Consider the following 144,179-nt stretch of genomic DNA (forward strand, 5'->3'; position numbering starts at 1 on the left):
TGTTTAAATGCAGGATTTCGAGGAGGTGTAAAACCCGGCATCTTAGAAGAGAACATTTTAGAGGTTGTATGTTTATTTTGGTGTTTCTTTTAATCAACAAAGGGGTTGACATTGAACAAACAAAGTGCAAAAGGGAAAGGAAAAAAAATTATAAAAATGGTATTTTTCAGCTTTTTTTCATGAAAAATTACAAAAGGTTTTTGTGAAAAACATGTTATTTTATAGATTTTTTCCCCTTGTTGATTTTATCAATATGTACTCTCGTTCTCCCTATAATTTAATCCTTTAAATATCATTTATCAAAAGGTTTTTTGTAGTGATGGGACAAACTCAAAAAAAAAGAAAAACAAATCCAAATGCCAATTCGATTCGAGTAAAAATTATGGTTGGCGATGACGATTCTTTCATACTTCAGATAAAAAATACAATTTTGCTAGTAGAGCGTCCAGAGGATTATAATTTAGGTTGGGTTTTGGTTTTTGTATTATTTTGTTGTAAAAAATCCTAAAATTGAAATTTTTTAGAAAAAATTTTAAAAATTAAATTCCAAATATTAAATTTTTTGAAAAAAAGTATTAATTTAAATTTTTTTTTCAAAAATCTACAAATATTGAAAAAAGATTATATTTTTTCCAAAACCCATGATTATTCTCAAAAGATTAAATTTTTGTGGAAAATTTCCAAAATCCGATTACGAAAAAAATTTCAAAAATCCCCAGCTGTTCCGAAAAAAAAATGGAAAAATTTAATAATTACAATATTGAATTTTGTTTTAATATTACATTTTTCGGAAAATTTTTTTATTAAATTTTCCTAAATTTTGGAAATCTTATTATAACCTAAAAAAGTAATTAATAGTTAAATGCTATTAATAAATAAGATTTGGAAACGCAAATTAAACATTATTTTTCCATTACCCATCCCCATTCAAGAAAAAAACCCGATGTTCTTATTCCCGATTCCGATTAATTGTCCCAGTACTAGTTTTTGTTCATGTTGATTTAAAAAGTACACATTTGAATTATTAAGTATTTTTAAGGATCGACATGATTATATGTTTTTCAGATTAAATATGTGCTACAAATCTGCCAAAAATGTGGATCTCTAACCAAGACTTTTAGTTCCGGTAAAATTCCGGAAATTTGAGTACCTTTTGTATCTAAAACTAGTCATGGAATTATAGTTACATAAAAATGAATCTTTCACGATACAATTATAATCACATATCGTAACCAAGAAGAAAAAAAAAGACTAATGAAGATACAAAACCATACAAGAAGACGGGCAAGGAAATAAGTGAGAAACGACAGCTGCGTTGTTATTAGGGCAAGAAGATAATTGGGATTAATTATACTAAAGAGTAACTACTTTTTCGTATAATGAAAAGGTCAATACATAATATTCAAGCCTTAATAAACCAATTTTTAGGCTTTTATTTACATTTTCTCTCACTTTAATCTCTTTTAACAGCTCTTTTGACTACATAGTTATTGGCCCTTATAACACATCAGACTCAATTTCCACTAAACCCAAGGTTCTATAGTTTTAAAATCAATTGGCGTGCTATTTTGAATTTTACTTCGTGACGTCATTTATCCATGCTCTGAAGTTTTTTTTAAAATAAGTTCTCATAAATGAAGAATAATGAAGGCATTTAAAAATATCTATTAACTACAGATTCAACATTAAAAGGACTTGTTTTGAGGCCCTTATTACCATTGTGGTTATAAATAAAATATTTTCAAATGTTTTGATTTGTTGATGATTAAGAAATGTAATGTGTTGCTCACACTAATTTTATAAGAGTTGTATGCATGCAAACATAATGGTTCATAAAGTGTGGTGGACTCAACCTATGGTGCAGGAATTTTTGGTAGAGTCTGATATTTTGAAACCTTTTACATTGATTATTTAAATCATATGTCTATTTGTGGTTAATTAAAGAACTACGGGTATTAACAAATTAATTAGTTAGTGAAATATTAATATTGGAAGTTAAAGTGAAGCTCCAAGTTGACACACGCCAGTTGACCCAATTTGAAACATACAACAATTTTGTTAAAATTATGTACATACAATCAATAAAGATTACAGAGTGGGGCAGTAAGACTTGCAGTAGCATTTTATGACGATTTTATCGACATTGTTTTGAATTAAGAAGTTTGACTAGGACAGCTGAAACAAAAATAAACCAGGTTTGTTTTAATCCCATGTCTCTAATTGTAGAAATGTCGAAGCAAACAATAAAAAATGCAAAGAGTATGCAATCTCCTCTGTACCGGTGTCGTGGTCAAGAAGGCTCCAGAGACCGTTGGAATCCCCATCCAGACGCCCTACAATATCAAGAAGTCCATTACAGTACCATACATATAAAAAGATCAAAAACTTTTGCAGTAATAATATGGCTGACTTCTTGTCTGCCTCTATAGGGCCTTCTCCGGCCCTAACATCAACCCCCTGGACTTTGCAGTTTGGGGTGTCTTGGAGTAGAACGTCTACCGCACCACTCCTCCAAATTTGAAGAGCTACAAATCTGTTCACCGGCCTGTACAGCCTGTTATTGCTTATGAAGGAAAGGATATTAAAACAAAAAAAAACATGGCTAAATATAGTACATATTTAAACATATCACAAATTGATTTTGAGTAGTCTTTTCTTGATTCTAGATTTTGTAATTCGGTCAAACTATTTCAGGTTCCCTTCTCTGCATTATTAGTCATCCATAATGCTACTGTTTCAAGGTGACTCTAAGCCATAAAACGTACCCGTTAATGGAGCAACTTGATTTTTTTTTAAATATTAAAATTGAGATATTATCCCCGACTCAATATCCCTTCTAGACAAAGTACTATGACAAAAAGTAAATTTCGTATCAACTATCCCTCCCTACATATGATTTAAGTTGATATTGGTTATAACTGGTCTCAATCCAACACTTTATCATTCAACATGATTGAGTGATAGTTTTTAATGGATGTAAAAATATGTATGTACAAGATAATGATTAGTGTTGGTTTTCGGTCAATAAATTCTGGACCGGTCTGAGACCGTTACCATTTTTGTAAGACCGAATTAATTCCATAAAAGTCTCGTCTACATAAATAAACAGATTCTGCATAAATAAATTAAAATGGGGCATTAAGAATATTTATTTAAGGTACTTACAAGTACTTGAAATGTATTTAAATAGAAGTGCAATTACTAGAAAGAATAAACTGATAGTTTTGTCTCAATCTCATTATATAAGTTAGTAATTTACTCAAAGTTAGCTTCGAAAACTCTTCCAAAGAAGACAATTTATCATCCAAAATGTACAGGAAAGATCTAATCATCTGATTAGAATTCTGATTAAAACATTTTTAAACGAAATTAGTGAAATCTCTTTCATAATTGTCTTTTAAATGTACTTAGGAGTACTCAAGTATTCATTAGTACTACTTTTTAAACCAAGTATCATTACTTTTTTTTCATGAATACTTAAGTATAAGTAGTCAATTATAGGACTAATGTAGACTTAAGTGCAATTAATGATGTACTTCACCAGGGCATTACTAGATTTGATCATTAGGGGAGGGGGGATCAGGGAGTAGCCCAAAAAATTATCAACAGCCTTATATAATTACATATATGAATTCGTTTATTTTATATAAATAGGGTCGATCTTATCTAATGGTACAAATGGCAAAATCACGGAAGAGGAACAGAGCAACATGTGACGGTTGGAAAGAGCAACGAAGATTCAGTGTCTGTGAAATATGTCTTCAGAACAACAAATCAAGCCAGAACCATGGTTTAGGGTGTAGTGGAGTCTTCATTTCCATTTTTGTGGGCATGAAGGAACAGCTCAATGCAGATGCTTACGTCGAATTCCGGATAAATAAGTTCTATCTAGGATGAAAGAGTAGGTCAGGGGACAACTTGTTTCCACTCAAGACGGAGCTTCGTGTCATGGCGCTGCTAAGACCCAGTCCTTCCTGAGAGACAACTTTCCAGTTTTTTGAGAACTCAAAATATGGCCGCCTCCTCTCCAAACGCGAAACCATTGGGCTAATCTATCTAGACACTTCGGGAGGAGAAGGTGTGTGTTACTCCTCACAGGAGTGTCTTGAAGCTATTATCAAGAAGGAGTGGACCAACCACAAGTCTGACAACATAGTCAAGGTATGCAAGGGAGTTAGGCCTTGTATTGAGGCAATCGTTAGAGCTGTGGGATCACATATTGTATGAAAGTTGTACCGAGACCTATTTTCAGATGACTTTCCTCTATAAATGTCCTCACAAAACTTCTCGTTTAAATTTTACTCTTGAAAACATCAAATGTGTACCACTAGATAATATCAATCCTGACTAATAGCAGAGGGTCTATTAAATGGTTTTTAAAGTGAATCGATATCCTCAAAGATATACAAAATAGAGTGATTTAAAAATAGGGCAGGTGGCGTCGAGGCAAAAACCTTAGAAGCCTCTAAATCTCGAACAAAACAGGCTAAAATTGGGATTTTTGAGTTCTTAATTACTATTAAAATATTTATCAAATGTCATTTTTTTTTTATTTCACATAGAATGCCCCTATTATTATTAGCAAAAATTGTATATTCTTCAACACTTAATAATTACGGAAATGTCGGATACTACCACTATAAGAAATATATGATATGTACTGAAATTAAAATGGGAAAGTGTCTAAATTTCCACGCATCACACGATAGCTAGTGAAATAAAGGATGGGAGTCATGTGAAATAATATATATTTATCTGAATGCACACGAGAAGAAGATATTAAATTATAAGAAAAACTGTCTTATTCAAAAAATATATAAATTTCATAATTCAAAGATAATAGTAGGTAATTGATCATTATAATTATATAATAGTGGTAATTCATAATCGTACAGATAATAGTAGTATTAACTCTCATATAAATATTAGAACTAACAAAAAATAATTTTTTTTTACATAGAAAATGAGCAAAACTAATTCAAATAAATTTGTTTAATGAGAAAATTACAAATATCACGATTTTTTAATGAATTAAAAAATTAAGATTTATTTGTTTGAATATTGAGGAGTTTTTCATCCCATTGCTCCAAATATAAATGACTCTAATTAATTAGTCATTGATTAATCAGTGTACTTGGTGTCTGATTCTCACCATCATTTTGCGACACTTGAGAATATGTTTAATAATTCATCTTGAATGGTTTCATATCTATATCCAACTCGAATATCAGGAATATTTGTTCGAGTCACATCATTTCCATCAACTCCAGGCTTTGTATAATTAGGTCCCAGCCAATGTTGTTTCATCTGTTGGGAAATAAATGAAATTAAAGAATGATCTACTTAATGTTAGTGTTGTGTCAGTCCTTATTTATTCATTCTAGTCCAGTCTTAGGACCGGTCACAGGGTTGGGCTGGAGGGACAATAGCCCCTCCAAATAAAGGATTTTTTTCTTTTTAATAGAATTTTTTTGGTCTGTATAAAAAAGTTTTACGCCCAAAAAAATTATGCAGCAGAGCAAAAATAATTCTTTTTTTATGAATAGCTATATTTTTATTTGTTTTTTTAATGTTACCTTAATTGGTTAGATGGAGTTGCGCTGATTAAGTATAAATAAACATTATAGTATTACAATTACTCCAACTAACCAAGGACTCTTTTGTGAAGTCCATATACATAAAGTATATTTCTTTTGCAAGAAATCACCTGCGTGCAAACCTACACACATTTAGTTAAAGAGAATAATTTATCTTTAGCGCGTTGTCCATGAGCTACGGCGACTCAATAGAATGTTTGGAATTTTTTTTTAAACCAAGCCCCTGACCCCCCCCCCCCAGACACAAAAAAAATTATCTATATATATTATAATCCTGCAGACATTTTTAAGGGCTTAAGACCGTCGGTTCATAAGACTGTCAGTAGTAGAACTGATTAAATAAATTAGAGCAACGTCATCAAGGACCGAACTTTATAAGTTTTTAGGACTGAACTCGGAGACTGCAGTCTTAAGCCCTAAATAAGGACCGACGCAGCAATATTATGTACTATTAACAACATAGTAAGAAATGGGTATGAGTAAATGAAAAAAAAATAGTTATTCGCAAGATGGCACCACTGTAACTAGCTTCAGTTAAAAGCCTATAGGGAAAGAGTGGAAATATAAGAGTCAGTATGACATTTTAAAAAAAATATATGAAAGTTTGAAAAAGTTCCCAACCTCGCGTGATAAAATGGAAGAATGTATGACTAAATTGATGGATTTTAAGCCAATCAGAGAGGAGAAAAAATGATGTCCACTCTTTCCTCAGAGTCCTTAAGCTATAGTCATAGTCATAAATAATAGTTGATTAGGTAGAGTGACTTAGGGGAATGAAGCTCTCATTTTTCAGCCAGCTGATACTAATTCTCTATGGCTTTAGCCAAATCAGTATAAACTATTTAGTCAAAAATAATGTAATGTAAACAAACAACTATTGATTAAACAACGCTCATGACCTATTCTATTTATAAAATGCGAATATAAATCCTTACTGTGTGAGCAAATCCACTCGTAATAACAGAATTTCTAGCCAATTCGCACATGTCGCATGAAGACATTTTCCAAACCTGAGTTGCAATACTATACTCTTCCATCAATGGCTCTTTCGTAAAGTGAAATTGAAGTGGATCATCAGTTGAGAGTGAGACACAGAGTCCACGAGCCAAATATTCGGGAAGTGGGGATCTGAATAGGTGATAAGAAGCATTAAATATATGTGAGTACATTTATTTAAAATCAAACCTGTTATAGTTCAAAAACAAGGAGTTATTGCTGAGTGGAGACATGGCAATTCCAATTTGGCATAAGTAGTAAAGATATTGAAGAACTGGAACTTTCCGCAAAAGGAGTCCATGAGCAATACTTTCACACATCATGAAACCAGCGACTAAATGTTGGACTGGCCCTGCTTCACCACAATGAGGTCGAAGTACAAATGTGTTTAATTTCCTCTCACTTCGAAAATGGTTCAGTATGGTTATGTTGGCATACATGTAATAGAGATAATATGCATAGGGAGGATTTTCATCATCACACCATTGATCCGGAGTAGGAACATCCCGATCAAACAAGGGATTTTCAGGCTTGCTTTCATCATCCACAGAGTCAAAGCCAATAATGTGCCTTTAATAAAAAAGAACGTTAAAATGATTATTTTTATTTCATTTGATGAAAAAAAAATCCCCACTCACTGGCAAAATCGATGTAGTTCAGGATGACTACTGGGATCCTTGGTCACTTCAAATAAAGGTCTAAACAAATTGTCAAGGATTTCCTCAAAGTTCTTGACAAGTTTGTTACATTTGTAAATATCAAACAAGCGAGGAACTTGAATGATCCAGCGTACATTATCAGAGTATACCCTATTTTCTATGGCCCATTTAGCAAGATTGTCCCACTCATTGGAACACCGTCCATAGATGGATAATCTTAGTTCCAAGTTTTGATATTTACTCTCTTCCAAGTCTTGCATTACTTCCTATAAATAGGCATATATTATGTACAAAATTCATAATGAGTGTTGAACGGATTTAACCTTATAACGCCCGATATGTTCATATGTGGTCAGAACTTTCTTACTTTAAAAAATATCAGAATCTTGTCAAAATCCACAAATTTTAAATTTTTTATATATCGAAATTTGTGAGTTTTTCCTTAGAACTTGAGATTTTTTTTAAATTCAAAGTAATTGATGACTGTTTTTGCTAATGTTTGTATAAAGAAATGAATGATTTACTCCAAATTAGACATCTAAAATTCGATTTGTAATTTTTCAAAAAGCAACTGGTTTTAGCACTTTTTGATGAGGCAATACGTTTGCAACAATGGAAGATCATCAGTAAGAAATTAGTATTTTTTTTGTTAAATGATGCATTGATTATAAATCTGCAATTGCAGCCTTAAAGTTTGAGTGAAAAAATTATCAAACTCTTCAAATCAAGGACTCCAAAACTCAAGTATGACGACATAAGGTTAAGAAACTCCCCCAAAAACATGCAATAAATTAGCCGTACCTTGATAATTGTCCCAAAAAATCTTCCTCCAATATGATTATCCGTCTTCATAAAGACTTCACGAAGACGTGACTCTCCGATAGGATTATATTTCGCATTGAATTTATCAAAACGATGAAAGGTATTCCGATCCTAAATAAAACATATGCAATGAATGAGTGGCAGTAAGTCTTTAGGATTTAGATGTTTGTAGAAACAGACAAACATTTGTAGTAAGTGTACAAAGTACAAAATTATTGATGGGTACAAAAAGGGGCGTGTTCACTAGTGTTGCTCCGTATCCTGGTACTACATAGAGCGTTACTGATACATATTAAATCGATACTAAACTAAATAGTATTGAAAACGGTATTTGGAGTGCCACTAGGCCATAAAAAAGTTAAATTAACGATAACGTAGAAACAAAATTTTACTTTATAAAATATTTATCAAAAAAGTTATCCAATTTCTGAGCCCCAACCCCAAAGAAGCCAATTACAGTGGGGTTCAAATGGCTCTAGATAAAATAAATATATATATTTGAATATATATTTTTTGCCAGATACATCTTTTAAAGTTTTTCCCACAAAACGATAATAACGGGCACCTCCATCCCACTCTCCCGTGTCACCCCTGAATATTGATATCATCGTGGTAACAACACTATTGCACACTGAACAATAAACATAGATAAATATGGACAAATAACAATAAATAATGAACTCAAGAATATTTAAGAGTATAATGAGAATCTATACATACAATAAGATGACTGAATTACAAAAAAGACTAACGAATAATAATGAATAGAGTGTGTGATAGAATGCCCAAAAGGTGAGAAGATGATACAGGTCTGAGCAGGGATTCAATACCAGAGGATGCATTTACAGCCATTGAAATTTACGTGTAAACGCAATTCTGATACGCATCCCTGAACTCAGCATCACAAAAAAATAACAAAGAGAGAATATTTTTATTGTGAAATTCTTCTCATCTTTATACCAAAGAAAGATAGAATGAATGAATGATAGATCCCAGAGAGACTAATTAAGAAGAGATACACAAAATAGCAACGACAACTAAGGAAGGAACAGTGCTGCAGCAAAGGGTTAATTATAATCATTGTTGAAGCACTGTTCGCATAGATATTATGTTATAAATTAAGACAATTTAGCAGTTGTATACCTAGAGTAACTGGGGCGTCCAAGGGGGTGGGCTAGAGGGGATGTAGGACCCCTCCCAAATTAAATAATTTTTACTTTGACTAAATTTTTTTTAGGTGATAATAAAAAAAATTTACCCAAAAATAGGGGTAAACATTTTTTTTTTTTTTTTAAATTTATTTTCTTAAAAAAAGGTCATTCGGGCAAATTATGGAGCAGAGCAAATAATTTAATTTTTCAAATTTAATTTTTGTGAAAAGCATTGGATTTTTGGATTTTTTTTTCAAATAAACTTAATATCCCAAATTTTTTTGTGAATACCTATGGAGTTTGAATTTTATTTCGTGAATAGCTTTTGATTTTTCAAAAAAAATGAATATTAGAAATTTTTGTGAATAGCTATTGATTTTTGAAATTTTTTTACAAAACAACTTAATATTTGAATTTTTTTTACAAAAAATTAAGTATTTGAAAGTTTTTTCATAAAATTTTAGTTTTGGTGTTTTTTTTTTTTTTACAAAACAAAAATCCCCACTCTCTTCCCCCCCCCCAAAAAAAAACAATCATAATAATATATATAATTCTACAGACGCCCCTGAGTAAGTAACTGATACAACAACTTCATTGTAATAATAATAACATGCAGAAATTATAAATAATAATGGAAGAATGACAATAATATAATATATAGAGGGGTTAAAATGTGCGCATTTTTAAGCGTACCAGAATACAATTTGCTTGAACAAGATTACAACTTGATCAAGCAGATTGTAGAATTGTATCCTCAAATGCTTAAAAATGAACATATTTTCAATTCTCTATTAATATGTAATAAGAAAAGTGGCGGTAAGGCAGGGATTCATACTCAATTTCCCCTGATGAAGATTTTTATAAGGTGGGAAGAGGGGTATAAAAAATTTGCGGAAAAATTAAGAAAATGAACAAAATGTCGAAAGGTTTTTTTTTTAATTTGAAACCATAAAAGTGAACTTTTTCTAAAAAAAAGAACATTTTAAAAAAAGTAAAGAAATATTGTTTTCAAAAAAAAAGAGAGGGAAATTTCAGACAATTTCACCTTTAAAAAGGGTTATAAAAAATGCCCAATTTTTTTATCTTTCAAAAACATATTTAAATAAAGGAAAGAGAGTCGAAATTTCTCTTGAAAAGGGACAAAATCGAAAGAAGATCGAAAATTTCCCTAACATCTTTTATATATATTTTAAATATATTTTTGTAAATCTAAAGAATAGGGTCGATAAAATTTACAAATGACCTCCCTTGTGGAAATCGTCCACCTTCACCACTGATAAGAAGGGTAATTATATAATTAATTATGTATACATAAATGTACATAGAAACAAATATGTAATTATTTACTTTAAGGACAATAAGCTAACGAAAAAATGCAGAAAAAATAAAAAAATAAAAAAAGAACTTGGAAGGAAATCAAAATAATCTTTCTAGATAAAAAAAAATAGGAAAGTCTGCAAATATTTTTCATTTAGGTGTTTAGCATGGACCAAATAATTGAATGAATGCAAACTAAACGTGTAGCGTCTAGGAGGAAAGAATGAAGTGATTTAAAAATAAAACTTATTTATAAGTGCAAAAATGATCAAAGAAAGGAAGCATGGCTTTTACTTTAAAACAACTACGTACTTATTATTTTAAAGTGTCTAGGGAATTAGGCTAAGCAAGCTAAGTGACATTAAGTAGTATATAAATGCAATAATAATAATAATTAATGAAGTAACTGACTAAAAGAAGAAGAAGCAGGAAGCAACAAAGATGAAGCAATAGATTTGCATGAAATAATAAATTAGTTAGAATGAACTTACTGCATGAACGTCCAACATATCCACTGTCAACTCATAGGCCGTTAAACTCATGGACTCAAAGACATCTCGAAGAGCCATAGGCTGTTTATCTTTTCCGAGACAAACCACAGTGTCAGACTCTGTTTTTAAGCATTTCTTGATGAAACGTAATAGGTGTTTTTGGTTCATGCATGAGGCTGCATGGATGTGAGTATCCACCTGTGTTTAGAGAAGAAATACATCATTTCTAAGTAATGAATACGATTTTTACGACAAATACTACGATCATAAACTAGAGATGTGAAAAAGAATGAATTATTAAGGAGTGAAAAAAGTTCTACGTGTTGGTGACCCCCAATAAAATATTGCTCTGATAAACCATTTCTTACAAAAGAGACTCGAAAGAAACCTTGAATACTAATAGGTTTAAAATTGTTTACTGTACTTAGTTCAATTTTGGTCTCACGACATTGCTAGGGACAGGATTTCTGTTTCTATTTATCTATGGCTGTATTCTTCTTGCGTTTCACAAAATTCCCAGCCCTAGTTATTTTTTGATCGAAGTTGCGTGAATTTTGTCATACGTATTATTTCAAATATCTTTTCACCTCTTTCCATAGAGTCTCTTTATTCCTTTCTATTTGGACAATTCAAACGTATTAACAGGGAAAATAAGATCTTTAATGATCTTTGTCAGCAAATATACTGTTTCTCAGAGTCGCCATATTTGTGTTACATTCTCTTAGGTGTGGGTTTTAGCTTATTTCCACATCTCTAAACATAGATATGTACAATCCAAGGTCCTTACCTTTCTAACGTTGTAGAAATCACGATGAGCAACGGCCTTTTGAGCAGCCAGTTCTCGGAGTTCGTTCAACAGGACATGAAGTTGAAACTTTGCAGAGAGATAGCAGAGCCTCCTGTAGCAAAAAGACTTGAGAGGTCCATCGGCTATCAATGCACACATTAAATGCATATCCGTGACAAATGTATCCAAATCAAAGTATTCATAGTTGATGTGTTTGTCATTTTGAAGATCTTCTTGGTTGGCATAAACGTGGAAAATCCCTTTTTTAATTCCGATTTCGTAGCCATTATTGGGTTGGAATTCAACCTCGTAGGGATCTCCATCGAATTTTGGAGGATGAATGGGATGATCTATGTACATACATGGAAATAAAGAAAACACAAAGTTAGCCAGTTAAAAAATAATCCAGAATTTGATGTGCAAATGATGTTTTTTTTTTGTTTTTTTTGGGAAGCGTGTCAATCCATCATTCAAGATTTTAACTGTACAATGAAAATTACTTATAAATATATTTGTACATCTCCAGATAGACAGACATATATACCAGCGTTATTGCCACTTTGTTACATGAAAATGTACAATGTATTGCGTCATAAGCTGTCTATTTTTCTACTTCCTTTCCCCTAATCAGAGTAATCTGAACGTTGATATGTTTAATTTGAATTAGCTCTTGTTGTTGTTGGATTTTTGACACTCTTTCGGACCCAAGAACTCACTTATATTAAATCCACACCCATAAACGAGTATATTTATTTAAGTAAGTTTTACTATACTTAATTTTGATCCAACTTAATATAATTTATGTCTTTAATGAAGAAATTTGCCTTTGTTGTCAAGCTCTGTGAACAATTATCCCCAATGTGAATTAATTAAATGATAATGAACCCATAGTTGGGAAAAATAATTGACTAATTAATACCAACTGATTTTCGGTCTTTTAACCTTGTTTCTTATTGGAAAAGTAAAGGTTGCGATCTTACCTTTATTGGGTTTCACAACCTCTTCTCCAAAATGGAACATGCTGGAAGAAAGACTCAAAATCAGTTTGTAGTTATTAGACTATTCATATTCCCAATTATGGAGTTAGTATTCAATCATCATTGTTTGGAATTATGAACAATTAACTTCCTAACTTTACAACAAAAGCTAATTCAAATTCAACCTATCAACTTCCAGATCACAGATGAGGTGTAAAATAGTAAAAAAATCAACAACTCACAATAAATACTCTGTATATTCTGTATAAATGTGGGTGATTACATCTATTATGTATTTATATAGATTTGACTCATTATAATGTCTAAACCTCAACAATGCTCCCTCTCCAAAATAAATAGGTTCGGTGATTTAAAATCTTTGTCATTTGTAGAAGTAAAAATGTTATGATAAAGGAAATTTGGGATCTCCCAAAATTACTAACGTAGGATTTTTTCTACCTCAAACAAGAAACATTTTAAATCATAGAACCTCTTCATATTGAAAGGGATAATTGTTGATGTTTGAATATTATACACTGCAAAGTTCTAAGAAATAAATTGTATGTACGAGCATGATAGATGTGCTAACCCACAACTAGTGAGGTAATGTCGTGATATATGTATATAAATTTGCAAATGTATAAATAGAAAAGTTAGTTGTCGTTGTGATAATGAAATAACCAGGCTGTTAATAATGGCACACACTAAATTCTATTTTATATTTAAGTGATATTGATGATAATGTTTTATAATTTGATTCCTTTGTTTTAAATTAATATACTTTTGTTGCATAGTACGTATTTATATATTATAGCGTTTGCTTTTAAATATGTAAAGTGAAGGGCTATCATGAAAAGAGTGAGGAATGTCCTTTTTTTCTCTTGAAATATTAGATTAAGAAGAAGATTCAGAAAGAAGAAGAAAATCGATCATTTAGTGGAGAATATGCTTATATCTATTAATATAATTAATAGATATAAGCATATTTGTATATGGCCTTATTTTTAGGGAGTATTGGTGTATATACTACTCTTGTAAAAAAGAAACCGTTATTTTCTCATTTTGAATTCATTTCTGATTCGATTTTCAAATACATTTTCTTTATTAGGTTGATACAACGTGTACATTGATCGATGTTATTATAAAATGTATTTTGACAATATCAGCCATTTCTTATTGATCAGATCTCGTAAATATATTAAGGTAAAGGCCCATGAATGAATTTCAAAAAGATTGCCATTATGAAAGGGAGAAAAGGGCCCTCAAGAGAGACCTATAAATATACATTTGTGTTGAGTTACTTCAAAAAAAGTCTTGAAAAAAAATCAAGAATATGAGTATATATTTTCACATCCTATATATGTACATATTGTAGACCAATACTTCATAGACGTATTTTGTTCAATTATAGACTTTGTATCTAAATTTCTGGGATGGTTTGAGATTCACAAAAATATGAACTATAGAAAAAAATCCTTCATTTGACTTATACCGATCCGATATGGCCTTTCAAATAAAATCTTTGAATCTTTAATTAGATTATATTGTGGGATATGCATTTTTACTACGGCTATAAGTGTAATTTCCTGCATCTCCAAAGGATTAATCAGAATAATTTGTTGATAGAAATTCGTAAAGAAATACAACATATGCAAATCCAGGCTCAATTTAGAGGAAAATCATTCTATCTTGCTTTAATGTTGACGGGTAAATTCTAATGTAAATCAAATCTATTTTTTTTTTTTTTTTGTCACACAGTCCGGCTCTCAAACAATCAAAAAACGTATGTATTAAAATCCAAAAAGTTATAACAACACAATCAAATAAAATCAAATAAAAAGAACGAAAGATAAAAGTTCTAGCAATTCTGATTAAGAGTCCAATCAAGAAAATCAAGAAGAGTATTAATTGAATACAATTAATTAAGATTAAGATTATTATTGTACTCTTAGTAGTAAAATAATTACTAGTATTAACCTGAATGTGGTGAGCTTTCCTTGGTCGAACCCCCTTTAACATAAAAAATAATGAAACAGTTTATTTTATTGAACAAACAGAAATGTAATTCTTTTTTATCTAGTATAAGAATTACACACTATGAACTAAATAATGGGATCCGGCTGATTTGGCATCTTGAGATATGCCAATCAAGAACCCATAGAGAAATAAATATATAAACATGATTGATTTAGTATCAGCATAGTTAGGCTGTAGTAGATTAAAATCTTCAGTCAGCAGGAATGAATATCAGCTATGACCAGATTAAATGATTTTGTAATGGAAAAAAGAGCGCGAGAAAAAGGCAGGTGCAAGACATCTTTTTGTCAGCTGATACCTTTGCTCAATCATTCTCAAATCTTGTCAAATCTATGTATTTCTTTCTCTATGGATATACTTATTATGCCAATGGGTTCCAGAGAAGAAATGAGTCTCAATTATTGTAATGCTGACTCATTCCTGGAGGGCACACTTCTGGAATGGGGCAACAAAGTTCTACACACCTTTGAGAGAGGCTTTTTCATCGTGCTGTACATCATCGTCTGTTTTTCCTTCCCGATTCCTAAGAAATGTCTCAGCTGCAATGTGGAAGGACTGTTTCGAGAGCTTCATATATCTTTGACGAATTTGTAGAGCCTTGATAAGGAGTTTGGAAGCATTTTGCAAGTCTTCCATAGGAACCTGAAATATCAAAAGATAACATAATATATATTTATTATCCTCACCAAAAACAAAGCCTAACTTACCCCACTATTATCATCACCGGAAATAAAGACTCTTTGAAAATGGGGATAGTCCTCAACTCCCATTCCATTAAGACAAAAGCTTCGTTGATCCAAGAGATTGGGGACTGAGTTATTTTTTGAGGGTAAAATAGGCTGGACTCCATCAGGCCTATCGTTTCGGATAAGGGCCTCAGCCTTGGGATCAGCTTTCTCTTCAAACTTCTTTTGAACTCTATAAATATGAATATATACATGAAATTAAAATCAGTGTCATAATGACGAGAAGTAAATTATATATATGTTCTGTACAAGTTTTAAATTGTATTAGCAAATTGTACAGGTTGCAACTCAAAAATGAGATAAATAACCAGGACAATACAGTAATTGAGTATCCCATGAATGGTAGATAGATGATGAAATGATGTAATTTTGGACTTTTTTATAAGTGAAAATTGCAAATTCATAAGGGGTGTTCTTTGGCTCATTATAGAGTTCAAAGGGCTAGAGTTATTATATTACTCGTTAATACTAGTGTGGAAAACTAGGTCCGAGATATGATTTTTTTTGTCCCTTTGGTCTTAAGTAATTTTTGGAACTGATCTGGAGAAATTAAAACCATGAACAAACTTCCTGTTATATATAAAATGTCCTACCCCCAACACCAACCCAACGTCAAACATGAGGGTAGAAAAATTATGTTTTGGGGGAGCTTTTCTGCTAAGGGGAAGGACGACTTCACTGAATCGAAGAGAGGATAGACAGGCTATGTACCCTGAGAATCTTAAATAATTTTTAATAAAGGATGAGAATCATCCAATAATTGAATACTCCATGGCTAATCGTTATATTTATGGTGTTATTTTTGACTATTTTAATACAAATAGTATAAGGATTCAAGAGAAGATTATAAATTCTTGGCCACATTTATATTACTCCTCATTGTGGGCCAAACGTTATTATTTACTCATTTATATTATGCAAATTTTAAGAGGTTAAGAGTCTTTTTCTTTTTTTTTACAATTTTCCTAGCCAATGTTGTAGAAAACATAATTAGCTGTCGATTTCTAAGAAAAAAAATGTCGTAGTTCCCACACCATGAGCATACAATATGAGAAGGGGATTGAGATAACAGCACATCTCCAAGCGGGATTGTCCCAGAAGGGTATTGGGGAGCAGACTGGGCCTCTCAAAAATTGAATAATAGAGATGGGTAAATAATAATGTTGGTTTAATAGATCAAAATAAAATGATATTACCCATGTATCGTTGGTAATTAGTAATGTCCTTATTTTAGACTGAAGACTGGAGGTCTGTTAAGTTCAGTCCGGGTCCAGCTTAGTCCTGGATATCAGTCCAAGAACTTATTAAGTGCAGTCCTTGGAAATGTCACTCAATTATATTTCTTCTTTTTTTATCCGTTAGAGTACTGACAGTCCGAAAGACTGGACTGTACCAAATAATTAAAGACTGACACAACATTGGCAGTTAGAATAAGTAATTTTTCCATTAAATATATGGATTTTGATACGAAATTGCAACTTGCACAATTTGTTTATACAAGTTGCAACTTGTACACGACATTTACACATATTTACATAGGCACATACACACTGCATAAAGGATACCCGCTTGTACCCAAGGGAAAAGTTGTGCCTGCACACGTACATACATAGAAGGCACATCGAATCATCGTGATTTTTTTAAATAATTATTTTAATATTCAAGTCAGGGCGCGTAGCCAATGCATAATAGTTGCAGATACTTATAAACACACACTTTTAGAAAGCAGGCAATTAAAAATAAAGCTGATGAGGAGAGAAAGTTAATGCGCGCATAGAACAACAGAGTAGGTATTAATAGTTATGTATTTTTGTACCGTGAATGAGGCTGGACCCAAGAGAGTCCAATTGGGAAAAAAGTATCCCTGGCCTATTGTTGTGCACTAAATTAAAGTAAACAAAATAGTAATTGTGAAAACTCTGATATAATCGTAATCAAAGTAAAAATTAATTGCGTAGATTATAATTATTATATATGTATGTAAATTAAATGACGTCACTTCATTGAATCTTCAGAATCCTCGTAAAACAATAGTACAAAGTTGGACATTAAACAACTGGTTTCTCTAAGGAGTTGACAATGCTCTCATTTACATAGATGTAAATCTATGTACTGGCTTAAATGGTATTTATTTCAGGAGCGTAACGTGTTCACAATATTCAATATGTTCAACAACTAACTAACAACGATCTTAAGTATTATAAGTCAAAAAATTGATAGAGAATTTTTTTAAGATCATATTCTAATCATACTAAATACTTTTAATCTATCAATTAAGCACGCGATCTCACAGCATATGATTATCTCATCAAGAAACTAATATTTTCTTTATACATTCTTCCCCAGTAGATATTGATATACATGTATTCTACAAGTTGCGACCAAAAAATGAGATGAATCATTTTAAATGAAGGATTCAGAGTCCTTAGGATGAGGATAATGCCATAATTGATGTATTATTGGCGTCATTTTTGACTATTTTAATACAAATGAGTAAAATATAAGTATTCTGTGACACATTATAAATATTAAATGCCCACATTTACATTCTCATTAATACATAATGACCACGTCACTATATCAAAATCAGAGGGTAGCATCCATTCATAGTGTGTAATTATTAGAATGACCAATGTTGTAGTTAAATAATACATTTTAAGATGAAGAAATTGCCACATGTAAACCTTTTTTATACAATACACAACTTGTACATAACAAATATAGATATAATAATTGTACTCACCTGATCATTTTGGTTTCAATCTGCTCAATGGGATATTGTGGGACTTCATAAGGAGCAGAGATCTCATTGGACAAGTGTTTGTCTTCCTTATTATTGATGAGCATTTTAGCTATTTGACGGAATCTTTCACCCTCAGTATTTTGATAGGAATGAGACAATCCCGACGGTTCTTGCTCTAAAAGAAAAAGAACCTGTTATTAAATCAAATAGGAACAAGGTATTTATATTTTTAAGAAGAAATAAGCACGCAAAAAACACCTGGAGAAATTTTGACATACGATATATATAAGGGATATCAATTTAATACATATTCATAAATACAAATCAAGGGATAAATATTAAATATATTATCATGTATGTACAATTCAAACATTGTATATGTCTTTAAATATGTAAGAAACACTCAAAATAGGAACAGTCCAAGACAGTCCAGGCTTTTTTTTTTTTTTTTTTTTTTAAATGATGGGGGTTCACACATTTAGAAAATTAGAAGTGAAGGGTACCTGTGACAATCTTAGCCATTTCTTTACGCAGATGTTCCAAATCAGAGAGGGAGCTTCGTCTCCGAGGAACACTGGGCACTAGCCCAGCCCCCAGATTTCCCATGACGGAGTCTTCCTTTGGAGTTTCCGTACCTGGAAATCACTTCTCCATATAGATTATTCATGATTATGTATAATATGTATGTAGTATTAGGAATGACCTCTAGACCTCTGTAGAAGGAACAAAGTCGAGGATTCAACTGAGAGATAGACCTCAGCCTCTTAAGACATTTCAGCTCTCTTTTTTTTTTTTTTTTTTTTTTTTTTTTTTGTTTTTTAAAGCAAAGGAGAAATTACTACACACTTAACTTTCATTTTTATTTTTAGAAACACGTTGAATTGAATTGGGGCCAGCCAGGAGTAGTAGCAGCAGCAGCAGCGTCTTTCTTTATTTTCCGTCCGAGCTATATAAAAATTTTGGCTCATGGAGGGTAGTAATAGTTAATTGTGGGGGCTATTTTGTACTCCTTCTAATAGAATTTGTTCATATTGAAGAAATCAAAAGGAAAAGGGGAATGAGTGGCTTACACACTTTTATTTGTGAGCATATATATATATATATATAGATATTATTTAAGAAAGTATGTACAATATACATACTCGACGAACATTATACAGGGTGCGACATCAATTTCGCTAAAAAATAAGGTAGAATGATACAGGGTGCAACAATAGAACTTATTTTTTCCAAAAAGCAATAAAACAACATATATTTTTGTTTCATATGCAGGGTCTTCCGCAGGATTAAATTTTGCCAGGGGCTTGGTTTTTGATATATTTTTTTTTAAATCCAAAGATTTTTTTTTTTTTGAAAATTTTTTATATAATTTTTTTTTAATCAAAATCCACAACTGTTTACATAAATTATTATTTTTGGGAAAACCAAAATCAATATTCTATTTTTTAAAAAAAATCAAAAACTTTTAACATATTCCTTTTTTTGGAATAAAAAATTCATAAAATCTATAGCTATTCACAAAATATTCAATTTAAAAAAAAATCAAAAATCCACAGCTGTGGACATACAATTAAATTTTTTGGAAAAAAATCGCAAAAATTTCATTTCTAATATTTTATTTTTTTGAATAAAGCCACTCAGCCACTGTGGACGCCCTCTAATGATAGGTTAAAGTTTTGTTTTACACAGTTTTGAGAATCATATCAGATACACTGAATAAATCGAACTTCGGTATTTTAATACCCAAATTATGTTTTGTTTTTTTTTGGTTTCTTTTCCTTTAAATATCTTTTCATAGACAGGTTTTATTTTACACAAAAAGATGTAAAATTTTATTGGCAACATATCCTTATTTTATAGTTGTGGATATTCAGTTGATAAAGATTTTAATTATTGGGGATTCCCCAAATATCTAAAAAACGTTGGTCTTTCCAGAATAAATCCGGTTTCAACTACATGATTTGGACAAACTGTACCAATTTAAAAGTACATATATAACACTAAATTTAATAAGATCAATTTAAGCTCTCTAATATAATTATTTGTGGAGTTATTTGCATCCAAAGAATTTTGCAAATCTCAGATTATAAAAATCGTATTTTTTTTTTACCTATATTGGAAATTGAAGAAATTAACTGATTTTTATAAATTGCACAAATAAAAGCTTAGGAGCTAAATTGCCATTGGTTTAATATTATAAAATATTGTTTTAAACCCTTTTTTGCCAATATTTATCTTCGATGGCAAACACTTGTTCCTCATTACTCCAATGCATGATAACAAATGACTGTATAACCAAAAAAGCTTTAAAATCTTGCCTCTTTAATGAAACCCCGCCCAATCCGCTATCCTTCTACACATGATAAAAAGGAAGTTATCTTGCCCCACACTGTACATACTAGTCTCGTTCATGAAATATAATTAAAGTTTTACTTAACTCCTTCAATAGGTAAATTATTGTACTTTACAATAATACCAGGTTTCATAAAAATCATGAAATTGGCGTGAGTTACAAACATTTCCAATCAATCTCACGCCACACATTGGTTCATCAATCAAAAAAGCTCAAAACAACTGATTTGATTAAGAATGTTTGCTATCCCAACCCGTCATAAAGGCCTCAAAACAAGCCACAAGTAGATTTTAATATAAAATGAATAAATATTTTTCGGTACATGCATAGGTCTTGGTTTATCAAACCTTATTTGAAAACTTGAAAGCATCCATTGAATAATACGGATGATGTCACGAAATAAGATGAATAAATCTCAGGTAGAACTGTTTTAAAAACTTTGTAGCCCTTCTATATTAGTGAAAATGCATTTTAAGTAATTTTGGCGTGAAATTTTTTGCCGCTCTCAATTTCGCTGCACGACATATTCCCCATCTTTTTATGTTTTTATATTATAAGTTCGAACTTTACCTGTAGTCTTTACTGTTCATCATGGTTCAGTTTAGTCCAGTCTTAGGACGTACCCTCTCAGTCCTTGCAACCGTTCCTTAAGACCATCAGTACTAGAACTGATGGTCTTAATAGAAATATAGTTGAGTGAAGTTATCAAGGACCAAACTTTACTAGTTTTAGGACTGATATGGGTGACTGAACTGAAGACTGAACCAGACATCCGGTCTGGTTCAGTCTTCAGCCTTAAATAAGGATTCACACAACACTAATTGATAGTCCTTTCAATCAATGGTGTTTCATTCATTTCTACTAGGATCAACTAAGATCATGACTATGAGTAAGGTGGTACTAGGGAATGAGTTTTTTTCAAAATAGAATCATGATCCCGGATAAGTGAGTCCTTATAAACACTATGCCTTATTTATTTCTTCTCTAAACCCCTTCTTTTTTCCCTGATCTACAGCAATAGTAAAGACTAAAGGGTCATTTCAATCCAAATCAATAACTCAAAAACAGCACCATCTTGGACTTTTTTTCAAATTTGGCACATATTTTAATATCTGTTACAAACTCAAAAATCCAAAATTTCCGTCTTTTTAGTCAGGATTTAGAGGCTTCTGAATTTTTGGCCTTGGCGCTACCATCCTATTTTTAAATCGCTGTATTTTGAATATTTTTGAAGATATCGATCTACTTTTAAAAACCATTTAATGGATAGTTATTTTAGCCTTTTGTTGTATTTTATCGTATAAGCCAACAGAATGAGTTTTTAACCACAAGGTAACGGGGTCAAAATTTTGACCTAAAAAAATCAAACATGTCCATTTTTAATATCACTCAAATGTTTACATGTTAATTTGTAAAATACCATAAACATATGGAATAAGTTTGAGGAATGCATTCGATTCTACTAAATTATAAATTTGCTCTACCTACTCACACATTTTTATCTGTAGTATTTAAGTAGAATCGAATGCATTTCTAAAAACTGAGTTTATACTTTTATCTTATATTACACATTTAAACTCGTTACCTCATGGGTAAAAACTCATTTTGTTGGCTTATACAATTAAATACCACAAATGAATAAGACAAGTATCTAAATTGTTATTAAATTAGGTCGATACCTTCAAAAACATTCAAATACAGCAATTTAAAAATAGGGTTGGATGGGTCAATGCCAAAACTTTAGAAGCCTCTAAATCCTGAACTGGAGGACAAAAAGGCTGAAATTTTGAATTTATAACTAATATTAAAATATGTTCCAAATTTGAAAAAAAAACTGAAATGGTGCTATGAAAAATGTCCTTTTTTTATTGATTTCACTTGGAATGACCCTATAGCTAAAGTTCGAACATATATTATAAAAACAGAAAAAGTGTGCAAATATGTCATGCAGGAAATCTCCAAGAGGTGAAAATGAATGCGGAAAAATTGACTGTCACAGTGAATTGATGAGACGTTTTTTAAGGACCAATAATAGGGACGGGACTGAGTTTAAGTCTCTTATAAAAACCAATACAGCCTTATTTGTTACTTTTTACTATATAGAGTAATTTTAGTGAGACACTCCTAGTGGAGAAAAAAGTAATTAATGTCAGGGAGAGGAAGGTAACGGAAGGGGAAAAAAGGGAAGGAAATAAAGAAAGGGAGCAGGAATTGTCAATGCGTATAAATTATATTCTAGATACTAGTGTTGTGTTTCGGTCCGAAAATCCTAGACCGAACTCCAACAAAGAAGTTCGGCCTGAACAGGTCTAAACAACCCACTCTAAATCAGTTTCATTTAAAATTAAGTCTAGACCGATTCTATAAATGAATTCTTGATGAGGTCAGTTCTGTTTCAACCAATCAACGTTCAGAACCAAAAGCCCAAAAGTTTCAACACCGTGAAACAAGTACTAATATAAATTGGTTTATTATATATATATACGATGGTGGTCCGAAAAATTCTAAGCCACAACGTGAAGATGGCAGCACTCAACCATTTTTGCAAAACGATTGAGGCATTTTGGACGCGCAGCTGTAAGTTAAAAGTCGTTTGAGTGAGTTAATGTTAGTGTTTTTGTGAAAATGAAAAAAGTCAAGTTTGGAGCTGTCATCTAATAATTGTTTTTGGAAGTGTAACCTTTAAATAGATTCATGCAATAGCAGATATATAAAGGCTTTTTGTGTTAAAATTTGACGCGTCTAAGACAATCCAACTCGGAGTAATGAAGCCAAAAACCAAAAGTGTCTCGTAAACAATTATTTTGCAGAGAAAAACGCAGAGTAATATATGGCCGGGTTACAGAGATGGGAACATCGCTGGGAGTAGTTTGCAGAGTTACAAGGAGACTATGTTGAAAAAATTAATAAAAATTCAGTAAAAATCTCTGTATCTTTGTTATGTCGGGAACTTTTCAGACCATCTTCGTATAGGTACTTTCGAGAGAACGTCATAAAAAAAGATTTCACTTTTTTCGTTTAAAAATATTTTAGATACAATAAATAGTTCTTTAATTGCCATATATTCTTGTTAGTAATAAATGCTGACTACAAGAATGGCCACTGTATCGCCCCCTATCCATTCAATGAGACTTATGTTTAAAAATAAAATAATAAATCAGAAAAATGTCTTGTATCTTTAGTTAGGTCGGAAAATTTTCAAACCAGCCTCGTATATATGATAAAAACTTTTAGGGGGCCTAAGCCCATAAGTAAATTAATCAGGGGCGTCCGCAGGGTGTGGGCTGGAGGGGCTGCACTCCTACCCACAAATTAAAGGTACTTTTGCTTCTTGCTAGAAAATATTTTTGAATTTTATTTACCAAAATAATTAAATTTAAAAAAAAATTCAAAAAATGTTAATTTTTTTCACCAAAAAATTTACATTTTTAAATCTTTTTATTCAAAAAAATTAATTTCCTGTGATTAACTATGATTTATTTAATTTTTTTTTGCAAATAATTTATTTTTTTTGTAAACAGCTGTGGAGTTTTGAAATTATTTGTGAACAGCTGTGGATTTTGAAATTTTTTTTCCAAAAAAATTAATATTTTAAGTTTAATTTCTCGATTTTTATTTCTAAAATTTTAATTTCTAAAATTGTTTTAATAAAAAAATATATATATACATATATATAATCCTGCAGACGCCCCTGCTAAGACCGAAACTGATAAAAATGGGTCTTGGGCCGAGTTGAGTTTCAACTCTAATATATATTTCAAGTATTTAAGTATACAGTGAGCCGTTGTTTTTATTCTAAAAACTAAGCACAGCTCTCAATTGCAAAAAAAAAAAGGAAGAAGGGGGAAGAAGAAGACGCGTAGAGGGGTGTAGAGAGTAAAGGAACTCCTCGAGAGTATTTTTACCTTCTCCTCCAATAATCCCCAGGTCAGTGACGTTAACATTCTTATTGCTGCCGCTGTCACCGTTTCCATCACTCCTACTGATCTTGATGTTGGAAATCATGCTGAAGTTAATAACATCCTCATCATCATAGTCTTCAAAACCATTCACATTTCGACTTGCCATAATGATGATCTACAAATTCATGCTTATTTGAATAGTGTCTTAGTTATACATAATACAAAAAAAACACTCAAACAAAAACAAACAAATCAAGAACTCTCTACCGACTTATAAATAAGAATAATCTATGTATCTATTAATTAAAAAGACTTTCCCCACATTCTATTTTAGTCCCACTAAATGTGTGATGTTGTCGTCGTTGTTGTTATTGATATTGCTCCTCCTGTTACTTTAACTTGACCCAATAGGTTATACACACACGAGTGACATAACAATCATGTTAATAAAACATAATGCGCCTTTTTCTCTGTGTTGTATATTAAGACTTTCGTCGCTTAATCGATAGCATTTGATTAAATCATATTCATACTTTTGATATGTATAAATATATACTACACTATATTGTATATTAGTAGTAGTGTTGGATTCGAGTCAAAATGTTCGAGCTCGGTCGAGTTTAAGTTTTGAAATTTGAACACTTACTAATTCACAAATTTATGTAGCTTAAGTGATTGAAATTAATTCTTACTCCGACATATTTAAGCATAAACAATTAGTTACAAAACAAAACAAACTTGAGCTCTGTAGCTTACGTACAAGTCCAGAAAATGACACTTGAACGTGATCTACAACTCAGTTGGACGTCTTTTGCTGTGCTCTGCATTATTCTACTATTAGAAAAAAGGGTTGCAAAATAAATTTAGCAGGAAAGTTCTTTAATAACTCTAGAAAGATTGTTTATTCTACAAAGTTTAGCACTTTGTAATAAAATATCTATTTTTGTAGAATAAATTATTTTTAAACTTTTTTTAAAGAACCGTAACCTAAATTATTTTTGTATTTCCATTTATTCCCAATAATATAAAATTCAAGATATATTGGTGATGAAGTCACTGACTGATATCTAAGACGACGTCATTTAACACAGTCAAATTCAATGGTACGTGTTTTTTGCATTGAATTAGTTCATGTCCATCAGATTTAGGATGTGGTGTAAATATTTTTGGACGGACACATCCCTAGTTTTGTCTTTTATGGTACTAGAAATTTGACTCATCACAACATGAATGTTTCGAGTTTTTATACTAATTCGAGTTCAAGGAAGGTGGAATTTTTGATTTAAAAAAATCAATATTTCGGCCGAGGTTGAGTAATTTTCAAAACAATTGTGAGTTGTATTGCGAGTAAAGTCGAGTTTCTTTCTTCGATTTGAGTACTACTCGAATCCAACAATACACTTATACATAGGGCATGTCTTAAATACGGATCCAAAGTACTAGAGGACGGTATCAGTAACTTATATGATACGAAAAGATCCGAGACCCAACCCAGCTTCGGATACACGAACTTATTCAAGATTCAAGAGATTATCCAGTTCTTAAAAAGCATATAGCATAACTTAATTCAGAGCCACATCTATATAAACAGTTTCATCGCGTGGTTATTCCAGACTGCGTTTTTGTGCTAACACAAAATGTAGGCTGCATTTGGTTGTCAGGTGTTGATGTTTATTCTTCTTTTACTCTAATCAGTGTTCTTAACATTGATTGGTTGAATACGAATTAGTTCTTTTTAAGCTGTGAACAATTATCATCCATTATAAAATACTAAATCCATAGTTGTAAGAATTGGCCAACTAATAACTGATTTTAGTACCTTTTTTTTTGTTATGAGAATAATAATTCTAATAATAAATAATAGTTAAGCTATAATAGTAATAACACTGGGTAATTCATTGTTTTGGAATCAGTTATCAGAAAAATATAACCGTAATCCGGATCCTATTTTATTCATGTCGGAACTTTGGGTAAAATATTCACAAAATTTGAGCCAAGTATCCGTCTAATTTTGAATGATTATCAAGAATGATTAAATAATAATAATCATTTTATAGTTGGAAGAATTGTCTTACTACCTACTAAATCTAGGCCTTTTTTCTGTTTCTTTTAGGAGGATAAGTAGCACGATACAGTATAAGTAACGACATGTCTAATTTTATTATAAAAATAATTCTAAAAATAACCAATAAGTATATTTTATTCATTGTTATCAGTAATCAGTAAAAATGTAAACTTCATCCGAATCATATTAATTAAGATCCTAACTTTCTGTCAAATGATGAAAAAAATTTAGACAAATATCTGTTTAATTTTGGTTCAAGATCTGAAAGTTCGGGTACCCAAAATTACCTCGAACATTTACTTCTAAAGATCCGGACCGACGCAGATCCGTCTTATCTTTAACTACAACATACCAACATGCTCATAACATAGACCCCCCTGAACTATTATTCTATTTTTGTTCTTCCAAGAAGAAGAAGAAGATAAGTCAACCCATTCATGTATTATTTCTATACTTATGGAATTTAAGAATTCCTTTGCATTGCCTTTCATTACTGTTCTCTCTCATATTTATCATTGCTCACTTAGTTCGTTTGAAAAATAGTTATAAATAGGTACAAGAAAATGTGGAGAAAAAACTCTTCCACGTGAGACGAGACATTCATTCTTGGACGGACAGGCTATGCCCTTATTATTATTGATGTTGTAAATAGACTACATATATTGTTTCACTGTATTCAGGAACAACACACATTCCCCGGAAGCGAACGTGTAAATATTAGGGTTGTGTTTCGGTCTGAAAATCTTATGATTTTTAAGGGACCGAACTAATTCGTTCAAGAATGGTCTAGATCGATCCCAAAGAAAAAATCTGTGTACATCAGTCACATTTAAGATTATCTCCATACGAGATTTTTGAGATAAATTGTTGATGACGTGAGTTGTATTTCAAAATAGTAAACATCCACCTACAATAACGTCATATGAAGCTAAATGTGTTAAATAAATCATACTTCTACAACACATAAATCAGGATAGGTGAAAAAATTGGTCTATAGATTGAGACCAAAAAGTAGGTACATGGTTTGAAAACAATTATATTTCAGTTTACTGTCTAGGATGACGGCCTTGACCCAAATAACGGTCCAAATCGGTCTAGAAAAAATTTCTTTTTTCGATGATTTAAGAGCTCAAATAAGATTTATGAGATTTACAGGGTTGATTTTTTGTAGTGGGACAATTAATTTAAATTTTAATGAATCAGAAATTTATACGTCGATTGTTATCAAATTCCGTGAAAGATATGTTTTGTAACTCAAAATTCATCATGTATAGTTCCGTTTAGTTGACGAAAAAACAAAAAACGAGGACGAATAAAATGGAGGAACAAAGAAGTGAAATTTGGAAGCTTCTCTCACGCGGTATGTCACCCATGGCAATATCCAAGGAGCTCAGATGCAGCCATATCACTGATTATCGTGCTAGATATATCTTCAGAACAAAAAAATCCAACTAGAACCATGGTCTTGGGGTGTTGGCTACCAAATTTTTGTAGATAGGAAGGACCAGTTCAATGCAGATGTTGACATATAAATTCTTGATAAGAAAGTGCTACCTTGGGACAGAGAAAAGTTTGGGGACAACTATTGTTTCACTCAAGACGGAGCTTCGTATCATCGCGCCGCTAAGACCTAGGCCTGCCTGAGAGACAACTTTCCAGTTTTTTGAGAACTCAAAATATTGCCGCCTCCTCTCCAAACGCGAACCCATTGGGCTAATCTATCTAGACGCTTCGGGAGGAGAAGGTGTGTGTTACTCCTCACAGGAGTGTCTTGAAGCTATTATCAAGAAGGAGTGGACCAACCACAAGTCTGACAACATAGTCAAGGTATGCAAGGGATTTAGGCCAATTATTGAGGCAATCGTTAGAGCTGTGGGATCACATATTGTATGAAAGTTGTACTGAGTATTACAGATGACTTTCCTAAATAAATGTCCTCACAAAACTTCTCGTTTAAATTTTACTCTTGAAAAATTGAAAATAATTATATATGTACCACTAGATAAGATCAACCCTGTATATTAAAACATTGCAAATATCTCGCAAAAATATTCATGTTTTCATAATAATGGAATATAAAACGAACATATAATATTATGAATTAGTTATATAATTTATTTTATTATAAAACAGAGTAATTAAAAAAAGGAAAATCAACCTCAATGACGTCAAAAGGGAACGATTTTACACTCTTTAAGGACCGACAGTGGGACGGGCCTAAACTGGACTGTTGTTCTTAGTCCTAAATATGGACCGATAGCAGGTTTGGTTTTTTTTATTTATTTTTAAATAATATCCAAAAATTATAATTTTTTGAAAAAAATATCAAAAATACATAGCCATACCAAAAAAAAATCAAAAATTATATTTCAAATATTAATTTTTCGGAAAAAAATTTCAAAAATCCACAGCTATTCTCAAAAAATTTCAAAAATCAACAGCTGTTCACAAAAAATTTCAAATATTATATGTTTTGGAAATTAATTTCAAAAGTTCATAACTATTGACAGAATTTTTTTAATTATTATTTATTGGAATTTGGGTGGGTATACAGCCCCTCCAGCCCAAACCCTGCAAACTTCCCTGGATAGGTGACATGACACTACCTTGAATTCAAACATCAAATATTTAATAATGAAATTGACAATTTTAGAGGAGGGGACAATTTGATTAGGATTTTGTATTACACTACTGCGTAGAAAATCGAAACAATAAAAGTGAATATATGTACACTTATTTATCAGAAATGTTTAAGCAAAGGACAGCCTTTAAGTATCCTGTGTACTACTTCAAAAAATCCACCGACTGTTTGACTAAATCTCTTTGCAATTGTAAACAAATAATAATTGATAAAGCTCTGTGGGAATCGGGAATTTAAAGTACTGTAATTAATATTTACTATTAATTAATATAGAGATTAGATAAAGATTTTGAGTCATTACAGAAAAATGCCAATAATTGCAAATTGACATAATATTTGCATTTTCAGGAAGAGTAAAGTAAATAAAATATTTCTTCTTAGACTCCTGAGATGGATAAATAGCTGTGGGTTTTTGAAATTTTTTCCAAAAAAGAATATATTTGAATTTTTTTTTTCCAAAAAATTAAGATTTGAAATTTAATTTTTCAAATATTTTTCCAAAAACTTTTTTAATTTAGTGGATTTTTTTAAATACAAAAACTAAGCCTCCTTCCGCTCCAAAAAAGTAAATACATACAATACTGATAAAAAAGAAACCGTTATTTTCTAATTCCGGATGCAATTTTAATTCAAAACTCAAATTATGTTTTTACTATGTTAGTACACATGTCTACAAGGTTTGTTGACAATATCAGCCATTTGTATTGTCAGTTTGTTTTTGAGAGATCAAAGGATAGACATATTTAGTGTGTTCCACAGTTTTCTGGAAAGAAAAAATCAATTTAGATGATAATTCTTTAAAAACTTTTGGAATAATATTTATTCTGAAAAAATAGTTATTTATTACAAAATGCTAAACTTTTTGAAGAATAAACAATCATTCAATAGTTTTAATAGAATTTTCCCACAAATTGATTATGTCTTTCCAATTTTGTTCAATACGGGCGGGCCAACCGTTATAATTTACCCATTTTAACAAACAGAGCATTGACTACTCTGATTTTGATCCTCAATTATACTTTGAGTCCATCAAGGACTTACACTTATAACTCCACATCAAATCTTCAGTGTTAATCTCCGTCATTTATAAGCACACGGATTAGTTATTTATTTATACTTAGATGTTCACTTTTCAATAAATAAGCAGCACCCCCTTTCTAAGATATATTTCATACCTCTTATATTTTTTGAAATTTTTGTAAAAAAAAATTAACATTTTGTGCACATTAGTAGATTTTTGAAATTATTTTCTAAAAAAATTAATCTTTTGAGAATGGCTATTGATTTTTAAATCTTTTTTTACGGAAGATTTTGTATTTGATTTTTTTTTCCAAAAAACTTAATATTTAAAATTTAATTTCTGAATTTTTTATTAACAACTGTGGATTTTTGAAATTGTTTTCTACAAAAATTAGTTTTTGCAGAATTAGTACTGATTTTTGAAAAAAAAAAAGAAAAAAAATTGAGATTTTTTTTAGATAAATTTAATTTTTCAAATCTTTTCCTAAAAATTCCCAAACTCCCCCTCCCCCAAGATATGGATAACTCTAAATTTTGTACAAATAGCAACCAAAAAATGAGATAAAATACTTTAAATGAATATTTTAGAATCCTGTTGATGATTCAAATTTCATTTGATGGTCGATATAAATATGAAGGATGTAATAATGAATTCTTCTTTTTTAATGAAACCTACTAATTCATATGTATTCTGTGGCAAATTAGATAGTTCAAGGTCCCACTTTTCTTTCACCAGTATAAAAATTATAATGATAGCATCAATTCATAGTCATTTTATTTACCAATATGGTAAATAAAATGCCCGATGTTGTAATTGAATGATTAATTAGAAGTTATGAAAAGAACAAATTTCTTGACTGTTTTTTTATTGTTTTCCACGTCCAGCTTTATTTAAATACGCACAACCTCAACTGATACCAGGAAAAGGAAAAAAAAACAGGGTCTTCCGTATTTTTTCGTATTGCCAACTGTTTATTATTTAGATATTATCATATATATAAATGTTGGATATTATATGCAATATACATACAGCGTGGGGCCGTTGTTTAACATTGAAATTAGAGCACCAACAACACCTGCTAATTTATTATATAATTGGAAATTGTTCACAGCTTCAAAAAAATGTGAATTCAAATTCAACCAATCAACGTTCAAAACACTGATTTGGAGGGGGGGGGAAGCAAAGAATCGACAGCTAACAACAAAATACACAGCATTAGTGTATTAGTGAGTTGACACCGGGATAAATATTAAAAAATAAGTTATTACTTTGTGTCCTCAGACAACGACATAGAGATACATTATATAATCACTTATCTTCGAGTATATATAGGAGCAACTTTATTGTTTTAACTGAGCACACATTTCAAGACGTAGATAATTCTATAAAGAGATATATTTTTAAATAGTCATTTAGTCGGAACATGACTCAAAAACATGGCGCATATCTTAATTAATCATCCTTAAATAAACATCAATTTTCCACGGTACAAGTATACGTACATTATTAAATAACTAAAAAGAATGTACTACCATGTGGTCCTTATAGCTTATAGGTAAGGAGGAGAAGGGAAGCAGATTGATTGAATTAATCATAATTAGATTCAAACCCTTAAGTCATACTTATGTATAAACATGAGACACTTTAATCCCATGCCCCGAAACTCAAGGAGCCCACTGATAAGCTATAAAGCTGCATTTTTTGCTATTTATCAATAAGCTGATAAGGCCAACAAATATTTTCAGCCTGGGGATCTATCATTGGGTTAAGACGGGCCGGTGAATATAATATCAGGGGTGTGCAAAAGGGGGCCATTACTCCTCCCCATTTTTGAGAATTTATAATTATCCCATAGCCGCAAAAATAATGTCATTTCGTTTCATTATAGTTATTGTTAGTATCGTGTCGGCCCAATTTTTTGAAGCTCATTCTAGGTCAGTCTCAGTCAAGGACTGGTCCTTAAATATAACTGAATAACATTAATTAATAAGGAAAAACACATCAATGACGTATAAAAGGATCGAGTTTTCCATTTATTTTTAAAGGACTACAGTGTGGAACTCGCCCATAAATAAGGTCCACTTTCAAAAACAGTTTGGAAAGCTTGCTGTTGCATTGAATAAAACTAGCAGAGTTAGATCAGAGTATACAAAAATGTATTTGTGCATGAAGAAAAAAAAGTAGGTATTTGATGACGGAGTCAATTTGGCATATTTTATACAACTCCACAAGATATAGAGTTGAATAAAAGAAGAATTAATAATAATTTTTATCAACGTAGTGAATTTGTGTTGGATGACAACTCATGAAGACGCGACGCGACACGATACTTCTCCTTACGTCGTATTACAAAATGTAATCCCCACCTTAAATACTACGACTCTGATACAATTCAATCAGTTCCTAATAACTGTCCTAAGTGATTGGTTATAGCTTCTACCATCAATATTCATGAGTCGATTACGCCGTTACCTTCATTCTATATCCCAAACTTTCCTCCAAAAAGAAACAGAAAAAAGGCCCAAAATCCGTTGGTCGTAGTTAGCCAATACTTTCCAACTATATAATTCTTATTCAATAAATGCTGGGAATTACAGTAATACCTTGAAATACGAAGCTCGTAAGTAAAAGCAAGTTGTCACATAAGGAATAACTTTTAAAAAGTCGTGCTTAAACCAGCTCAAGCTTTCCGTCGTCAATTCTTAGCCAGCTCATATCCATATAAAAAAAAACTTGTGTGTCACGTTGTTACCTTTATTGTATCACGCAACCTTTTCTCGGACAGAAAAAATGACCAAAATCAGTTGGTAGTTAGCCAATTTTTTACGACTATGAAACTTTTATTTAATTATTGTTGGAAATTGTTTTTGCTTATAAAGGACTTAATTCTACTTCAACCAACTGACGTTTAGAACACTGATTAGAAGAACATAAGTACAAACATCGACAACTAACAACAAAAAAAAGAGTATATTTATGCTCATTTTTGCTTAGAATCCAGCTAGTTTGTCAAAAATCGTATGTTGAGGGACTGGCATCTCAAAGTATTACTGTAATCTAAATAAGGGCTCATTTAAATTCAACCAATCAACCTTTAAAACACTCCTAAGGGGGAAGAAGTAGAATCATCGACAGCTGACAGCGAAATAAAATGTAAATGGGTATGTTAGTAAGATAACGCTGTGTATACAGGGTGGTCTAGATAAATTAGGGGGGTATTTAAGGTTTATAAAAGAGCAAACCTGGTGCGGATCCAGCTTTACCATTGTACTGGTAATGAAATTCTTCAAGGGTTTCACAAACAAATGATACATGGCACAAGCCTCATGCTCGACCCTCCCCCAGAGGTCTGAGCTGTTTGCAGGCCAAAAATCGGGGCTCCGAAAGTGAGGACATTTTGTGACCAAGACATCCTGCACTTTTTTTTTGCCTTGTGGGCCGGTGAACTGTCTTGTTGGAAGGTGTAATTTCTTCCTGGGACTTCTCCATCCATCCATGGAATGTAAATTAAAAGTCCAGAACCAGTACAATGACAAACCTGGATCCCCACGAGGTCACCCAGCCTGCAAAAGCTTTTGGTACCGTGTGGCCGAGGTTATCAAGAAAGGCGGATCTCACTATCAATGATTGAAGGTCTTAAGTGTAGCTTTTAAATAACAAAAAAAAAAAAAGTATGGTTTTACACCATCTAGTTCTTTCGATATAAGCCTTTAAAGAGTATCCTTATTGACCTGGACCACCCTGTATAGAAGCAAACAATATTAACATCTACTCAGAAAATGAATTTATTTGTTTTATAAGTTATTCGATATTTCCGCCAGGTGGGATCGGGAATGAGGTATCATGTCATACCTATAACTTATAACATCCCTACATAAAAAAATATATTAATCTAATGCTTATTAAGATGTAGTTATCCTTGTTTGTTTCTTTAAAATATACATAGGACATAATATTTATACATAAAAGGCTTTTGTTATTAAGACCACATAAAATACCTGGGTAACTCAAACGAATATGTACCTAATTATATACCTAAATAAATGTTGATTAGGACATCTATCTTCCCTAAGTAGTACGAGTGTCATTAATCAACACATACTACAAATAGTTTCATAAAAATACACAATAACAACAACATCATCAAAAGTCTATGTTCGTCACGTATTTAATACTTATGTTTAAAATATGTATGCTAATTTCAAAACACATTATAATAGTGTTGTATCGACTCAAGTCGAGTCGAGTCGTTCAGGATCGACACAGATCGTTCAATTGAAAAAGGAAAAAAGAAAGATAGAACATTAAGTAGCAACACATATTGCCCCTGACAACTGTCCACTTATTAATTTTCTAATAATTCTCAGCTATTGTACCTACATTGACTGTTTTTATTCCTTCAATATTGTTTTAGTTATGTCTTGATTGAAACGAAAAATTAGATCAGTAATAGGCTAAGGAAGTGCCGCTGGAACATAGGGGTAATTGCCCCCTTACTGTTGGGGAATTTTTATAGTTGTTACAAGGGGGAAAAAATTGTATTTTCTAAAAAAAATCAAACGTCATAATTTTGGGGAAAAAAAAAATTAAGTTCCTATTCAAATTTGCCATTTACAAAAAAACAAAAAGATTACATAAAATTGTCAAAAAAGCAAAGCCCCCAACACAGAAACGTTAGTAGAAATACAAGGTTATACCGTAACGCGTTTATGAATTATGTTTGACTTACACCACGCTTTTTAATAGTGACGTCATAGAATAAGATTGGTTGTGTGTTTTGCCAAGATCTGTCAGTCTTGCCAGCAGTCGGTACGATACATCAAATTGAAAAAATCTATCAAGACCGATTAGATGATGGTCTAACCTTGTATTTCTATTAACCTGACTATAAATAAATATTTTTGTTAGTGTCCTGCCCCCCCCCTAAAAAAAAAAAAAAAAAACTGATCACGTCACCGTGATAAATTTGACATCCCCATTTGCAAACCCATTCTGGCACCTGTTGGCTGAGGTAAGATATTTACAAAGAGGTTTCTAGAGGTGTATTCTTAAAGGTTGAAGAGGAAGCATAAAAGGAATGAAGTTGGTATCCTGGATGGGAGATAAGTCGCAGAATCTCAATATATTCATCATATATCTTGAAATTACAATTCTATGTCGACGTGAGGGAACCATATTGACGAACATTTTTACCAACATCTCCTAGTAATTAGTGTGTAATCAGTCTAAAAAAACTAAAAAGATTGTAGTCCTATCCAGTCCATTTAAAATTTGCCAGGCCTAGATCCGCTCCTTATCGGTCTTTAATGGTAACTGTAACATCTAAAACTACGTAATTACTACTCTACGTTATTTGAGTCGCTATAGTTATATCATTATTCATTATCTCTTTCAATGAGACAAGATACCTGTAGGAGATGTTTGACTAGAACGTATTATTACATATTCTAGCTATCATTTATTATTTTCTTATATTCTTCCATCCTAGCTAGGAGTGAAGAAAATAAAAGATAGTTAGGATCGTAGGACCGACTAATCGGTTCTTACGACCGTTGAATGGTAAAAAAGATCAGACCGATATAAAAAAAAGACTGAAAAGGGGGAGGCTGATTAGGAAATCAGTCCTAAGACCGATCCAACGCTAATAGCTTACCAGTAGCGTCGTTATCCCATTGGGGGAAGGGACTTGAACACCATCCCCAAAAGAAAAGAAAATATCGTATTTTACTATATATACAATAAACCTATTTATAAAAGTAATTATATTACAGTGTTGATTATTTTTGGGGCTAAGCCCCCCCACAAATGATGAAAGCTGACAACGCCCCTCATAACTACCATACTTGTATTAATTGGAATCCTTAAAATTAGTATAAAATCTCTAATAACTCATGGATGAAAATCTATCAAATCTCATTTGAGGTCTATAAATTGGTTAAATTGTGATTTGACTATAAAATCATTTAGGGACATCGTGCCACGAAACTTAAAACATCATTTGAGGACGTTTAGTGATTAAAAAATCTGACTTATTTGAATTTGAAAATCGACTCACCTTTTGAGTCGATACAACACTAGCACATTATAATTAATTATTATTATAAAAAATATCCAGTGACATGGATTTGCTATCAAACAGGGATTAAAATACGTTGTTATGCATGTTTAAATATCCTCGAAGCATTCATCAAATATATAGGACCTATTAATAATATATGTATGTAATAGGAAGGATCTCTACTCCGATTGGAAAAACAAGGTATAGGTATGTTAAAAACAGGGGTAGGATGTCACGGATATGTAAGTATAATTAAAACACATGAGACTTACATCAATCTAACTTTATTATTATTATGTATTGAGTTGTTAAAATAAATTGAGACTCACACTCTTGTAATATCCTCGTCGGCTTTTCTAAAACTGAAATTTCATTTCAAGACAAGGATGATGGAATTTTCCCCCCTTACCCTTACTCTTCTCTCTCTTTCTAGCTTTGCTTCGTATTACATACTTACTTACTTTCAAAAACGTATATTATGTTTATGTAGTGTTCTTAGAACACTGTTCTATATTGTATCTACTTCAATCTTTCTCTACTCTGATTTTGCTGGCACAGGTGAAATTGTGTGCGATTACTTGAGTTAGTAACTTGACTACTGCTTGACACAGTAATGTATTTACTATATCGTACATATTTCATTGGCAAAACATAAGGGGTTAAAAAAGACTTTTGTTCCTTCACAAGGATTGCTTCAAGGAAAAATATGTAGGTACCTAAGTATGACATGAGTCATAGAAGCAAATAACATGACCTTATGAGGTATGTATATTGTTTTACATACAGGGTCCGACCTTTACTTAACAGCCTACACGATTTTTTTCAATAAATGGATTGGTTCCTAAACTAATCATCCGACTTTAATAAAAAACCAACGCCAAATGAAAGCTGAATTTTGTATTATTATTCAATATAACCACCTTTGGCGCGAATAACTGGCTCGGCTCGACCTCAGAAACGGAAGCAGTTCTTGATGACAGTCTTCTTTGGTAGATTCCGAAATTCCTCACGAATCCTGGACATCAGCTAGGATTTTGTGTTGCAGGAAGATCCATTAGTGTAACGTTTAACTGTGATTAACAGAAAGAAGGAGTTTGCAGTTGAGGTCCGGTGAGTTAGGAGGCAAAATCATGGGTCTAACAAAATATTGCTAATCCTTTACCACACACTTCCTAGTCAGCTTCAGCTTTTGTCAGAACAGTTGAAATCCTTAGCAATGGCCATCATCAATGATTTTTTTTTTTTTTTTTCAAATTTGATGAAATCCTGATCCCTCTGGCAGTCTGACCCCATATTGTGATCAACACGCATTGCTTTTGATTAATAATCTCCTCCAGACTATTCCAGTTAGATCCTAACTTTCCAGACAAAGTACCTGTTTAGATTTAACAAGTATTCAATCTCAACATCGTCTCGTCCGACGTGGTCGAAGCAAGGACACTCAACGATTGTTGCACGATTGTGGAACATATACTTCGTTGATCTATGCCATTATTTTATTTGACGCCAATACTTCTGGCAAACCGCCAAAACGACAAACAACGTTCAATCTTTGTATGCGCATGTGTCAAAGGTGCTCAAAGTTCGTTGTTAAGCTACGGCCGTACGCTGTACTATGTATTAGGTTTTATCATTTCTCAGAAAATACATTTTTAAATTACGAGACCCCATTAGCAAATAATAAAAAAATACAGTGAAATTTATATATGTTAAAGCATGGATTTCTCAACCCATAGTTAAAGAGATAATACAATTTAAGCAAGTATTTCCCAAACATTCTCATTTCCTTCATTTTTATCATTATCAGACATAGTAAATGGATAGTTAAATAGTATGCGATTAACAAGCTAATTTTTAGTGGCACGGAATGTTGTATAATTATGAAATACACAACTTGACCCACGGCCCAAAAGTCAACTTGTGCATCACTAGAATCCTTGTAATTATTTTAATAAAAATATGATACATCTGATGTCACAAATCATACTACCTCTAGACATATTATATTCAAAATATGGAGCTTTTGTCCGGATATGGAACAGTTTATTAATCATTTACCTAATACATCAATAATGTGTGAGCGTTTAGGGTTGATTTATATATATTTTATATGAAGCTTATACTATGAAATAATTAAATAGAGAAGATAACAGTAGGAGTAAAATCCCGGAAAACGAGATCCCGAAAGAGAAACCCAACTATGCATCTATACTATATCCTTTTAGGTTCACAAATTACATAATTATTACAAACACGTTTAATTATAATCAATTATTATATATACAAAATGTAAATATCCAAGAAGTCAGGAATGCAAAGAATCGAAGAAATTTCAGGTTTCTATTAACAAGAATTCTCTGAAGAACTCAAGTACTATTTATTTTATTCAAATACTAAAACTTTGTACATCGTAGAAGCCTATACAATTAAGAAATAAAATCATATAGTAATAAAGAAATTTTTGTAATAATATATATCTAGGTTTTCTGCCATGGAACTTTCGGTGGTGCTTTTTTTTTTTTTTTTTTTTTTTTTTTTTTACATTTTTTCATAAGTATTTACATATCCACAGTCCGTACACGTTTCTGAGTATTCATCCTTGTCCTCATCATACACTTCTTCACCAAAGGTATGAGTGTGAATGCCTTCGTCAATTTTTCTCGTAAAGAGAGAACCCCTGACCTTCATTCTTAATTCTTTTATCTTTTTATCAAACTTCCTTTTCTTCATTATATTTTTACGCCCCTCCATTTTTGCAATCTCTTCTTCAAGGGCTTCCTCACTGCCCCATACGTCTATTGCTCTACTTTCAACTTGATATCTCAGGTATAGCTTCATTTCTCCCCATCGGGGATTGTGAGGATTCTTCTTTATGATGAATTTTAAGGGAGGTTCTCGACGATCCAGGTCACAGTCTTTTAGAAGGAATATCTTTTTGGCTTCCGTTTTCGTTATCAATCGATTGTGATCTGATTAATGACCAAAGAAAATGGGTATCTCACTCATCCCCAACATATTCTGAATCCCTGACTTTTAGAGCCACTTTAAATTTACCCCAGTACAACAACAAGATGAAATTTATATCATATAAACCGTAACGCTTATGAAAAAACAGTGTGCATCATTTGAACTCATGATCATTAATTAGGACATAATATGAATAATCATTCTTATCCAACACATGTACAAGAAACATTATTCATTATGCATTTTCGTCAAGTGAAGCAGTTATAATTTAACTTTTTACTCCACATACAAAAGTGTATGTAATGTTTATTAAATTAAGCAAATAACTCTGAACATATATAGAATACTTTGAATTGTGAATTAACATTGACAGAGTTGTTTAAATAATTATCACAACTTTTTATGCTGAACCTCTATAAAAGAAAAGAAGACTGATTATATCGAATTAGTTGATGAATCCATACAAAAAGTATTTCCTAATGCAAGATATATCCCTTGTTTTTTGTAGGCTACTAGTAATAAAATAGTGATAAACAATATGGATCTTAGAAGAATTACACACCAATTCAAAAATGCTCAAATACATGTAGTTGTACTATGAAAATTGAACCTTCATGAGCTTTGAAAAAAGAGAGGCTAATAATTTTGTAAAAAATCATAGCGAAAATAAAGCTAGCTCAAATGAATACCAATTTAATTTAAAGTTATAAAATAAACATTTATACTGTTTGATAATAGTGATATGCTTTAAGAAAGAAGTTTGTAAGACATGAATAGGCAAATGTATTGCAAAATTTAAACTAATTATGATTTAAATTATTATTTCAAATATTTTTTGTACTAAGAAAAGACAACCTAAAGGCTTCTCTTTTATTTAATTAAAAAATATTTAAATTAGTACAATTTTATAGATGGATTTTTTCCATTATTTCTGATAATAAATCAGTTTATTTGTAATGTATCCACTCATTGGGCAAATATTGTCTCTAAAATATATAATAACTATAATTAACATTTTAGTAAATAACTACTTATCAGTTAATTTTGTATTAAGAGAATAATAATAAATAAATAAAGTTCTTGTTATTTTATAAGACATTTAAACAAGATTTTTTTTCATTTAGTTTATCTACCAATTTTATAGCGATTCTACTAATAGGGTATTCACTCAATTACTGTTAACTATAATTAGAATGCTTATATTACTACATTTAAATCGAAACAGATATATCATCGTAATAAGAGTCCCTGAGCACTCCCTAAAGACTCGAGCGTAATTCACTTCCACATAAGTTTATTTTGTTAATAAAAATTATATTTTTAATTAACGATACTACGATAGCTAACGGTAATTGTGTAAATAGTCTAAACTTAAAAATTACAAACATTATATAATGTCTTTTGTAAGTAAAACTGCACAATTTGAGTGGATTTCTTTATGTTGCATGCATACAAAAAAGGGTACAAACAAGACGTCAACTGAGCTCATTTTCTATGGCTATAAATCATTACTGATAAATGGTGCGTCAAAATAGATCCATTTGAAACAAAAATCAAGAAAAGAAGAAAATCCCAACTTATTCTTTTACTTCATATTTCTAAATACTGGGCAATATATTTGAGCCAATTATAGGCTTTGTATTCAAACTTGTGGGATGAGTTAAGTTACCAAATAAGTTTCGCTATAGCTTAAAACCTTTATTTGATTTAAGAGGCTGAAAGAAATCCTGATGTACCTCTTTCAAATAATATAAATAATTTTCTCATTTTTTTTTTTTATGTGAGGATCAATTTTCGCTACTCTACGTTGATTTATAGGTCCTCCCAAAAAGTTAATAGGAATAATTGATAATTCGTCAAAGAAAACATTTTTAAGAGACGTAATTTTAACTTGCTTTTGTGTTGACATGCCATATATAGTGAACTGAGAGCCAAATTATTGTAACTCAAATATTTACTTTTACATAATTAAGCTTGGAAACTCCGTTTTTTCAGTATGAATAATTGTTTTCCAATTTTGAGAATAAAATAGAACTGATAAATTTATTAAAACAGTCTATTTCTTTGTTCCGACATTCAATCTCCTATAATTTAATATTAAATATTTCTAGGATGTCATATAGACAATAACACAAATATTTTTAATTTTCGAGTTACAACAATAGAGCCCTCAAACATCAATATTTAAAATACTTAAAAATCAGTAATGGATAAAACTAAAAGGCTCTAAATGATTAGATCAATATAAGAGGGATAGCAGAATATGGAGATTCTAAAGATGATGGAGGGAATACCATTTTCTTTGCATCCATCACACACATAATGTCCAAAAGTGGTAAAGAGATAAGATTCGGAAAAGTTCTCTTCGCAGTCAATACATTCCGGCATTCCGTCTCCTATAAATGGAGCCGGTCTTCCCTCAACTTCTATTGAGTCATGCACCTTCGCATCGGAATCCTCTTCAGGAGGAATGAAAAATCCTGCACCGGAATCATTTTCCTTCGTCCTCTCATCCTTGATCTTTTCTCGTGCCAATTTAAGAGCAAGGGCCTTGCGGCGATTCCGTTCAATTTTATCCTTTTGAACCAAAGAGAGGGAAGATGATGCTGATACAGAGGACTGGGACTCCTCCTGGGATGCTACTATAGCCTCAAAGTCCTCGTCGTCCGCATCCTCAAACATGGTAAGTCCGTCAAAGTTATAAAAAGTCGCGTCTATTGACTATTTGAGGTTTGTTATTGTTGATATGATACAGAGAAAAAAAAAGAGAGAAGAAACAAAAATGACGTCATTGGTGATACTTATTCAATGTAATACAGCTAATACTAAAGGACACTAGGGAGTCCTTTATATAATACTTATTCTATGAACTTATGAAATGTCTTGTACTTATATAATATATGTTATTACATTAGGGAAGACTGAGGGTACTTATTCAAAAATATATTTTCTTAAAAATACATTAAATATAATTTATTTGTATTCAACAGCATTAAATTTAGTAGGATCTCATTTCGTCCGACGTGATAAACAATACAAAAAAACTTGTACGAAATGTAAATAATATATTCTGAATCTAAACTATTCCATTAACCTACTCCTCCATACAAATTAATGATTAACACAATTAAAACATTGGATTTGAACAAAGTAGTAGTAAGATTGTATATCCAATTGGGTGTTTTTAAAGAGCAGATAAAGGTACACATTAGGATTTTTTCTACCAGAGTCTTGTTATTCCGGTATTTATCAAGGTTTTACATTGTTTAAGATTCACTTGAGAGAAAGTTTATAATTTATGCTATAGTGCAAATTATGTGAATCGACAAAAAATGATGCCCAAAGTAGAAAACATTCATAAGAGATGAATATTCAATTATAAATTCATCTTCTAACGTACGGAAAACATGGATAGGTTTAGAATATTTTACGAATGTAAGGCAAGACTAGTTCAAAATTTATTTTTTCTTCATAAAACATAAAGCAAATATCCTAAATTTCACAGTACTTATTAATTATTAATAACTAGATATCTCATTCCGAAATTGATAAATTTTTTTGTCATGAAATGAGAAGCCCTAATAATAAGTAACAAATCTGAGCTAAATTGATAGTTTGACGACAAACAAATTGACATTTTGTTTCACTTTCATAAGTAAGGAAGAAGTGTGAAACCTATTTTGATCTCTACTACGATACTTTACAATATTTGAAAACTAAATAGTTTTTTTTTTCTGAAGAATCTGAAGTGGATAGAGAAAAACTAGTGCTATGAGGCACAAAAAAAATTTTATAATGTTATTTTGTACAATGTCAAACAAACAAAAATCAAATCAAATATCATTAAAAATGAAGTAAAATAGTAAATATATTAATACAACGGTAGTTTTGAGGTAATAGCGGATTGAATTTGTAATACCATCAATCAATTTCCGTTATTGACGGTATTTGTAATGTATATATGTAAACTTAATTAATAATGGCGCATATTACCGTTATTTGAATAGTAGTAAAAAATATTACCTATAAGGTATCACTCTTTAAATGAATAGAATCACTTCATTATAGAAGGTTAATGCTACACATAGAAAGGTTAATTATTAGTAATGTAAATCCTGTGATTCTTTTAGCTGCCCCATCTTTTTGGAATTAGTAATCTGAAGAATGAATTTTCCATTCCTTGGCAGTTGTCATTATTATTCAATTCTTTAGTAGAAAACATCCTTTCCTAAATATATTCAAACCCTGATTGAACCTTTGTGTGTGCTAATAAAATACCCTAAGGATTTATTGTGAGTTATAATTGTAAATTCTTGTAAGACTAAGAGTAGAATCGAGGATCGATATAAGAGTAATTCTATAAAATATCCTTGTTTATTTCCTTCCTCCCTTGTCACAGCTAATTGTAGCTGATAAAATGAAACGTGATGAGCATTATTAATGAGTTTTAATACAATCTGGAGGGGCACAAGATCCAATCAAGCAAATTGGTGAAAACATCATTTTTTATGACAAATTCCTGTTGGTAAACTCATATGGTCTTTGGTCAATTATAAAACAGTAATAGTTTGTCGGCGTTGTAGTTTTATACCAATATCACGTGGTATTTTATTTAACTCTTACCTTTTGGGCTATCATTTCAAACCCCCAAAAATGGTTTTTGTGGCGAAAATGATGGATTCCCTTCACGTTCACTGCTCAAAATCAAAGTAGATATTGTTAAAAGATTTTATAAATTTAATCGTCAAAAAATAATATAAATAATTATCTAAACTGATGAATTTGCCATTCAAAATTAATGTATCAACTTCAAATCGGATTTGTACAAGATTATATAGTATGTTTCATTCAAATAATATTATATCCTCCATTGAACTTTGAATAACAATGTAATTAATTCATGACGATGATAATGTAAATACTTATATGTTATTTGCCGAACAGAAAGGGATATAAATCTTCATACAGACTGTATCGATTATTCATATCTACAATTCAGAAGTTTAGAAAGATCAAAATATTGTTATTTTAAGTAATTGCATATAATTGAGCAGATAGTTAGTAAAGTCTAATGTATTTATGCACGGAGTTGAATGGATTGGGAATTAGAATAAGTATTATAAAAATAATATGAAATATTCCTCCATTAATGTTGCATAAATATATGTAACTAATTTATTGGGATAAACAAGATTCTTATACTTGGTGGCGAAATAGAACAGCCTGAAATCATCAGGCAGACTGTATCGATTTCCAATATCCCCATTCCTGTGCTTAAAAGGATAAATATAATGTAACTAGGTACATTCAGTTCCAATGAAGTAATAATTATGACTTATGTGTGCTGGGAGTCAGTAGAGTCACACGGATTTACTCACAAAGTCTGTTTGTAGTACAGAAAATATCTATATTTATCTATAATTTGGAGTCGCAAATTTTAGATTAGCTGTAAATTCGGAGCCGAGATCTTAATTTAAGAGTTTGGAATGATATTTTATGATCTTGGTTCTGAATCCAAACATTTGAAATATGCAACTCCAAATCCATTTGACTAATTGTGCAAATACACTCGGCTATACCGACCTTATGAATTAATCACATGAGTATTGAAAGATCAATCGAATAATAATACTTCATATTAATTAATTATTTGAATGAAACCTACTACATAATGATCTTGTACAAACACGAACTGAAGTTGATATTTATTTTTGAAAAACAAATATATCAGCTTAAATGATTAATTTAATAATTTTTTAAACACTTACCTTAGAAAACCCTTGAGCATAAAATCTACTTTGATTTTGAGTTGTAAACCTTAAATCAATCCATCATTTTTTGCTCAAAAACAATTTTTCAGGATTTCAAATATTACCCCAAAAATGGAAGAGTTTCTTTATAATTGTTAAAGCTCATATGAGTTTACCAAGTCGAATTTCTCCAAAAAAAAAGTAATGTTTTTTACCACAACAGGTTGTGCTCCTCCAGATAGTATTATAACTCATTGGAATTATTCTTCCTCTTCTCCAAAACATTCCTTGAATTGTCACAGTTACCATGTTGATTTTAGGTTTCTTTTTTTATTAAATGTACATTGTACACAGGATTTTTATCAATATTAATTATATCAAAAGTTATTTTTTCCACTACAGAGTATTTAGAGGATTACATGTGGATATCAATGTAGACCACATTTGGTACACATGTAGTTTTAGATAAACTTTTTCAAAGGATCATGATGAAATAGGTATTATTAACATCATGTTCAATATTTGAATTAAAAATACTTTTTTGGATATGAATTGTAGTATAAAGTTAACTTTAAAGGCCTAAGAGATCAAATTAAGTTCGAAGTTAGACACAGATTAACATGTCCACCAGTTAGGAGTGTGATATAAAAAGATCCTCCGAGATCAACGTGGTATAAAAAAAAAAAATTTGATGTTTAATAATTATGAGTAAAAGTATGCTAGATCTATTTATGTAGGCGAATATTTATGAAGCATTTTCGTTAATGGTATTATGAATAATGAGTGATACCTGATAGGCAGTGCTCGAGTTATGGGGGGATGCCATCCCCCATTCAATAAAAATGGTTTAAAATCATCACTATTGATATATGTTCATTTATAGCTATATATATTCACATAATGCGTTAAAATTGCAGTTTAATCAAAATTTTCTCGGGGGATAGGTAGCGGTAATTGCGTACTTACATACGTGATTAATTAGAGAAAGGGAATGAATGCCATTATATTACAATTAAAGTTAAGATAAATTCACTTACGTTTATATATGAGAGACTATGTCAGCGACGTGTTCAAAACACATATAATCTTATAATAAATATATTACATATAACTAAGTGTACACTGTGTGGAAGTGAAAACAATTATTTTATGAAGAAAATACAGAGGGAACAATGAATGTACATTGTTCATAATATATATATAACAGGTTTTTTGATAAAATAAAATTTAGTTCAAACTTTGAGATAATTAAAATAAATATGACTCTATCATATTTGTATAGATATTTTTTACTCTATTAGCCTTGAAGTTCTCAGATTAAGCCAAAGATAACTAAGATTATTTATGTCCACACAAAATCAATTGAACCTACAAACATCCCCTTAATACACCGTTTTTGAAAGTGAAGGGGCCCATGAACCAATAGTTGAAGTTTATAAAGAACTTTTTTTGCTGTTATATCAATTATAATTGCATATTTTAGAAATATGGGAGAACCCTGTTGTGAGGGCCAACCCCTCTTTTAACAATGAAGTAAGATTGTCATTCAGATATTTTGATATAGTAGATTAAATTATATAACTAAGTAAATATTTTAATTGTTCGTTTTAAATTGCATTATAATGAAAACATGAATACTTTTTGCTAGATAACTAATACTTTCATAATACATAGGTATATTTTATTTGGGTTAATAAACCATCAACATTTTTAGGAAGAATTCCAAAGACCGACAGTTAAGGACCGGCCCTGAGGCTGTACTGGACTAGACTAAATAAATAAGGACCGACACATTTTAAACTCTATAACTAGACTGCCTCCACAAATTCCCCTTTTTATCGCTGAATTAACACGGTGAATTATGAGAAGAGAAGAAAAAGTATCTTTTCCCAGAATATACTGTATACATGAATTATTAATATATCTCCTCAAGCCATCGGGCACGTTTTCTACTTTGTTTTAAAGCTTTAGTTCTACCAAGCTGGGATATATATATATATAAATCTTTTTTGTTTTAATCAGTAGGATCCTGGGCTTTAGCCCAGGGAACCCTAGTATTGAAGCGAACCTGGTTGCTATCTAAAAGTGGGTTCTAGGATGTTACACCCCGGCAGTTTCGCCCTGGGGAAGTTTCGCCCTCATACATATATATTATAGCATAAATGTATCTTCTGCATATAATTTAAGATTTAAAATTAGTCTCCCCCCAATTAAAGTAATTTGCAATGCATTTTTGCACTCAGTTTTGTAACATGAGTGCATTTAATTCAATTTTAATATATTTTAAAATAGAACAAATCAAACAGTTCGAATTCATTATAATAAGAAACAACAATTATTTCATATTAATTACTCAAATGCTATAATTTCATAATTAATTACGAAGGACTTCAAGTTGAAGCAAAGGAAGACCTTAAAGTATATATGGAAAATATATTTATGATATAATATATGTATGAGGGCGAAACTTCCCAGGGTGAAACTTTCGGTCACGCTAAAAATGATATGGATAATTTAGAGAACTACTTGTCATTGCCATAACTAGTATTGTGTCAGTCCAAATTTATTCGATCCAGTTCATTCTAGGGTTACCAACTTTTTGAAAAATAAATAAGGGACACCTCATGTTGGGTAGGGGCAGGACAGGTTCATTTTTTCTAAATACGGGACGATTCCGTATTACAAGTGACGGTTGGCAACCCTAGCTCAGTCTTAGAACCGGTCCTATCAGTCCTTGGGAGTGGTGCTTAGGATTGTCAGTAATGAAATTGATTTTTTAAAAATAAATAAAGTTGAGTGACGTCATCTAGAACCGAAGTTTATAAGTTTTAGGACTAAATGAGACGTAACTAATTAGGTCCTGAATAAGGACCGACACAACACTGGTCATAACTACACAGGAGCATTAGAGAACCGTGTATGACCAAAACGAGATTTGCTTCCTCTCTCCAACTGAAATATAAATCTAATTTTCATTTTATGCTACTAAAATTGCAGAATTGACTGTACAATATGTGCTTAATAGTCATTTATTTGTATATGTGCCTCCAGACTACAGAGAGGGGGGTCATAACTCATAACATAAATAATTATGTTAAATAATTTTAAAAAAAAAGATATTAATTTCAAATTTTGGGCTTTTATACAAAAAAAGTTATCAAATAATATAAAGAATATAAAAATAAAAATATCATCGCAAGCTAGTGAAACCACGAATAGAAATCTTAGTCTCGGCCCTGGGTCATTCTAGAATTATTGTATATAGGCCTGATTACGGGAATTTTACTTGTGATGAGGATAATGCAATGATTGAATACTTTTGAATGGTATACAATTTTATAATTTTTTGATAAAAATTGTATTCTATGACAGATTATTAACAAGGTTGTGCCCTGATCGGTCTAGTAGTTCAAGTGGGTCCGTATCTTGAACCGCTAGAACTGGAACCGACAAAGTCGAACCGAGCCCGCAATATATTACTTATGGGTCTCGGTTCTTGTGCTTTTGTTCCTATATAGAATATATAAAGAAAATGCAATATATATTATAAAAAATAAATTAGCTTTAATCAATAAATCAATTTCCTTAGTTTTTTTTTTCTGCAATTGCAGCGTTTTGCAATGATTTTTTTACGTCGCTAGGGTGATACAGTTGTATCTGAGTTCCAAATTGATAAGGGCTTCTTATGGATCTGAAAAAGAAGTTTTAAGCGACAGACGGTGTAAATAAAAGGGGAAAGGAGAGGGGTAAATTATGGATGTAGGTTCAGCTTCTAAGCATGTCGCCCGATAATATTTCTTAAGACAGGGTTTCCCAAACTTTACTATGCCAAGGCCCCCCTACACTAATACATTTTTAGTTGAGGCCCCTTTATACAAAACATTTGTGCTATATATGTGTAGACTTAAAGCAATTCTCAATTTTCCATCTTCCTGCGCCTCCCTAGCCTTCCCTTACGTCCCCCATTGTCTTAAGCAACCTTAGTTTTCAGGGGCCCTGCTGAAACTTGAGAGAACTACGCACCCAGCGTGTAAGGTAGCTATATCCCTGTTTGTATCTAATATAATTTCCTGTCCGGAATTTTCCAGCAACGCCCCTTGTTTTAAGTGCCTCTTACCAAACTAAGCATGTATAAAAAAGAACCGAGACCGAAGACAGGATCAGAGACTGTTAAAGCTGAACCTATATGGCAACCGTTGAAATGAAAGAATCGGGACCGATAGAATCGCTGAACCTGAACCGTGCACAACCTTAAGTTTTAAGTTAAGTTCAAATGCCCACAGTTACATTACTCTTAAATAACATTAATAGTTCAAAATGAAATGTGATCCTTTGTTAATAGATGGTAATGATTAAAATGATGGATGTATTAATTAAATAAAGCGTAATGCGAAGTAAAAATTGTAACTTGTACAATCTGTTTATACAAGTTACAACTTGTACAGAGATTGTATACAGGTTGTATATAACATACTACTCTTTTAAAGAAAGCAAGCATGATTTAGATAATTATTTTACAAGTTGTATCGTATACTATCATATAAGTATCATTCATAAAGCGAGTGTCGAGTAATATGATATTATTGACGCAGACACAAAGCGGGTAACTCCTCAAAAATAATGCTAATAAAATTTCTATGAATGACGTATTTTCCCCTTTAGGGCATAATCAATTAACCTTGGTATATATTTAATATGTATCTATATATAAAACCAGTACCAATTTAAAATATGTGTATATAGTCCACATATTTCTTTATAAGGAATACAAAACATGGCAAGCCAAAAATTAGTAAATTGATGTCGGAAAACAAAATATTTATCAAATCTCAACCCAAGTCGAGAATATTAAAAATCTACGTATAAAAATCTATGAAATTTAATCAAAATGTAGATAGTAAATATTAGTGTTGGATTCAATTAAAAAATTTAGGGTTCCACCGAGTTCGAGTTTTTGAAAAATTTTAAATACTTGGTGTTTCATTGAAATCTGAACACTTACTAATTCAATAATTAATTAAGGTTGAGTGATAGAAATTAATCAAAATTTCGATATGTAAAAGCATAAATAATTATTTACAAAACAAAAAAAACCTGAGCTATAAATTTAAAATTAATTTGCTTATATACAAGTCGAGAAAATGAAACTTGAACGTGAACACGAATTTCCATTCGCGTCTCCAGGACCACTGTTACACCGTCAGCAAGTCGAAAACGTTAGAGGAAGAAGGGGCTCTGTCAAAAAGACCAAACTGGATCCGGAGGTGTTAAAGAAAACAGACCAGGCTTATCCTCTCAAGTCCATAAGGGCCCATGCAAGAGATCTCGGGGTTCAAACCAGACTGTCCAGAGAGCTATCAAAAAAGTGAGCGGAAAGAGCCTTGTGAAGGTAGAGAGGCCACTTTTGACACCAGGAATGAAAGAAACCTATCTCCTCCGTTGCAAGACTATTTTGAATAAGTCATTTGATTTCTTGCGAACTCTTTTTTTGGTACTTTTGGGCTCCCAACAGCCCTGATACCAACCCCTTGACTATATATTGTATCTTGTTGAAGTCTAAAATTCAAAGAGTTTGGATTTTAATGGACCACTTGGTACATATTATGTAATGTAGTTTCTCTTTTTTAATCCTATATATGAATATATTATATCAACTCTCCTTTTAATAAGAAAGGAGCGTCTAGGTCAGGGATTCTCAATAGGCAACCTGCGGGCCAAGTTCAGTCCGTTAAAATTATTTAATAACAATAATAAAATGAAAATGAAGAAGCTAAAAAAAGGACCAAATCATGCATTGTAGATCAGAGAATTTTATCAAAGATTTCAAAACTTCGATAACTGTGATTGTGTATTTCAACTGCTTAAGAACCCATTTTCATACCTGCCAAATAATGGTGACTGGAATGGGCAGGTTCATCAATTTGTGGTAAATTTAAATGTTGTTGGATTGCAATTCGAGTTGATTGACTTGCAATCAAATGATGAATTGAAGAATGTGTTCAAATCATCATCTTCTACTGAGAAATTCTAGATTAGATTGCCACGAGGATTTGAGCTTCTTATACCATGGGGTCTTCATTTTTGTGGAATGTTTGGATCATCATGGTTGTGCGAGTCTGTTTTCTCTGAGATGAATGTGATGAAAAACAAATATTGCACTAAACTCAATTTATGAAGATTGCCACAACCAGTCAGGATGTGTACTTTAAAAAGATAGCGCAGAATTCACGATCAAATTACAGTCATTGGAGTTATAATATATATAAATAAAAATATTTGAACGTCATTGACTTTTATCATGTTAATATTATTTACTGTCTAATTAAAATTAAATTCAATGTTTCATTAGGGTGGTGTGTTCCAGATGATCTCTTCATCTCATTTTGAGTAACATCCAAAAACTGTTGAGAATCCCCGGCCTAGGTCTATGTGGTTATTACTGTCCTTTTCAGTGTGATACTAGAAATTTGACTTCTCATTACTTGAAGGTTCCGAGTTCTGATTAGAATTTGAATTCAAAGCAAGTTGAATTCTCTAAAAAATATTTCGGACAAGTTCGAGTAATTTTAAGAAACTAGTAAAATTAGAAAATAATGTTTACAAAATTTTCCTTGAGTAAAAATCAACAAAATATAACAAATTCCAATTTTTACTTTATAAATATTAGAGTAATAATTAGTCGGTCCAATATTTCATAGAAATACTTCGCTGGGTATATAATTATGGATCATTTCTGTGACGGGATTAGGACTGTTAGCTATAGAGCTTCATTTGCCTAAGATATGGCCTTTTAAACAGGGAAATCTTTCATTCGAAAAATTAGGACCGGGAATTTTGTTTCTTATCAATGCAATTTCCGGCGTTTGCGAAAGAAGAATCAAAATATTTTATTAATAGAATTTGTACATATCTATTTGAAGAATACAAAACATGCAATCCAGACTCAATTGTGATGATACAAATTATGATCCTTGTTTGTTTTTGTGCTAACAGATCATATATTTAGGGTTAGCAAATTCATTTGTGATGTACATATAAATTGAAATTAGGACATACGACACTCGTTACTAGTAATTAATAAATATCCCTCGATCAATTAAAACATATAATTTATAAATAGACTGACCTTTCGATATTAATTCCTTATTAAAAAATTTCAAACTAGTTGGCTGGTTGGAATCACTCTCTTCATTTGCCAGATAATGCGTACCATGTGTAAAAGATGTTGCTCTAATTAGCGTTCCAGGTTTGTTAGCATCAAAGGAAATCCCTCTACTTTGTTGTCCTTCCTCCTCTTCCTCTACTTCTTGAAATATATCTCCATGAACGGATTGAGATGCCATGTCCTCTCCACACGAAATAAAGAGTAAAAAAAGAAAGCTTTTGATAATATAATAATTGATAGAGAAAGGGTCCTCTACTCTGAGAGATTTAACATAAACTGAAGCAATTTGCTATTTGGAAATACTGCTTTTGTATGTGGTGTAGTGTTAGTATTTATTATTAATAATATTTTTATTTCTTTCCAGAGCAGGGACGAAGGAATTGCGCAATTCTTGGCGCATGCACTCCACGAAGGAGTTGTATCGCGGAAAATAATGTTCAACAGCTAGTAAAACAGCTTATCCCAAAATATTTTTAAAGATTTCTCTCTACATAAATAACAGGGTCGTAATCCATAGTTGTAATACTCGACATATTAATCATGTTCCATCCATATAATACTAGAAATTTCTAGTATTATACGTGTTATCCATGGTGCCTCCAGCCAACCCCTCCCCCCTCCTCAATAACAAAGTAGGGATTACGGTACTGAATATACTATAAATTAGTTCTAATAAATTGCAAATAATGAATTCTTACCATCAATATTTTAGAATCACTCTTATATTTTAATAATTTATGCCTGAAGATTTTGCAATTTGTAACTTGACTAATAAATACGTTTATTAATTTACAATTAATCAATTTAATTTCCAATAGTAATATTGTTCAGATGCATAACTTATAAACATGTATACAAATAGTTCTACTCATTGACTTATATTTGGTGTGTCAGCGTAAAATAAAGCTTATACCTAAGGAGAAAATCCCAATATATGTTTTTACATCCTGAATACATAAAGGTCAATATTTCATAGACATATTTGAGTAGATTATATGCCTTATATTCAAATTTGTGGGATGAGTTAAGATAGCCTAGAGTTTTGGCTATTGTTTTTGAACCATCATTTGTTTAAGAGACCTATATAGGCACCAAGAATCCCCTTTTTAACTATAATTTATCAATTCTGATTCTTTTATTGTGACAATGGATTAATTTTGGCTACTTTAAGTGCAATTTTCGGCAACTGTAAAAGGTTAATAAGAATATTTTGTTCCATAGAAATCGAGGATAACTCGTCGAATGGTGCAAATGATATTCATACTCAAGTTTTAGAATAATCATTCCAGCTTGCTTTTGTGTTAATGGAGCACATATATAATCAATTATATTTATATGTAATAATTTATGCCCATCAGTCCCTGTTATTGTAATTATATATTCTCATTTCACTCATATAACAAAATATAATTCAACTAGAATTTAATATAATATTCGTGAATGTCGCACACTTGACAATAGAAATGTGCATCGGTGCTTAATTTGAGTTATAAATAATGATATTTCTCATAGTGTGGAAATATAAATAAATAATTTTAGGTATTAAATATGTAGTTCACTGTACTCAAATATATAATAATAATCAAATATAGTAAGATATCGGTTTCAAGTCTTAACATTTAAAACAATCTGCTCATATACAATTAGGTAAAGAGACTCTTGTGTATGAAATATAAGAAAATATTTCAAGGACATTTCGGTCAAGGTGACTATATAGTACCATATAGTCACCTTGATTTCGGTAATAAGATACTATTTATAATATCACGAAAACTTAATAAGGTTTATTATGTATTTTCAAACAAGTGTCGTCACTGGCCTGATCCTCTTTTATAAATATTTATTATCAGCAGTCAGGCAAAATGTGAATCCAGGATTAAAGTAATATTACAGATCAATTGAGGGATTTTTAATTACTTAAAACGAAAATAGTAATCGTTTTCATACCTACAATTTCAATAGGTACGTCTTGATGTGATTATTTAAGGTAGATTATCAAAGTCATATAAATAAATATATCACGAAACCTCATGTTATTTAATAACAATGTGATGTCATTGGCCATATTTGCTGCATAGGACATTTTTATCTCTTCTCGAGCCGACGAAATGAAGACTCAAGACACGGATAAAAAACGAATTGATCGGGATCAAATATGGTGTATTTTAAGTTTCGCTGGAGTGATGATACTAATAGGAGTTCCGACATGGTGGAAATGTACTAAAGTGTATCGTGTGGATCTCCCTTATGATCAAATTCAAACAGAGTTATTTCCTCCTGAGGAACTCCCTGCCAAAGTGATTTTTATCTCCGAAGATGTCTCTGCGGATCGACATCAGTTCCCAATCGCTCTAAGAGATGCATTAATAAGATCAGAAGGGATTTAGTCATAATGAAAACTCAAACAATCAATGGATTGTTCATTTTGAGGGCCAAATTTGTGGATCTTTTCACGAGGTATTTTAAGGGGTTCTAAGAAAATTACCCAAGGCGGAATATTGTACGAATAATAGCACAGAGTTACTTATTACCAGCCCTATGAAACTCTTTTGAAATTGCCTTAAATCAACAAAGTTTTGTCATAAAGATGATTTTGCTTTATTGACTGGTATCATTATTAAAAAGGATTTGTCACCAATATTAAGCTCTTAATTGTAATAATTGTTTTGCCCTTTTGAGTAGTGTTTGATTGAAAATAAAAGGAGGATGGTTAAAATTCGCATTATCGCTAACCTTTGACAAAAATAATCTGATATCTGCTTTCATTCACAAATTCAAGAAGGAGTCCATTGTATTTTGGATTCTTAAATATAAAATGCGTCGAATGAAAGTATAAGCTGAATTTTTTGTGTTTCAAAAAATTTGTAAAAGTATTTTTATTTTTCTTCCAAAAATATAGATTGTAACAAATAAATGTGGGCTTTGAAAAAATAATCCGTCCCTGTGGGATGATTTTGAGGCTATCTAGGAACTAAGTATGTTTAGGAAGCTTCTTGAAAAATCAAAGCAATGTTATAAAAAAAGAGACTTTGAATATTAATAATATATAGTTGAAATTGCCCTATATTTGTTTTTTCGAACAGTTTCCCCATGTTCAACGGAACTGTTTCAAATTGGTAGAATTGACTCTCAATGGTTGATACAGATTCCAAATACTGTACTATGGATAAATAAATTTTTATGTAACGCAGAAAATTTTATCCAATTAGAAGCTTAATATTGGTGATTAAGCCATTTAATTACAAAAGTGAAGGAATCAAGCTCGTTTTTTTAAATAAGACAAAACTTCATTGATTTTTTGGCAATTACAAGAGTTTATAGTTTTAGTTATAAGTAATTTCTTATGTTTAAAAATAACTAAAAATTAAGGGGTTTTTTTTCGAAAATATTTAGCCTCTGACAAATCTCCTCGTAACATTTTACCAACTGACAAAAAAATAAATATTATTTGATGATTCATACTGCAAAACCATGTAATTATGATTCCCAATCATGTTACACTAGTCTTAAAAGATAAAATGTTTATTTATTGTCGACGAATTTCAATGATTAAGGGCTGATTGATTCATTTAATATTGAGGATGCTGTAATTTAACATTTTAATCAATGTTCGAGATTCAATGGACAATGCGAATGAATCAATCGTTGGGATCGATTGTGTTGGAGCTCCTATGTGCCTGGTATAGTTTTGATCGCCACTTTTCTATCCCAAGGTCATTCCTGAATCTACAAGGGGGTCTACAGGGGTTGAACTGGATGGGTTGTATCCCCCAAATGAAGAATTTTTTGCATTTTAAAGAAATTCGAATATTTAAAAAAAATTTAAACAATATAATATTTGAAATTTAATTTAATTTTACAAATTTTTTACCAAAAAAATTAATTTTCTGTGAATACCTTTGAATTTTTATAATTTTTCTCCGATAAATTTAATTTTATGCAAACTGCTTTGGATTTTTAAAACTTTTTTCATACAAATTTAATCATTTGTAAACAGCTGTGGATTTTTGAAATTGTTTTCGAAAAAATTTAATTTAAAATTTTTTTCCCCGAAAAATTTTAATTTTTAAATCTTTTTGCAAAAAATTTAAAAATTAAAAATCTCAATCATCAAGATTTCTGTGTCATTGGAGTAGTTTAGTAAATAATTACATAGTATTGCAGTACGAATCATCATCAAATATATTATTATTTTTTGGGGGAAAGTGGCTTTCGACAAGTGTCCTGGAACCATTGCGCAGCGTTCCTTGGATGTTTGAATTTTCATATATTATTTGTTTGCTCAGAAAGTTTATCCCTATATAAAATCGGATTCTCTGCTCGAGGTCCAAATGCATTTGAGTCTGACTTAATACAAAACTTTGATATCAAGTTATCCGACTCATCCTTCATATCAAGGCAACACAATGTCAACGAAGGCACTCTCCTGATATATTATGTTCCCAAAATTAATGGTGTTCTAATTGGGAATGGTCGAAGTGTTTATATTGGTTCAGATGTGAAAGCTTCTGATGTTGCCTCCGTTGTTAAGAAAAGTATTCTTGGTGAATCCGTATTAGTATCTTCCGTCATTTCAATACAGAGCGATAAAAAACTTTTGGAAAACAAGTTAAATCTAAGACGGGTTCCTGCCTCTGCTGATGGATATGACATTCTTTTTACCCTATTGAATCCTGAACCGGATCGTCTTAATGCAGAATGGGATATTAAGAAGGCTGTGGATTTGTATGTTGATCCTTTTACAAGCCATTTATCCAATTTGTCTTCTTTTAGTGTCAAGTCTCAAGTGAGTTGTACATAATTGACCATCATTGAGGAATAATTCAATATCTTAACTTCTTTTTTACTTATAGATGTTGTACATGACGGATTTAACATTTCCTTCGAGGTATTTAATACAAATGTGGTTACTTAACACAAAAACAATCTTAAACAAAAGTCTAGACTAGGAAAAATGCCTAAATATATATATTTTTAAAACATGGGTACATACATCCCAATAATTCATAGACATATTTGAGACAATTAAGGCATTGTGTTGAGATACTAAAGAAGCTTATCCATAGTTTAAAACCTTCATTAAATTTAAGACTTATATTGGCCTGATATGGCCCTTTTCAAATAAAACGTATCAATTTTGCATACTGTCATTGTGACAATGAATTTTTGCTACTTTAAGTGGTGTTTGCAGTAACTAAATGATTAATCAGAATATGTTGATGTAAATGAGTGATAATTTGTCGAAGAGTAGAAAATAAGTAGTTCAGACTCAATTTGATAAAAAAAAGAAATATATATATATATATTTTTTTTTTTTTTGTGTTGACATATGTATTATATTAAATAAATTATACATTTTCAAAGATATTTTTGTAATTGTTATGAAAAAATACATCTTTACAGAAGTTCTTTAGAAGATATGGACGGAAACAAGCTTTTATCGCAACAAGACCTTGGATTAGCTATTAATTCTGTAGAGTCCCGTCTTACATCACACGTCTCTTCAAATCCAACACTTAACTTCATAACTTATATACCTAAAAGGTCCATGTCCCCTTTGTACATCGAGTCCCCTTCCTCATCTCCATCCTTTATGTTGCCAAAGTGGGGAGGTGTTTATATTTACAACGTGGAGAGAAATGATAGCAAGCCCTCAATTCACATTGAGACTTCCAAAGTCATGGAAGTATTTTTATCCCAATTAAAATTACTTTTGGGTATTCAAGAAGAGTCTAAATTGGATTATATCAAGTACGTGGAGCACAGTGGTATCCGTCTATGGGAAAAGGAGTTTCTTTTTAGACTTCGTGGAATGGAAAATTTACTTTTATCCAGATTAACTCTTCAATCCTTGGCACATTTATTATACAAGGTACCAGGATTCACTCTTATTTTTTCAATTAAGTTAACTTTTCATTACTCCTCTGATTAGATATCAAACATTGTCATAACAGATGAAATTGGAGAAGAAGTTCTTAAATCTGTTGCTTGTTTTAAAGAAGGATCAAGTAAATTTTCATCCGGTTTGATCGAAGACGGATTTCGAGATTCTAAATGTGCGTTCAAGTCATCTGAAAAGGCATTCTTTGATCCTTCTCTCCTCGCACTCCTATATTTCCCTGAAGATCAAAAATATGCCATTTACATTCCTCTATTCTTGCCAGTTGGATTTCCAGTATTACTCTCTCTATTAACTATTCTAAAGTTCTGGAAATCCTCAAATAGCGAGACTACATGATACTCACTATAAAAAGAAACTTGTCATACGATTGATAATAAATTTGAGTCATTCATATTTTAATTGTTGTGTTTATTTAATGATCATAAATGAGCTTAATTACGCACTATGTGATGCTATAAGCATTGTACTGAAGTGAAATGTTTTATCTTATAAGGAAATATCCGTTCTTTTCTTTTTGTTTATTTTCACTCTAGTTCAGAAGGTTCATTTACCTAGATTAATTTATTAATTTTCATGTTAATATGTACTTTATACAGTAATAATAATTGTATTTATACAATCATACCAATAAATGGGATATTACATTAATTTCTTCAATGTTATTTGAATAAGCTTAATATTATGTATATGAAACATGAAAACGGTTAAACAGAGGATTTAAGAGAAAAAAGATAATGTCTCGTTTGGAGGAAAAGAAAGGGACTTTCTCTTATTAGCATCCAAAAAGAACTTCTCTTGTTCAACGTGATCAGCTGATCTATTTAGATCCCCATACTCAAAATTCAAGGATGAGGGTTGCAAAATTTGTTCTGACCATAATAATTGGTAAGATCATAATATGTTAATACATCAAATAATCGTTAATTTTTTTCTTCTTCTAGCTATTCAAATTAAAGATTGCTATGGTTCAGAATTGGCAATCCTCAACTTTATTCCTCGGGAACTAAAACAATGGCTGGACGTGAGTTCTTTTAGTATACTTATAATATAATAATTAATAATCCCTTTATGAGATACTCATATTAAAACTTTTGGAAGACTGTTTATTCATTTAAAATATTTATTTATAGTGAATTGCTCAATATTCGATATTAACTTATCAAGGGCCCTATGAAAACTCTAAACTTAATATTTCTTCATTTTTTCTACCAAAAGGAATATTTTTGAACTATGTTCCCCAATCATTTTTAGAACGAGTCTAATGATACATTATTTAGGTAATTTTACGATATATTCAATTTTTAGCCTAATGAATATGAGGATCACGAGCACAGAGGATGGGTCGAAAGAGGCCGACGTGATTTGAGTGACTTCGAAGATGATCGTGTTACCTATACAGTATACGGTGAAGGCTCAGGGAATCCATGCATTTTTGCACAAACAGATTGCACTTTTAGCATTGAATATAGAACTCAACGCCGAGGAGTTCAAATGAAGATTGTTGAAATGCCTGTTAGTCCTAATATTACAGGAAGCTGTATTATGACAGGGGATTCTTCAATGATTTCAATGCTTTGGTCTGTCTATAACTTCTCCTTAATTTTTACGAAGAACCCCGAAGGAAACTCCTATTATTTGAATCGCGCTTCCTTGGTATTCACACAGGATGAGGATATTTTTCCCTACTCTGACTATAACGGAAAAGTGATATTGGAAACAAAGTCGGGGAAAAATTATTATTTTACACCTCTGGGAAAATCTTATTACTGTCAAAAGGGACGTGATCAGGGGCCACTCAAAATGTATAACACCGATGATGAAGTTATGGGAAACATAACATTATACAACTCAAGGTTTCAACCATTTGTAAAGAGAGCTAAAGGAGTGTGGGGAGAGAGTAAGGAATACTTCAAAGGGTTTATGTTGCTACACTCTGTTAATATATTTTATAAATTCATTATTTCATAGAAGTAGAATGCTTGTCGAGAGAGATTCAAACCCTGCGTGAGGATATTGTCCCTTATGCAGTTAGCATGATATATATTATGATGTCCACATGTCTTATTGCTGCCTATGGGATATATAGATATTTTTTCGTAAAGAAACAGAAGTATGAATGCTACGGAATGGAGCCAGAAGAAGAAGAAGGGGGGAAATATGGAGGCCCTAACATTGCTCCTGAGAAGCATGAAATGAAAATTAAGGGAGCTAATCGTCTCGTCGAAGAATATGACGGAGCTCAGAAATTTCAAGGAATTGAAGAACCTCAAGAAACTGAGGCTTTGACTTCATTCCAAGAGGCTCAACCCAGTGAGCCAAAGGAAAGCAATCCATTTAAGGCGACAAAGTCTTCCAATCCATTTAATTAACCTTTTTAAAGTAATTGGGCATGAGCAAGCTAAAAGATATATATTATCCGCAAGGGGGTGGGACTTTCTGTAGCCTGGGCTTTTATAAGTATAGATTGCTTGATGGCGCTGGTTTCTCCTCTACCAGAGGCGTCCTCGGGGTGTTGGCTGAAGGGGATGTAGTCCCCCCAAATATCCCAAAAATTTAATTGTTCAATTTTTTTTCTAAAAAATTAATTTTCTGTGAATAGCTGTGGATTATTGAAATTTTCTTCGAAGAAATTTAACTATTCAATTTCTTTTTCCAAAAAAGATAATTTTTTTGTGAACAGCTGTTCATTTTTCAATTTTTTTCGAAAAAAATAATATTTGAAATGTAATGTTTAAAATTTTTTGTAAATAGCTTTGGATTTTTTTGTCAAAAAAATTCCACCCCCCTAAAAATATATATATATAATTCTGCGGACGTCCCTTTATGTGATAATGATAATTATTATTCAGGGATTTGTAGTATTTTGTTGCAATATGGCACCACTCTCTGTCGCCTTATTTACTAACTAATATAAGTATATAAGTAGACAACGCTCATGCCCAGTCAAATTCTTTTTTTTTTTTTTTTGTAATGTAATGTCTTCCATAATTAATTACTGTCAATATGTCTTCCAATTTCATATGACTCAAAAAAGTATTTTGTCCGAATTTGTTCTATTGCCTATGAATATTGAATATCTCGTGTTTATTTTCTCTTAAATATTTTTAAAAAACTTGTAGAATAGTGTATGTATGAACCGTACAATTCATTTATGTCTTCCATAAAACAAAGTCTTCCAATGCATAATTTAACGTTCCATTATACTGTTCATTTTTTAAAACAACAGTAGAAACAAAATATTATAGCAGAAACGTTTGTTAACTTTTATTGTTTCCCTCTTACTAGACCATGTTAATTTTTCATTACTTTGTATACTACATATCCATTTTAGGCTTTCATATTATTATAAAATAAAAAAGATCACATAAATTACATATATCCTATCTAAAGTATATCATGAAAATTAATTGTATTCAAAGTATACCTTTGACATGAATAAATATAAAATTACTCACATACACATTAAACATGTGACATAATAATATCCGTACCTAGTCGTAAAACTTTATTTAAATATCAAAAGTACTATAAATAATGTGTACTTCGTCAAAGTGGATTCACTCAAAATCAAAATATGAGTCCAGTGTTACCAGGTGAGGTTAAGTAAAATTGGCTATATGTACTTCTAAAATTGGTTAATTTCAACAAGAAACGGCTAATAAATCAGCTAAATATATTTAACGGTTTATAGATTCAGGGGTTCAATTTTTTAGGGCTCCCTAATAATAGTTTGAGGAAAAAGTATTTTTGTTTATTTCAATAGTTTATAAGAAGTGTTAAAATCATCCAATTTAAGCCAAGTATGTCTCGTCCTCTTTTATAATTTGTTGCCAACTTGAATCCAACTTCATAATGCCCTTCTTGTAAAAGCCCTTGTCCTAAAAAACTCGCACTACCATTTTCCACAGACCTCTATTGAGACCAAATTTGTACCCCCAAGCGCGTTGGTCATAGACAGGAACGTGGTGCCAAGTCTGGACTGTAGGGGGGATGCATAATAACTTCCCATCCGGCCCCTGGAGCTTCTGGCGCGTCATCAAAGATGTGTGCAGCCTGGCCTTGTCTTGATGATTTCCTGTTACCTCCTATTCACCAATGTTAACCACTTCTGTTAGATCACCAACTTTAAATAGTCGAGTTGTTTACAGTAGAGGGCAGAATTTTAGCGGAATCTTTTTTTTTTTTGTTCGAGCCACTTTTGTACAAGACGAAGCGAAAGAGTATCGGCCCCATTTACATGTACATTGTAAATTTTCTTGGTCACTTTCGACCAGTTTTTCACTTTCAGAAGGTAAAAATGTAAAATATGGAGAATTTCTTCCTTTTAGACCTCCATACTCGATGCACGATAATTTACGATTGAACCGACAAAGCTCAATATTGTCCAAAAAGCATTTGTAGTATACACGCACATCTTTAAAATGCCTTATCGTATGATCCGATGTGCCCAATAATGAACAAAATATACATAGTAAAAAGATGGCCAAAAATACGAAATTACTTTTCCCCCAACCAAATAGTATATGTTTTACCAATGTTTCAGTGGGACAATTGAGGCTGTTCCGAGGAAATATGTATTTTAGCGTAACAAAAGGCTGTCTACAAAAGAAAAAAAAAATACCCATAGACCTCTGTTCTTAAAAGTGTAGTGCCTCCAGTAGGATTTCTAAAATTTGGAAGGGGGTTACAATATAGTATATATATGAAATACACACTCATTACCTTGTCATAAAGTTGATCCAACTCTAAGTGTACTGTGAGCTATTACATTGAAAATTTAAATTTGAATGTGTTCAATTTACAGGTGCAAAATCGATCCAATATTTTTGATAATTCAAAGGCTCAGTTAAACTATTACAAAGATCAGATAAGCTTTACAGCTATAAGCTAAATTATATTTAGTCCACCCATACAAGTCAAAAATCAGCTAGTCTGGCAATATTGAATCTAACTAGCGATGTAAATTGTTTGTATACTTTTAGCTGGTCTGGGGTTTTTTTTAATTGGTAATCTGAAGAATGAATTTTATTTTCCTTCGCAGTTGTCATTATTCTCCTATACTCTCAACTAGTGAACTTCCTTTTCTACTAGATTCAATTATATTCCAAACCGGATTGAAAATTTACATGTGCTCATAAAAGACGAAGAGTAACCTTGAGGATATGTAGCCAAGTTATTATGGTGAGGCCTTATTCGATGCAGATTTGAATTGGGGATCGACATTGGCGTAGTTCTTGTACTTGTTATTTCCATCTCCCCCTCCTCCCTTGTCGTAGCTGAGTGTTGCTGATCTCTTCCAAAAGATTTTTTCAAATTGTCTAGGTTACCATATTGATTATTGGTTTCTTTTTTTAACATGCCCAATATACGCACGATTTTTATCTCTAAATATAACACGTCGTTGCTTTTATTCTATCACGCAACCTGTCTTTGGAACAGAAACAGGAAAAAGGTTCAAAACAATTCTAAAAATGAATTTTCGATGACGTCCGTTCCGTTTTAAAATAGTGACCATCGGTCCCATAACGTCATATATATACAATATTAAATGTGTTGGATAACTTATCATATTAGTACGACTCATAAGTCAGGAGTGTGCAGAAATAGGTCCATAGCACGTTGTTACATTTGTTATATCACACAACCTTTATCATATAAATAAGTGTAGCCAAATTGTATGAGTAAATCTATAGCTGCTTTAGCCAGGAGTGGGTACCCATTCAGTACAGAAATCCAAAATTCGTCAGGTGTTTTAGAATCAAAATCCGTTTTTAGTTATTGGTTAAATAAAAGGCGTGTATTTGTGGTACATTATTTTCTGAGATAATCTTATTAAAATGATCCAGAAGTTTTGATGCCAATCAAATTAAATATCAGACCAGGAGACAAAATATTTAGTCTTGTTTTTGTTGTTTTTTATGGGGGTTGATTAAATTGACTGATTATGGACATTTTAAGACTAAAAACTTGTACAAAACACTAGTAGTGCCCATAAATGCAATGTACCCATCATTTTTGATTCGTGAGAAGAAAAATTTGGTTGTTAGGAGGTCAGAAAATTAATATTGATGAGGAAAAATATAAAATGGCCGAAATGACTATGTTTGAGAATTGGTTTCATTATTCATAATGAGGTTTCAGGGGTAGATTTACAAAAAAGACACTGGCCCATTAATTAGATGTTGTTTTTTCTCCAAAAAATTGGTATCTCCCACCAAAATTCATATCCGTCGAGTTAATAAAATAACTTTTTTCTTACATAGGAGCCATTTTGGAGGCTCAAAGCTGATATTTTTGCTACATAAAATACAAAAATTTCCAATAAATCATCTTCAAATGTCTTTAAAGAAATAAAATACTTCACTGATATTCTAATTAGATCAATCAAAGTAATATGTACTAAAAATTGCTAAAAATGGCTAGATTTGTACAATTATTGCTATTTATTGATCGATAAGGGATAAGAAAAGTAGGATGATTAAAGATGAATAACTTATACTCTCCATTCAAATAGTTAATATTAATCTACAATATGGAAATAAGATTGTATAACGATGTAATAACATTTGTTTAAATAAATTTTAGGTTATAATATGAGTAAATAACTAGTCATTAGAGCAGGGATGTCCAACTCGTGACTCGGGAGGCACATTGCGGCCAGCTTAATGTCCCACTCTGGATATTTTTGTGTTGGTGAAGTAACATTTAATCAAGACTATTATAATGGTTAGGGAACATTGGTCAACTACAAAAACAAAAACAAAAAAAAAAAAAAGGTAATTCTTGTTTCTTTTTTGAAGAACGAAAGGTTGAGAGTTTCTCTTCTGCTTTTTTCATCTCTTCTGCGTCTCATCCATCATGTACTTATACCTTCTTGACTGGTACAAATCGTGATAATTATCAAAAAGCAAAAGTCTACCAGAGCCCCTTATACCCCCCCTCTTAATTTGGGCTCTTCTCTCACCCCTCTCGTTTTGAAAGAGGAAAAGTTCAAAGATGCAATGATGATGATGCGTTTCTCACAAAATAACTTTTATTTGACAAATATTTTTTGATTATTTTTACGTATTTACATATTTTCAATCGCATTGCCCCTTAAAAAATAGCTCCAGGTAGAGACTACTTCTTATTTGTTCTCAAAGAAAATAGAGAATAAAAGATGAATGACATTTCAATGAAGATCAAGGATTATTTGTCATCAAGGATTACCCTGATTGTTTATTCAGTTTGCACTTCACTATGGAATAAGTAAAGAATATAAAATAATGGAATGTGAGAGGGGGGGGAGGGTAAAAAGTTTTAATTGTGGAGTCAAACAATAAATAATATCTGTGTGACCAAACATATTATGCTATGTACGTATATTGGGTATCTCCACCCAATTATTTAAATACATGGATAGCAGACAGGGGATTCAATACATTGATATGGCAGAATCCTTAAAAATAAAAAACTCAAACTGTATAGTGGAAAATTCATGGAGTTAGGAATAAAATTATAATTTATAAATTTTTTACTTTATTTATATAGTAAAAATGAAACAAAAGGTTTCATTGAACATACCCCTTTATATGAAAATACTAGTCAAGGGTTACCCCACGTTGCTTAGGCGAGCATTAAGGTATTCTTACGGGCATGATAGTATAAAGCCTGTATGTTATATGAAATGAATTATTATGAATTTAAAAGAAAATTGTGGTATAAACTTCATATTATAAACCAAGATAGGTATGGAATTTTTTGTCTAGATGAGAAGTCCATCTTTTATTTTTGTAAGAAAAGTAGTTAATAGCATTTATTGGCATTGTAAAGAGAAACATAAACCTATCAAGATTTTTTTGATTATTGCAAACAAATCATTTATAGAGAATAATGTCGTCAAAATAATACCCACTCTTCAAAACTGGTTCATTTTTGCAAATATTGCAAAATTTATGTAATAAAATGTTCCGAAAATTAAAAGAACTATGTTTAACTGTTGAGGTTTATAATTATATGTCCAAAATGCATCGTTTTGTGGCATTTTTTCTTAAAAGTTGAAAATTGACGTTGGATAAAGAAAGGAAAAATTATTAAGAAATGACAGTTAATAATCCATTTTTATTTGCCAAATCTATACGCAAACGAATTTCCAAACAAATATTTCATTGGAAATCCATTTTTTTTTGTAGCTGGAAAAAAAAAAAAAAAAACGAAGTTCAATTTTCACTGTTTTTTTTTTTTTTTTTTTTGTCTCCATACTTTTTTGATTTTGAATAAATTTAGAAAACGTTCTTATTCTTTTAGTTGTTACCTATTTAGTTCTCCTTGAGCTCCAAAACCCAGTTTTTGTTTTTAGGGTGTAGAATAAGCCCCCTTATATGATCCCCACAAAAATGGGCATCCCTGTTTTATCCTGACCAGGTTCAAAAGCGGCACCCATGCAAAATTCTACCGTTATATGGTTAAAGTTTGGAAAAAAAATCAAAGCCCATATACCTTGGAAAATTTAGGGTAAAAAGTAAGGTCATGATTTCTTCTTTTTTCATTAAAAAAGTCATAAATATATAAACATAAGTATTGTTAAGCTAATTTATAGCCTTTCAATGATATACTACACTTGCCTATAATTGCATATATATTGCTTACCAAATTTTAGACAAATCCAGTTCTTTGTGAAAATTTTTCATGGAATGACCCATGTATACAATACAAACTAGTCAATATTTTATATACATATTTGAGTAAACTATTTGTATTGTATTCAAATTTGTGGAATGAGTTCAGATACCCAATAATTTTAGGCATACTTCAAAACTTTTATTTGATTTAAGAGACTTATTTTGAACCCAATACGGCCCTATTCAACAATAAAATCCCTCAATTTCTCATTCTTTCAATGTGATGATCTATTTTAGCTACTTTAAATTTAATTTTCAGGTCCTTTAAAGGATTAAAGGGAATAATTTGTATATATATATATTTTGACAATAATAAGCCGAAGAATAGATTTTGAGTAAAAAATTAACCACGTTTGTGTTTAATTAAAATAGCACTTTGAAAGTATGTCCTATACTGTTTTAACTGAGTCATTAATAGTACATACTTATTTCCATTTATAGCGTTATGACGATACTATTACCATGTTTGGGAACTGAAAGATAAAGAGACTAAATTTAGTTAACATACGTGTTTCCATGAAATGTCTTTTAATAGATAAGGAAATTTTCTCTATGCTTTAAGTAGGTATGTTACTCGGAATCAAAAATAAGAGTTCTGTAATTATAGTCACAATATGTGTTTTCCCAACAGTGCTTAAATGATGTCACAAGAAATAGATTTGTACTATACTAACGGAGAAATCTCAGTACTCGACTTTTTCTCCTTTATATTAATGTAAATGGCGCCTTGGTAGTTGAAAAATATAATTAATTATGCCTCATTTGATATAAAAATAATAGGACACGAGCGTTGTTGACTCATATTAGCTGGAAAACAAAGTAGCTGAGAGTGTGGCTCTCTTGCGGCAATGTTATTCAACTCCCCAAGGAAAAGTTATTTAATATAAAATACTAGGAGTAGCACTCGGTATTGCCAAGGGTTGTTAAGCATCGTCACCCAGACACACTTTGCTTTAAAAATATAGAAGATAACACCCGGAGAAATCCTCAGTGTTACTCGCCGTTTTTCATAAGCACACTAACACGAAGTTCGAAAAAAAATAATAATATGACGTTATGGGTGATTAGTCAGGGGTACTTTAGTCTCTAGATCGCTACCTGGCTGAGCCTTAGCTATTCACGCTCGATGCTACCAAGAAAAAAGCTAACTAAATTAACAATATTGTTATATACATTTAGTTGAAATGATTGTAATGAAAAAATTATACTTAAAAATTAAAAAAGGAGAAAGGGTTGTTGCGTGTGCTCTTTTTTCTTTTTGGCTCATTATTTAATCGGTCGTCGTGGTGTTAACTTCTCCCTCTGAAGTAAGTATTCTCGCCTATCTTTGATGTCAATTCTTTTAAAAAGGGATATAAATGAATTTAAATGTAGTTACAATATTTGCATGCACTATGCTATTTTTAATGTTGAAGGTTCTTCCCTTCATGGTAGTAATTCATTTCCTCCATAATCATGCAATATACAGCTGATATTAATAAGGATCTTAATTAAATAGTAGCATATGTATCTCTCCCGCTTTTTTCCTACCCCTTTTTTTTTACTTACAAACATGTCAACTCAAGATATACATCAGGGAGCACTTTATAGAGTGCATCCTATATATATGCTCCATGTTACATTCAAAAACACCACCGAAATTTCATTGATAAAGCTACATTGTTATTTCTTAGTTCAAAAATATGTATATAATATACATCAAGGAGCACTAAATACAATGCACTTTGTTTATACAGTCGATGTTACATGCAAAACGCATGCAATATTTCATTTTTATAACTATATCTTTATTTCTTACATTAAAAATGTCTGCTTTTCATTCCAACATACATTCAGAGAAACATACAGACACACTTTGCTTGATTAATATAGATTGGTATGTTACTCACAAATAGAGCGCTCTGAAAACTCTTCACAGGATGCACCATTTTAAAAAACAACTAGTTTAAACAACAAGCTACAAACTGTCACATCTCCATGCGGATAATATATATACAGGGTTGAGAAGCAAAACGTGGATTGAAAATTAGTGTTAATTTTCTCATTAATATAGGAAGGTTTTGTGATTACTTTTTGACATTTGGCTCAGTAATCTTTTGTGCATAAACAAACTATAATAAACATTTCGTCATCTCGTCATCATGGGTGAACCAAAAGGCAGCCCATCTCAGATCTTCTAGATGCTGAAGTTGAGGTGGAGAGGACTATGGACATTGTCAAGTGCTCCATGAGCCTGGCCTTCAAGGTCTATAAGATGAAGAATGATGGCGAAGACCTTTCCAGGAAAGAAGGAAGTTCCTGTCGACCTTGGAGAAAAAGGCCAAGGATGACCCCACCAAAATCAATGAATCTCCTAGCCAATTACTTCTCCGTAGCTGCTAGGGCCATTAGGAGGGCCATCATAGGAGGCTTGGGATTGTCCCCATTCACGAAGACCCAATGCAACCTTCTGCAGGGGCTGTGAAGACCAGGAGTCTCGAAAGTCCAACTCTGTATATTTAGTTTGTTCATGCAAATTAAATATTTACTAATTATATAAATCGTATAATTAATTACTTCACTTATCAATAGTGGTTTTTTAGAATCATACAAGACCTGTAATATTCAATAGAATTTAAAAATAATCTTATACTATACAGCCAAACAATTTTCTATATTTAAATTATTACTAATTGTGCTGTATACAGATATAATCAGCAGTAATGGGTGATTCATTAACCCTGATGATTTTAAATTGTGATGTAGACTGTGAAAATCAAATTAAATTCAAAATTTATACGAATAATTATAAAAAACAGACTACCATAAAGCTCATGATTTACTATTTTTGAAAAAATAGTAAATAATACACAATACTAAATTAAGTTCAATAAAAAAAAAGAGGACACTCGATGACAACAATTTTCACAGCGCCCTCTATGTGAGTACTTTTAAGGGACATTATCAATTTTATCCTTTTTTCTTTCCTTCTAATTTATTCTTTTTAATTAAAATCCACCAAAAAATAAATAACCCCCAGGAAGGAAAATAAAGTTTTAAAATCTTACATTACCATAAGTCGTAAGTAAACTTATGATGCAAATCATGAGAAGACGGATTAATTATTATTATTATTTTTAAGAAACAATCTGTTTGTTTATTTTTCCACATCATACCACCAAAAAACTAATGGTAGAACTACTTGCCACATCCTTCCAGAGGCAATATTGTGTATATATATCATGTATTTTGAAACTTTAAGAGTAACACTCAGAGAGTAAAAGAACTGTGTCAAATGCGCCTCATTTGTTAATCACAGTAAACTATTCATATTGTATGAAAAATAAGTGACACACGTCAACAGAAACCTAAGTTGGAATATGATTTTCTTTTTCAAAATGGAGTCTGGATTACATTTGTGCGTCAACATAAAAACAATTTTGAACAAAATCAAGAAAAAGAGTAATTCCCCTCAGATACAATACACTTGTGCCAACATTTTTTCCAATCCTCGAAGCACTCCTCATAAATACTTTTCGGTATAGAAGGGCGAAAAAGTTGCATTAATGAAAAATTACAGCTGATTGTTTATCTTTTGAACGCTTTCTTTACCAATTCTCTAGGATAAATATTAACAAAAATTGAGCAAAAATAGAAAGAAGTAGCTCGTTTAGTCTGAGCCGGATTTAGCAATTCTGATATTATAAAGACCCTTAATATCTGCAGAACCACCGTCTGGAGGATCAAAGTTAAGTTTAACAATGGTGAAGACATCAATGATCATCATGGAGGCGGAAAATCGATCAAATTAAAGCCTGAAACGGTAATATAAGCTTTTCTAAAAATTTGAAGATGACGGAATTGGCGAAGCCGTTCCACAGTGTCCAATGCCGTAAAAAAAAGCTGGTGACAAGTCTCTCCGACATATTGAACGACACTTGCTCACTCAACAATAACAGTTTGATCGGTGCAAAAAGGTTACAATTACCTGAGGTATAACAGAATGCGAATTTTGTTCTTCTCGGACGAGAAGACATTCACAGTGGAACCTGTGTCCAATAGGCAAACTGATCGGGTTTTATGTTTTGTAAAAGTCAACTGCTACCTTTGTGAAGTATCCACAACCAAACATCCGCTCTCAGTAATGATGCTCGGCATTGTTTCATCTGAAAGTCACAAAATGAAGCCAATTTGGTTCCCCCTCGGATACAGAATGATTAAAAAGGACTCCTTCATGATTTTGCAAACAAAATTCCTTCCCTAGGTTTGTTACATCAAAGAACAATAAAAGAGAGGCAATTATTGCTATCACCAGGACAGGACTCATGTACATACGGGAAAAATCGTGCAAAAAAAGTGAAGTTATGTCCAATGTATTTATGGCCGCCATAGAGCCCCGACTTGAATCTCCTTGAATAAAGCATCTGGTGGTACATTGAAATCAAAGCCTGTAAATAACGTCACAGCAGTATTGAGTAGCTAAATCAATCGGTTGAGAAAGATTGGCGATCAATGTCGAAGCACTACATTGTCAACGTGAGCAAAGCGTTCTGGGTTGCGTGGAGCGTGTGATTGAGGCTGAAGGTGCTCAAATTCATACATAAAGTTCTTTAAGGAGTAATAAACAAGTTCGAATTTAAAAAAATTATATAATTTTATTTACAGCCGCTAGGTGTAATTAATTGTTCAACTTTCATTATGTTCCAAGACTTTCTGACAACCCGGTGACCTTAAGCTCTTCCAGTGATGCAGTCTTACTCACCTCCATCGTTGCAAATCTCAGTCCTTTCATAGGTTTCTTCAGTTCTGGGAACAAAAAAAGTCACATGGGGCTAAATCCAGTGGATTGGGTGTTTGTTGTTTTTGGCCAAAAAATTAAGCAGTTTCGGAACAAATTTCGCTGACACTCGTTTCATGCTCAAAACGTTCGAAAAAATTTTATGGGACGAGCCAACTGATATATATTAATATCCTCAACAACTTCTCCCATAGTTATTCGATGGTTTTCAATAATAATTTTCAACATTTCAAGTATTTTAGAGCACTTAATTTTATTTTTTACAGAAAATTTGATGCGAATTCTTTGATCCGTGTTTTTCAATAGCAAAAAAACACGGAACTTGCAAAATACTTCTAACTGTTATGCCTCTCACAAACAAACTAATCATATTATATAGCTGAAACAGTAAATATATGTTCGTGACGAGTGTACTAACATAAAAAAAAACGAAAAATCGAATGTACCAAATGTACCTTGCTCGAGAAATTGGGAAAGCCATCTTAGTTTTTGAACACAACTCCTACATGCAGTCTAATTTTTCATAGACATATTTGAGCCATTTATCGACTTTTTATTCAAATTTGTGGCATGAGTTAAGATGACCAAGAAATTTAGTTATAGTTTACAATTTTTATCTCATTTATTCAACCTAATTTGACGCCGATATGGTCTTACAAATAAAATAACATATTACGAAGCAATATTATAGGTAATAAAGTATCGAATAAAATACTATGTAGATTTAATATGAAGATAAAATATATATACCTAGTGATAGACTAAAATCTTAATATTTTGAATTTTAAACTTCAGCAAGATAAAAAACAATTTAATTTCAATAAAATTAATACTATAAATAGATGTGTGCCTGAGCTCTCTTAACCACTAATATAGTAGCCTTTAGCGGAAATGATGGCTTCCAGGTGGTGGCGGAAAGCCTGGTACCCTTTGCGAATGTAGTCCTCCGTCATAGCGTCCCAGTGCTGGCTGACAATTTCTTTAAGGATCACACTACAAGAGCTTTTCCTCAACATGCACACTAAAGGTGTAGTCGAGGGGTAGGCATTAGCGTTGTAGGGGGTCCAAAAATGTCATGAAAAAAGAGTTCAAAAGACTCATTTAAAAGATTCTTGCTACGGAAGAGATGGGTTTCTTTCATTTCTGGTGTGAAAAGTGGTCTCTTCACTCTGACAAGGATATTTCCAAACCCTTTTTGATAGCTTTCTGGACAGTTTGGTGTAAACTCCCAAGATCTCTTGCATGGGCCCTCATGGACTTGACAGGATTAGCCTGGACACTTTTCGTTAACTATTTCTAGTCCAGTTTAGCCTAAATGAAATTACTCTTCTTCAACGGTTTGGACTTGCTGACGGCATAGACGATGGTTCTGGAGACCCCCAACTGCTTTCATTGCTCGAATGGATTACGTTTAAGTTTTCTCGACTTGTATGTAAGCTACAGAGCTCAGGTTTGTTTTGTTTTGTAACTAATGATTTATCCTTTAATATATCATTAATTGAAATCACTCAACCTTCATTAATTAGCAAATTAGTAAGTGGTCAGATTTCAATATACCCCCTTGCAAATGTAATTCATTTTAGAAATTGTAGTTAAATAATATTAGAATGATTATATGTGATTGACTTATTTGGCTGACTATATAGATGCTTCTTTTAGCTTCTTTACAGATGAGAGATTGCGTGATTCAATAAAGGTAATTCCGTGTTATATAACGGAATTTTCACCCTCATTGACATCAAACGGGATCAATTTTACATCCATTAAGGATCGTCAAGTTGGACTGGACGTCATTGCAGTCCTAAATACAGATCGACAATATATTAAATACAATACAATATACGTTCTATTCGGATCAGATCCTTGTTATTCGCTGTTGTTATTTTTTGAAGAAAGAATGAGTCCATTAAATTGACCATATAAACAGCTCCTCCTGGTCACATCTTATGGATGGATTAGATGTGTTTCCATATATTATTTACTCATATCCGCATGAAGGGATGATGATGTTAAAGATACTATAGACGTCGGCCCTTTAATATGAACCCTATTTTTTTCGTTCTCAAAACTATTTTATGGTGTTATTTTTTCTTTTGCAAATAGTATTAAAATCCCTTTCTTTCTCTGCTTTTTTTCTTCTTTTTTGCAATTTCTTCATCTTCGTCAGTCCAGGAGAAGGGAACCTTTTTTTTATAATTCTATTAAAATTTATTCCCTCGCATAAAATGAAAAGCAAAATAGTTATATAATATAATATAAAATGATCAAAATGGCGACGATGATGATAATTCCCTTTCTATTAACCTTATGGATGAGCTTCTCATAAAACTAAGAAGTATAAAAGAAAAAAAAGGACTCATATAGAAGGTAAATTACCTATTAAAAAATTTAGGGGTTAATTATGTAATTTAGAATCCCTAGCTCCGTCATATGTTAAATCTCATAAAGAAAAGTATTAAACCGAACCATAAAGAATATTTATGAGCAAGAACAGCCCCGAGTAAAAGCAAAAGTATGATGAAAAAAAAACAAAAAAACGATTGATGGTGCACACGATGTTGATCGGATATAGTTGCGCCGGAAACATAGGGGTCAAAGGGTCATTATTTCCAAACTTTGGTTGGCTAGGTGTAATAGTTATTCAGGGGCGTCCACAGGATTATATTTGGAGGGCTTGTTCTTCGATTTTTTTTTTTTTTTTTTAAATCCAAAAATTACTTTTATTTGGAAAAAAAATTAAAAAACCCTACCGCTCCTCCAACAAAATTTCAAAAGTTTATTGTTCGGACAAAAAAAAAATCAAAAGTTAAATTACAAAAATTCACAAAAAAAATTGAAAAATTAAATGCAAAAAAAATTCAAAATTGCAATTCTATAGAGTACATTTTTGTGAAAAAAAAAAATAACGAAGGAAATTTCAAATGTTTACTTTTTTGAAAAAAAAGGAAATCTATTATAAAATTATTTCCAAAAATTTCAAAAATCAACAGTTATTCAAAAAAAAAAAGTAAAAAATCTATAACTATTCACAAAAAATTTGATATATCTACAGCTGCTCCAAAAAAAAATAATTTTTAGAAAAAATCTCAACGATTAAATTATAAATATTAAATTTTTTTTGGAAAATCTTTCAAAAAATCCATAGCTATTTTCAAAAAAACTGTTGGTTTTTTTGAAAAAAAAAATTGACTTCAAAGTTACATTTTTGGAAAAATGAAAAAGGCAGAAAAAAAAAAAAATATTGAAAAAAAAAATTAATTTAATTTTAGGAAATTTGTATATTTTAGGAGGTGGGTGGGTGGGGTCTATAGCCACTCCAGCCTCCTCCTACGGATGTCCCTTCTATTCTATAATAAAATGGTTAGGTTGAGGAGAAGTAGTTTTTGTCCTCTTTTTACATGCGCTGCCTCTGATATAGTTATCGAGGAGAAAATGATTTACTGCTATAAAGAGAATAACTTTCTATATTTAAAATAGAATGAGCGGAGGGGAAATTTTATAATTATACTTAAATTCATAAATATTATCACATTTTTCGTCTTTAAATCAGAATATTAATGAAAATTTGTATGATTATGATGTCCTTCTTATAAAACTATCCCAATTATAATTATGATAAGTGTTCAATATCTCAACTTCTACTTCAGAATAAATGAAGCTCCATCCTAACCCATCAAATTTACTCATAAATAATCAATTAATCATTCAATTAATTTTATGTAAATCTCTGGACCTAAGTTTTATTATGAATCATTACAAAATAGATAAACGTCAATTCCTAATCATAGTCAGTGTTTAAATTAAATGACATCTTCCACAACTACCAATTTTTCAATATTCTACTTATAGTGTAATATAAAAATAACAACGATATCAAATAACATCTGTGCTCTGTGATAGTTTTATAAAAGCTCTTTAGAATTTTGGTCATATATGTATAGGAGATAATATACTCATTTAATAGAAAATATAGAGTTAATTATAACTCACGAACAGTGATGAAAAACCTGTGTAAAATGGGCATGGTACCCCTGAGAAGGAGGAGCTCAGATACAATCAGCTGTAACAGGGGAGGAGGGAGAGAAGTAAACAAATAAGGACATTGGCTAAAACTACTCCAATATCTATACCCAAAAATGTTTTTATTAATGACTAATACTTCGTTTATTTATCAAAAGTAATGAATTATGAAATAGCCATGACATATCAAGTGAGACAAATTAATCGAGAACTGACAACAATACAAATAAGGTATTTTTGGTTTTGTTCTCTTTCATAAATTTTAATGCTCTTAATCCAACACCTCAAAGTCTGAAAGCCTTTCTCTTGTTTAAAAGATAAAAATCATTTTTCTTCTTTTTCCGTCAAACAGTTTATAAGTCTAATAATATTAATATTGTGTAATGATGATGCAATCAAGTGTTTTTATGTGACGCAGCATTGTAGATGTTGACCATTTTCGGTGCCCAAAGAACCAAGTTTTATAAGAATGAAAATCTTTTTTTCATTAATATTAGGGAAAATAGTCAACTTTGGGAAAGTAAAGATTGAGGGAGCTGCCTGCAACAACCCACACGGGTTTGTGAGTTCTTTGGAGTACGCTTTCAAGGCTGCATGGACCATAGTAAGAGTGCAGGGGTCGTCATTGAGTCTGAGGAAGGTACATATTGACAAAAAATGTTGATTTAGTTATAATTCACTAAAAGTAAATTAATTTAGTTATCACTATCTTCACCAACTAGTTTTTAATGAAGTTTGGTTTGAAAAGTAATCTTCAGAATAAAGTTAAATAAGACGCATGGAGTATTTCCAAATTGTCGATAAAAAGTTAATTATAGCAATGGGAGGAATGATTCTTTTCCTCCAATTATCCTACTTGTCTCGTCCATAAAGGATAAAAAAAATAACAATAATTTGATTGGAATTTTCAATAGATATTACTTTGTTTATGATTTACACCAAGAAGTATTCAATGTAGGTGTTGTGTCTTTTTTGATTTTTAAAGCCATTTGATGGAGTTTAATCAAGGTTTATTACAAGTTTGTTCATTTTATGAAGTAAAAAATGGCAGCTTTAATGCCGTTTTATTCAATTATGATGAATTATGGCGGGCAATCCAATAATGATAGCCATGAAAAACTGTAGAATATCACCTCAAGAATAAAATGGGCTGCACCCCATATAAATAATGAACGGACATGTCTATTAGAATCTGCTCTATTATTAAGAACAAAGTTGTGTTTTTAAATAAAGATTTTTGAGTTTTTGTTCAGGAATAGAGAATTTATTTTATTCAAAGTAACTGACTGCCGGTTTTTGTGGATATTTATATGAAAAGGAATTATTTTCTCCTTTATCCCTCTCATTTTAGAATATTAATCTTTTTTAAAGACTTAATAGGCTGGTAACACTGAAATTAATAATTAAGAAACTAGCATTGGATATACAGGGTGTGCAAGCAATCTGTGCCACGGATAGTGGTTTTTTTAAAGGGAATTTTCTATCTTACCATTTATCAAATGAAAATAATAAAACCAAATAATGAAGGCTCGATGGATTCTAATTTATTTTATTCGATAAAATCACATCCAGCCACAATTACACTCTATATACGAGTTCGAAGGTACAAGAAGGCCTTTGCCACTTGGCAAATCCTTGAATTCCATCTTTATCCGTCTGATAATTTTGTCTTCGGTGTTGCAAGAGATTTGGTTGGTTCGTCTTTCTATAGCGTCTTACACAAAAAACGCGTTTTGAGTTTGGAGCTCAAAAATTCAATGAAATGAACTCGTTAAAATAGTCTTTGAGCCCATAAATAATTTTTTGGGGAGATGAGAGGGAGTCTAGTCGTGCTGTAGCCGCAGTTTCTCTCATAACCCTGCGAACGAACGTCTCACTCAGTCCCAGAGTTCATGAAAATGTTTTTTGTCGCTCTGGGTGCGAATCCCAAAAGGAGGGCTCCGCGCATTTCCAAATATTTGGATAAATAATTCGTAAATTGATTCAATTTTTTCCCTACTTTTCCAAGTTTGAATATATATTGCCAAAAAAACAACAACTCAAAAACCAGCTGCCTGAGAGCACGGCCCTTCTAAAAAATGACACAAAGTAGAGGCATAGATAGCTTGCACACCTTGTATACTATATACCGGGTGGTCCAATAACATCTGAACACTTACTATTTCAATAATTAATGAAGGTCGAGTAATTTAAATCAATTCCTATTTCGATATGTTAAAGCATAAAAAATTAGTCACAAAACTGTAGCTATCAAGCTCATGTACCAGTCGAGAAATGTCACTTAAACGGGAGCGACAAATTTCTATTCACATGCTCCAAGCTGTTGGGCATCTACAAGACCAACGTCTACACCATCAGCATCCTTGAAACATTGGAGAAGAAGAACAACTCTCTCAAAAAGGTCAATAGAACCAGATAAGTTAAAGAAAACAGCCATTGCCAATCCCTTCAATTCCATGAGGGTCCACGCAAGAGATCTTGGGATTTTACACCAGACTATCCAGAGAGCTATAAAAAAGAGATTGTAAATACCATTGTAGCCTGGAGAGGCCACTTTTGACACCAGCAATAAAATAAACTTGTAAATGATTCTTTTTTGTCTCTTTTTTCCACCTACATCACTGATGCCCCCCTCGACATGCACCCAAAAGCGTTGTTTCCAAAAAAAAATAACGAAAAAATATATATTTGAATGAAGATAATTAATGTTTAATTTACTTCTATCCTGTGATAAAGTTAATTTCGTCATCAATTTTTGCACTCGTCTTGTTTTGTTACATTTTTATCGTCAATGTATTATTTCGTCAAAAAGATAATATTCAATGCTTAGGTCTATATATAGAGTGCTTTCACATGACGCCTGCATTGTTGATGTCGACCATTTTGGGGGCTTAAACAACTAAGTTTTGTACTAATGAAAACATTTTTTCATTAATATTAAGTAAAATAATGTTTAAATAGGATCAACAAATAAAAAGGACTTAAACCTAACTGTATATCAATAATCTATCCCTTAATTGCCTAGTTATATGCATATATCATTACCTAAAATGTAATCTTAATACGTTTTTACATATTAATACAATCTTATTTTCATATTGTAGATTAACATGAACTATTGCAATGGAAAGTATAAGATATTTTCTCTAATCATCCTACTTTTCTCATCCTTAATCGATCAAAAAAATCAATTGAAATCTGAACACTTACTAATTCAGTAATTATTGAAGATTGAGTGAATGAATTTAATTCATATTCCGATATATTAAATCATATATAATTAGTTACAAAGCGAACAAATTTGAGCTGTAAAGCTTACATACAACTCGAAAAAATCCCACACTTACGTAATCGACGAATTTACATTCGCGCACTCCTTGACACTGGAAGAGGCAGAATTAAAGGTACTTAAGCTTTCGAGAGATTGGTGAATCAACAAGGATACTTAGAACCACAAATCACCCTGCCTCCACTATGCCCTTTGGTATTGTGGCCTCTGACAGCAAGGCAGCTCCTCTTGTTTGTTTCCTGGTCGTTCACAGGCTCACGGGGTGCGACTATGTGACTGCCTTGAATGAGAACCTTTTGTCGTGGGTGCAGTTAAACTATTCTGATGGAAATATTGTTTTCCAGCAGGATGGTCACCTGTACAAACCTCAAAAGGCACAGAAATGGTTGACCAACTACATTCCCTTTTGGTACAAACACTTTTGCCCCCCCCCCCTACAACCCTGATGCCAAAACCCCTCGACTATATCTTTTATATGTATGCCAGGAGGAAGGCCTGCAGTGTTCGTTATCCAAACACCGAGAGCCTCATAGCCACTATCAGTCAGTACTGGGACGTCATGACAGAGAAGTACATCTGTAGCATGTGCTAGTCCTTCCACCACCAACTGGATGCCATCATTGCCGCTAAGGACAGCTACATTCATGATTAGAAAGCTCAATTTATAGTATTAATTTTGTGGAAATTATATTGCTAATGAATAAATTATATCTTGTTGAAGCTTCAAATTCAAAGTGTTCAGATGTTAATGGACCACTCGGTATTTTCTGATTTGTGCAGGAAACTTTTGTGCAAAAATATTGTCCTACTGTTGAAATCCGTATGACATTGTATGATTGAAATAAATATTTTCTTAGAATTATCCTTTGATTCCCTCAACAAATTTTAATTTCCCCCTCTTCATAATTTTCGAAATGATTGATAATGTTTTTACGTTCCTCTTTTTTTTCTCAAAGAAAATCATCTTGTGAGAGACTCGGACACGACAAACTCACGCCAATTAGTCTGTATAATTACAACTAATTATAGACACATATATAAATATTTATTTTTCTCATCTCCGTTTCAGGAAAAGGTCGGTTCATTCACCCACAATAACATGTTTGAATTGACACTGTTTTATGAAGATTATTCTAGTGGAATATTGTTTTAAAAATCATTTTTTGATTGGATATGAGAAATTTAATTTGTTCATATACGAATATTTGTTCATGAGGTGATGCAATATCAGGACTCTCGAGAAATCTACAAGCTGTGAATTTTAAATCCGTAATTTTTAAGGATAATATACATTACAATTTATTTCCCAAAATAAAATCAGAAATTCACAAGCCTTTTGCTTTTACATGACGTGGTCCATAGTGAAGTCAATCACTCAAACCAACCACCTCCAGCTTCAACCCTAGCTTTCAATCTGGCTTTGAACCTGTAACAAGCCTTGATGAAAAACTCATTTTCCTGTTAGCCCTTTCCTCGAGAATGGAAGCCCGCAAGGAGTCAAAAATGTTATTTGCACGTTTATTAGACTATTTCTACAAGACCTCTACCCATAGTAGTCCAAGGTGTTCAGATCTAGCAGGTTAGGAGTCTACATTTTCTTTGCCCAAAACATAAATGTCTTAAAAATGTTATTTTTTCCAGAATAAATCCAGTTTCAAATATCCGATTTGGACAAACCGCTCCAAATTAAACATCTAACATAATACTGAATCTGTTAACATCAATTTAAGCTCTCTAGCATCATTATCTATGGATTTATTTAGGTAATTGGAAGTGTGCCCGACACAGAGGCATACAATAATGGTCTCATGGTCTCATGGCTTTTTTATTCTTTCTTATACAGATTTGTCAGCTAAATATGATGATTACACTTTCGAAAATATAAATATCAGGGTTACCAAGATATTGAGGTCAAAACTTGTATCTATGTTGAAATGTAAATTGACGGAGGTTGCATAGTTTGTTCTAGATAAATAGTTAGAGCAGCTTTTTCTGGTTGTTAATTTGAACAGAATTTTGTATTTGCTAAAGCTGTCCTCAGTATTGTTTAATTCTTGATATGGGACATATAAGTCTAAAGGAATAACCAATGTGTGTGCTCGTTGACCTTCAATAGTATTGCTTGTGAAATTGACAGCAGCCAAACCATCATGTGCTTCTTGGGGAATCAAGACTTACACCTTAATGACAACAAGATATCTTTGGGATTCCATTTCAAGTGTACACAATTTTTTTAAATTTTGACAAGGTCAGAACCAATTTTTATAAATTTTGGTCAGGATGTTTTTCCCGTCAAAGAAACAACATGTGTAAAATTTTAGAATTATGAAGGCGTGAGGGCCTGTTTGGGACTTCCTCAAAATTTGGCCCCTTCGAAATACCTTGGAACTTGAGTAAGCCATAACTCCATTTAAAATATACCGATTTCATTTTTTTCCCGCTAAAAATATTTTTAAGTGTACCAGCTTCAATTCATATCTTATAAAAAAATTACATATGTTCAAAAAAAGTTATGAAAATATTTTTGCAAAATATATATAATGGCGCTCCAGCCATGCTTCAAAAGTGATTTTGCCAATTTTTTGTAAGAACTTTGACTCGCTCATATTCTATAGGTGTGCAAAAAATTAGAGTGGAATCTCAATGAGATACCCTTCATTCAGCCCTATAACTGGAAAAGGTCATAATCGTCAAAATAGTAAATTCCGTCTTTTTATTTAAAAACATGTGTAATTCTGTATTTTTCTTCCTTTCTATCCCCTCTAACTTTTAAATATTCATATTCTTGTCATATATGTAATTGAATCATTTATCATATTTATCAAAATAAAATATTTTATTATTTCAAAGGACTAAAATATACGTTTTGCTAATTGTATAAGATTATGTAAAGCAGATTTATGATTTCCCAATGTAGTATCCTGTATGAACCGCTGCGTCGCTGTACTCCAGAACTCTAAGGGATATCTGTTTCAGGTATAAGTCAATGAAGCTTCTGGGTATCTGATATGGTTTTCGCATTGTTCAACCTCTTTTTTTTTTAATATTCTCTCAGTTTTGTAGTCAGCATGTGTATAAAATTCACACTTCATTGATTTTAAGTGGTTAGAAACAAACCCGAACAAATGAATCGGTTTAGTGATTTGATTCTCGAATCGGTGGCGAAGGACTTTTGTGGCTTCTCTTTTAATTGTCCCTCCGACTCCATCCGCTGGCCCTTTGCCATGACTAGTGGCGAAAAAATGCACCTCAGCAGGGATATGAAAATTCACTACGTGACATATCAGGTTTAAAATCTTTTCACAACTTTTGTATTGACTTGCACAACCGTTGGAAAAGTAATACATCTTTTGTATAAATCCGAACGTGGCCTTCAAATATCCTATTAGGATGCGCTGGAACAAATGTACTGTAACTATATAATGACAGTTGTACTCGGAAATAATTGTGAATGAGTTATGGCAAAGATTCCAATTTTTTTTTGTAATGAAAACCTTGAGCAGCATCTTGTTCTACAATGCTGTAATTTTCGGAAAAGTCTCCAATTACAACAAATTCACCTTCCATAACTTCAGATTTTTTTTTATTCAAAAAAATTACTTTAGTGCCTTAGCAATGAAGTCGTGTCTTGTCAGCTTTTCTCCTTTGTCATAAAATATTTCGAGGAAATTTTGTATTTAAAATACTATACTAGTAAGCTCTGACCTATCCGTTGATATCCTCAGCTGAAATTGTACTTCATCTACACTATTTGCCTCAAAGTGACCGAGCAATTTATCCGTGAGCTAGTGAGTGGCTCTGCAATTTCCACAATTACGAAAGAAACAGTAGGGTAATGCAGGATTACAAACTATTGAAGCTATAATATGACGGGAGGAGTGATATTCCGTTATCTCCAGCATTCTCGATCCCATCATCATAAGTTTTCCATTTTGGTGAATAGTAAAAACAAAAAACTACACTTGCACCAGCAAGAACGCATTCTATAGGTCTTTGTCAGTGTTTGAAGCCTTTCCATCGAGACTAATGTATGACCCGGCGCCAAATCCTCACCTATAAGTTTGAAAGTCAAGACTTTTGATATCCCCACAGCTCGAACTGTGCCCTCCTGGACTTGGGTATTGCTGTACTTCTCGAGGAGAAGCTTTCGAGAGTCCGATACACAAAAGTTAACAAACTCACTGCTTGAGTCAACTAGGACCGGATCTTTGTAAAGTTCTGTTGTGCAAAGTTCTGCACCAGAAAGAAATGGTCATTAAGTAAATAAGGTGTGATTAAATTTTCCAAATTTAATGATATTTTTAAAAATATCATTAGAATTTTCAAAAAGTGTTACATTTTAAACAAAAGAGCCTACATGAAAAATTAAAAAATCAGCATGGTAAGCCTGATAATTTGAAGAATGTTTTGGAGTAGAGAAATAATAATGTTCATGACGTTTCATTAGATCAGCTGCAATCATTTGTGATAGGGGATGAAGGAGAGAAGGAAATTACTCCGATGTCAATCCCCAAGTCTACTCAGAGTCCAACAAGGAGTTACAATCATGGCTCTCCAACAAATCCTCAATGTTACTCTCCGTCTTTTATGAACAGACAAGACTGTTGAATCAGGTTTAGAATATAATTGAATCTATTTAGGAAAGGATGTTCACTACTCAGGAATTAAATAATAATGACAACTGCTAAGGAAAAGAAAATGTATTCTTTAGATTATCAATTCCAAAAAAATGCAGTGGATTTTCATTACCCTTACAATATGTAAAACGTTTTCCCTCACTCAACCTCTTAAATAATTAAGTGATTGCCAAAAACTTTTTTCCTTGGACTCCTTCCCTCCTTTGACGAATATGGCATTTGCATGACAAAGTTTCCACGTACATGTTTTTTATTTTCATAAAAATAAATAAACATGAACAAATCTTAGTTTGTCGTATCTTGGTAAATAGAAACAACTCTAATTACATATTAAGGAAATAAAAGGTTAGCCAGAACTTTTTTTTCTTTTTTCCCTTTCTTGAATTAGCCATGCCATTAGCTTGTTCTTCCTTTAGGAGTCCTGAGCGAGTGAGTGAGTGAGTGGACTTAGAGAAAAAAGAAAAGGAAAAAATAAATACGACAACAAGAAACTTGAAGTGAATTAATAATTTAAAACGACATTTGCAAACAAAGCTCCCTCTATGTATATCCCCTATAATTAAGTTGAATAAAAGAAATGATACGTGTGTCTATGGTTCTTCTTTTTTTTTTGTTGGTAGTGGCTTGTCTTGACAATGTACATATAAACAACCCTCTTTTAGTAATTCAAAGACCATTATTTATTAATCAAAATGAATTTCCTTCTCAATATTTTTTTCGTTTTATATTTACAGGGTGTAACAACGAAATTCGGGACTGCATGTTTCTGGATTTTTCTGGCATATATGATGACGACATTGTGCAATGATTTTTATGGTGAAATATCTAGTACCGGGTCAACCTTTGCATAATAGAGATGAGTAAACAATCAACCGGTACAAATAAACGTTTCACTTAATTGCCATAAAATTAACAATGGAGTCAACCACGGGGGATTTCAATCCTATTAAATTTCCAAATTTTGGTGAACAACTATCTGGATATTAGCAATGCTTATGTCTTAAAGTTAACAAGAACACACATGCTATCTGGTAACAGAACTTTGCCCACGTCACATCTCCAAAACAACACCAGATTTGCGCCAGGATCACTACTACGACTGAGTGTACAAGGATATTTCGCCTCCTAGCTCCTTTGACTTGAATCCAATTGATTATTTTGTCTGGATCTGCATTGAGTCAAAGGTCAACAGAGGTCCTCAGTAGTGTTTTGTCAGTTCTTATTTATTTGTTCCAGTCCAGTCTTAGGACCGGTCCTGTTAGTCCTTGGAACAGGTCCCTAAGACCACCGGTCCTCAAGACAATCAGTACTAGAACGGATTAAAAAAAAAAAATACAGTTGAGTGACATGATCAAGGACCAAAATTTATAAGCTTAAGAACTGTACGCAGAACTAAACTGGACCGGACCGAGACTGAACTCGACAGGGCTGCAGTCTTCACTTCTAAATAAAGATCGATCTTACACCACCAAGAAGTCCTTGATCGACTCCATTTGGCTCTAGTTTACAAGTTTACACGATTTAGGATCCGAATTGAGGCCAACAGGTGATATATATTCTCAATATTTGTATCTTCTGCTTAGTATTTTTTTTTTTTCGAATAAATTTTAAAAGATGGCTATTTTATGTTAATTTAAAGTAGATGGATCAAAAACGCGGGAATTCTTTGTTACACCCTGTATGTATATACTTACTTACTCACTTGGTGTAGTATGTTTATGACTATTGTATGTTATGTATGGAGTACCAACGTGGCCATTTTTTTTAATACCATAAATAAAGAAAAAGAAAGTACTTTATCGAAGCGGGAAATTTATCATTATGTTATATCACGAAGGGTATACTACATATGGGTTTCATCATGAATAAAATATAAGCATTGTAAAGTTTGACAACATAATCCAACAAATGTTATTAAAAAAACCGGAGGTTTTTTGTGTCTATATATAAAAATGATCATGCATTTTCATTGAAGACTCTTTTGGAGAGCTTCTTAGCTTTTACTTTGTTTGTTTTTTATTTTAATTTCTACAGAGCGTGTAAGTTTAAATACATATGCATTTAAACTTAAATAAATTAGCGTAGAGCAATGAAATAAACATTTTTGCAAGAACATCTTGAGACCTTCTTTTTTAAGTCATACAATTTCTTTTAAAAAAAGTCGTTTTGTGCTGTCGTCGAAGAAACATAGAGTCCTTTATTTGCTCCATCTGGAGTTCTTCAACTTTTGAGATGGTCAAGACTGTGGAAGTGAACAGGTCCACTGTTTGGAGGATCAGGAAAATGTTTGAGGGGGATGGCAGCTATGAACGCAAGCCTGGGTGTGGGGGTCACAATATAAATAGATTGAAGGAGATAATGAGTGCTTTAGAAGACAGTTTTGAGGGAAATCCTCGAACCTCGATGCACAAGCTCGAAAAAAAGCACAACATTAGTAAAAAGACGACCAGGAATGACGTTAAATACATGGTCCTCAAGAGCTACGTCCACCAAAAATGCCTACTCATAACAGCAACAGAAATATACCACCAGATAGACCAATGCCAAAAAACTCCTCAATTGGATGAAGGGCAATTTCTGGCCCTGAATATGTGCCTCCTTCCTCATCAAATGTGTATCCACATGCCTATGGTATTTGTGGCACCATGTGGGAGTACTGTAGTCTCTAGAGTGCTCTCTGACTGAGATTTAGCTACACACACAAATTGTAATGCATCATATAAAATCATATTAACTATAACTCGTATCTATTAACTAGAATTCTATAGACGAAAATCTGCCTTACGCTTGTTAAGTAATGATGCCTAGTATTCTCCTATAATGGTTTTTTTTCTTTTGAATAGATAGATGTGACTAGCTTTTATTTTCAAAATCTGCCATCTTCATGTTGAGGTCGGAAACTTTTCAAACAGCCCTCGTATGTTCAATAGAATATTCCGTAGGTTAGTCTCTGTTTTTTTTTTCTTTATTAATTTATAAGTTGAACTAGAATTAGCTATTGGTAAGCTGTGAACAATTTTATACAATCAAATAAATAATTATTAATAACAATTCCACAGATGGAAGGAGTTTGCTAACTACCAACTTATATAAGTATCTAATATTTTTGATGTAAAGGTTACGGGATAATATCAAGAGCATGGTAAATTTGAAGAGAGGGAGAGTGCTATTTCCCCATTATTTTCCTCTTGATGGAGCCCCATTTCTATATATATTAATAAATAATTAATTTAAAAAGACCATAGATATGGAAATAGTATATAGCTTTTTTTTAAAAAAGGACATTTTAAAAAATATTTTTTTCTAAAAAAAGTAAACAAATTAAATATCTACATTTGAGTGATGCAGTTCCCCCAACATTATCAGAATCAGCAAAACCTCATTTTGATACTGCGGCTTGGTAAATAGAACACAAATACAAAATTTTAGCAAATTTGAGTAACGTTTACTTCTAACATAATTGCAATTTCTAAAGAATTATGACGCACTTTCTTTGTCCTTTACTTTAACAATATGTATTTAAATAAAATATATCTATGAATATTGAAGGAATATCGTGTTTGTTCTAAAGACAGATATTTTGAAAGCATCTTTGTTTTGGTGTCCTTTCCAACTTGATCACAAAACAGCTTTGATTCTACTAGTTCTTCAGTTAGGTACCACAAATGTGTCAAGAATGCACAAGTTTGGTCGATCTTTTTATAGCTGATCAAGTTATTGACTAGTCTGAGATCATTCAAAGATGCTACTGGTTACATTTTTACTGATTTCGAAAAAAAATGAATAGCCCACTATTAGCTTTTATTAGAATGATTGTTATAATAATATTGGACATATCGTTACTCCTCCAAAAATAAACAGAAAACCCCCCAAAATCAGTTGGTAGTTGGCCAATTCTACCAAATATGGAATTATTATTCTGTAATAGTTGATAATTGTTCACAGCTGAATAAGAACTAATTAGAATCCAACCAGTCAATATTAAAAACACTGATTAAGGGAAAGGAAGAATCAACATCGACCGCTAACAACCAATATATGTATATTGTACAAGGGTGGTCTGAAAAGTTTCCGACCTCAACTTAAAATGACAGCACTTGTAAATAAAAGCGAATCACATATATCGATCATCTGGAGAAAGTTATTCATCAAAGTTTCAGCCATTTTGGACATGGAGGTTTGTGTGTTTCTGTGAAAATTGACGAAATTGAGTATCGGGCTGCCATTAAATATTTGTTTTTGAAAGTATAGCCATTAAATAGATTAAAAAATAGAAGACTATTCAACCCGGAGTTGGAATTGATTCAAAAAAAAAAAAAAAAAAGTGTCCCGTGAACAATTATTTTGTAATTATTTAATGCCATTGCTGGGAGAAGTGATACGAGTTGTAAGGAGACTATGCTGGAGAAAAAAACAACTATTGTATATTTGTTTTGTCAGAGCCTTTACAAACCACCCTCGTATTCAACAATACTATAAGCTTTTTAAGATCCGAAAAATCCCCAGAATATCTTTTCGGAGCATATTTATACAGGTACTTCAGATCAGAGTCCACGACCTGTTCTATCTCTATACCTATCCAGAAAGAGAATTATTTTTGATAATTTAAATTTTCTTCCTATAACTATTGCAGAGTTTCAACGAATGAAATGTCTTTATTACCAATTGGAAAAGTGAGACAATCCCATAAATATAATCCTTTGTAAATTTTGTATTTGCTATATTTCGTTCTGACATCTTTACATACAGTCTTAGCTTAATATAATCTATTTTGTTTGAGAAGTGTTTAAATTATATGTTGTAACAAACAACATTAAATATGATATTTTCAAGTGTGTTTCATATTTTTTTTTCTTTTCTTTTCATCCAATTGGTGGTTAATATTTACTTGAACAGATATAAAGAGGAATCTGTTTGCGTTATTTTTTTTTTTTATTACCTTTGCAAAATAATATGGAACGTCCACTCTTTTTTTCTTTCCTTTTTTTTTTTTGAACAACTCAAGATGTGAATGATAAAAAATAAAATTGTCAGCTAGAAGCTTTGAATTGACTCTACCACGAATTAAGCAGCCTCTATTAATCCACCTTTTTAACTGAATACACAAAGTAAAACTCTACAAATGAAAGAAAAGTTGGATACGGTATCAGGAATAATGTCAAAACGTAGTATCTGACAAAAGCGACATCTTGCAAGGGAAAAATATTTATCTACGACCATGATATCCATAAGCTAATATGCGCATTTCATTACTGTATTTTACAGGTTTAAGTAGCACTATGGTTTTTAAAGTTACCGAGTGGTCCATTAAAATCTGAGCACTTTGAATTTTAAACTTCAACGAGACATAATTTATTAATTAACAATAGAATTTTTTTTAAAATACTAAAAATAGATGTGTGTCTGAGCTCTCTTTGTCATTAATGTAGCTGCCCTTAGTGGTAATGATGGTTTACAGGCGACGGGAGGCCTGGCATCCGCTGTGGATGTAGTCCTCTTTCATGGTGTCCTTGTGTTGGCTAACAGTGACTTTGAGGGACTCATTTTTTAAATGACAAAAACTGCAAGGCTTCTCTCGACATGCACTGAAAAAGTGTAGTCGAGGGGTTTAGGCATTAGGGCTGTAGGTGGGCCAAAAGTGTCAAAAAGAATTCCAAATTATCATTCAGAAGAGTTTTACAACGGAGAAGATGGGTCCCTACCATTGCTGGTGTCAATAGTTGCCTTTCCAACCATAAAGGCTCTTTCAACCCACTTTTTTTTAATAGCACTCTTGACATTCTGGTTTGAAATCCCGAGATTCTTGCAGAGGCCCTCATGGACAAGAAGGGATTGACCGCCAGGACTGTTTTCTTTGACTCCTAATTATCCAGTTTGCCTTTTTGACAGAGTCCTTCTTCCTCCCAACATTTTGGACTTGCTTACGGCGTAGGCAGTGGTCCTGGAGACCCCCAACTGCTTGGACCGTGCGAATGGAAATTCGTTAATCACATTCAAGTGTCATTTTCTGGACTTGTTACCTAAGATAGAGGGCTGCAGTTTGTTTTGTAAGTAGTTGTTTATACTTTAATTTATCGAAACATTAATTTAGTTTTTATCGCTCAACCTTTATTAATGATTGAATTAGTAAGTGTTCAGATTTCAATGGACCACCCCTTATTTCTGTCAAGTGATGTGCCGTACATCAAAGCTGCCAACATAATTTTTCCATTACTATAACTAACATCAAATCTAATAAATATGTATATATTAAAAAAATATCAACATGGGTAAAAGCTTCTATCTATGAAATTGCTACGCAATTTCCCCATTCCAGAACTCAGAGTCTACACCCCTCACTCCTTCATGTGAGTGTTAAAAAAAATGTATATAGATATAGAGTGGAACAACGCCCATCTCCATAAAAACATTTCATTTCCAAGATTTACTCATATCTTAGAGTAGAGATACACATGCCTTGGAACCGAATCCGAAAAATCATAGTATAGTATAAGCAAACTTGTATTATCCGAAAAGATCTGGAGATTTGAAATGGCTTCGTATTTTCGAGCTTTTACGGATCTTAATAAGGCTAAAGTATTGCTTAATAAAGATGGGTGGTTCTTAGATCCAGATCCTAAGTGCTCGAATAGGGTGAAAGTAAATTTGTAATATTGGAGATCCGAACAGGCTTGGGGTACTCAAACTTTTACGAATCGTAAGCAGATTATGGTGTTACTTAATAGTTCATCCTATTTAAAAAAATAGTATTACCTATATCATCTGTAGTATTTGAATTTATCTTGATTAGTGCTTGGAGCTAGATCTACAACAACAGTTTTATCCTGTGATTATTTCATTTTATTTTAACAATGATTCTAATTATAAACAATTGTTATTTAAGAATAAAAATAACATTGGGTTATATATTGTTTAGTATCAGTAATCAGTAAAAATGTAACCTTAATCCGGATATTATTTTTTTCGATTCAAATCAAAGCTCTTTTAGCTGCCTGGGAAGGATAAGAAGATAATAATAATGGTGGATGCCTTTGTTAGTTGTAACATTTTCGTTAAAACAACTGGTTTCAAGGACATTATCACCGGAGAACATTTCTCCGAAATGAAGAATGATGCCATCATTTGTAACATTGCACATTTTGACTGTGAGATCGATATTAAGTGGTTAAAAACAAACTTTGCTCAAAAAGTGAACTTTAACCCTCAAGTAGACGGATTCACGATGGAAAATGGTAACCACATCATCCTATTGGCTGAATGCTTTCTCCTCCAATTGGGCTGTGCCATGGGACATCCTTCTTTCGGTATGTCCTTCTTCTACTCAAATCAAGTTTTGGCTCGAATTGATCTTTGGACCAACGCTGGTAAATACTAAGTTGGATTTGATATTTTGGAAAATAAGTTCGATAAAGTAGTCGCACGAAGCCCTTTCAGATGCTTTGACAATGAAATTGACCAAATTTTTATAGGATCAAGCTTCCTACTTGGGTCTCAATCTTGAATGAGACACTTTAAGCCAGACCATTACAGATATTAAGGGAACAAACTTCTGGTAAAATGTTTTTAAAATTAGAGACAGGAATAAGACTAATTTGGGGTTCGGATCTGTATTCGATAGTTGGCCAAAAGATCCGAAAAGAACTGGATCCGAGAAAATGTAGATGCATCCTATCTTTATATTGGAAGAAATGACACATTTCTCAAATGAACATGAAAAAAAAAGTACACTTATTCTTTAATGAGACTATTTCATGGATCTCTGATCTTGGAGGATATTCATTTAAACATACATATTTGAAGAGGGTATTCGTAACTTCCCTACCATGTTTCTATAATGTATACTGAACACCTAGAGTTAAATAGCAATTAGCTAAAAGTACTTTGTAATTAAGTAAAACATTCTTAAAATGCAAATGATTTTTTTGCAAACATGTAAGTAAAGTTGGGGGGGGGGGGATTGTTGTTTTTGTACGTACAAAAAATATTAGCAAGGAGATTTATTAAATCAAGATACTGTACGAATGTTTATGTTTTTGTAGAAAAGCTTTCTAATATAAATGTAATTATGATTAAAAGCACGACTCCACAAGGAAAAAATATATATACAAACAAAAAACATTTTCCATAAAAAATATAAACACTTTTCATCCATCAAGACTCACATCGAGCCTTTTCATCCACTCGTAACCTCGTTTGTCAAAAGGGAAAGAGAAAATTAAGGAAGAAAAAATCTTTTTTTTAGAGCCTTCTCTATATTTTTTCCTATCAACTTTTAATTACAGAAGTCAACAAATGTTTGAATTTAGATTCAGCTGGCGGTTTTTATATATTGATTTTACCACGTTAAACCTGAAAACAACGTTTAAATATGACAACTGTCTGCTTTTTGGGTCCTAAAGTAAATAAACTTTGAAAAAAAAAAAATAAGACATCTTAAATACAGGGGCATCCTGAGGGTGAGGGCAGGAGAGGATGTAGCCTACCCTCCCAAATTAAGGAATTTGTGATTTCATTCTAGAAAATTTAATTCTTCAAATTAAAAAAATAATAATAACTATGGATTTCTGAAATTTTATCCGGAATATTTTATAGTTGAAATTTAATTTAAAAAACTATTTTTCAAAAAATTTCATTTTTTTGTGATTTATTTCTGGCCTTATAAATATTTATTCCAAAAAATTTAATTTTTTGTTATTGGTTATGGACTTTTAATTAAATTATTTTTTAAATTTAATTGTCGGGGAAAAACTATATATTTTTTATGTTTTTCTCCAAAAATGTAATATTTGAAATTTTTTTTCGAAATATTTTTTTTTATTTATTTAAATTTTGTTTTTTTTCCAAGAAAGCTTACTTTTTAAGAATAGCTATTGATAATTTTTCTGGCAATGGTCATTAATTTGGACGTATTTATATCGAAGAAAAAAAAATTTAAAAAAGCTGATATTTTTATTATCGTTTTCTTATCATTGTTTTGTCTTTAACCCATATCAGTTATGTGTAAGGATTGTGTTATATTCAGTTAGAATGTTTTTGTTTTTTTTGTTTGTCCTAATTATAAAAAAAAGGATTTTAAATTTTTTTTTCCAAAAACATTTATTTTTTGTGAATACATAACTGTTCATTTTTGTATCTTTTTGCAAAAATTTAATATTTAATTTGTTAATTGCTAATTTGAGCTGTATCCCCCCGCCCCTCCCCCAAATTAAGGAGTTTTCGTTTTTTTTAATTTAATTTTTCAATTTTTTTTTTCCATAAATTTTCTGTAAATAGCTATGGATTTTTGATTTTTAGTCCAAAAAATTTTATAATTAAAATTTAACTTTTGGAATTCGTTGTAAAAAAAATTAATTTTTAAAGAACAGCTGTGGATTTTTGGAATTTTTTCCCAAAAAATTATTTTTCAAATTTTCAAATTTTTTTGATTTTTTTTCAAAAATATTCCAAAAACCAAGCCCCTCCCAAAAAAAAATAATATACATATTTATATAATCCTGCAGACGTCGCTGAAATAGAGTATTTCAACATATGAAAAATTGGTTTTGAGTTGTGTTTTCTTGATTCCATGAAAAGAACGTTGCTCGTAACCTATTCTGTCTACTGCAAGTTTTGGGTCCCCACTCCGTATGGGAGACAAATTCCCATATTTAAAAAAAACTTAAAACCGGATACAATTTTTTTTTGAGATTTCTAAAATATTTAATTGAAGGTTTTTAAACAGTGTTACTCACATCTTTGTCATAAGAACGAAAAAAAACAACGATTCTAAATGTAAGTCTTCATGATTCAACTGATGAGTAATTGTTCTATTGATATTAGGGATATTTAGAACTAAACAATTTATTATTTGACTTCAACAAATCATCAATTTGATTGACAAGTGTTATTATTTAGATATGATATAAATTGAATTGATAATTTTATTAATATAATATTCAATGGCTGAGCATGAAACAAAAACCCTTGATTAAAACTTATTAATATAGAAATCAAAGTTGTAAGCGTTTAAAGTTCTTTATACGTTGCTTTTAATCATACAAGAGTCAACTCATCAAAACAGCTCCCAGGAAAATACATTGTGTTCTTTGCGTATTTCAAAATGCTAGTTGTGATAGTCGTACTGGAACAGGGAGAGAGGGACAAACAGCAAAAAAATGAATACAAAAAAAGTGTCAACTACTCAATTGTACTTTAGATATCACAACCTATTATTTAAAATATTTAAAACACTTGAATATACAAGTAAAGAGGCAAAATGAATAACTTCATATATATATATAAAACATTATATTTTTCCTATTTTGAAATGTATAGAAACATTTTATACTTTACACCTTTCTAGGTAATTAAATAGGCCTAAGTAATTGAAGCGACCTCAAATCTAATTACATACTGTCATTTTTACTTTAATTCCTCATTTATAACTTAATATCTTTTGAGAAATGTAACAAATTTTGTTCTCATATGTTGATCTAAATATGATTTGAACTATGTATGTATATAGTAAAATCTATTTCACTGTCTGCTTTTTTTTCTCATTTCAAAAGACCAAAAAAAAAAAAAAAAAAAAAAAGGATCAAACAAGACTCTTAAGACGTTCTACAAAATAGCAGAGTGTTTAAAATGATGTTAATCGGGAGAAAAACTTTGGGAGATCAAGATAAGAATAATATTTTGTCAGATATATATATATACAAATGATATTGTGATAAGTTATCAGTAGAGTTGTATAAAATATGTCCTTGAAAGCAGGATCGACTTTTTGTAGTTGAAACCCGAACATGATTATCATTAACATAAATTCTTGATGGGGAAATCTGAGTTTGAAGTTATAAATATTACGTCTGCTCATAAAAGACAAGAGTAACAATAAATGTTTGCTAGGGAGTTAAAAGAATAATTCCTTGTTGTACTCCGGGTAGAGTATCGAAATTCGTCTAATTCCCGTCTATATCCCCTAGCTATATATAGGGTGGGATTTGTGTTTATTTCTTTACTCTCGCAGCTGCTTGCAGCTGATTTAATTAAAACACAATTACAACTAAGCTGTTCTAAGCTTTCAATGTGTCTTCTTCTGTTCCTATAATCAGTGCTCTTAATATTGATTGGCCGTATTCGAATTAGTTATTATGAAGTTGTGAGCAATTAACAAATATTATTGAATAATTCCATAGTTGGAAGAATTGGTTAATTTCTATTATATTCTGGGTTCTTTTTTCTTTTTCTTTCTGGAGGGAGAAAATAAAAGTAACAAGGTGCCTTTTGATAGTATAACAATAATTTTAATAATTATATTTTGATAGTAATTCCATTGGGGTATTCACTGTTTCGGAATCCGTTATCTATAACAATGTAACATTTCTCAGGAACATATTTTATTATTTCAAAACTTTGGGTAAAATGCTCATAAAATCCAAGACAAGTATCCTCTAATTTTAGTTTCAGATCTGGATATCTGAAATTTTAAAGACTTTGATTTTCCAGCTATTATTATCACATAAAATAATTTACATTTTGCCTTTGTATACATTCTATTAAGTACTTAAATTTGCATAAAATGATAATATCTGGGCATAACGGCTCTCCTATTACGGAACGTAGCTTGAATTAACTTTAGATTTTTTTTTTACTACATTCGAACAGAAACTTCTTTTTATACGAATATAATACAAAAAAACTTCAAAGAACTGTTCTATTAACGTGTCGTCTGTCTAGGATATCAAATCTTTCATTATCCTAATTGAATAACACTGGTTTGTTTATTTATAAATGATCCCTATTCCTTATCTAAGTAGATATGTAAGTTTATCTTTGTAAGAAAAGTGTTTGATAAGAAAATGTCGTAACCTCAGCTCCGTAGAGATAAGAAAGAAGTAAAAAGCCGAGGGGAGGTGTGGAACGGTCGACAAATAATAGGAGGAGATGGGTGAGAAAAGAGAAAGCATGGTGATTCGTGGGAGGTGGTTCCAAGACATTTATCTTGAAAAAAAAAAAAATAGAGAGAAGAAAAGGAAGGAAAAAAAAAAGAGCCACCTAATACTTAAAAAGGAAAAAAAAGATGACGATAAGACGGGAGTGGGCTGATACATAAGAAAGCTTTTAAAGTAATTTCATTTTCACCTGATTAATATGCACAAAAAAGAAAAAAAACTGGGTCCAAATACACTACATTTGTATATTAGAGTGGTTCTTTATCAACTTTTATTTTTTTTGGAAATATAGTGGTCTTCAGTTCTAAAATTTTTAGCATGATCAGTTATAGTGTTGTCTGAGTCCTTATTTATCTATATCTACAGGTTGAGGACTAAAAAATTATATAATTAACGAAGCAGTTTTCATTTCTACATATTTTTAATTTGTGCATTTTTATGGCAAACTTTTGAAAGAAAGGTTTGTAATACAACAATTTTTTACACTTTTTATTCACATTGTCAACGATATTTGGGCAAATATTGATGACGTGTTCTTCGTATCGCCAATTGGTTTATATCTAGTTCTATTTTTCCGATACCATGTACAAAATATGCCATGAGTACATTTGCACAATTTTGTTTACTTGTGTAAATTTTAAACCTGATGACAACAGCAAATACTTCTTTGAATAAAGCTTCAACGCATGACGCTTAATAAACATTGCAATTCATGGTAGATTTGCAAAAGTATTAACAAAAACTAGTAGACTGCATACATTGCGTATAATCGTGTGGAAAATCCGTATATATTATATCTACACGAGTGACCTTTATTGTATCTCACAACCTTTCATACGAAATGGAACCAAAAAAAACCAAAAAAAAAGCCAAAATATCAGTCGGTTTTAGTTAGTCAATTCTGCTTAACTATGGAATGATTATTCAATCATGTTCACTGGCCCTAACAAAAGATAATTCTGATTCAACCAATCCATGTTCAGAATATTGATAACCTGGGAAGAGAAGTAGAATCTTCGACAGCTGACAACAAAGTACAGTGCACATTTATGTGGTAGTGAGGTAACGCCGTAACCCATTCATTTATGTATATAAATACATATTATGTTTAAAATATGAAAAAAATAAAGTCATAAAAGTCTTAACAAAAAGCATTTATGAATAATAAAAACAATAAAAAAGTACTTGGAATGACTCAAAAACATCCTGTTTGATGATTATCCTAGTATATATTCATATAATAACAAGTGTGGTGATTTAAAAACGTCATATTTTGATCTAGAAAAATAATGAAAGAAACGAAATCTTAATATAAAATCGTCATAAGGCAATAATAGAATAATAGTGATGTGTCGAGTAGAGCCGAGTCAAATCACATAATTAAGGATCGACTGGAGTGGATAAATTGAAAAAAATAATTGAAAATTGAAATAAAGTCGAATAAAGTAGAAATGTGAAGTAAACTTGGGATTTTCTACTATTAAAAATGGCGTTATCTAGTTCACATATACAAAAATTACACTGTATTTGTTTCTGTTCCCCAACTTGTAATCTGTGTTCTGAACGTTGATTCCATAATTGGTAAAAATTGACCCATAATTCCCAAACTACAAACTGATTTTGGGACTTTTTCCAGTGTAGAAAAGGTTGCGTGATATAAAGAAATATAAATAACCCCCCTCCCCTCTCAAAAAAAAAAAAATACTTTTTATTTTAAATTTTTTTTCTTATTTTGGCAAATTAGGACGCAAACCAAGGAATGTAATATGTGATTTTTTTTTCGCAAACAATTTTTTTTTTGTAAATATCTATAGATTTTTGAATTTTTTCTAAATAATTTAATTTTTTATTAAAGGATCTGGATTTTTGAATTTTTTTTCAAAAAAATCAATATTTGAATTTTCATTTTTGAAATTTTTTTCACAAAAATTTAATATTTAACATTCAATTTTTATAATTTAAAAAAAAAAAAAAATATTTAAAATTTAATTTATGTAATTTTTTTCTACAAATTTAATTTTTTGTGAATATTTATGTATAAAATGTAATCCTGCAAAAAAAAAAAAGCCTAAAATAAGTAGCAGACTCGGGATTTTTTAAATTTGAAAGTAGATCATTTCTTCATAGGAGTCCATCATTCTTCGAGTCGATACAACACTACTAAAAAATGAAATCTTAATACAAAATCGTCAGAAGGCAATAATAATAGTATATTAATAAGACTATGAGTGTAAAATTCAATCATGAGTCATAATATTAACTATGTTCATACAGTATATTTAAAGCAGGCTTAAGGTGTTAAAAGAGAGAGAGAGAGAGAGAAAGAAAAAAAAGGGAGAAATAGATTTTCTTTTTCTTCACGTAGCGACGAGAACCTAGTATTACTATTAGGTTAGATGTTTATTATGCGTGTGCTTTTGTATTCCAGCTACTTACTACTAGTACATACTACGTGATAACTGGGTTTAATTGACTTCTTCTGTTCCTTACTATTATTAAACCTAAGTAAGTAGGTCCCACAAAGTAGTAACAGTCAGAAGTCGGTACAATATATTATTGAAGTATACAATAGGTTAGCGCGTTCCTTTTTTTGCTCCTTTCTCCACATGTGACGTCATATACGTACAGGGTACGGATAAAGATTGGACAATATGGGAAAAATCTACATTTCCTGGGATCCGGGATGGTTCGGACGTTTAAACATACAGGGTGCAACCTTTATTTAACAACAAATATGATTATGTCTTTAAATAGATTCAAAATCCCCCTAATCATCTGATTTGAATAAAAACCAATTCTAAATAAAAGCTGAATTGTAAATTTTTTTATTATTAAATAACAATCACCTTAGGCGTCAATAAATGCCTCGACTCGACCTCAAAAACGGGACAGGCCTTGATGACAGTCTGATTTGGCAGATTCCGGAAGAACTCCAGGATCCTGGACATCAGCTCGGATTTTGTGTTGAAGGAGGATCTGTTGGTATATTTTTCAACTGGTCCACACGAAAATAAGTCCATAAGGCTTAGGCTTGTTGAGCATGAAGGTCAAATACAAAGTGAAAAAAAAAAATCTGACAACCAGGTCAACGTTTGTCTTTTTTTTCAGTAGTTGAGGTCTTTGCATCTTGTAGGAATTGTATCGGAAATCATACCTGATCCGCGTTTTAGAACAATTTAGGTCCGTGGCAATGGGCCTTATCGATTTAGATGGCTAATCATCAATTGTTTTTTATTGTTTTAATTTACAAATTTGCAATGGAATCCGGATCCCTCTGGAAGTAATACCTCATTTTGTGATAAACAAGCTTTGCTGTTAATTCTTAATCAAGTCCAGACTATCCTTTTTCCATCCTTACTCTACAAACAAAGGACTTATCCCGGTTTAAGAAGTTTACAATCTCAATATCGTCTCGTCCGACGCGGATCGCAACAAGTACACTCAGCCTTTTCCACTATTGGGAATAAATACTTTGTTGATCGATACCATTTTTTTTAAATTGTGCCAAGTACTTCCGCTTAGCCCCCCCCCCCCTCCCAAACCAAAACCCCACTTGAGCATGAACAATTGTCGCTTGTGCTAAAAGTTACATGCTAAACAACGGCAGCACACTGAAAAATTCTAGTAAATTTAGGACACTCAAACTCTTGGATCCAGATCCAAAAACAAAATTAGGCAGATATCTGTCTCAAATTAAAGGAGAATTTCACCAACAAATTCAGACCTAAATATAATTTGATCCGGATTTAGGTTACATTTGTACTAAATACTGTTTGCAAAACAATAAATATCCGAGTGTTGTTCATATAAGAACATAACTATTAGTAATTATCATAATTATTGTTATAAGAACTTTGGACAAGTGCTTACCTTTATTTGATTTCGCAATATCTTCTCCGAAAAGAAACAGGAAAGGTCAGAAATCAGGTAGAGGTTAGCCAATTCTTCTAACTATGGAATTTGTACTCAATAATATTTGATAATTGTTTGCAGCTTAATAAAAACTAATTTGTACAAACCAATCAATGTTAAGAAAACTGATTTGGGGAAAAGAAGCAAAGACAAGTACATTATGAATTTGTGTGTGAGTATTCTGTATAAGTTGGCCCACACGTCAAGTTTTCTCTTTCTATTTAGAAATTGGAGACAGCGACAGAGGATAGTTGAAATGCAACTCTCGCAACCTTTTAATGTCAAGCGTAGGGAAGAATATAATTGGCTGAGGAAGAGAAGACGCGAAGTGAAGGGGAAGGATCTCGACTTTTCCGAGTTATTCCGTTAATTAGCACTTTGAAGGGTCACGAAAGTAGATGGAAGGTCCCATTGTGTGGAAAAAGTGTTGAATTTGGCTCTGATGGAGTATTTGAAGGAGGGGGATGGGATGAGTTCTCTCGGAGTACCCGTTGACTGAGAGAGGAGGCTCGAGGAGATCATATCTAATTATGTAAGGCATTACAACTTTTTATTATATCTACCAAGATCATGGAAGTATAATTAATTTCAGGAATACTTTTCACAGGAGTCGTAGAGTGCAAATTCATACCCGCGTTTTTCTTCTTGGACATCGATGAACTCGGATAAGAGTGAATTCAAAGCACAATTGAATTATTTATTGATAAATAATCATGGTCCTTATTGAAACTTAATTACTTGTTACCTAATAATAAGTCTTAATATTAGATTACATTAATTATCATTTGATTTTGTGATGATTTGATCATTCCTAATTTATTTTCTTATTATTCAAAGTTTGTGAGAGTTGCATTTCAACTATCCTCTGTCGTTGTCTCCAATTTTGAGATAGAAAGAAAAAGTAAGACGTCTGGGCCAACTTATACAGGACACCTTTTTTGTGTTTGTGAGCTAGATAACCCCATTTGTAATGATCATGGGATGTCTCTGTTTATGTGGATGTCACTCTAAGGACTATATACATACGATAAATAAAGTGTATTAAGCTTTTTAAATCTGGAAAATTCGGCATATTTTTTTATGGTCTGCAAAAGTACAATTATCTGAAGCCGGTTCAGGTCTTGCATCTTTTCGGATCATACAAATTTACTTATACCATACCCACGACCTTTGGATCTGGATCTTATCATAGAAAAATAAATATTACTTTAATAGTGGATATTATACTGTCAATTCAAGTCCTTGATTAATAAAAAATAGTATAAAAACCAAAATAGAATAAATACATTAAAATAAATGAAAACAATTGACAGAAAAAACATAGTAGCTTACTTTATTTCAAAGAGCTTGATTTGTTAAGGGACTTACATACATAAATTACATCAATTCCAAAGATTTTATTCATTTCAAACAAAAAAAAAAGAATATTCCGAAAATATGATCCAACAGTTTCTATTAAATGTTATTGACGCTAATGGCAATGACAACCTCAATCCAGCCAAGAAATCGACTGCAGGGCCCATTTGGATTACCAAGTATTTTATTATATATGACCTGCCTGTATGTATGATTAAAAGAAGCCAAAAAACAAACAAACGTGGAAAACTTGATCATTTGAAGAATGTTTTGTAGTAGAGCAGCTTAGCTATCATGACGTTTTATTAGATTAGTTATGAGCAGCTATGAGAGGCAGGAACAAAAAAACAAAACAAATCCAACTGCGTATGTACATAAGAATTAATCTGATGCTCATCCTTAATTCTACTCCGAGTCGAACAGGGACTTACACCAATAACTCCCTATGCAAACCTTAGTTGTTACTCTATGTCATTGTTGCGTCTTGACGAGGGAGAGACACAAGCTTATTTATAATAGGAGAGATCCAGGATAACCAAGAGACATGAGGAGAAGAATTCACGTGGAGGAATAATGTAACACTGTTTATAAGATCATGTGTATTCTAACTATACTCTAATATATTTACAAAAGACGAGACTATTTATAATACGTAAAACATAGGACTTATAATACATAGACGAATATACAAGAAGATAAAAACATGTAAGGAAATGTTAAATACATAACAGTCATTCACGAGGACACGCTCTCGTCCTTACTTTATATTGACATGTTCTCTCCTGAAGAATTTAAGAATAATGATTACAGCTTAGAAAAAAAAAAAATACTCTACATAATACCAGCAATAAAAAAATCTATTATACATTAAGGTAATACTTTATACAACTCTAAGCATAGCCTGTCTACGTTATTGAATTATTCCTTGATGGCGTTGATAGGACTTGCCTTCATTGTCTGTTAGTATGTTTGTTTGTTTTTTTATAAATAGTCCTAGACAAAATAGAATTAAGGTTTGGCGAGTTAGAGGTCTACAAATCCTTCGATGATGACTTTGTATGCCAGTCTCATCCATAGAGTCGTAAAATATATAACCTTAGACGAGTGCAAGAACTTTTTGTTGTAGTTGCAACTTCAATAGTATTCGTTACTTTCCAAGGCTGTTATCATTGTTCTTTAGAACATCTATGTATGAAGTGCATGTGATAAAAAATGGCAAAGAGGATTTGTGAGGAATTTATAAGTGGAAATCCTTGTTGGACTCGGAGGAGAACTGAGAATTGATATTGGAGTAGCTCCAGTTTATGTCAAAGTGGGATTTGTTTTCATTTCCTTCATCTCACAGTTACTTGCAAACAATCTAATCAAACGTCATAACAGCTAAGCTCCTTTTATCTCAAACAATCTTCGAATTTTCAGTGTTACCACGTTAATTTTCTCGGTTGTTTTTACATATCGCAAGGTCATGTTTTTTTTTGTTTTTAATAACTCTACTCCTCAACACCATCAAGGAAGAATTCAAGATGGGTTTATGCTGACGGCGTGTTTACAGGGGGTGGGCAGAAAGGGCTGTGGCCGCTCCCCAAATTAAGGATTTTTTGTTTTTACTAGAAATCTAATATTAAATTCTTTTTTTTAAATTTAATATTTAAAATTTAATCTTCCATGAATAGCAATGGATTTTGAATTTTTTTTCCAAACATCAAACTTAATTCTATGAGCAAAGAAATTGATCTTTGAAATTATTATTTTTTTTTTTTTTTGTGAATACGAAAGGATTTTTGAAAATTCTTTTCAAAACATTTTATTTTACAAGTGGTAACATCACAAAAAAAGGTTGAGAATCCCTGGAATAGATAGTTACGGACTGGTCATAACTACGACGAATTTAGAATCCTCCTCTGTGAATTTCAATTCACATAGCTTTTCGTAAATAGTTTCCATGATATTCAGCAGGAAAGAAGAATCTGGAACTTTTTAACATTCCAAAGCAATTAATCATAATGTCGTTTCGAGTTTTAAAAATGACGATAATTCTGCTCCCTCTACAAAATGCTTGAAACGCCCTCTGTGACTCTTATTTTTACTTCTTCTTAGAAGTAAGTCCATCAATATTAAAAGGAGTATATCTCTACCTATATGCTCTTTCGTATATTGAAAAAAACAACTTAAGGGCCAAGGATGAAACACTTGTGCAAAAGAGTAAAAATATTTTATTTTTGTAAGTTTTGAATCATCTGTTCCAAGTCAGGGCCTTTTGTATGTATACCTACTTATAATATACGAAAGTGTTGAATATTGATAAGAAATATGTACAAGGATGTGTATTAGACTGTCCCCTTTTTAAGGGATCCCCCCCCCTGTACAAAGATCTTTAATTCTAGTATTTAGTGATAATTGTGAAACTCTAAGAAGGAAGGTCACAAATAATTGAGCACATTTACAGCCTTTCAAATGATTAACCACAAAGTGCTCAATATTTTTAACTCATACACCGGTTACTAAAAAATATAAAAAATACAATTTTTGACTCATAACATCATATTTGGGACGGTACAATAAGCATAAAAATGGCCAATTTTTACGTAAATATTAGTACTGGGATGATTCAAAAAAAAATCCTGATGCCAATTCCCAGGCAATTCAATAAAAAATGACCAATTCCGATTCTTATACATATATTATGAATAATAGTTACAAATGTTATTTTTTTTTTTTTTTTTAATTTCAAAAACCAGTGGCTATTCCCAAAAGATTTTTTTTTTCAAGAATAAAATTTGAAAATCCACACCTTTTCACAAAAAATAATATTTTTTGTAAAAAAAAAAAAAAATCAAAATCCCTGTTATTCGCAAAAAAATTAATTTTTGGAGAAACATTTCCAAAATTCACAGCTGATCAAAAAAAATTGGGGGGAGGGGGTGGAGGCTATTTTTAATCATAACTTTGAAAAGTAATAGATAATTAAATAACTGAAATAAATAATTTTCGAAATCGGATTCGTAAATTAAATATTATTTTCGTGATGGAGATCCTGACTCCAGAAAAAAACATCTGATTCTCCGATTCCCAATTCCAACTCCGATGAATTCTCTTTGATGATTTTGACCAGAAAAAGTTTTATGCAGAGAGCAAAATATTCGCCCCAATAGGGGCCACTCTAACTTACTACAATAGATCAATTTCTTACCTATTAAAGGGATATTGATCAATTTTATTATAGATTGAAAAGACGTTCTTCACTTGTTCACAATCAAAAAACTTATTTTTGTAGGTTGGAAAAGAACGGATAATATTATTTATTTGATAATAATATTGTATTCAACAGATGCTTGAGATAATAATTTTTTTTTTTTAGCTTTTATATTTGTTTATGATTCATTATGGTTTAGTTTATGTATAGACGTGCAATGATACATATTCACAAAAATCTAAACTATAAAAGATATAATTCCAACTTTAATCCATAAAATTGCATCAGGACTAAAGTTGAATAGATCTAAAAAGACAAAAAAAAAGGCTGCAGTTCTACCAAACTAAGCCAAATAAAATTTGTCAGTACTAAGAGCAGTTCTTAGCATTCTCTTTTGGATACTATAACAGTTGAAATGAAGTAGTTTCTAACTAAGTCACTTTAGGTGTTGAAGTATGATCCTAACCTCTTTTAAAGAGACGAACTACCTGAAATTTAAATTAGGAGATGTGGGAATAGAAATTATTATTATACGTTTGAGATATCCTTCATTATTTTCATCCTTTTTATATTCTTCAATCCTAGCTAGGAGTGAAGAAAATAAAATAATAGCCAAGACCATAGGATTAAATTCAACATTTTTATAACAAAATATATTTTCGAGTATCCTTTTCGCTCGGTGCAGCTAACTTCTCAAACTATATTTCCTATTTTGTAACAATTATAAATTCGAAAACTGAGTATGCCAGTGAGACACTTAAAACAGCTGCTTGTTGGACCAGTTTTGAGTGTATTTATCTAATGATATTTTTTTTTTAGAGAAAATATTTATTCATTTATTTTTAGAATGGACTTTTTCTCTTGAAAAGGACCATATTTCATTAAATGACTTTATATATATAGGTATGTTATATATAAGTTAACTTTTTTATATCCTCTCCCCTACACACATAAAAAAATGAGTATAAGATAAAACTTTTACAAAGTCTATTATTGACCAAATCTAGCGCACATGGGAATTGAAAAATAGCAGGGGTAGGAAAAATTCCTTAGTGTGCAATTCCTAGTCGTGTCTCTAGTCTTTGACTAATTTATTAATCAAGTCCTGTTCAAGTTCTTGAATATCCCAAATGGAAATGAATCTTGAGGGAAAGTAGTTTTTTCTCTTATAAAATATATTTGAAATAGAATATACAGTGAAAAATTGAAATGACTATGCAAAAGTATTTACAATCCTAATATAGGTACCTCTTGGACAAAAATTGAAACGATTGCGATATTATGTATTAAAAGTGGTCTAATAATATATAAAGTATCAAATCATACCTTTTTAGTTCAAGTCAGTTCTTAAGTTCTTTGATTGTGCGATCCATTCGAGTCAAAAGTCTTCTAAATGTTGATTCGTGACCAATTTGAGTTGCAAATCTTGTCTTCCCACTTCTTCCACTTAAGCCAGATTATAAGATACCACAAAAAAATCTCTCCATTATAAAACAAATATAGTATAAAATAAATAATTAAGGACTTTCGAAAAAATTTCATTATAAACGAATATCTGTGTTGTGTACAAAGTGCGACAGGAAAATTTTCCGTATCATTAAAATTAAGTTTTTTTGTGCTAATGTAGGTTTCAGGTGACATCTCAAGCAATTTTCCCATACATACGTTGTTTTTCTTACGTGTTGTTTTGATTTAATCAAAATCGAACAAAAAATGAGTGAACAGGAATTAAAAAGGCTTAGGATTTCGGGTCTTCTCGACACGGATGTTGATCCAAAAATAATTAAAACATTGTCAGTGTGACCGCGAGGACCAGAACATCAGGGTGGCCAAGGAGAATGTGGAATGAGTCAAAAAGAAGGTAGGAAATGGTTTGAAGCGGGAAGAAACATTTTTCAAGTCCCCTGAGGCCAAGATCAAGGAAGATCCAATAGCATCAATGCGCCGCTTGGCTGACGAGTTCAACGTGGACGACATCACCATTAGAAAGGCATTCCATGATGATCCCAGCCTTAAGTGCTTTGTAAGGACTAAAAGAAATATCCTCAGCGACAGGATGAGGGCCTTAATGTTTGAGAGATGCAAAAAGTCCTTATTATATGAAGAGACATCCGTTGACAGTGAAGATCTCCACAGTCGACCAGGTTTTGAACGGCAGAAACGACAGATTTAAAATACTATCCCCTGAGGAAGTCCAGGGCACCTTCAAGACAAAACATCCTGGCCAAATAATGTTCTTGGGAGTCTTGGCCTCTAATGGGAAGAAAATGGATCCCTTCTTCTTCAAGCTCAATAAGAAAATTGGGGCTGCGGCCTACTATAAGGTCCCTGAGGTGGAAAATCTTGCCCTGACTGAAGGCTTACTATACTGAGAACAACTATATGCGGACCCAAGACGGAGCCCCTAGCCATATGGCCTTGAAGACCCATAACTTCTACAAGGAACACTTTGCTGACTTCTGGGACAAGACCTTCTGGCCCTCTTCCTGTCATGATCCCAATCCCCTCGACTTCAGTGTGAGGAGCGTCTTCAGAGAGCACGGTTGGGAAAACATCACACAGAAATATGCAGGAGCTTTAGGCAGCATCAAGAAGTAATGGGCCAACAAGTCCAACGATTATATTGTTGCAACTTGCGCCAAGTTCTGACCTCGTGTAGAGGATGTGATAGAGGCGGCCGTATTGTATCATTCTATTCAAAACTGATTGCTAAAAGTTTTCCAATAACATTTTTCATTATACTTTTCTAATAAAAAGTTAGAAAGGTTTTGGTTTTGATTCTTTATCACGGAAAATATTTCCTTCTTGCACTCTGTAGGTCTGCAAATCCTAAGCAATTTTGTTGCTGAGTGTAAATTAAATGTAGAGTGTTTTAAGTCTCTATGGCTCTTTCTGCTATTCTTTCATTCTTGAGGAGATAACATTTAAAGATAAATGGGTAACTATGAGGTGTGTGTTCATAAATAACTACTGAGAGTAACAATAAGCATTTGTTAAGGAGTTATAATTATAAGTTCTTATTGGAGTAGAATTAAGGATCAACATCTGACTTATTCGTTTGCAATTACTATGTACAGGCGTAGTGTGATTGTATTTATTTCCTGTCTCTCACAGCTGCTTGCAGTTAATCTAACAAAGCCTCATGACAGCTAAGCTGCTCCTCTACCAAACATTCTTCAAATTGTCAAAGTTACCAACTCATTTTTTTAGTTACTTTTATTAGGTCATACCAGCTGGTTATATATAATAAAACTCTAGCTATGCTGAAGGCCATCTGAGAGTAACACTGAAGATTTGTGGGAGAGTTATAGGTGTTAGTACATGTTGGACTCGGAGTAATTCCTATTTATATCACTGCTATACACGGGGTGGGATTTGTGTTTATTTCCTTCCAATCATAGCTGCTTTCAGATGATCTAATGAAACGTAATGATATTTTAAGTGCCCCTCCCCCAAACATTATTCAAATTGTCAGGGTTATTAATTTTTTTTAATTTTTAAATTAGGCTCTATTTAAAATTATCAATATAATTCTATCAACAAAATAAAGATTAAAATAATAATTAAATAGATCAAGAGGGATTGCGATAAAATTAAATATGAATAAACCTTCTAGTTTAAAATTAACCCTCAGGATCAAAGTCCAGCCCTTCTATATTAAAACATCTTATACTTTTTTACAGACTATATAAAAATATATAAATGTTTACCACCTTTAAATATGAGCACATAAATATGAAAAAGATTAAATTTAAAACAGACAAAGCAACAACAAATAAATCTTCGATTTTCTTTTCCTCATCATTCGCTATCGATATACTAAACATTAAATGGCTAAGTAGAACTTGGATGACCATTGTCGGAAAAACTTAAGAATGTTTCCAGCCCATTTCCATTCTCTATCATCGTAACGTGGATCCTTAAGGAAAAGTTTACTTATCATACTACAGAAGCAATGAAAATTTTCGTCTGAGAGTGAAAGCTGATTGGACAACCAGAAGTGAGGCAGCTACCTACGTTTGCTTTAGTACCAATTAAAGCATAGGAGACAGCCCTAGTTTCTGGGGTAGCCTTTTTCTTCCCTTCGGGAATTACAAAAAGAATGTGGGTAAATGAGTGCTGGGGAAGGAAGTCGTTTTGCAAATGCATAGATGACTGAGTTCAAAATATTTTATCTCCTTGGAGAGCAAGTTGAAGTAAATACAACTTACGGAGCAGTAAATTTCCTATCATCCTTGACAAATTAAGGGACGGACTCCATTATTACCTTTTCCCATTTTAGTGGCAGGTCAAGAAGATATGTTTGACAAATTGTCTTCTCATTATGTTCCAAGGGAGGCTAAAGAAACATCCTTCAATGTCATTACCATGTTTATTTTGACTTCTTCACATAAAGAAAGTACTTACGTTTTACAGTCCTAGTGTTAAGCGTTGATACCTTCATCAGGGTCTACTTTATAGATGTATGTATATGAGTCAATTGGACACAGATGGTTTGTTGTAAATCCTCTGGTATTTTAACTGTTGAAAGCAAGATTTGAACATTATACTATCAAATTACACAATCAAGAAGGAATTAATACATATATTAAGTATCTATATATAATGTGTAGGGGAATAACAACTTTGTTTACTTAATGTCAATGGATCCTCCTTTGAATAATTATAGGTTCTTCGTTACTTCTCATTTCATAGCCTACATATATTATTTTAATATGTTTTGTTTACTTACACGTCAAACCATTTTCTATTTCTAAATGGTTAATCAAGTAACAAACGAATTTAATCTTAGGAGCTTTTTAAAAATTGAAAGGAAGAGTTTTCAACAGTTGGCAAGTGTTAGGCAAATTAAGATAAAAAGATCATATTGCAGGTCACACAAATGAAAAATTGGATTTAATTTTAAATGGACATTAAATAATATAATGTCCTAAGAAAGTAATGGGTAGATTTTATAAGTGAATTTGATGAAATAGAAGTTCCTCTCCATGATACCAATTACGTTCATCCTGTAATGTTATAAAGTAATTGTTTACGGTAGATACGAAAAAAGTGGTAATGATTTACTTAATGAAAAGTGATGTCCTCTGGCCTCTATCCCACGGATCGCCTCCAAGTCCCCCTCCTTCCAGGAAACTTCATAATAGACAAACCCACAACTTCCTCCACATACTTTCTTTCATGAACCTCCAAAGTGTTAATTGTCCAAATATCCCAAAAGTATGACGTGCGGACAAACTTTTAAAATGTACTCAAAGTAATTGACGTATGAATATTTTTATTTATACATATTGGCATTTAACTGTAATTTTTTCGCGAATTCTTTTTAAAGTTTGCATCCAGACTGGTTGTGGCTATATTCATACATTACCAAATCAAAGTGCTCATGAATGAGTTAAATACGATATTTATATTCCAGCACATTCGTCTTAGAGAAAACAGACTCGCACAACCACGTTGATTTGAGCATTCCACAAACACTGTTTTAGAAGCTCAAATCTTCGTTGAAATCCAAATTTATAATTCTTCAGTTGAAGAGGATGACAACTTGAATACGTTCTTCATTTTATCATTTGATTTCATCTTAATCAACTCGATTTGCAGTCCAGCAATATTTGCATTTTTTCACAAATTATGGAACTTTACAAATACATCATTTAGCATATTTGAAAACCAGATGAAATTTACCATCATATTATTGAAATCTTTTATCTATGTTTTGCCATTTATTTTTATCTTAATATTGTCAAAATATAATTTTCGCAGTCCGGCTCGCGAGCCACCTTGTGATAATCCTGCTTTTTTTTAATGTATCGTCTTATTAAAGCAATTTTGTTCCTTTCTTGACGAATCAAAGATAAAACTATTTCTGACAAAGACGGGGAAAAATGTAATACAACGAAATAGGACAAAACCAAACAAAATTAACACTACCTCTAGGGCTGTATTGGGCCTTCATACAGGACTTATAATCTGCTCCATCCCTGTTATCGGGTGAGTGAAAATTGCTCTAAATTTAATAGGTACATGACATTGTTATTATTAAAATTATAATAAAATATCTCAGTTTACCGCTTGAAATATTTTAACAAAACTTTGAAGTATCTTTCTTGCATGACAATAATTTGCCTTTATTCATAATTTAGGGCTAATTAAAGGTTTTTTTATTCTTTTAAAAATGGGATCCTTGATGGTTTAGATTAATAAATGATGACGTCAATGACCTATATCCATTATTAAGGGACGGTATTTGTGTCTTATTTGGACGTCAAAGTTTTGGAACCCGCCTTCTTCATTCTAACAAAGGGAAATTAAAGATAGAGATAATTTCGATACAGTTCGGTGTAGTAAGGCTGGAATAGTTCAATGTCCTCAGTCTGTAGCAACGACCATCAGCTATGGAAAGTGTAGAAACAAAAATACAGTAAACCCTTAAGATACGAGCGCTACAACATTTTTTTAGATATGAGCTTGTGTACGGAACGTGAGAGCCCCATTAAGGTTAATTTTATATAGTTGTTTATTCCCCCCCCCCCTTTCATATCTCAAGGTATTATTCTATATACTATTTTATCTCTGGGTATAAAGGTATGCTACATATAATTTTAACGTCAGTTAAAAGAAAGAAGCTGATTGGCTAACTTTCTATTACACCATCGCAGTCAATCACAGTTGAATAACCTTTCTCTAACCGATTATTTACAAGCATATTTATACGTTATACTATACTTTATATATCAGCTGATATTTTTTCTCCATGATTCACGCAAATTTTGGCCTATATGCATTTCTTTCTTTATGGAAGTACATTTTTTTACACATCTCCACAGTTTTAAGGGACACTTGATTTACAGCTCCTCAGTAACAACTTGGATTAATCATCAGTGATGTCCAAGGCTAAAAAAAGTCATTTTATTTATGGATTTTTCTATAATAAACAATACAAACATATTGCATAGCTATACTTTACGTGAATCACGTTAAAAATAGATTTGTAATTACCCCTACAAATTGCAGTACATTCATATGATTCCCAACATGAAGAACAGGGGATTTTCATTCGTTTCTTTTCATATAATAATGAAGAGCTCTTGTACCAGGTACATAATCAATTACTCGCGGGGATTTTGGTTATAATACTTATACCTCTCTAAAACATCATCAGGACTTATGTATTTTTTGTGGTCAGCAAACAATTTGTCTACCAATGACTCTTATTAATGTTCTGAAGGTTTATTAGTTAAACTAGATATGCAGCATTCTCCTACTATTAAATGAAGAATCGCCCATCAAGAGTATAAGACATCATTGTCTAACTTACATCCCGGCCCACGAGTTATACAGGTGAACTGATGGGCCCAGACAGGTTAATTTCTCCGTCCAGATAACCTGCACTACCCGTGTGTTAAGGTATATTTTGGAATCTTAGAAGGGTTCTCAATGCTGAAAGAGAAGTGACAGGAGATAAATTTAACCTCTCTTGGGGCCTAGAAGTTCATCTGTATAACCCTTGGGCCGGGGGGAATTAGAGCATATTAGAAGGGATTATTCGACAGTTTGATTGTCCGAATATAATATAATTGCAATGAAATTGTACATGATTATATTGGCTTGCAATCAAATTACTCACAATTAGATTGCTTGCAATCAAATTGCTTCACGATGATATTACCAATAGGAATTTTGTCTCACAATGATAATGTACACCATTTTACCAAGCAACAATTTTGTCTGCAACCTTTTTACGACAATCATTTTACAGATAAACATTAAATTAGATATTTTCTAATATGTAGTGTTATTCTTTAAAATCAGATGTGGACCTGCATTTCAGTTGTTTAACACAATGAAAAAGAAGGCTGCCAATTCATCGGTATTACCCGCATTGCTCTTTTAGTTCTATATATATATTCTTTCGGGTCGGGGGGAGAGAAATGGAGAATTGGACCACTGTGTAACTAATCAACAAAACCTTTTCAATATGAAGCATATCAATGGTCTTCAATATATTTTAGTTACAAATGCATGCTTCTTACATCAATGAAACACACTTTTCTAAGTGCATGAAATCTATGGAAACCGAAGGATATACAGGTTATTATTTTACGTTATAAGCAATTATACTTTTATCCCTCCAACTGGTTTCCATTTGGAAAAATAATCAAAATGAATTAGAAAGCGCATACATCAGGGATTATACAGTCCACCCGGTGACTTGTTGTCACATATTCAGCCATTCGGACAAACATAAACACACACTTTGCTTTATTCATAAAGATAAAATATAGTTGTACGTTGTTCATAAAGAGGAGGCTTTGAAAGTTCTTCTCAGCATTTACCATTCTTTAAGAGAACTAGCTTAGCAAAAAAAAAAACTACAGACTGTCACACCATCCTGTTAATAATATATACATTTTTTAGTTTACTCATGCCCTTTCGAATTAGTTTAATCAAACTATTAATATACAGTATTGTTCAGGTGAATTTGAACCATCTTTAACAACATCCTGAACAATAAGGAAAGCATTGAACTTATTTGTTTCAATTTTAAAGTGAGAGGTTGAGGCTTTAAGCTAGTTACTACACTTTTAATTCAATACAAGTATCTATAATGGAGGAGCCCACTAGGAACACCATCACCGAATTTGCTTGCGGAGAACACAGCCCACCGTACAACAAAAAGATGCTCAGATATCCAAATAGCACTGTCTACTATCTAAAATTGTTTCAAGAAGAGAAGAGGTGTTATTTTGACAACCCCACATCTGGCCTCTAACCCCCCTCCCTAAATGAATCCAATGCGTTACGAGGGAGCCAATTTCAAACATATTCAATGATTTTTTTTTTTTTTAATTATTAGAACTTGTAAATAAAATCTCAAACTTCTTCTTGCTTCTCTTTTTGATGTGAATGCAGTTAAAAGTAGTCTGGATTTACCTGAACGACCCTGTAATTCATGCGGTTGAATAGCATTGCAATATTCTTATTTTAGGTTGTATATAGTTATTATTCTTAAAAATACTGGGTACATTTATTGTTTTATTGTCTCTTTAAAAAAGGAAATTATGTTGGCACACCCTGTATATTGTGTATATGAATCTAAATTAATTGATCAACACGCCACTGACTGAAATATGTGATGATGTCATTCAGCAAAGTCCATAGTAATGAGACGTTTTTGTGTCTTGTTCTGACGCGTCTTCAAGACTTGGTGCGGGACGTCAAAATTTTGGGACCGAAGGTATTTTTTTGTGTGTGGGGGGAATTGATAGTAAAGGATATTATGGAGAATATTCAAACGACTACACGATACGAAATTTTTTTTTGCCTGCCTCCGCCTTCTTTTCTTATTTCCTGTATATCATGTGTATAATATTTTCTGAAGTGTAAGCCATATCAAGAGGGTGCTTGATTCTTTTTCCTTACTTGTGGCTTGTATGACACACACGCTTTCTTTAAGGAGAGAAGACCCCTTTTAAGAAGTCTCAAATATCAAACACTACAGTATTTAATTGTTCCTTTTACTTACTTAAGTAATGAATTTTCTTCATTTTTCTTTAACAAAAATCCATTAAACAAGGATCTGAGAGTATCATTTTATCATCTTCCAAATCATTCAGCAGCACCCTGGTGCATCCTCACTTTAAATTCTATGAATAAAGTCCACGATTCAAAACACCCTGGCGAATCCTCACTTTAAATTCTACGAACAAAGTCGAAGATCCATAACAACGACTGTTCGTAGCTCCTTTTCTCCACATCTTCAATCCCATAATCAACATCATGAGGATGGAGATAACTTAGATACGATCCTTGAGGAAGAGCCTTCTTCGCGACATCCCGTCTCAGTGGATGAAAATATCAGTCAACCAGGACCAGTTCATTATACCACGAGTATACCTGTACAGGAGCCTGTGACGTCATCATCCACTATGAATAGAAGTATGGCCTTTGTCGGATCCGGGAGTCCTCCTAGGTATGTGTGCTTTGTTTTTGATGTGCATATTATGATTTAGGAAGATGAGAATTAAGGAATTAGGTAAAGTATGTGATTAAAGTCATTCCCACTTCCTCGACTTCTCACTTTTATTGTATTGTTTTTTTTTTCATTGATTTCCTTTTTTACTTTACAATCAATTAATGATTCCTTTTTCTTCTATTGTTTCTTCTTGTGAGAGTCGCACAGACTTACTAGTACTTATACAGAGTGCGGCAACATAACTTCCTTTTTTCAAAAGCCCATAAAACATTTTTTTATTTAAAAAAAAAAATTGGATTTATTTATAACAATAATACCCATCTAAAGATTTGGTTTTACACATTATTTTTATCTTTTAGTTTCTCATTAAATAACTTTTATATTCATGGGTTTTAGAGGAGGAATTGTTTTATAAAAAAAGATGCAAAATTTAATTCACGACATATCTTATATCATAACTGTGGATAAAAAAGCTTTCAAATGTATGTTTTTCAGATACCCAGGCAAATTGCACTTACTATTTTATAAATTTTGCATTACATTGAATTTAAAAAAATAGATTTTAGCTCTCTATCCTAATTATCCGTTGAGTTATTTGCGAATTTGCGAAATTGAATTTTGCAAATTTAAAATTATAAAAATGGATAGAAAAATCGTTTTTTGTACATATTTTAGAAATTGGAGAAATTAATTTATTTTCATAAACACACGATTGTAACTCCAGAGTTAAATTTCCGTGAGTTTCATTTTATAAAATTATCTGTCAAACCATTTTTTGGGAACATTTATTTTTTATGTGCAAAGGCATGTTACTAACTATTCTGACTGTATTTCCAATAATGAAACTACGCCTATTCCGCTTAAACTTTTACAGGTTAATTACCACCTATTATAAAAAAAGGAAGTCTTACTATTTTTGGGTCGCATAATTAATTTTTGGTTAATAAAACATTCTCCATTCTAAACTGAGATATGGACTAATGGTTATTTGCTTTCATAAGCTTGAGTTTATGACTCATCTAAGATGGTCGACATTGAGAATAATGTTGTCACATGATTAAAAAATATTGTTCAGAAATCTGATGACATCATTCATATATTTCATCAACAACGATAATGACTACAATAAATCAATAATCTCGAACAACTATATATTGAGTAAATTTAGCTCATAAGACTTGCAAACTAAGCTAAAATTAGGTTAAGAAAAAAAAGTTATGAGCGTTTTTTGCTAGATGTATTTAGTGAGCTATATTTCAGGATTAATACATTACATCAAAAAAAGCTTAAAGTATGCTTAAAGGTTAAGTGTACACTTAAAAAAGTTCATTTATAGTTTTGTGTTTGATGAGCCCAGTTGTGTGTTTCAGCGTTCCAAAATGGAAGTAAACAAAGATCAAATTCGATACATTTCTCAGTATTACTACGATCAAGGTGAAAAGGCGGAGGTCCTTAAAAAATATGCATCTCCAAGGATATTTGTCCCATTTTGTAATTTTTAAGTGATCCCAATTTGAAATATTAAAAATCTCTACTCGTCGCGAATGGATCGCTTTAAGGTTTCGATCCTGGTACCTTATTCCCAAGGAGGGAGTCCACTCTACCCCCTTCTGTAGTCTATTATTTTTCTTAGGATGAATTCTCCTCTTGTCGTCCCTCGTGGAATTCTGAATCTGAATTTGACCATCTCTTGAGATGGATGATCAAGTTAGAAGTTTCTTCCTTCAATTGCCTCGATTTTTCTTTTACGTCATGAAATTGGGAAAAAAATATGATGATGATGTTGACTATTTGCTAGTACACCCCATAAAAAATAGGATCCCAACACAATGAAACAACAATCCTTGGAGATGCATATTTCAAAATAGATCTTTTTTTTAAATATAAATTGAATATTTTTCTAAAATATAAGCTATGATATTTGTCATCACTATGTATTTTGAGTAAGTTTTTAGGGGTATAAAGAAGAGTCTCGTTTTTCATCATTTTTCAGGCTAAAAATGAAAATATATCGAGTTCAGAAGAAGATACAGAATGAATAAAAATATTTTTTAATCATAAAAAACCACTTTTACATAAGTTTTGTTAGTCTTACTTTTAATTTAGGGACTGTTGTAAGGCTAAAAAATGATTTTGAACAATGATATTCCGAATTACCATAATTCCAGATATTTCAGAATTTATATGACTGAGATAAAAACAGAGATCAGCTTTGGATTCTGCCCTTAAAACTCATTTCTACAAAATATAATCTACATTTGTATGTGAGAGAGAAAATACCGATATATGAAAATTGGGGAAAATATCTGATATTTTGCACGTTTGTATATTTGCATTGATTTATATTAATTACTTAATGCAAAAAGATTTTGAGCTTGTTTACTCTCTAACATTTTCCTCACTTTTCCAATCAGTCCTTTCCTTAATATACCAAAGAGCTGCTCTTATCTAATTGATTTATTGACAAATCAAATACAATCTCTTCAATGGGATTTATTTTCACCAATTCTATTTCTCTCTGTCCTACATATTTATCCCCCCCCCCAAATGTTATTAATAAAGATTATACAAGCTTCTTCTGACTCGATATTTTTTTATTTATTTTTGCACTGAAAACTTTTTATCTTTTGTGTCCACATTAATAGATAATATAATTGTACCTCCGATTTTCCTTTCAGAACACCTCGAGTTGCGAGGCCCCCGTCTGCCCGTAATCCTTCCAATGGATCTCATTATATCTATGATCCAAATAATGGTAACACCTCTATTGCCTTTCAAAATGGAAGTAATGCTTTGAGACCCCCTTCACGCGCAGCCTCTGTTGTGACGCTGAGTGGAAACTGTTCACGCAATCTCACGATCCTGCAGTTCATTATGAATTTCATTCTTCTCACTGCGAGTCTCATACTCATTGGAACTGGAGCGGGTCTCATGGGCTTTTACAGGTATGAAGGTTCTTTAAAACCAAAATACATATTATACGTTATTATTTAAAAAAAAATTGCAATAGGATTCACATGCTGGACATGATTTCTGTAGACTTTCTTATCGTTCCTCTGGTCCTGGTTGTTGGAGGGGTTTTCACGCTCCTAACATCCAATTTTGGATTTTATGTGGCCGTCAAAGGTGATCCTTGCCTTCTCATAACGTATTCCGTGTTCCTATCAATTCAATTTGTTATTCTCATAATGGGAATCGTTTCATCAGTGCGCCTACTCTTTGACATCCAAGCAGGCCTTTACAACATTGACGTCATTGCGGATCTACGACATTATGAAACAGATTCTTGGGTTCGATACAAATGGGACACACTTCAGAGTAAGTATATTTTTTGTTACCGCTCTACTTTTAAAATGGATACAAGTTTTTTATAGGTGAATACTCATGCTGTGGAGGCTATCGTTGGGGACACGGCTACATGGATTGGAAGGGAACAGACATGGGAGCACGCAAAAACTCTGTGCCTGATTCTTGCTGCTTAAATATCTCTCCCCAATGTGGAGCCAATGTTTTTGACATTACGGATCCACGGAAAGTAATTGGCAAAATCCATATCCACGGATGTCTTACAATCATGTTTACTCGACTCGAGACGCATGTTCAACTGATTTTGATTGTATTTGCAGTTGTGGGTGGAATATTAGCAATCATAGAGCTTCTAGGGATCGTCATGTCATGCTGTATGGCCTCTTCAGCTGCAGAGCAGAGATCCCATTGGGAAGGATCCACCAATAATGACTTTCATGATTTGCCTTCTACGCGTCCTGTTACTCCTTCGCCAATGGATGTTATGATGACAAGTCAACATGAAACTGCCTTTTGAAAATACGCCAACGATTATGTATTTAATTCTAACCTGATGCCATAATAAGAATGACTCCTTTTAGCTATAATATTTATAATCGCATAATGTATTCAAATTTGACAAAGTTTGTCTCCGTTTTGAGGATGAATGCAGACAAAATATATATCTTTACGATTTGGCCTTATTCGCGCGTAATTAAGTCTATCAGATATCCTTTATGGAAGTGAAATAATAATAACAAACATAAAAGCATTAATAGTCTTCCTAAAGAAAGGAAAATTCGGACTCCCAAAAAGTATTCTAACAACAAACTCCATTTCTTTGTAGAATTAATCATCTCGTGTCTGGCTTTCTATTCCTCTTTCAACACTCAGATCCTCCATTAATTTATGGAGTATGGTATTAGTAATAAAAGCAGACTTTTATAGCAAAAAATAATCTATTTTGTATTTTGCCTAATTAGTATTTAAAAAAAAGATTTCCCCCTTCTTTTTGTAACTTACTTTTGGGACGTGGATTAATATCCATTTGCAAATAATATATTGAGAGAAGAGAAAATGATATATATTTTTAAGCGTGCGAGGATAAAATTGTTCAATCTACATTCAATTTGCTTCTAGTAAAGATACTGTAATGAAACAAGTAATGTACTTATTAATGGAGTGAAAAAATGTATTACCCCGCCAGCCAGACTTGACGTAAGGAAGATACATTTGGCTTCTTTATCCCTGCGTCCACTATAGGTATATGTAGCAGAATATATTTGGTAGATTTATAGAAGATATTCTTTTTACATGTGCACATTCTCTTGTAGTTACTCGATACTTAGACGTTCTCTCCTCAAGAATAAAAAAGAATAGTGACAGCTTGAGAACACAAATGATTATGACTTGATGAGACAGGGAGTACTTTATCTCGTTGCTAAACCTCATCTAAAGTCCCGTTCATTTCTTTAATTTTATATAAAGTACTCCCTCATTTTCTTTTTTAATATTAGTTGAACTAAACGCCTGTAGTGCTCACTTTTGTTTCTCTTCACCCTGGATGTAAGGATTTATAAGGACATAATCATTAAGCCTTAATTAATTATTCAAGTTTTGAGGCCTTTTAATTAGGATTTCCCTTGATTTCACACATAGCTTCTTATCATTATCATACAGCAGACTAAAGGTCCTACACCAAATAAATTTATAAGTATTGATGACTATCCAGTTTCCTCAGCTGCTATGGACTTCCTTCTCTACTACATTCAATTATATTAACCCTGATTAAGTATTTGCTTGTGCACATTCTAGAATGTGAGTAACCATGAGGATTTGTTGCTGTTGGACTCAGAGTAGAATTGGGGATCGGCATCCGAGTAATTATTGCCAATTTCTTTGTGTATTTCATTTTCTATTTGTCACAGCTGATTGCAACTGATCTAATCAAACGTTATGATAACTAAGTGCTCTCATCTATAACATTCTTCAAATTGTCAGAGCTACCAACAACCATAAAATATACACCATTTTCATCTCCAGTTATTACCTTTGTCTTATTATGAGTTATAATCGAAAACTTTTATTTTTTTTTAATGGACACTTCGTGAAATCCCTTCTTTTTCTTTATACTAGTCCAACATACGACTGTTTTTCATACATTTAGACATTTATAAATACATACGGACAAGCTCGGCTTGATTAATAAGGATAGAAGCTATCTAAAAATTTACCTGTATTAATGATTCAACGTAGGTAGAGAACACCTTGTGAAGGTGTTAAAATTTATTGATTGTCTAGTCAGTCATTCCAGCACTTTTATGTATACACTTTTTAAGCAATATCAAAGTAAGAAAATATAAATATCTACACATTTTGACAGAAGATATTGTTTATATTTTATGTACTAATAAATATGGGACTACTCTTTGCTTAGCAAAGGACTCTTTAAACTCTTCTAGAAAAACCTCTAGGGGAGACCGGGGGCAGTTGGTACACATTTTGCTAAATGGCTCAGAATTGGGTTAACTGAGATGCACCAAAATTTACTACAACATGCCTGCATATGAGTGCTATTTTTTGATATATTGACAATGTGCGTGATAAAATGGTGAACTGTTTCACAAAGGATTCTCTTTGGCTGCTACCAAGGCCTCCAACCTCGGCCTCAAGGCCCTGCATCACTTCATGAATAAGACCTTGGACCTGCCTTCCCACTGCTGCTCGACAGAGGCCTCATCTTAATTTTGATGAGAGTTAACACATGCTCTCTTCTCGACTACGCCCATAGTAGAATAGTCGAGGGAGAAACAGTCTCTGAAAAGAATGCTAACTGTTGAGCCATTATGCTTTAAGATAGTCAACAATTTTTGGCCTCTTTTGACTTGGTTGGCCTTGATTGTTGTTGAAAACAGTTGCCAATGTCATCGTAGATAAGAGGTTTTTCTCAAGTCCGTCACATACCTCCCCACACTCCAATCGCTGATATTGAGAGTTTGAGTATACTGCCACATCGACATGGCCGGACTTCTGGTGATCAACTTGTCCACCTCCTCCATGATCCTAATTTTACGGCGTATACTGCTGCCAAGGGAACTTTCAAGGTTCTGATCTGAAGTTAACATGTTTTAATCTAGAGAAAAAAGACTCTGGGAGCATCCTCCGACTTTCATGATCTTCACAAAACTCACTTGGGTGTGCAGCAAATCAAATATTCAATGCGTTTTTGCCTCCATGCCGGCAACTGCTGATTTTTGGAAAAAAAAAAAAAATATATATATTGTTTATTGACTGGAATAGTCTCTACTTTTAATAAAGCACCTTAGTTATTCATTCTAAAAAGAACCAGGTTGGTTTAAAGTCAAGTCCAAGGGAGGGGGAGGGGTTAAACCCCTTCCAGCCTACCCCCCTTTAGACTTCCCTTCTGTCTGTATCGTTGTTTGTGGATTTTGTGGAGTATGATTTCATTGTTCTATTTTGACTCGTTGCCCAATACTCCACCAAAAATTGACCTAAAGACTCAACGACAAACGATACTACCAATTGAGGCATAGTTCTATTTGTCTGATGCTCCACTGAAAATGTATCATATATTTTATAGAATTGCTGTCTAAATTTAGTAGATAAGCTTTTTTTCATGCTCGAGGAAAAGTTACCAGTCTTCCCTATCAATCCATTTAATAGTAGTAGGATATATACATGTAGAACTTTTCTTATCACCTTTTTTTCCGTGGCCTTACACACTTTAAGAACAGATGTTTGTTTCTTAGTCTATAGACACTTGACGTCATGTATAAAATATTTGTCTTACTTTTTTATTTCACAGATGTTTCAAGAAGACAGCGTAAATGCAAAATGAGGATTCGAATAATATCAACACAAAAATAATGCTTTATTCTGTAGCTACATAACTGCATGTATGTGAGGATAAGTGTCCAATTAGGTTATACCTATAAATGTAACGTATACTCTCAGGTGAAAGATAAGAACATAACCTGGAAAGAATATTGCTAAAATAGTCGTCAAGTCCCGAAAATGTAACTTACTTTTATATTTATACAAAGTTAGAAATAACTTTATTTCTGGCTTTTTCGTTTACACATACGGTGTGTGATCTTTATTTAACAACCTCCTCGACTATTTTTTTACAAAATATATTATCTCCTAAACTAATGATCCGATTAATAAAATATTAATACTTAATGAATGGCTGAATCAAAGAAATAGTTCCCTATCAGTAGGGTTCTATTTGTGATTTTTGGATTTAAGAAAAAAAAATCTACAATTATTGACAAAAAATTAAATTTATTGGAACCATGAAATTTCAAATATTAAATTATTGGTAAAAATATTTTACAAACCTACAGCTATTCACAATAAATTAAATTTTTTGGGAAAAATTTATAAGTGGTTTCATTCTGGCAAAAAAAAATATAGGAGATAGAAATAAAAATCCATAATTTGGCGGAAGGGAGGCTACAGCCCCTCCAACACATCCCCTACGAACTCCCTTGCCTATGGCGTGAATAACGGCCTCGACTCGAACTCAGAAACGAGATTAGTTCTTGATAACAGTGTCCTTGGTAGATTCCGGATTCCATCACGGATCCTGGAAATCTCCTCGGATTTTGTGTGGCAGGAGAATCAGTTGGTGTATCGCTCTACACAAAGAAGACCACGTGGTAAAATTCTGGGAAGCTTGGAGGCCCAACACTGGGTCCAAGGCTTTAAAAAAAAACAATTCTCACCTCATCTTTTGATGAGGACGCTTTGCTGTTCTTTGCTGTTTGCTGTCCTGATTCTCCAGACAAAGAACTAGTCTAAGTTTGAGAATTTTAAAATGTTCTCAACATCATCTCTGCTTTTTCCACGAAAGTGGAATAAATACTTCCTTGATCAATCCCATTTTTTTACTCACGCCAAACACTTCTGGCTAACCGGAAAAACAATACATTACGTCCTGTATGTGCAGGCACAACTGTCTTATTCTCTCAAATTTCTCTGTTAAACAGCGGCTGCACACTTTATTATAACCTCGAGTTATAGACTCACCGTACATGACCTATAGCTCATTAACAATTGGCAAAATATATTTCATACAAAATGAATTCAATTTGAGTCAATACTTGAGTTTTTCAAAGTAACTTTTAAAGAACAATTAAATTATTTTGCATGTTTCAAATTAGAGCATGAATTTAGAATTGGATTTCTAAAAACTCTATGATATACATTGAGATATGGAAAAATACATCGTTTTTCAAGATACGACCAATTTTCTGAGTTACGTCACCGGTAATAGAAATATAACATATTTGAAAGGGGTCTCCCTCCACTTTAAGTAATTACAAAGTCATTTTTGCATTCATTCTCAAATATACCATGGTAGACAATCTTGCTATTCGATAAGGATCTTATATTAATCTTTTGGAGCAGAAACTTGGATTATTGACCTTGTTATTGGTCTTGCAAAGGAACTTTCAAATGCTGCCCAATCATTTATTAATAGCTTTTTACAATAAGTGCCGTTATATAACAAACATTTCATGTCTTTTTGCGTTACTTTCAACTAAATCGAAGGAGACATGCCTTTTTAAAGCGTTGATGGGACTAAATGCAGCTCTAGAATATGACCCTTCATGATTGATTTTGAGAAGGCCCTGCTGAATTCTTTTGGGAAAGTTGTTCTTTAAAAAAAAAAAAGTATTACAAAGGACTTTAAGTGAAACCATTTGATGGAATCATACACTCTTCGAACATGTTCAATATAAACAACGTTTAAAAGTCTGACTTTAACTCTTTTTTATGATATATGTATTTTTATACTTTATACAATCTTTAACTCATAAAAACATATAAAGAATTCAAATTAAATGTTGTTTTATGGGCGGGGGGGATGGGTAATATATAGAGTTTTATTGTTTTTATTGTTATAGGTATATGAACCTCATGGAGTTTTTTTTCTTCTACATAAAGAGAGCGTGGATTGACCAATAAAAGAACATTTATTTTAACCATTTGTCGGCTTTCTAAAACCTTATTTCTTCTGATCCGATTCCATCTTCTTCTTTTTTAAAGACTTGCAAACTCTAATATATTCATCTTGTAGCCATGAAGAGGGGTGAATTAACAGATGTACATAGACTCTATATTTTTGTTGTTATTGTTGATAAGACCCCTTTTATAGGGAACTCATGCAGGAACAGATAGAAAAGGGGTGACTAATATTTTATTGGTCTGGTCAGTATATCAAGCTTTTAGTTTCAAATGGGGAAAAAGCATTAACAAGTTTGTATTCTTATTTATCGAGAGGAAGATGGATCATAAGAAAGAAAAAATAAAACCCATTATCATAGATGGCACTGTGCTCTTCTTTTTATATATATATATATATAAACATAGATGTAGGAAAAAGAAATCCATTATTTTTAATGAATTAAAAAAATAATAATAATAATGTTTATCACCTTGGGAATAAAACAGTGCTTATATAATGGTCAGACTCATGATTTCCATTATTTTATCCGCATTTTCGACAATTGGCCTTCCAGAACGGGTTGTATCTTTGACGGAATCAAAATTAAAATACCGCGGAATCGATGAAATAAAATACATTTTCAGCCGCCTGATTGTGTTCTAAAACAGTCAAATCATTGGGAGCATAAATCTTTGACGGTATAATTACAAAACTGTTTAACAAGTTTTTTAGTACGGTATTTTATCTTTTTAAGACTATCTAGTGCAGGGATGTCCGGCCTTTTAATATAATGGGCGGCATTGCCACTCGAAAAATTTTAATGGGCCACATAACTTATTTTATTAAATTTTATGAAAAATCTGCAGCATTTTATATCACCTACACTGCATAATTTGATCGAAAAGAAATCTTTAAAAAAAAATTCCTCTGTTTTGTCATATTTTTTTTTTTTTTTAAGAGATATAATTTTTCAAGAAATACTACTTGAAGTGAGAATGATTTGTAGGCTGTACTTAAACATTAAATGGGTCGTAATACGGCCTGTAACCAACGTGTTGGAAACCTCTTTTGTAAAAACTGTCAAATGACCACTCAAACAATACTGAGTCAAAGGTTCATAAAAGTTTTTTTAGTAAAAAATAATATCTCTCTAAGGCCATCTAGCGCAAACTGATCAGACTTTTACAAAACGAGATACAACATTCCACATTTATCAATTGACCTTCCAGAACGGTTTGTATCTTTGACATCAAAATTGCCAATACGGAATCGATGAAATAAAAATACCGCGTGATTGGCTATTACAGTATCAGGAGCATAAATACTTTACGGTATATTTACAGTAAATAGTACGGTATTTTATCTTTTTAAGGCTATCTAGTGCAGGGATGTCCGGCCTTTTAATATAATGGGCGGCATTGCCACTTGAAAAATTTTAATGGGCGACATAACTTATATTATTAAATTTCATGAAAAATCTGCAAAACCAAACGAAAATTGTTTCGTCTTGTAATTGTCATACAAAAACCCTTCGTTGATAGGTATCGACAACCATTCTATCCCATGTCTAGTAAAACAACAGCCAGGCAAGTTTAGGGTGTCCTGTATATAGCCCATTTCGATACGTAATGGCCTACCTTAAATACCCCATATCCACAAGCAATTTTGTGTTCAAATAATAAATATTACCGTTTGGTAACGTCTCATTAAACATTGAAAACAAATTTTATGGGTGGTTTTTAAGTAAAAATATAAATTTAAAATACAAAGTTAGGAATATTTCACTTCCTGCATAGTTTTAGGATTCCTGTGTAATATTGTACTCCAAAAACTTATATTATTTTAAAAATAAAGAACCCCGAAACTAGATTAAAAATAATCTAATATTTTTGCTATTGCGGACTATTGAATTTTTCACATGACTCGTAAAAAAAAAAAAAAATGAATAGACATTTTAACTAGCGTCTAATTTTAACGACTGTCGAACTCTGGTTTACCAATAGATATTATCTAGTCATAGCTGGCGAAATTAACATTCAATATGATATAAATAATATATATATGCCAAGCGGGATATTTAAGTTTACACTTAATGAAATGCTCACAGTTCGAGTTTTGATAGGGATTTTTATAAAAGTAAGGTTGTCTTAATTTCTAAAAATCATTGGTATTTTATATTTTTTCTTGGTTATAAATATTTAAAAGATTCGCTGTATGGCCACAAAGATTAATATGATCGAGGTTACGTGCAAAAAATCATTAAAGGTGATCAAGAACAAGGAGGAAGAAATATCTCATTACAACGCCTATAAAGGAACAAAGGTGTCTAGACCTCCCAGTTCCCCGGATATTAATCCTTTGGATCATTCCATCAAGGCAACATGGGCTGCTTTGTACGAAGAATACATCCGTAAGGTTTTTGCAGCCTTCAAAAAGGGAGGGTAGATGCTTTCATAGAGGCAGAAGGATGCCATATTAAATTAAAAAAACCCGATTTCAGTTATAATTCAGTAGAAATAAAGTTAATTCTATTCTCACTATCATAACGAACTAGTGTGAACTTAAATATCACACAGAATGCCTTTTCTTAATTTTTATTCAGATTGTTTTAATGTTAACAGACCCCCATTTTTTAAAAGATAAATAAGATAGTGAATATCCCAATGGAGTCAAAAAGTGAGTCTTCAAATGAGTTTTTCTTTCCTCTGACTATCTAAAGAGGATATCTCTTCAGCTGGAATGAACGATATTATTCATGGTTTTTAAAGATCCCAAAGGGGATCTTGGAGGATTGCAGTTTTTGTTGCAATTTCTTTTTTATTATGTATGTATTCCAATCTATATTTGTATTTGCAAGATCCCCTATCTAGATTTTACGAGTCACTTTTTGTTGTTCGTCCTGCTTTATGGCGTAGAAAGAGAGTTTTTTTCGAAAGTCTGCGCGTAGTTTCTTCAATTGTATTTTATACAGGGATTTTTTATTTAAAAAAAAAACCCTTTGGTATTCAGAAAAAAACCCTAGGTAAAAGCTCCGAGGTACATTTATATATAATATGTTTTTAATTCTATAACAAAAAATATATACATCATATTTCATTTCAGTCACGTTTTGCCATATAGACGACGAAAAGGGGTTGGGAGAGGGGGGAAGTGAGATATGTACAAGGAAAAAAAAAAATAGATGAATATCTTGACTATGTCTTAATTATTTTCCTTTTAAATACTATATATGTGTGCTTATGTTAAAATGAGTTAGTAATTCCTGTGTACATTACACGATTATTTAAAATAAAAAAATGTCAATGTCGTTTTTTCTTTTACGAAAAAATAAAGATATCCTTGATTTTAATAAATGAGAATAATTATTCAGAGGAGAGATGAGTTGATAAATAAGAGGAGAAGAAGGAAAAAAGGAAAAATAAGAGTTGCTTTCACTTCTTCTCTCGTCCTGGTGGTGATACCCGAATGTAGTATGCAAATCCAACTCGTTAAGGAATGAACAAAAAAGGAAAACAAAAAGAGAGAGAGAAAGAGTAATTGGATATCCTTTCTTTATAAATTATATTCCTTGATTAAAATTAAGTACAGGGATCAGCATAATAGTCTTCATCTTTCATCATTAATTCTCCGTAAAAAAGAAAATAAGGGAATTCAATTTCTTTTAATGATGACGAGTGATCTTTCACGCCATTTTTTATTTCTTATTTCAACTCCATCTGTTGTTTAAAAAATAAAATAAAAAATCCCAAAACATTCAAACTGGAGCAACGAAATCCAGGGCTTTAGATCTTTCCAGCATACCGAGTGGTCCATTAACATCTGAACACTTTGAATTTTAAAATTCAACAAGATGTAATTTATTAATTAACTATAGAATTCCAACAAAATGAATACTATAAATAAATGTGCGTCCCAACTCTCTTAATCGTTAAGGTAGTCGCCCTTAGCGGAAATAATTGCTTGCAGACACCGGGAGAAGGCCTGGCATCCCGTGCAGATGTAGTCCTCTGTCATGGAGCCCCATTGATCACTGCCAGTGGCTTTGAGAGCCTCGGTGTTTGGATGACGGACACTGCAGGCCTTTCCAAAATGTGACCTCGAGGGGTATGTCATCATGGCTACAGGGGCGTGGGGCAAAAGTGAGTTGAAAAGAACTCAAAAGAGTCTTGGAACGGAGGAAATGGGTTTCTTTTATTGTTGGTATCAAAAGTTGCCTCACCATTCCCACTAGGCTCTTGCTTGGGTCCTCGTGGACTTGAGGGGACTGGCTTGTGCTGTTCTTTTAACTCCTCTTAATCCAGTTAGCTTTATTGACTGAGCCCTTCTTCCTATCCAACGTTTTGGACTTATGACGGCGTAGACGTTTGAAGAACTGCTTGGAGTGCGGAAATTGATTTTTTTAAATTTTGTAACTTATTGTTTTTACTTTAATCTATCGAAATAATGCCAATCACTTAACCGACAGTTATTATTGAATCAGTAAGTGTTCAGATTTAAATGGACCACAATACATGTGAGAGAAAAAGTATGGAATGCTTTTTTATGGTAAAATAAACATTTCAGTTTGATGCCAAAACACAGCCATGGAGTCAACAACAAAGCTTATTTTAAGTCTCCTACATTTTCACTCGGTAAATTTGATTAAGCAAGTCCTTAACTTTATTATATCTCGCAACCCTGCTATAAAAAAGAAACTGAAAAATCCCAAAAATAGTAGGTTATAGTAAGTTAATTATTCTTCCAAACTATGGAAATATTATGCAACTAGTGAAAGGAATTGCCTCAAAGACAAATTTTGCATTAATAATGTACAAGATAACTCCCCAAGAAATCCTCAGAGTTACCCTCACACACTCATCCGTTCTGCTCAAATCTTATCTCAATTCATATGTGTTCTCTCCCCAAGAATGAATGAATAATAATAAAAAAAAAAATTTTAAACATGATTTGATGACTTATGAGTACTTTAGTGTACAGGGTGCAGTTTTAAAATTAAGAATTTTCGAGACCAGGACATACACCGTTTTATTTCTTAAATTATTACATGTATTTACAAATCCATTTATATACAAAGGTATACTTGAACCTAGTCATTCAATCCAACCACCCTCAGCCACGGCTTTCAACCTGGTGTAGAACCTGCTGCACGCCTTGATCAGGAATTATTTATTCATATTGTTCACAGCCTCAAAAATGGAGGCTCTCAGAGAATTGTTGTGAGCACGCTTGTTGGACTCCCTCTCCGAGACGGCCCACACAAAATAGTCCAAAGGATTGCATTCCGGGAAGCTAGGGAGCCACATTTCCTTATACCAGAATACATCCAAATTGCCCGAAATCCAATTTTGTTGCTGAAGGAATGCACAATCTACATTGACTAAATTGTTATTTCTTAACTTCATTTGGTTCAAAGATACATTCATAAATACAGGGTAGGGATTTGAAATCTGGAACATGCTAAGACATCAATAACTTAACAGTTCTGTGATCTATATTGATAAAAGTGTGTCCAGCAGATATAAGTAATTATAAAAAATGCTGTAGATGTTTTCTGAATACAAACGCTATGCGCCCCTTATTGTATGCCTCCGTGACAGAACAACACCAAAGAAAGCCAATGATTTAATGGATAAGGATGCTGGCGAGTTTATATAGATGTTAACAGATCCAGTGTCATGTTAGAATTTTATATTGGTTCGGTTTGTCCAAATCGGATTATTGGAACCGGATTTATTCAGGATAAACCAACATATTTCTAAGACCTTTGTGTTTTAGGCAAAGGGAATTTGGCCTTCCACCTAGCCAGATTTATACCACTTAGACTACTAGGTATGGGACGTCTTAGAGAGAGAGTCCAAAAAAAGTACACGTAATGCTGTTGACTCCTTGTAGGCTTCCATGGTTCCAAGGCATTCAGGTCCAGAAATAAGTTAGAAGCTATGAATTAATTTAGGGAAATAATTTGTAATATGCATTATCCTTAAATTTTCCAGATTTAAAATCACACAGCGCCTTAACAAAACAATGATAAGCCGACAAGAAGTAGAAAGTTCGATAGCTGACAATACAGTAAAGTGTACTTTTTTATGATAGCCTTTGTGAATACATTTTAATTGTTGTGTAAGTTAAAAATAAATTAAATAATTTTCAAACTGCTCCCATAATAAGAAATTAATAGCACCAGTGACAATTCCTGAGACGTATGTACCACACAATATGCTCTACATAGTATTAAAGATGGAACTATACAACACCATATATAAGAAATCAGTAGGGGATCATCATCTCCACAACCATCATCTTATGAATAAATAAGCGAGTCCCATTAAAACAAAAGGTGGCGGGAAGGCTTTCTTTTACTCTCATTAAAACTTACTACTTCTAGCAAATAAACAAGAATAGTCAACTGTTTTTCTAACCCACAATCAAAAAACCCTATATATATATTGTATACAGAATAAACGACCCCTGAAGAGTTTGAGCTAACAATAACAAAAGAACTCACATAATCATAATCGTGATGAGAATCCTTTAACGTTAAAGCGTTTTGTGCTGTGTTTTTTTGTTTTTGATTATTGTTTTTTTTTATGGTTGTATGCGGAGTAAAAAGCTTTTAAGTCTAAAAGACTTCAAAACCTTTTTTTTTTTTTTTTTTTTTGTGAGTGTGTTTCTCTTTCTTTCCATATTCTTTAATGAGAAGAGAGAAAAAAGAAATACGAATTAAGTACATTTAATTTACTCAAATAAAAGAAAAAAATCTTTATAATTTTTTTTTATCGGGGGCGTCCGCACGGGGTGGGGTGGAAGGGGTGTAGACCCACAAAATGAAGGGATTATTGTATTGACTAGAAAAAATTTCGTCATTTGTGCAAATTATGAAATTTTTAAACCAAAAATTAATATTTGAATTTTTATTTTTGAGAATCGCTGTGATTTTTTAAAATCTCTTAAAAAATTTAATAATTTCAATTACATGATGGAATTTTTTTTTCCAAAAAGTTGTATATTTTAATTTTTTTCCCAAAATATTGTATTTTTTAAATTTTTTTCTCAAAAAATTATATTTTTTATATTTTTTTCCGAAAAAATATAATTTTCTGTGAATAGCTATGGGTTTTTGAAATTTTTTCCAAAAAATTAAATATTTCCAATTTTATTTTCATATACTTTTTGAGAATAACTATAGATTTTTGAAAAAATATCCAAACAATTTAAATTTTGAAATTTATTTTTTGAAATTAATTGTGCATAGCTATGGATTTTGGAAATTTTTATCAAAAAAATTCAATTTTGGGATTAAAGAAAAAAGAATTCTAATTACTACCAAAAAAAAAAAATAATAATATATATAATCCTGCGGAAGCCTTTGTTATAGACCATTTATGAGCACAAATTCAATATAAATGCTTTTAATTTATATTTTACTTCATAGTCATAATAACATTGTAATAATAGTTGTTATTAAAACGACAGCAATTAAACCATTGATTAATCTCCATGATAAAACTTGTTACCTGTAGAATAATATAAATAGTGAAAAATAAAGGAGCCAAATGGTTGAATTATGATTATTTAATTTGCTGTGGAAGGTCTCAACTCCGTATTCATAATATCTATAATTCATACAAAAATGGTGAGGCGCCTATGATATTTTGACACATCATTACATTGACATCAAATGATTAAGTACTTATTGTGTATTGTCCATGAGTGTCCAAGTCCAGTCTCAACTAGTGGAGGAGTGGCACAGGGCCATGTGGATAATTCCCTAAAAATGTGACATTAGAAAAATGCAAGAGTTTTTGTAATTGCAACCAGAATAGGCTTTTTATTTTCCAAAACCTATTATAAATATACTTTAATTCTTGAGGAGAGAACATATAAGTATGAAGTCTGTATAAAATAGTGATGGGCTGCTAATGGGAATTGGTAATCAGAGTATCTAAGTTGTTTCTTCTCGAATCGGGATCGTTATTTGGAAAATAATGTTTCATTTGCGATTCCAATTATTATTTATTAATGGTATTGAAGTAATTATTTATTTTCTAAGTAGTGAAAAAAAAAAAAAAAACAGCCCTCCCCTCATCAAAAAAATTATATAATTTTTCCTGTTTACTAGAAAAATTAATATTTGAAATTTAATTTAATTTTTCAAACTTTTTTCCAAAAATATCTGTGAACAACTATGTATTATTAAAATTTTTCTCCTTAAATTTAACATTTCTATTTATTTTTTATATTAGAGGCTTAATTTTTGATTTTTTTTCAAAAAATTTTATATTTCAACATAAATTTTTTTTCAAAAAATTTAATACATGAAATTTTTTTCCAAAAATTTTATCTTTGAGAACAGCTGTATATTTTTGAAATATTTTTTGAATAGCTGTGGATTATTTAAATTTATTTGTAAATTTCTCCATCACCACCGTCATATGGAAATATTATGGTTTGGGGTATTTTCTCAACGACGTACAAATTCACTGCATCAAAGGGAGGATGGACGGATGTACATGTACTGGGGAAATATTGGCTGAGAACCTCTTTACCTCAAGGCAACGCACTGAAAATTGATCTTATAATGGATTTTCCAGCATGATAATTAACTAAAACAAACGGCGACCACAATAAAGGTGTAGCTCAAAAACAAGCATATTAAGATCATGGAGTTGCTCAAGTCAGTCTTAAGACCTCAATGCCATAGAAAATCTTTATCAGTTGGGAAACTTACAAAACCGACAGAAGATCAAATACTTATTTTCCCCTGCTGTTCATATAAAAAGACGTTGTATTATTAATTAATTATGATATACCTACAAACATATTTTGTAGGTTTTTTCTTCTTCGTTTAAGGAGCTTTCTATTAGAAAGGGGGGGAAGGGCAATCATATTTGTAATGGATATCTATCTATGTACATACAATATACAAATGCTTACTCCACCTTTCTTATATTTACTCTTAAACCCACATGAGCAAATACATAGTAATACTAAAAATTAATATTTAATATTGGGAAGAAAAAATTGTTGTATATTTCAAAAAAGAAAAAAGAAAATAACTGTATGTATTAGTGTTGAGTGTCAGTCTGAAAATCCTAGACCGATTTGAGACCACTATATATTTAAATATATCTGGACCGGTCTTACATACAAAAACGCCCATGATCGGTGTCATTTAAAATTTGTTTTACAATGAGATCAAAGTCATACGGTGTGGGGGACCAAAACTTTCAGAACATTACAGAAACGTCATTTGTATCGTATAAAGAAAATCATAGCTCTATATACCGATTTATGATTTTTTTAAATACTAAATTAAAATCTCCTCAAAATCAAGCATGGTCCGTGACCTTCCATGCTGTCATGATGGCAGTTTGAAGCAAATCCAAATTTAATCAAGACTGTGTGGCTGACATTCTTCTCCTAGATACCTCAAACAGCAAAGTCAAGGGGGTTCAAATTAGGGCTATTTTTGAGTCAATTGGAAGTTATCAATAAATCAACCATATTGTTGCTGTATAATTTTTAGTTTTATTGGCTATATGGGGCTTTAATAGATTTCATGATTTTATAATGAAGATGCCTACAGTCTTTGCAGCCTTTTCGGCTGGGGAAGAAAACCTTACTTAATGCTACAGCAAGTTTTGGGTCCTCACGCTCTAGATTAATTACATTTTACGTCGTATGAATTTAAAAGTATTTCATATGTATACAGGTTGTATAATTAGCAAGGGAGAAAACTGGACCACAGAGTGATAGCGAAAATGGTAGTCCGCGATCTGAGACCACGCATAAGTTACTTTTATTTTATCTGGCAACCTTTTCTATAAAAATAAACAGAAAAAGGCCTCAAATCAGTAGTAGCTAGCCAATTCTTCTCAACTATAGAAATATTATTTAACAACTATTGGAAATTTTACACAGATTTATATAAGCAAATTTGAATGTAACCAATCAACGTTTAGAACACTAACTAGGGAAAAAGAAGCACAAACATTGGTAGTTGACAATTAAATATTGAGTTAATTTATGTGTTACTGAGGTAACACCATATTAAGGGATGTATTATGCATGACGTCATGTTTGTTTTCAAATTGTAAACATCGGAAAAATGACGACTTATGTATGTCAATGTGTCTCCATCGGTCCAAATTTTAAAAAAGAGCAAAATCTGTTGGGAGTAAGTTAATTTTTCACAACTATGGAACTTTTAAACAGACTCTGCCTGTAATCAGGATTTTGTTATTGGGGGATGGGGGTTGATTGAAGTGACAATGGTTGGTTCTTCCATAGTCTAGAGAAGTGGAAATGAATGCATTCGGCCTGTACAGGCTAAATTCATTATCTCAATGACATCAAAAACGATATGGGTACCATGGAAGTCAGCTTATTTGGAGTTACCCTCACGCTATGAGTGTGAGGGGTACATAATCGTGTCCTTACTGATAGTAAAAACGATGAAAAAATAGCAACGACTGGATGAATAAATATTCAATATAAATTATGCTGGCTGACTTGGGTTTAGAGGTCTCCTCGGACGTTTAAAAATGTGCATATTTTCACATCACTATGGATGACTCATCATTCTATGAATGATGGGTAGGAATGCAATCGAAAAAATCGATCTACGGTATAAAAGACGTGCCTTCACCGTAAAGTTAGTTCAAAAATATTTTACAAGTGGTACATCACTGAAAAAAGTAGAGAATCCCTAGTCTTAAAGATGAAAATGCCCTTTTTTCAACTATAATCTACGAAAAATCATTTTTATTTTTCATACTATAAATTTCTGTGAAATATACGTCCACTTAAAGAAAGTAAAAAAAAACACATCCTTTTGTGTGATTCAATTCTTGAAAAAAATTACTTTTGTAGAAAGATTGTCTTATGGGTCATTTTGACCCGGTTATATATAAATAATATTTTAAATTATAAAAAATTGATGAAACTTTTGTCATAAATCCAATAAAGTATTGATATATATTTTTACATAGACTAAATAAGACCATTTTATGAAAAAATTGAGACAGAATAAGATGACTTTAATTGAAGAACCTTGAGCTTTATATTTGATAATCATGTAATGTTTGTACATATAAAATTAAAAAGTATTTAAAAATAAAATTATTTTTTGTTTTGTTAATTATTTATTCATAATAAAATTGATCTCAAACTTTAAATTTAAACGTTATGTGATGGGATTTTTTTAATCTTAAGACAACGGGCGTTCATAAAATGTAAAGATCAGACAAGGGTTAAGACCAAACTGGAGAGAAAATTGGTCTCTAACTATCTCTTATTACTTATTTAAGCTAATAATTCCATCAGACAACCGAAAAGCTTTTCAAGTATTGGGGTTAAATGTCCTAAATACATATCATTCGGTTCCTAAATCAAGGACAAATTTTCTTGGTTTAATTTTAAGGTAAAATGTGCCTAAAAACATATTTAGAAAGGGGTTAGTGAATTAAAAAAAGTTTGAGAACCACTGGTTAATACTTTTCAAATTCTTGGAAGTAATATACCAATGAATGATATAATAATTTATTCACTATTGAACTTGAATTTTTCAAAATACCATGCAATGTTTGCTTTAAAAAAAATGAGGTATAATAAAATAATATGAGACATTGATATTTTAATATCGTTTCGGCAGCTAAAAACGCTTTCCCACTCATCTGAAATTTGACATGTATGCTTTTTCCTATGCATAACATTGAAATAAGCCATATTGTTGCTTACAGATATGTAAGATGATTAGATTCAAAATACCAGTTTCAACAATATTCCCATCTTAATGGACTTCTTTATCCTGTAGCAGTCTGGTTGGAGTTGCCAACAGTCTCTGCAGCCTTTCTCTGGACTGAGACTGGCGCAGAGGAGATTACACACGCGTTACCCTTGTTGAAGATAAGGCCAAACATTCCCCGTATCCTAGAACCCTTTTTGTTGATGTTTTGACATTTTTACACTTTGAGACATGGAATAAAAACAAAACTTGTTTATTTTTGTTTCAACTGTCGTTTGGTTACGTAATGTCGTAGCTAAAAATAACGGGATAAAATCGTACTAAAGATGCTACTGCAAGTTTTGAGTTCTTTCTTTGTATCAATAAATGGCTTTGCTGTACATGTTTCTGTCCTACCAATGAAAAACAAATATTTACTAGATAAATTGGCTTAATTGTTTTTTTCAAAATATTCTCTATGAAGATCAATTCTCATTTGCAAGCGTATGAACCAGTTTTTGAAGCATGTTTTGATTTCTGATTTTTTTTAACTACAAAATAAAGATTTTGAATGCATCAATAATGGCTTATTCTGGTGATAAAAATTGCTCATCATTTTGGGAGAGCTTGGTTTTTGGATTTGCTGTTTACAAACAATTAATTTTTGAAAAAAAAAAAAAAATCCAATATTAAATATTTTGGAATTTCTTTAAAAATTCCCAACAGTTCACATAAAGATTTTAAAAATTAATTTCGAATTATACAAATTTTTACAAAAAAAAATTTCAAAATCCGTTTGCTATTCACAGAAAATTTCATTTTTTAGAAAAAAAAATCATAACTTCATAGCTATTTACAAAAAAATGAATTTAAAATATTAATTTTTTTCAAAAATTCAAGGCTGTTTACAAAAATTTACAAAATCGCTGTTCATAGAAAATTAAATTTTTGGAAAAAAAATAAAGAAATTAATTTATTGCATATTTGGGGGCTACGGCCCCTCCATCTGAACACCTGCGGACGCTCCTAACAACAATAATTATTTTGATGTATGGGGTTATTGGGGTCTAAATTAAGGCTATACGACAGATGACCCATCATTTCGATATTTTGACTACACAAAAAGCTATTTTTTAACCAAAGTGTGAGCACTTGCATTGTTAAAAATGAAGAATGATTTGCCTCTTCCTCTATTTTTGTATGATTTCTTGAAAGACTTTCAGGAGCCAAATGATCATGTACCATTCAGAATTACTTATAGCTGTAATTATGTACAAATATTAAATTGATGTGTCTTTCAGATATATATCTTAAATAATAAAGTACGATCAACTTAGTCTTAAGACTCTGGTTTGAAAATTATTTTCGGGCCGACTCTCAAAACTAATATATTAGTATATACAAATGTAAAACCATTCAAAAGGGGAAAGTAAAAAGCCCTCAGAATAATTACTTTACGGCATTGTATTGTGTGTTTAAATACAAACAACTATAGAGATCTAAAGAATATTATACATACTTATTGTTATTACAAACTAACTGTCTTTAATGTATTATTAAGTATCTCGTATTAGACAGACCACACTACTTTTCTCTCCCTTTCTCTCTCTCAAATACTAAAAGGAGGGAGGCAGAGAGAGAGAGACCAGAAAGAAAGGTGGAATTATTAATAATCTTATACGATCATTTATTTCCTTCTGGCCCCACCCTGTTATTAACTTAAAGACAATGGGAAATGTTGTTTAGCCAAGGTGTATTTAAAAAAAAAACATTAAACAGAGGGGAATTAGTTCCAACCGTAAGAAAATAAGATAATAACTCACCCTTCCATTATGAATAAACGCATTGATAATCATAATAATTAATATTGTTATTATAATTAATGTATGTCCGAAGGATTATTATTATTATTTTTTTTTTTTTTTGGAAAAATCCATATTAATTAAGAGAAAATTAATTTAAAAAAAAAATTTTTTTTTTTAAATTTAACTTCAAATATTCAACTTTTCTGGAAAAAATTTATAAAATTCAAAGTTATTTACAGAAAATTAAATTTTTGGGATTCATTTTTTTTGAAAAATCCATAGTTATTCACAGAAAACTAATTTTTTTTTTCAAATATTAAATTAGTAATCCAAATTGTCAAAAATTAAATATTTGGAATATTAATAATGGGAATAAATTTGTTGGAAAAAAAATTGAAAAATTAAATTTCAAATATTAAATTTTGGAACAAAAATAAAAAAAAATCTAAAGTTATTCAAAGAAAATTAAATTTTTGGGGAAAAAAATTGAAAAACTAAATTAGATTGTTTGAAAATAAATTTAAATAACTAAATTAAATCGTTTGAAATTTTTTTTTGACAAACTAAATAAAATTACAAATATTACTTTTTGGAAAAAAATTTGAAAAATAAAATATTTGGAAAAAAAAATTCGGAGAATTAATTTTTTTTTAATTTGAAAAATTAAATTTTTAGGGAAAAAAATTTAAAAATCTAAAGCTATTCAGAGAAAATTAATTTTTATTTTTAAAAACAGTTGAAAAAACTAAATTAAATTGTTTGAAAAAAAAATTTGAAAAGCTAAACTAAATTTCAAAGATTAAACTTTTTGAAAATTTAGAAATCCTATATTAAATTTTCTAGTAAAAATAGTTATTAACTGCCCCCCCCAGTTAAGGAATTTTTTGCTTTTTTAACCCTCTAGCCTCCTCCTGCAGACATGTCCAAAATACATAGAAAGCACACAATGGATTATGTTTAGCTGCAGTAATGCAGTCCGGAGTGGAGGCATTTTTTCTTGGACTCGCTACTAGTATTTTCATAATACTAATGCTTTTTTACTGGATCCATTTCAAAAATAGGTATTGGTATTTAGATATTTTTTGCTTAAAAATATGTCACTCAGAAAAGGATAATTGGCGAGCTCATCTCCTTAGGTTTTTTGTATGAGAGGATGACTTTTCTATCCCGAAGTGACTAAATATAAGATGTGTCGATAGTAAATTTCTTTGCTTTTGTTTGCAATTGGACAAGTGACGTCCCAGAGGAGCCAATTCAGGAGGAAATTCGATAAAATATAGTATTTTATTTTCTCATCAGACAAAACTATTAGTGTAAATTTGTACCCTCCGACGATTACGGCCATAAAATTATATATATATAAAAGTTGTTTTTAATAAAAAAATAGGTCAGAACATACATTTTCAAATAAATATACAAAATATTGGACATCTGATTTTAGTTGTGGAAGTTGCCACTGCACAATTACGCCTAGTACCTCTGGAAGAGGACATAATTCTTGGAATAATATGAGTTAACATTTAACTAATGTCAGTCAAACTGAACTTGACTCCGTTGTGACGCCATCAAAAAAATTGTCTGCTAACTTCAACCAGACTACCTTGCAAGTTTCTTATAGACACACCTTTATATAGTCAACTTGCTTCTGTCCCGACGACGTCTCTGACTCTATAATTCTCTAGATGCATTTGTCATTGTAATATAATCAAACTTACACAACACAAGGGCCACAAATTCTTACGAAAAGCATACTCTTAATTAAATGAGTCCATTGTTAATTTATACACATTTAATTTTGTTATTTATTGCTAATATCCTAGTTAAAAATTTTACCTTCTTAAAATTGGTGTTACATGCATGGGAATCACTTTATCAAAGTATTGTAGCATGAATCATAAGCAAATATATTTATAATATTTTCAGCAAAGTCTCTGTTCGGGGAAATGGTATTTGGGAAGGTTGCTTATGACCATAAGAGTTTCAGTAAAGTGTCCCTGTACGTACTAGGACATTAGTAATGGGACGATTAAAAAAAACAGACAATAGATTTTTTTTTTGGAAATTTTTTTGAAAAAAATGTGAAAAATTAAATTTTTTGTAATAAAACTTTTGGGAATTACATTGCAAAAATTAAATTTCAAATATATAATTTGATATTTCAAAATTTTTCAAAAATCCACAGCTATTCACCAAAAATAAATTTTTAGAAAAAAAAATTTAAAAACCTATGGCTACACTCAAAAATATTTTTTTGCTAATAAATTTCAAAAACCCGTACCTTTCTGAAAAAATTAGTTTTTTTGGTAAAAAATTTCAAAAACCCATAGATATTCTCAAAAAATCAAATTTTTGAAAAAAAGAACTCAAAAATCGACAGATATTAAAAAAAAAAAAAAAAATTCCACAAAAAAAATTTCAAATATTAAGTTTTTGGAAAAAAAAATTAAATACCACATTTTTTAGTATAAAGCAAAAAATTCTTAATTTGGGGGGCTAAATTTAGTTCAATACAATAATAAATAATAATCACTAAATACAAATTCTTTTCCCTATGCCGATCTTAATTCCGATTTCAGAAAAACACCCGATTTCCAATTCCGATTAATCGTCCCATCACCAATAGATATATTTAAATATGTAAAAAAAACATCCTGAACTGTTGACTCTGAGAGTTTAAAAAAAAATTATAACTATTAAAATAAAGTTCTTGTACTTCGGTGCAAAAAAGAAAAAAAAAGCCGACTTAGCATTACAGGTAATTGGGCTATAGTACTATATTTATGTAAATATATTGGGGCGTGAGTATTATTTACTTATGTTCGTTTGTAAACAAAGCGACAGTTAGTACCCCATCTTGCAGCAAAAAAATACAACTCCTTAATTGATAATATTATTTAATTAAAAATAAAATATATGTATCTATGTTTCTCAGATAGAAGGCATTGTCAAAATTATTCCCAGCATCCTCCATTTTTTAAATAAGAAACTACAGACTATCATGCCACCTTGCGGATAATATATTTATATTTTTAATGTTTGTTAATGCCCTATTGGCTTGAACGAGATACTGTCCAAGTCTTTAAAAACTGGAATCAAATCATCGAAAGTTTTTTCTTATAAAAAAAAGTGAAAATTTTCAACGTGTATTTAGAAGTGGCTCAACAAAGGCTCACCAACATAATTAAGTACTAAAATAAATGTGTTTATGATTGGGGAAAACGTATATGAGGTACTAGAGAGGATGGTGGACTCAGTGATTTTATTGATCAATTGGATTAGCCTTTGTGTGTGCTCTTGAGTTACGGACATGGATGCATCTTTATGAATGTCTTCTTTTTAGGCATTTCTCGCTGTTTTAGGTCTTACCTAGTAAGATCTCATATCCTTACCTTTGTATAGCGTCATCTACTTTTGCTTTTGTAATTATTTTTGTTCATAATACAGTGTACATATTATTATTTTTGAAAATATTCCAAGAAACTCTCCATTGAAACGTGTATTTGCTAATTTACTCAATAAAAAAAAATTACTACATACCTAGGTGTCAAGTTGTTCGTTAAAGGGATAAATATGTTTATTCTATTATCGCTTTTTTTTTCTAGTTACCTGGTGAAAGCAAATATTCTCGGTCAAATAATGCATTCATTGCATACTTCAAGTGCTCTTATCTATGATGATGAATGCTCTGTCGTAAATAACGAGTTTCACAATTTAGATCCAATGAATAAGAATAAAAGGATCTTATAAATATAATCAAGGAATAATATTGAACAATCTTTAAGTTTAATTCTACAAATAACCCTTTACTTTGTTAAACGATCCACTTTCGCACATTGCAACAATGAAGAAACGTTACAAATTGTATAAGGAAAATACAAATAAAAACCTTGATAATGTTGTCTGATATAACTTCAATCTTACCCCTCATGTGGTCTTTACTTTTAATGCACATCCGTTGTCTGAAAGGCCAAAGTGGAGAATGTATTGCGGAGAAATGATTGATTTTGGTTGAATGAGCGTATGTCTAATTCACGTTCGCTCCTAGAGAAGGAAGTATACTGACTTCAAAAACCCTTCTTAGATCAGATCATGGAGTTCTAGAGACCTGAAATAATTATGCATAATTTTGATTCCACATGAGGGGAATATGAAAGGAGGGATGGGTTGTAAAAAAATAAAAAAAGAGTTTCTTCAAGAGGGGAAATAAAGAAAAAATCTGAGCGGCATGGGTGATTCCCAGTGTTGTGACGGTCTTTACTTATTTGGTCCAGCCATAGGACCGTTCCTTTCTATCCTTAGGGATGTAGATAATTAGAACCCATCCTTAGGACTATCGGTCCCTAGAACAAGTCCTTAACTCTCGGCCCTTGGAATTTTTCATAAAAATGTGTATGTTTTATTAAGCCACATAAGATATTTAAGATATGTATTAGGATTATTGCATATATCTTGCAAAAAAAATGTTATTTTTTCATTATAATACGATCATATTAAACCATGTTGTTAATTAGTTATATAATTTATTCTATCATGTAATGCATTAACTAAAAAATAAAAACACCTTTATTTACGTCACAAGGGATCGATTTTACCTTCTTAAAAAACCAACAAGTGGGACTGGATGGAACCGGACAGTACTGTACGTTGTTCCTCGGTCCTAAATAAGAGCTGACACAACACTATTGATTACTCCATGAGCCCAGAATTCCATGGCCATAATTGTAATACTCTACTGTTTAATTATACTTAATCCGTGCAATTCCATCTGACCAATTAAAGGAACATTCAAAAATAGATTATTGTTGTTTTAAAGAAAGTTTATTTATGAATTCTTATTATTTAGCAGCATATGTCAAGGATGAATATGAAAAAAGGAGATGTTTTACTCTGCATAGATAATCATTTAGGAATAATTAATCTATTCTCTACGCTCTACTATATATTATGTTTATTCTCTAACAACTACTAATTTAGATGATAATATCAGGAGCGTATAATATTCTATTTTCTTTTTTAAAGTTGAGACTCAAAATTTGCCTGAGCTTGAGACAATCTTTGAACAATTTGTTTTTTCACAATCATTACAATTTAAATAAAAAATAATTCATTTATACTTTAAAGAGAAAAAAAAAAACCCATTGAGTGACAAGCTATTTATCAACTGAGGACTGGCTGTGGGCATTAATTTTGATTGACTATGCCTTTTTTATACAGGACTCAACCTTTAAGTTAAATCTAAATTACTAATGTGACATTTTCTCTCCACAAAACAAGAGATTTTTTTATGAGATAACCTCCTTAATTTGAATCGGAGAATTGTTGAGGGTTATAGAATATAATATGCAAAGTTTTTGGAAATAAATTCCCTGTCCACGCATGATAGATGTGACAACCCACTTCAAGTCCTATGAATTGATAATTTCAAGTTATTGATTAACTTAATTCTTTTTGTCTATTTCCTTTTGTTAATTTGATCAGTTTATACATACGCTACTCTTAATTGATAAATAAATTGATTTGATTCCTTCCACTTGTTTTCCATCTTTTCTTTCAATTCCAGGTTACTTTTTATAACCTAGATAAATATATATATATAAATCATCAAATACTATAATAACAGTTGTTATTTGGCGTTTCAAGTCCAATAGTATGATTATAATTATGACAACGTTTGATAAGAGAAAGGTAAGAGGTAGGGGGGGGAGGATCAAAACTTTAATTTAGGATTTGAATATACTAGAGTCTGTATTCTTCAGAGTTATTATGTGGCAACAAATAGACCGACCGACAAGCTTTGCTTTAATAATACAGATATGTACTAGGATTGTATTGGTCCTTAATCAGGTGCGTCCGTGGGATTATTATTTGAGTTTTTTTTTTTCATAAAAAATCTAAAATCCTATTTACAAACAGTTAATTTTTTTGGACAAAATTTCCAAAATATAGGTATTTATTTACAAAAGTTGCATTTTTAGAAAAAAAATTTCAAAAATTAAATTTCAAATATTATTATTTTTTTTATTTATTTAAAAAATCTTGTAAAAAGCAAAAAATTCTTAATTGTGAAGGCTACATCCCCTCCAGCACTTCCCCTATGGATGCCCATGTTTATATAAGACATAAAATTGGTTCCATCCCATGTACCGTCTCGTTCTGTTCCAACCCTGCTATCGATCCTTGTAAAAGTCTCAAAGATTAAGACCCCCTCTAGAAGGCATCATTACATCCACAACGAAGTTGAACGGAGGTTATATTTTTGCCTTTGTTTGTTAGTCATCAGGATAATGCAAAAGTTAAGTATCCATTTTCATCAAACTTGGTACAAAGATTAAACATGGTCTAAGGGGCCATTCAATTTTGAGAGGTCAAGCTAACAAAAAGGTTAAAAATGTATAATCCCCCATAACTTTGGAACATACATAACTCAATTTCATAATAGGCGGAAGTTTTTTGATTCTCTACTGAGTGTCCATTCTATTTGTTGCTAATATTATAGTGAATTCTCTCAGTTTACAAAATTTGCATATTTAAACTCGAATAAATTATATGCATGGTGGATTGGCAGTCCGTAGCTCGTTGTTTAAAAAAAAAAGTCCATGCTATGAATAATTTTCACAGCGTGAGTAATATACATGTACATTTTTTATCAAATAATATGAGAATTCAGGGAGTTGTAATATTTTTCCACAAAACAACGCCACTTTGTTATAAAACTAATAAATGTAAACGACGCTCCTATACCATGTAATTAATTAGTAAAACTACTAGTATCTTTATGTTTCATTAGTATCGGTATTTCGATACTATTTAGACCAAGTGTTCTTATCTTTTTTCCTCCAATTCCTCACTTTGCAGTGGCCCAAATTTTAATTTCCCAGCACAGCATCAGTCTTTGACAAATTCGATTTTTTCCCTTACAAAATTAAGTATGTAGATATACGCTTGGCTTCTTTGTGCCATTTTATAGCCCTTAATTTTTGTTAAAATATGTCAATTACACGCTAATAATGCTTTGGATGTCTATCCCTAGATATGTATTCCTTTTTTCTCTTCTTTTTGACACGCTCAGCTTTATTTACACGCGCTCGCTGCAACGGAATTATTTCTTAGATCATGTTGTAAAACTCAAAAATGAGCTTTCGTCAAACATTCAGACAAACTTGGATTTATTAACATAGATGTTGTGTACAAGTTCTAACTGGAACAAGCAGATTATACAAGCTGCAATTTCAGTTTTGTTTGCAAGGTTAGGAAGGATATGGAAGTGAAAAAATTATTAAATGTCCCCAAAACAATTTTGACGACTTCATCTCGTCGCGACTTTGGCCTATAAACGCGTCTGATTTTTTGTGTGGAGCGCGATCAAAGACCAAACCAACAAAACCCCTGGAACATTCAAGACAAACTCATCAGTCGGATTAAGAAGTAATTCCAGGAATTGCCAAGGGACCAAGTGGCGAAAGCCTACTTGCGCTTTCGTCCTCGTATAG

General features: G+C 31.7%; 5 protein-coding genes, 1 long non-coding RNA gene and 1 pseudogene across 24 annotated transcripts; 4 read left to right on the plus strand and 3 right to left on the minus strand.

The window, feature by feature from the left end:
- Nucleotides 1-4,731: 4,731 nt before the first annotated feature.
- Nucleotides 4,732-99,546, minus strand: AMPdeam (AMP deaminase). 19 transcript variants are annotated; one of them, XM_040709374.2, is made up of 14 exons: nt 36,693-36,868; nt 24,582-24,753; nt 18,827-18,958; nt 18,324-18,498; nt 15,542-15,752; nt 15,299-15,476; nt 14,775-14,807; nt 11,821-12,170; nt 11,034-11,231; nt 8,054-8,185; nt 7,232-7,518; nt 6,783-7,163; nt 6,533-6,725; nt 4,732-5,307 (listed from the first exon to the last, which is right to left on the minus strand). In XM_040709374.2, exons 2-14 carry the CDS (start codon nt 24,742-24,744, stop codon nt 5,155-5,157), a joined length of 2,586 nt encoding a protein of 861 aa, XP_040565308.1. In that variant the 5' UTR covers nt 24,745-24,753; nt 36,693-36,868; the 3' UTR covers nt 4,732-5,154. The 19 variants fall into 19 exon arrangements, with proteins under 19 accessions (XP_040565308.1, XP_040565309.1, XP_071743527.1 ...); XM_040709375.2 differs by having other exon boundaries at nt 36,636-36,727; XM_071887426.1 differs by lacking the exons at nt 18,827-18,958; nt 24,582-24,753; nt 36,693-36,868 and adding exons at nt 52,207-52,428; nt 99,331-99,480.
- On the minus strand, nt 38,447-46,224 carry Xpac (DNA repair protein complementing XP-A cells homolog Xpac). The gene is made up of 3 exons (XM_071887439.1): nt 46,118-46,224; nt 41,625-42,051; nt 38,447-39,332 (listed from the first exon to the last, which is right to left on the minus strand). Exons 2-3 carry the CDS (start codon nt 42,010-42,012, stop codon nt 38,902-38,904), a joined length of 819 nt encoding a protein of 272 aa, XP_071743540.1. The 5' UTR covers nt 42,013-42,051; nt 46,118-46,224; the 3' UTR covers nt 38,447-38,901.
- Nucleotides 54,295-58,546, plus strand: PIG-S (phosphatidylinositol glycan anchor biosynthesis class S). The gene is made up of 5 exons (XM_071887440.1): nt 54,295-54,631; nt 56,536-57,031; nt 57,099-57,133; nt 57,649-58,117; nt 58,178-58,546. Exons 1-5 carry the CDS (start codon nt 54,354-54,356, stop codon nt 58,481-58,483), a joined length of 1,584 nt encoding a protein of 527 aa, XP_071743541.1. The 5' UTR covers nt 54,295-54,353; the 3' UTR covers nt 58,484-58,546.
- On the plus strand, nt 58,611-61,637 carry LOC121115191 (uncharacterized). Its single transcript, XM_040709380.2, has 4 exons — nt 58,611-59,032; nt 59,089-59,168; nt 59,453-60,044; nt 60,116-61,637. Exons 1-4 carry the CDS (start codon nt 58,996-58,998, stop codon nt 60,514-60,516), a joined length of 1,110 nt encoding a protein of 369 aa, XP_040565314.1. The 5' UTR covers nt 58,611-58,995; the 3' UTR covers nt 60,517-61,637.
- Nucleotides 90,549-91,067, plus strand: LOC139904972 (adenosylhomocysteinase B-like; annotated as a pseudogene).
- A 7,998-nt stretch (nt 99,547-107,544) lies between the features above and the next one.
- LOC139905018 (uncharacterized) lies at nt 107,545-113,590 on the minus strand. Its single transcript, XR_011779443.1, has 4 exons — nt 113,451-113,590; nt 108,989-110,317; nt 108,133-108,930; nt 107,545-108,003 (listed from the first exon to the last, which is right to left on the minus strand). It is a non-coding gene; the product is annotated as an uncharacterized lncRNA (long non-coding RNA).
- Nucleotides 113,420-117,889, plus strand: LOC121115193 (CD63 antigen). Its single transcript, XM_040709382.2, has 4 exons — nt 113,420-113,897; nt 116,579-116,845; nt 116,911-117,218; nt 117,275-117,889. Exons 1-4 carry the CDS (start codon nt 113,854-113,856, stop codon nt 117,721-117,723), a joined length of 1,068 nt encoding a protein of 355 aa, XP_040565316.1. The 5' UTR covers nt 113,420-113,853; the 3' UTR covers nt 117,724-117,889.
- Nucleotides 117,890-144,179: the final 26,290 nt, after the last annotated feature.

Source organism: Lepeophtheirus salmonis, chromosome 3 (genome assembly GCF_016086655.4).
Source record: "Lepeophtheirus salmonis chromosome 3, UVic_Lsal_1.4, whole genome shotgun sequence".
NCBI lineage: Eukaryota > Metazoa > Arthropoda > Copepoda > Siphonostomatoida > Caligidae > Lepeophtheirus > Lepeophtheirus salmonis.

What these genes read in the sequence shown, in the direction of transcription:
- PIG-S (XM_071887440.1), top strand. Translation starts at nt 54,354, where the DNA reads ATGAAGACTCAAGACACGGATAAAAAACGAATTGATCGGGATCAAATA. An exon ending in CTTTTAGTGTCAAGTCTCAA is followed by an intron (nt 57,032 to 57,098) that starts GTGAGTTGTACA and finishes TTTTACTTATAG; the next exon opens with ATGTTGTACATGACGGATTT. An exon ending in TGGCACATTTATTATACAAG is followed by an intron (nt 58,118 to 58,177) that starts GTACCAGGATTC and finishes TCCTCTGATTAG; the next exon opens with ATATCAAACATTGTCATAAC.
- LOC121115193 (XM_040709382.2), top strand. Translation starts at nt 113,854, where the DNA reads ATGAATAGAAGTATGGCCTTTGTCGGATCCGGGAGTCCTCCTAG. An exon ending in GGTCTCATGGGCTTTTACAG is followed by an intron (nt 116,846 to 116,910) that starts GTATGAAGGTTC and finishes AAATTGCAATAG; the next exon opens with GATTCACATGCTGGACATGA. An exon ending in CAAATGGGACACACTTCAGA is followed by an intron (nt 117,219 to 117,274) that starts GTAAGTATATTT and finishes AGTTTTTTATAG; the next exon opens with GTGAATACTCATGCTGTGGA.
- AMPdeam (XM_040709374.2), bottom strand. Translation starts at nt 24,744, where the DNA reads ATGGCAAGTCGAAATGTGAATGGTTTTGAAGACTATGATGATGAGGAT. An exon ending in GGAAAGCTCACCACATTCAG is followed by an intron (nt 12,171 to 14,774) that starts GTTAATACTAGT and finishes GTATGTACATAG; the next exon opens with ATCATCCCATTCATCCTCCA. An exon ending in ATATGTTGGACGTTCATGCA is followed by an intron (nt 8,186 to 11,033) that starts GTAAGTTCATTC and finishes TGTTTTATTTAG; the next exon opens with GATCGGAATACCTTTCATCG.
- Xpac (XM_071887439.1), bottom strand. Translation starts at nt 42,012, where the DNA reads ATGTTTGAGGATGCGGACGACGAGGACTTTGAGGCTATAGTAGCATCC. An exon ending in TGATGGATGCAAAGAAAATG is followed by an intron (nt 39,333 to 41,624) that starts GTATTCCCTCCA and finishes GTCATTAATCAG; the next exon opens with ATCACAATCGATTGATAACG.
- LOC121115191 (XM_040709380.2), top strand. Translation starts at nt 58,996, where the DNA reads ATGAGGGTTGCAAAATTTGTTCTGACCATAATAATTG. An exon ending in TGTTCTGACCATAATAATTG is followed by an intron (nt 59,033 to 59,088) that starts GTAAGATCATAA and finishes TTCTTCTTCTAG; the next exon opens with CTATTCAAATTAAAGATTGC. An exon ending in TAAAGGAGTGTGGGGAGAGA is followed by an intron (nt 60,045 to 60,115) that starts GTAAGGAATACT and finishes ATTATTTCATAG; the next exon opens with AAGTAGAATGCTTGTCGAGA.